Below are 144179 nucleotides of genomic sequence, written 5' to 3'. Positions count from 1 at the left end.
ATGTACCTGCCCACAGAGTCGGTGGTTTCGTCCACACACAACCATATGCAAGACTCCCCAATATCCTCCCTGATTGACAAAATGACCTCATTGTAACAAATATCTAAGTAGTTCTTCTTTAATGTAGATGCTGATGGGATGTGCTGCTTGGTGTATTTCTCTAAAAAACCTCTGAAAACCGGATTATGCACAGCATTCCAGGGGATATTTGCTGCAACTAGGGCTCTACACATATCAGCATAGAAACCATTATGGGTTGTAGGAGATATAGTTTGTGTGAGCAGAGTCTGTCTAATGTTACTTTTCATGGCTGCTTTCGCTTTGTGACTGGCAGTATCTGCATGCTGCTGAAGGTGGCATTTTTTCTCATGTGAAATCTAAAACACAATAAAGTGATGCCAATTAGAGACTAAGATGAGGAATAGAAAAGGTGAGCTATTGAACAAAATTTGTAATTTTGTACTATTTAAATTAAGCCATTATTACTCTAAAGTTAATTAAGAACAAGAACACTACAGTCCCCGAAGGGCCTTGGCTTTCAATAACGGTTGCTGCCCAGCTCATGGCCTGCAGATAATGGGTGGAGTGTGGTCAGCACGATACATCCCTCAGCCGTATTGCCTTGCCTCCGTGACCCCTCCCCACTGTAGCTTCTCAATTGTCCTCACGATGATGGGTCAACACCGTTCCAGACCTCATAGATTTCTAAATTACTGCCGGTACTAGAAATCGAACCCAGGTCGTCTGGACTAGGTCTCTAAAATTAATTAGAGGAGCCAATATCAAAACATTAGTTTTAGATTAATATGAAATTTACGATATATGCACATACCTGTTAATTGCAGTACTGGCAGAAAATAATCTTGCCATCAAAAGTCATCCCTGGAAATTGTACAAGCCATTGTTGTATAAGTGCACTCTTAGATGATTTTGTTTTAGGCATGATGAACTATATTCACTTAAACAAATGTTCTTTCACTGGAGACTTGACACAGAATGTCCCTTCTTACTACCTGCTCCTTGTTCTTCCTAGATAATCTCCCCCCCCCTCACCCCGTCACTCGACACAGTACGTCCTTTACTACCTGCTCGTTGTTCTTCTGAGCTAATCCTCCACCTCCACCTCCACCCTTCACTCAGCATTCCTTTGGTGACAGTTGTCTGGGAAGAGCACATTTCTGTGAAAAACCCACCCTCTCCTGTTCTGCTCGTTCCAGGATGTCCATTGTGTGATTGTAAAAATTATAGAAGTTGAATTTTATTTTAAATGTAGAAAATAGGCATTTTTAGGCACTAAAATAGTAAAATAAGCTCTAAAGGTCCAAATAGGCATTTTAGGGCACTATAAAACTCTGTTAATGTAAGGTATTTATCATGAAATGTCAACATATTTTTAAAAAATCATGTTATTTCGTAAGGAACGAAGTAGGCATTTGCCTTAAAATCCCAGGTCTAGTTATAACTATTGTAGGCTGACGCGTTTTGATCTTGCTACTAAAATCATCTTCAGGGCACAGGGCCGTAGCCAAGGGGGGTTTACTGGGAGGTTAGACAACTTCCCCCCCCCGCGCCCCCCAGGGAATTTTTACAAACGAAAATAAAAAGAAAGTGACAAAAACACTTGAAAGTTGACTCAGTGGGTTGGCTCTTTTGACCATTCACAGAGACATAATTGTTAAACAGACCTCATGAGTCAATTTGCTAAGAAATCTCGAGAGTTGGATTTTAGATTGTAATCTGAACATACCATTCGCTTTAAAAATGTTGACCTCGATCGTACTGTTCTTATTCTGTATTTTAATGTACGATTTTTAAAATTTATCGGTGCTGCAATCTGAATATCAACATAATTTAATTATATCAGTGTCCTTTTTAGAAAACTTAGGCATGCGCGCACCTCACACGCACAAGCACCTCCATTGTGATCTACCGTTACTTTGTAACTATAACCCCTCCCCAATCGGTCGATCTTGGTCACGTTACTGCCAGGGCATGAGTAAAGAAATTGAATCTCAGATAAGACTATTTGCAGATAATATTAAATAGGCCACAGTACTGAGAGCAACTACACAAAGATATCGACAGTGTTGTGAGATGGATGTCAATGGTATGACGGTAAAATTACTGTGTTGATGAAGTGATAATACCACATCGGGATCACTGTAAGTACTTAGGTCTTAATATAAGGAATGATCTTCATTGGGATAATCACATTAAAGAGGTTACAAAGAAAGGTTACAAATCTCCCCACATGCTTATGAGAGCATTGACTATTTGGGGGAAATATCCGTACAGTTAAAAGTTTCAGGTGTAATAATGACCATCTGCATAATATCTACCTTTGGTGTCTGTTTGTCTGAGTTCTTATAACTTGAAGTCTACTGGACATATTCATACCAAAATTTATATTTAGAATCTACCTGTTCTTGGGTGGGTTTTTAAGGCCAATATTATTTCTGAATACCTAAATTTACTAGGGGTTTATCCGAAACCGATACCTTGATTTTGCACTCCCATAAAATATGCGCATTCAAAATTAATAGAAATCTACCATCCTTAATGGAATTCAATATCTAAAAGTTTTTTCTCATGTCCATCATTTCGATAGGAGGATTCATAATGAAGATATCATTAATGGACAGTTTTTCAGCACAAGTCCCAAAGGACTTAACTCAAAAGCGGGTGCGTGTAAAGCGTATTTATTATAACTTGAAAAATACTGAAGATATTTCAACCAAACTTTATATTTAGCATCCACCTGTCCACAGGTAGATTTACGGTCCATGCCATTTCAAACTCCCGGAATGGACTGGGGGTTATAGGGAAATGAAACAGTAATTTTACTCTCCCACAATATATACGAGACCAATCTGATTGGAAATCGACCAGCATTGATGGAAACCCATTTCTAAAACAGTTTTTCATATGCACCTTTTCGACAGGAGAATTAATAAGGGAGATATCATGAACGGTCGGTTCTGCAAGCTAAGTCTAGCGGATATAGCCCAGAAGGTGGTGTACGTGGAGCAGATTCCTTATCTAACTATATAAATAAAATCGTAACGACCGTGTGTCTGTACATTAACTATTTTGGCGAAATTTTCGTATAGCTATCCGTTTAAGGGGTAATAGTGACCATCTTCATAATCTTTAGCTTTAGTTTCCTGTAATCACTAATTTTTACATCCCTCCCCCAAAATCAAGGTTGCGACGCAACCTGCCAGACGAGCTAGAAAATTGAAATAGGTTTTAGCCTGTAACTGACGAAAAGCTTCCAAGATCTTAAAAATTTCACTTTTTTCCTCGAAAAATACCGAAATATGGAGGCAATTTTTGATGACGGTACAGATCTTCGTTTCGAGGTATTTCGTGGCTAAACGGTAAGTCCTGTCACAAAACGGATGACACAATCTCCGTTCAATTTGGAGTGATCTGCAACTTTGATCCTATGACTTTTTGTCGTATCTCTCTCCCTTATACATTATATTTGTCTCTATTTCTCAATTGTAAGTAAATTTTGTACGTTTTACACGCATAATTCATACTTTGAATCACTTATAGGAAAGAAAGAATCATCAAATTCTGCAGGAACATTGGTCCACCCAGTAGCCATATATGAGCCAAATACTATGTTTGTAGCTGTCACATAATTATGCGAAAAGTAATGCACTGTGAGATAAACTTCCCTAAACTTCACTCTTTTCAACGTTTCTAACTCAATCTGACCCATGAATAGACGAGATACGAGATAAGCCATTTAGACCGTTAAATATGGCGTTTTATGGTACAATCCATTTGCCGATATGACGCACCGTTTATCAGCAGTTAATCTGTAATTGAAGGTCTACAATATTTTAAACATGCATATACTTTCGTATGTAGATTTATATATATTCACCTATGTCGATTTGTAGCGATCGAGGAAAGATGTGTCTGCTTTTGTAATCAGCACTCCCCACATCGACTTTGACTGGCAGTAGGACTGGGGTCCTGCTCCAACTCCTGTGTAACTTGCATTAGGAGGGCTTACCATTGTAATGAATAATTCCCTTCTCGATTTGACCTGGAGAAGGCAAGGGAGCATGTAATTTTGTTCAAAACTCCTCTACCCGATCGCGTTTTGCTGTTTATAAACAAGTGCACTCACCTACAATGTGACTGGCATTAGGCATAGTGGCTTTGCTATTATAATGGAAACTCACCAACTCGGTGTGCCTGGCAGTAACCTGACTGGCATTAGGTAAAGGTGCCTGTCATTATAATGATAACAGCACAACTCAATTTTGATTGGCAGTAGAGAAGTTTCCTACCATTATGATAAAAACTCCTCAACTGTAATCTGTATGGAAGTAAGAAAGGGGGCCTGTCTTTGTAACGAAATCTCCCCAAATCGGTTGTGACCACGAATTAAGCAATGGGGCTGCCATTATAATGTAAACTTCCCAACTCGATTGTGAATGGCAATAGGCAAGTGAGCCTGCCGTTATTAACACAACTCCGCAGCTCACATTTTACACTGGAAACAACGTATGGGGATCTCCCCATGCTGTTTCTCGGATAATGCTAAGAGACATGCAGTTAAAAAGTAACCTTCTTCACTGCATGTACAGTAATATATTTCTATACAGTATACAATGTAGAATACCGTAGCGAAGCACTGGTACATTTGCTAGTACAGTATATATCGTATGTGCAGGCACGGAGGTTTAAAGACAGATAAAGTGCACTAACTTGGAATACTCATCCAGAGCCAATTTACGTTGTCGACTGGTCATTGCTGTTAAACTGAGATTGTACCCTGGTATGTTATAAATCATTTGGCACTGCTGCGAACATTCTCGCTTTGCATTCTCGAGTTCGGCTGCAGCATGACCCTCAAATTACTGCCTCAAATTCCCTCATCCTGTGTATCGCTAGATGATATCACTCGCTCCAGCTGAAGGCCACACTGAACACAACGATCCTTCATGTGTCGATCGCCGTTTATTTAATTGGAATGTGTCTTCTAATTCAGAAAGTATAGGCATGACAAAACTCGTTGATACCCTAGTACTGGACCTAAGTTATATACGTACCAACGTCAATAAATATTTTAGGGATCACACAGGAAAAATGATCTAATAATCCAGACCTGCGATGGTGACATTTGCTGAAATATGTATATATTAACAAAGTTTACTAAAACTCCGTCTGGCCATTCTGCTTGACCGATTTGCTTTATTCTTTCTTTATTTTCTCCGAAATTACCTGCCGGTGAATCGTCAATCATCGACAGGTTTCTAAGATCAGTCAATTTTGAGTAGACCTAAAATCAAGTCACTATGTGACCACTCCAATAATTGCAAGCGAAGGCTTAGCCTAACGCGCAATGCATTCTGTACTTAGCGAGTTGCTAAGTGATTAGAACTTTCATTAATATTCTGATATAATATGTGATTTTTATTCTTAGTAATGTTATTGCATGCAGCAATCTTTGATTACTACCTGTTAAGCCAGAGAGTACACACTTCCTCTGATCATGGAAGAGTACTATTCCCTACAAGATACTCTTTGATTCTCTGACCTTTCTCAGCTTCTAAATATAATCAACAGATGGCAGATCGTTCGTAATATCTCACATGCTGGTTAGGGAAAACAGTCGACGGACCCACAGATGGGAAGGCATGAAGTATAATAGCCTTCTGTATGGCCATTAATAAAGCGCAGGGACAAATTCTTGAAGCAGTGGGTGTTTACTTACCAGAACCAGTATTCCGTCACGGCCACTTGTATGTTGCACTATCTCGGGCAAGATGTTACGGCCTCTCTACTACATCAATATTTTTTCTTCTTACCGTCTGCCATCCGTCACATTCTACTGCTGCCATATTATCACCATCTACTTGCTCACTCAGCTGTTCACTAACTGGCCTGTTCCACTCCACTGCTGCTGCTCCGCTGTGACGTCACGCTACGTATTTTTCTTCGAGTAACTTCTGGACTCGCTTCACCACCTATATAAGCGTGCTATTACACTTCGTTTCGCCGGTCAGACAACGAGTGAAATTATCCCTGAGTGGAGAGAGCAGAATATTTCGCAGGCGGCTGGTCCGTTGCGAGGTTTTAAATTTTTATTCTGTGAAAAGCTGCATTGAAAATCTTCATACTGAGTGGGTGAGCAAATGTTATAACATTTTCATGTTTCGTGTTTCCATCAAGACTTAAAGACTGAACTATTGATTATTCTATGCCCTTCTGGCTTTCATTCTGAGTCCTTTATTAATCTTCAACTGTACATGGTGGACTACATCTGGACAAATGTTAGAAGTGTTGCCACATCCTGAACTTTTTCTTGAGGCCGGAGCGGTCGCTCTCACTACTAACTGATAGGGTTTAAGCAGCCTGGAAAAATCTCCCCCTCCCCCTTTCCTTTCCTTCTCAGTCTGTCTCCCTTTTTTTCAACGGTATTAATTCGTATATTTCTGTCTTGTAACGTGCTCTAACTCTCTTACCCCCTTTTGGGTTTGATATTTGATTGTAAGTGTGGCCGTTAATCACTATTGTCAAATTGTATTAATTACCCTCCTTTCTTTCTTAATCAGTGTCATTTTCAAAAAATATATTTATAAAATATACTAATTGTGGTTCTCTGCCGATTACGGGTCTTGGGTATTTTCAGAAACTTATTGGTGTTATTCGCAAGAATTTTTAATCAAGATCTGTCTCAATTGCATTTTATTGTTAAAAGGGCCGAGCCCTTACTAAAATCTTTGTGATTCCTATTATTGGATTGTTGCACTCTGCCCGTTCTAGTCATTTATGGTTGAAATATAACTTGTTTAAATTGAAAAAAGAAAGAAGAAAAAATCTTGATGTAGTAGAGAGGCCGTAACAAAGATCATTTGAAAATATTACGATCGAGATACGCTCGAATGTTCGAAGGACAGTGCATATTATAGGGACAACACTAGTACATTATGCAAGTCGCCTATAATGGTAATTACGACACTCGTATGGAATTATAAAACGAGCGAAGCGTACGTACTCGTGTCTTAATTATTGTCATTATATGCTTGTTGCATACGATTGTTTATGCTCGACGATAATTATAATTCCTTTTTTAAATATTCATAAATTCCTGTCGATATGTCCCTTGACAGTTGAGTTTACTGAACAGAGCGCATGCGCTGGGTTATTGATTTTCCGTGAGTGGATCAGAGATCTTGACAATATCATATGTTTTCAAAGCTTTGGTAGAAGGTTATCATAACCTAGCTTTATTTCAAACACAAATTGTTTATTGTAGAGTTGTGAAGTGAATTTGCCGGAATGTGCCGTGTGGTTGTGCAATATTGGAAGTAGAATGTGCATTGATGTTAATACTGTATGTGTGTCCGACATGTTTGATTTTGGAAACAAGCGCGAAGCTAGTGCGTTGAGCTCAGATGCGATGCTATTCTTACCTAATTGGTCAAACAGTTGTGTCATAATGAAAATCTGAACTCTGATTGGTGGAGAACCTGTATCATAACTATAATGAGCATCATTCAGTTTTCTTGCATATAATATTTATATTTCGTCAAGTATAAACTACATTACGAATGAATTAGTTACTGTGTACCGGTATTAAATGTTTACAAAACTATTGCAAAGTTCAGGCTGAACAATATGACTGAGACAGGCACAGCAAGACGAGTTAACTCACCTATTTACAACGAATGTCGCGGAGGAGCGCGGATCCTCCAGTCTATAGTCTACATTATTTTTATAGTGTACTATTTGCTTCTGTTTACGGGTAAACATTAACAATGTGCCATCAAGTAGTTTCCTTACAAATTGCGCTAATTTATTTTACCTTATCTATTTCAAAAACAAGCGATTTAGGCATATTATTTTAAACAGGTCACTGGTTTGTATTAACGCACGTGACAAAAGTTCAAATCGAAGTTTTTAAACATTTCATTTCATTTGATTTCATTGCACTAACCGTTTACTGTCCAGGGTTGGATTTTTCCCTCAGACTCAGCGAGAGATCCCACCTCTACCACCTCAAGGGCAGTATCCTGGAGCGTCCGGGGGATACAACTGCGGAGGACGACCAATATACCTCGCCCAGGCGGCTTCACCTTCTATGATAAAAAGGGGCCTTGTCGGGGATGGGAAGATTGGAAAGGAGAGGCAAGGAAGTGGGAAGGAACCGGCCTCGGCTTTAAGACTTTGGATATGGGGATACCACTGGGGAGGAGGACGAGCACCTTGCCCAGGCGGCCTCACCTGCTATGCTGAACAGGGGCTTTGAGGGGGGATGGGAAAATCGGAACGGATGGACAAAGAAGAGGGAAGTAAGCGGCCGTAGCCTTAAGTTAGGTACCATCCAGGAATTTGCCTGGAGGAGTAGAAAACAACGGAAAACCACTTCGAGGATGGCTGAGGTGGAAATTGAACCCCCTTCCACTCGGTTGACCTACCGAGGCTGAGTGGACCCCGTTCCAGCCCTCGTACCATTTTTTCAAATTTCATGGCAGACCCTGGAATCGAACCCCTGCCTCCGGAGGTGGCAGTTAATCACACTAGCCACTATACCAGGGAGGCAGACTGTTTTTCAAGTCTAAAAAGGAAATAGTGGGAAGAGGATTTAAACAGTAAAATAATAAATAATAATGTTCTTGGTTTTACGTCCCACGGACTAGTTTTACGGATTTGAGGGACACGGAGATTGAGCCTGAACTTTGCCGCGCAGGAATTTTTGAACGTGCTGGTAAATATATCGATATGAGGATGACATATTTGAGCACATTCAGATACCACTGGACTGAACTGGAACCGAACCCTTCCTTCCCATGTCTGTGATTCCTTCCACTTTAAATACAAACTCATTCACAGCATTTTGTGCTTTTAATAAATTTTCACACCTTTTCATAAAATCTCCTCACGTAACGGCAAGGAAACTGAGGTCATATTTAAAATTAGCACAAAAAATCAATTAAAAACAAAAAGGCAACGAACGCTCCCTAAATGTTTTTAAATGTTGAAAACAATTCTTAACAGACAAAGTAGGGGTCCCCCCATTCTACGAAAATAGTAAAATTAAGTTTTCTCAATTGTGCCGAAAGTAGGACTAAAGCGCCTGGAAAGGTTTCAAACTGGTAGTCTTGGAGTGTTCTATGAAACTAAAAATACAAATTTCGAAAATCACTTCCGGCCTAAATGTAGTTCCGGTCTAAAATCTCCTGTTTCTTTACTCAGTTTTCTTTTTGAGTCAAATCCTACCCAAATTGACTTATTTACATAATTATTTCTGCAATGTGTTCCTTGGTTGAACACCCCCAGGCATTATTCGATTTTTGGAAATGTCCACGCCGAATGAATTTGTGCTTAAGTGAAATACTGCACTGACTCACATTAGCGCTCGTAGTGGTAGAAAAAGTCAAACTGCTAATCTAATAGACCGGATAACGATGGTTAAGAAACTGTTTGTAATTTTTAGGAATGAATAAAGAATATATTCTCATATCTTGATAATGTTAAATTGACAGAAAAGATGCCCCTTTATCTCAGGAAGTATTAGGTGTAGAGCTTTGATATTTTTACTACTTATATTTACACCCTTTTCATAAATACTGAACCAGGATGGAATGGTTGGAGCAAACGATTGTAAAGTTATGAATTTGTTTAATAAGTACCAATTTTTTTTACAAAAAATGTAATTAAAAGTATATGGTAAATCTGAAACTATACATGTGAAGTGCTTTTATCTGGTTCAGTAGCTGTACCATGGCACAAGGTGACTCTCTGCAAACAATGAACTGCATATCCAGTGTAGTTTCTGAAATAATGGGTCAAACATGAGAAAAAAAGTCATTTTTCAGAATATGATTTCAAAGTAAAACAGAATGTTCACTCACACATTTACTCACAACAGTGCCGAAAATGCAACTCTATTTAATCGAAACTACTGAAATGTTTGTTGTGTTAGTGCCGGAAACCTTTGCGCATTACATTCAGGAATAGAACAGCGAAAACCACAGCCTTCTAGATTAAAGGGTTCCACATATTTATATTTTCAAAAAGAAACAAGTCTAAGTTGCCCAATTTGACACTTATGCATTGATATTTTAAAATATATCTTTAAAATGCTTCCACGTGTCGTATTAAAATAAATTATACACCATTTTAATGAGCAGAGTCCAAATAAAGGAATGAGGCAACATTTGGAAAAAAAGTTATTTTTAAAATTTTTTGTTTTCCGACTCCCCTTAACGAAAGTTCGTAGCTCATATCCCCAGGATGTTGCTTACCTGAGCTGTGGAACGGGCCTATGCAATGGGAGTCCTTCAATGTTTCTGAATGTCTCTACCCGGACTTCATGAGTCAGAGTTACTTTCGACTATCTGTTGCAAATCTCATTTTGGCGAGAAAACAAGCAGAAAGCCCCTCCTACGTCAATTAAAGAGACCATGAAATCTGCCCTCGTTAAAGAACAAAATCAATAGCATGGGGGAAAACAGCACGCCATTATAGTATCTCATGCTATTTTATTTCAACCTGGTATAATTACCGGCTGTTAATGAAAACACAAAACTCGTCCATCATAGTAGACATAAAAGCAGCCGATAATGTTTTACGAGTCATTAAGTATTTTAATGAGCAAATTGTAGATTTTTCCACGATACCAAACAAACTCATTATTATGAATATTGCATAGGTGGGCCTGTAAATGTCAAAGTAGAGACAAAGGCCCAGTCAAGTGTTTGAATTTGTATGAAAAACCATAATTTTCTTCCCAATGTACCATTTACTTCAGGTAAGAGGTCACATGAATTGAAAGAAAATAAGTTCAGCTACCTTTCTATTGATCTTAGTAACTTGCTGTAGTTTTAAAACTGAAGACTGTAGTAAGAAAAAATTACGTGGAGCTTGATACGAATTTATAAGTTTATTTACTTTCTCCATTATGCCTTTGCCTAACTCAAAATAGATAATTGTTGAGCGGCAATAATGAAGTAGTACAAATAAATTCATAATATCAGGTTGTTGCACATGAAATTTCGGATTTGGTAGCAAAACTTCAATTAAAGTATACTTGTAACAACGAAATTGATTTCAATCATTAGCCTAAATGAGATACACTTCTCCCAGCAAGAAATAAGTACATTCATTATAATATACAGGGTGGACCATTTTAATCTATCGGGGCAAATATCTCGGAAACTACACATCGGATTAAAAGAAATGGGTAATGAAAGTTGTTTGTTCCGGCAGGGGACATCCAATGATACCAAACTCCCCCCCTACCCACAACCCCTGGGTGTGGGGGAGGGGGAGAAGGAAATATTAAATAAGAACTCCCATTTTTTATTGCAGATTTGGATTTCCCAGAAAAAATTACCCCGATCTGACCTATGATTAAAGTAATTTTGGCTGACAGGTGGCGCTAATCGACAAGAATTAAATTGGTTAAAAATCATCAAAAATGGGGATATTTCGAGATATCATCATGATATTAAAAATAAAAGTAAATGTAAACGATATTTTCAAAATTGATATCCTGGGGCACCATTATTCACCGACGCATCCCATCTCAACTTATGGGAGTGGAAATTATTTCAAAATCTTCAATGGGAAACCAATTTTTAAAATCAAGTCTTGGTTTTCCAGTACCGGGGTGGAGTTTGGTATCATTGGATGTCCCCTGCCGAAACAAACAACTTTTATAACCCATTTCTTTGATCCGATGTGAAGTTTTTTTATTCACCGTCAGAATAATGGTACCTCAGGATATCAATTTTGAAAATATCGTTCACATTTACTTTTATTCTTCTGATCTCATGCTTTTTCTCGAAATATCCCCATTTTTGAGGATTATTTAACCAATTTAATAAATAAAGATAAACCAACGACATCTAGGCGGTAATTCCAACATATTACTAAGGTAGCCGCTTGTTATCATATAAGTGTTCTGTGTCCTTTAATCATTCAACGTCTGAATTAGGCTATGTTCTCAATATTTTTGTTTCTCTCTTCTTGCCATCTTTAACTCTCTTTAAATATCCCCACTGTAATATGTTCAATTCATGGTTTGCATTTACAAGACGAAATAATTTACACATCCCTACTTTCTGATATATTCTACAGTTTCATAGTCATAATGTATATGGGCCTAATTAATTATCATTATTGACAAATATAATCTGTAACTATATTATCGAGGTTATACATCCTGTACTATGGCTGCAAATGACACCAATAAAAGTACCACTGATACAAAGCACAATGTCTATTTTGCGGGCAAATGTATAAAGGCCTTACGATACATATAAGTAAATCACACCCAGAGCAATACAGAGCCTGCTTGTTGAATCTATCTATGACTACACCTAGCCAGTCTAAAATTCCACCTTCAGTTCCTATTCCTATTTCTAGTAAAAATGGTCAGTCAACGAAGTTGGAAATAACCTCTGATCAAAGAGAGCAAAAAAATAAACGTTACCACGACGAACTGAGTAAATGGCTAGATATTTTTCAGCATGAATTGAGTGATGCTGAATTCAATGAACAAGTCACTAATTTTGTAAACTTCCTTGCCACAGCTACAGACCTACTGCCAGGTCCAAAGAGTCCAGTTACTACATATATTGAAGCTCGTAAACGTGGCACTTACAAAAATAACAACCGACAATATAAAACCTCCAGTAACCCACAGAGATCCTCTAAGAATGATCGTGAACGTCGGAAGGCTAAATTCGAGTATGAACTGACTCAATATGAATATTTTTACCAAAGGAGGAAAGGAATTAGAAAAATTTTAAGTGGCAAAAGTACTAATAATTTGAAACTAGAGAAAGATGTTGTTGAAGGATATTTTAGGAACAGATTTGAAACTCCTAATGATTGCATGAGAGACTCCTATATCGATTATACGAATGATACCTTAGATGATACAATTTCAATATCTCAAGAGTTAGTTTTCTCTATTATCAAGAGCATAGTAATTGACACTAGCCCAGGTCCGGATAAGGTTTTATTGAAATCTGTTTATGATCCACTTGCTGCTAATATTTTAGCCCATATCATCAGAAGAATATTTGAAAGTGGGTTCATTCCTGAGGTTCTTAAGGCAGCGAGAACTGCTCATATACATAAAGGCGGTGAAGAGAAGGATCTCTCCAAATGGAGACCGATTAGTATTTGCTCCATTATTTGGCGCATATTAAGTAAGATCCTTGATAAAATTGTAAGGGAATACATCTCTTTGAACCAGTTCCGAAGAGGTTTTGTCATGACCCCTGGCTCTTTCATTAACGTGAATATTGTTGATGGCATTTTACGAACAGCTGTAATGAAAAATATTTCAGGCTGCGTAGTATTCCTCGACATCAGCCAAGCGTTCGATAGTATTGGACACAATCACTTAAAGGCGATCCATTAAGAAGTTACTAGTCAACCTTCTCACAGAAAACACAACACAAGTTCAAACTGCTCGTGGTCATACAATTAAGATAAACATCAAATGTGGAGTGATGCAAGGAGATCCCATTTGACCTTTCTTATTTAACTGGGGTATAAACCACATCCTTGATGAACTCACAGACATCAAAGTATCAGAAATGTATGGTTTTCAATTGAGTCCTAACACTGTACCTTTAACATCCCTATGCTTTGCCGACTATCTGGTGATCATAGCTAAAGATCAAGCAGCAGCTTCAATCCTAGTCACTTCTGTCATAAATCTGCTTCAAGAAATAGGTTTGCATATAAATGCAGACAAATCAAATGCCATTAATATAGAAAATGGTAAACTTCATTCTGATGATATCGTGACGGTCTCTGGAAACATTAGAAGTATAAATTATAGTGAAGAAATAAAATATTTAGGGGCAACTTTCAGACAGACTTTAGTCTTCAATGAACATCAGGTACTTGAAAAATTGAAAGCTAACTTAGATCAGATTACCAGGACTCACTTACTCCAATCGCATCAAAAATTGACTGTAATAAATCAGTTTATTGGCCCTACACTGATATACCCCTTCCAGACTGTTTCGGTTGAGAACATTCCCAAATCAAGTCTGTTAAAAGCCGACAACATGATCAGAAGCGCACTTAAAGACATTCTACAACTTCCGAGTGACATACCGACAAGTATGATCTACTCGAACCACAAATATAAAGGGTTAGCACTAATGCGCGCTACTGGGAAGTGTACCTTCAACAGCTGAACATCAATCTTAAGCTAGAAGCTGTGAATGATTCGCACGTAAATGCTGTTCGAAATTTCACAGCAATAAAAACTCGCTGCCTATCTGAACTTCAACTCAATGAAGAGACATTAACGAAATCTGTTAGACAACTGCGCGATATACTTAGAACACGCGAATTTGAAGCTTGGTGTGCATATCCACAAAAAGGAAGAGGTGTTGAGTTATTTGCTCTAGTTCCTGCTGCTAATTCTTGGGTTACCAGAAGAGATGGTTTAACTTGTTTGGAATGGAGGGAGATGTTGAAGATGACCGCGATGGTTGCACCAGTACGTACTCTGGCGGGACGTTCTACCAGCACAGGCCACTGCAGACACTGCAGTGAGTATGAAACCTTACCACATGTGCTGGGGAGTTGCCTTCAAGGAGAACTGCTTAGGATTAAACGCCATAATATCATCAGAAACCTGATTGCTAATGCTCTTCGTCTCAAAAATCTAGAAGTGTACGAAGAAGTCCACTGCCTCGCCGAAGGTGGCAGCACTCGCAGGATTGATATTATAGCGATTGACAGACGGAGGAAGGAAGCAGAAATTATTGATCCCACGGTACGCTTTGAATCTTCAGCCTCTCAGCCGACTGACGTAGACAATGAGAAAAAGGATATCTATAATCCAACTATCCCTTTCTTTCTTGAGTCGTATAACCTTAAAAAAATTACGGTGACTGGACTTTTCTTTGGCGCGACGGGAACAATTCCCAAATCATTCGTCACATGGCGACAAAAATATAAACTAGCGAGAAGCCTACAAGATGAGATAGTCGTCTCATTCATCAAATACTCCGTTTCGATTCTTCGTCACCATTTATATGGAGTTCATGCCATTTAACATGGTTAATTGCAACCTATCATTTTTTTAACATTAATCTTTTTATCTTCCCTCAAAATTCTTATTGTGTATTATTCTGTGTCTTATGGCAAATCTAAGGTGTCCTGGATCAAACTAAATAAATAAATAAAATAAAAATAAGGTCAAATTGGGGTAATTTTGGGGGGAATCCAAATCTGCAATGAAACGGGAGTTCCTATTTAAGATTTACTATTTACGAGTTTGGTATCATTGGATGTCCTGTGCTGAAACAAACAATTTTTATTACCCATTTTTTGATCCGATGTGTAGTTTTCCAGATATTTGCTCCGATGGATTAAAATGACCCAGCCTGTAGAATTTTTGGGATGTTAGGTCGTGTAATACTATTAATATTATTAATATTATTATTACTGAAGAGCATACATCCAAACATTCAATTTACCGTGAAGACTGAACATGGGGGATATTTGCCGGTTTTTAATGTTTTGGTCTAGGAAATCAGATGGGACTCAGATCATTCGGTTTACCGTAAAGCCAGCCATACTAAGAGACCACCATCTTTGCCCAAAGCGTGCTGTGCTTATCACCCCTATCAGCCGATCAACGGGGGTTCGTAAGGAGGATAAGTTAAACGGTGAACTTAAGTTCCTAACCAGAATATTCCTGAGCAATGGCTACTGAAGGAAACAGATTGACGAAGTGCTACATCCTAAGCCAAAACACAGATTGTCCTCGTCCTTTGAGTCTGGCCTTTTTGCCGTATCTACAGTCTGTCACGGGTAGAGTTTGCAATATTCTTACATGGCACAATATCAATACCCTGTTTAAGCCTAATGTCATCAAAGACAACTGGTTGTTATCTTTCAAAGATTCTATTGGTTTAGACTGTGTGGAATATATGATTCCTTGCTTCTGTGGGTCGGTTCATGTTGGCCAAAACATGTAGGGAGGTAGCAACAAGTGTTAAGGAACAACACAGGCAGTTACTGTACGTCTTTGCCAGCCAGAAAAGTCCGTTTTGGCAGAACATTCCATACATAATGACCACATCATGTCACTTCTTATGCAGCTCCTTAAAGACAAACCCTTATCAGCCGATCAACGGGGGTTCGTGAGGAGGATAAGTTAAACGGTGAACTTGAGTTCCAAACCAGAACAATCCTGAGCAATGGCTACTCAAGGAAACAGATTGACGAAGTGCTACATCCTAAGCCAAAACACAGATTGTCCTCCTCCTAGATATAAAATCATTCGTGAGGCAATATAAATTGCTAATCATCTGATTCATTTTAACAAACGGACGGCTATATACTGAGTAGATCATGGCTACCCTCCACAGTTAACTCGTCAACATCTTTCTCCGTGACTCTGGAGGCCCTGGAATAAACTATATTTCTAACAGGGTCTCTCCGTCTTGAGTTTAGTTACTATGGAGTGACAGTTGGCAATACTGTACCATTCTGTTCATTCACTGATAAATGATATTTAACGCAGAAATAATATTGCGCAACATGACGCCAACTGTAAGGGCGTGATGCCATATAGAACGCGGGAACTCAGGAGGTGATTCCCTAGGCTGGGTGCGGTTGTGCACAAATGAGACCGACTATATGTGGGAGGAAGAAAGAGAGATAAGAATTTGTTTTGGGAAGCACTATACCACCCTAACAATAATTTTAAGTGGGAGCAGTCAGGTTCACCACATCGTGGGAATTGAGTGATATCTCCTCTGTCTGAGGGTTTCCCGAAAAAAGGAAAGAGATGAAAATTATCTCCAGAATTTTGTGAAGCCAATGATACGTTTAATGCTGTTAACAAATAATGGGATTAATAACTACGTAACAATTCGATCACCGTGGGAAACTGTTTAGTGGCTGCATACCAAACTCAAGAGTGTTTCAAGGGAGTTCCCCTGGCGTCGCTTGGCTTTTTGCTCCTATATAGCTGAGAGATGTGGAGGGAGGTGGTTAATTCGACGATAAGGTTGCTGCTAGTACGTGTCGCGCGTCTGTCTGTATTTGCGCCAGAAACCTTTGTTTAGGACAAAGACTGTGATTAATGAGCGCAGTTGCGCTAACTTTGATTCAGTGGATCGGTGATCTATAAACTTTCCGGTAATTATTCAAGTGTATGTTAGTATTTAGACGCTTTGCAGTGAGGTCACGAGTGCCTAATTAATCGACAGCAAACAATGCCGTATCTATAGACTTCATTATGAAGCGGTAAGGGTGAATCTTGCGAAGTGCTAATAATAAACTAAAGTAATCGGTGTTGTTCCTGCTAGACTGATGAGACTGGATCGGTTGAGCATGAAGTAATAACAAATACCTCGAATGATTCAGTTTTTGATTTCATATCATAGATATATTGATTATATTCATTAGTGCACGGATATATAGATAAAAGGGGACAAGGATTTTGACGTCGCGGATTACCAGTTCTGATCTCTATTTCAAAAATGAATAAAATATATCAGGGAATGATATGCTGTGAATAAATTAGGCATTTCATTCTAGTGAAGACCTGTGATGTGTTCAAGAGACGTGTGATACGAGACCTGCCGACCACAACCGCAGGAATACGACATCATGAACGAGCCATTCTTCCAGAAGACGACATCATGAACGAGCTACCCATGGGGACTGGACCTAGAGGATCGACCCAGGACCACATCGCGGCCATGATGGGCTGTGCAGGCACAGTTCAACCCGAACGGAGGGATGAGGAGGTCACCAAAAAGATAGATAAGTGAACCATACTTGTAAGCATGTATTACGATCGGGGGGTTGTTACGCAGAAATACAGTAATTAAATTTGTAAATATTACTAGGTGACGTGATTATAGCCTACCAGGCTATTTATTAAGATGGTTTTATAATATTAAAGTGTAAAGCATATATATATTTTTATGAAACATATAACGATATAAATTAGGTTACGTGATAGGAAGAAGTGCCTAGTATTACGGGAGCTTGTTTTGTGTGCATTAGATTAGTGTCAGTCGTCGGATAAAATTTTCCTTGTAACTAAGGGTTACTCAGAGTAGTTTATCATTTCTCTCTATTGGGAAGGATAGTCAGATCTGCGTAACGTAGTGTTTGCATGCTGCCTAAATTGAATCTTTTTTATGCCTGTATTTATTTAATCGATTATGGGTGAAATGAAACCACACCGTGGGCTGTGTCATTAAAATTTGCGACTCCTTTTTACTCTGCCAAACAGGGGCTTGAACCTTAGACCTAAAGGTTACCAGGAACACGTCATATGGTTTGACGGTGATTATTTTATGGGAATAATAGGGCAAGGTACTTTATATGATATAAATGAGGCCCATGGTGCTCTGTTAGTTGAGTTGGATATATACCTGTAGAATGAGAAGTGATTCCTCACTTGTTATGTGGCTATTGGTTTGTCAAGGCTAGACGTGAGTAAAAGCCCTTTTGTGAAGTTAGTTCTGAGCACACGGGAACCAGGCCACGGGGTCGCCGGCGGCCGTGTTTAAATTTTTTTGCAGCGAGGGCGAGGCTTGCATGGCTAGACAGAGCGGTCAATGGCCCATTCTGTACCCTGGGGAGGCGCGGCCATTTTTAAAAGCCAAGGGTGGTAAGACATTCTCCTTCAGGCAGAATATTATTTGACAATGATGCTTTCTTTAGTTGTGTTTTCCCTCTTTCTTTTCCATTTACGTGTTAATATTGTCATGGATTATACATAGGATATCTTGGCACTAAGGAATTAGTAGTGTTAGTCTATCTAGTAAATAAAAAGATTGCTTAATGGACATGGGTTCGCATCCATAAATATACTTCTATGCGTGGTAGGGAGAGATATGGCTGTAGTGGTAGGTTTATTTTAGTTGTAGTTTGTAACAGACAGAGTTGCTATTTGTGTGTGTGTACTTCCCCAATATGTGAGGGAACCCATTGTAATAGCTTTATTTCTGCGAGACACTTCTGACCCTGGCATCATGTTCTATTCTTATAGGTCCGATGGTTATTCCCTAAAGAGGAATACAAGTTTGGTTCACAGATTTATTTCTCCTGCACCGAGTCATCACAGGATTTAACTTTGTAAATTATAAATATGCGCCTTTATGGCGGCTGTCTTTGCACTACGAGTGCGTTTCGTAATTTATAGAGTAATCTCCTAACCCCATACTCTCGTCGCAAGAACCCAAAAAATCGAACGTCTGCCGATTGCAGCTAGGCTGGTGCAGTTATTTAGTAACATGTAAGCAGGTAAGTTTGATTGTGTATTGTTGTTTATGCCGTGTAGGTTATAATACATTATTTGTTATTGCTCTGAAGACGATCTCGGTTGGAGGCTCGAAATGCATCAGCTTATTATAAGTATTACACGACCTAATATTCAAAAAAAAAAAAATTATAATGTCATTTAACGGCCGTGAAAGTCTACGTCGTCTTAAGCGCATTCATGCCTGTCTGTCATATGTCTTGAGCGTAAAAAATTCTTTGAGGGCGTTCTTGACATCTCGACAATTATCGAACCGTTTTCCTTGTTAAAGGGAAATAGAGAATGTCTTTTTTTAACAAGTGCTTCGAGTGGCGAACATCGTGGTTTGCTGGACGGTGCAAGATAAGACCTTCTTCCTTCTCTGGTGGTACTCTATTTCCTTACTCATGAAAGGAGTCCTTAATCATGGGCAGTAATATGACATGTGTTGTATTTCAGGAGTGATGTAACTCTGTTATGTTTATTTAGAGCAATCAAGTAAGAAACTATATAAACGTTTTCAGCGACAATGTTTTTTAGAAGTTTACAGTGGCCTTTTTCCCTTATCTAGTCATCCAAATTTAATGTGGCATGTATGATCTGTGGATTTTATATACAACATTTTATTCGATAAACGAAACTGAAGGGACATGACTGTAACCAAGGAACCGGACCACAGTTGTATATCTTTGTAGTCATGCAAATATATTTCCTGGTATAACTGTATGCATATACCGATTCAAATTTTTTTGTTTTGCCACCTGGATGAAGCAATTTCCTATCAAGGATTAGTGGATCCAATTAAGTGCAATTTATTTTCTGGATACCCTCTAAATCATTCATTATTAATAAAATTTGGTCTGTTTTACATTTTCGTACTACTTCTGGAATAATTTATTAAACTTGTATTGTTTCCCAAATAGTGGTGCAGACCTGGCTTACGTCATGCTCTGTTTGTATAATTATATATAACTCCTACTTAGATTTAATATATCGTGAATTTATTCCTGGCGTGGGATTGTCTGCACTTTCCCTTCTCCTTCTTTTTCTTTCTTTTATAATTCAGTGGATTTCATATGAGTAATCCCCAGTGATTGATTCTGAATAGCGCTCAGTATTGGGATCTCTTCTGGTTTGAATTCAATTGCTCTTATCCCTGCTTGGCAAGATCCTGCGCTGTTATTATTGGCTTACCTAAACATATCCGCTATATCTTTTACCTTACTTTTCCCCTCGCTTTAAATCAGCGGTAATTGGACCCATACCCTCCCTACAAGACCGTCGGTACTGAACGTTACCACACACGAACATCACGTCGAACGAACGAGCAACGGATGACGGCTGTTCACAGACGCATAATTATACGGATGGCTTGAAGGTCTTGTATCAAAACACTAGTCCAGGAGCACAAAGCATTTGGGACTGATTGATCATGAAATTGTACTGGACGTATACTGAGGAGAAAAAGCTTGATTTTAATTTGTTTAAACATTATACGTCTAAAAGGAGTTTTCTTGGCTCAGGTGGCAGTGCGCTGGGTTCAGTGGTTCAAATCCCAGCCATTCCATATGAAATTTGTGCTGGAAAAAGCTGAGGCGGAACAGGTTTTTCTCCTGATTCTCCGGTTTTCCCTGCCGTCTTTCATTCCAGCAACACTTCACGATATCATTTCATCTGTCAGTAATTAATCATTGCCTCAGAGGTGTGCGACAGGCTTCGGCAGCCGGCACGATTCCTATTCTCGCCGCTAAATTCGATTTCTGACCCGGTCGAATGACTGGAAACAGGCTATGGATGTGGATTATTTTTATTATAAATGTACAAAGTTAAAAAAATGTAGACTACACGGTGCTGCGTCCAAACAAACCGTCAACCTGAGGAACACACAGATGTCGTTATTTTTTTTAAGAATTCAAAAATCTCTTCGCAGGAAATCATGAATAATTTTGTAGGAATTCAATTAATGTCTTCAAATTCGGCCAACAGCAACTTTGTAGAAATTCAAAGAACAATATTTGGAGAGGTACTTTCATTCTTTCTTTTTTCTTTTTTAATCATTTACTCTGCAGAGTTGTATTTCCCTTGGACTCAGCCTCAAGGGCAATGTCCTGGAGCGTTAGAATTTGGGTCTCGGGATAAGACTGGGGAGAAGGATCTGTACCTTGCACAAGTGGCCTCATCTGCTATGCTGAACAGGGCCCTTGTGGGGGGATGGGAAGATTGGAAGGCATAGGCAAGGAAGAGGGAAGGAAACGGCCGTGGCCTTAAATTTGGTACCATCCCGGCATTTGCCTGGAGGAGAAGTGGGAAATCACGGAAAACCACTTCGAAGATGGCTGAGGAAGGTATCGGAACCCCCTCTACTCAGTTGACCTCCTGAGGCTGAATGGACCCCGTTCCAGCCCTCGGGTCACTTTTAAATTTCGTGACAGAACCGGGAATCGAACCCGGGCCTACGAGGTTGGCAGCTAATCACACTACGCCACTACATCACAGAGGCGGACTTTGAGAGGTACGCTAGGCAGAAGAGCTGGAGTTCGTTTCCCGACGTAGTCCACTACAATTTCAATTAAACCGGTCAGTATCTAGATAATTCTTAATTAGTATAGTCCGCCTCTGTGGTGTAGTGGTTAGTGTGATTAACTGCCACCCCCGGATGCACGAGTTCGATTCCAGGCTCTGCCATGAAATTTGAAAATTGGTACGAGGGCTGGAACGGGGTCCACTCAGCCTCGGGAGGTCAACCGAATGGAGGGGGGTTCGACTCCCACCTCAGCCATCCTCGAAGTGGTTTTCAGTTGTTTTCCACTTCTCCTCCAGGAAAATGCCTGGATGGTACGTAACTTAAGACTACGGCCGCTTACTTTCCTCTTCCTTGTCCATCCTTTCCAATTTTCCCATCCCCCTCAAAGCCCCTGTTCAGCATAGCAGATGAGGCCACCTGGGCAAGGTGCTCGTCCTCCTCCCCAGTGGTATCCCCATATCCAAAGTCTCACGCTCCAGGACACTGCCCTTGAAGCGGAAGAGATGAGATCCCTCGCTGATTTTGAGGGAAAAACCAACTATGGAGGGTAATCTATTTAGGAAGAAAGAAAGAAAGAAAGAAAGAAAGAAAGAAAGGAAGAAAGAAAGAAAGAGCGAAAGAAGAAACCGTTAGTATAACACTTGCGTAAGCATACATAGTAATGAAAATTATATTTCAGATACGGACCATATTTCTCTAAGATATAAGAATATCAAGAATTTTTAATAGAATTCTGTCCACCTCCGTAGTGTAACGGTTAGCACTATTTGCTGCCGTCCTCGGGACCCGGATTCAATTCCCAGTACTGCCAGAAATTTAAGAATGGCAGGAGGGCTGGTAAATGATTAAAACAGTACATGCAGCTCTCCTCCATTGCGGGTGTACCTGAAAAGAGATGCGCCACCTCGGGGCTAGAATACGAATTTATTTTATTACAATTCTGAACGTTGTAATCTTTTTCATGTCGAAACTGTAACAGACAACGCGAGAATTAAAGTGTGTCCTAACTTATCCACCTGGAATCACCACTTTGCGTCATACTGATAATGTCTTAGGTAAAGTACACGATGTAATTTGGAATCAAAATTTTTTGCTTTTCGGAGAAATTGCTGGGTGGTTTATGTCATGCATACACTCAACTGGACAAAAATTGATCGTCATCAAGTATGACCTTCTTTCAAGATCATTAAAATGGTCATCGGATCCACAGACAGGTTCGAAGTCCAAAAAGCAGTCGATGTACTCAATGTTTGGGTGGACTTATCATGAAGTAGAAGAAAGCTGTACTAATGGTTTTCAGAAATGGGGGAGAATGTCTCCGGGAGAGTATATAGCGTAGAGCTAGACAGTTCTCCACTACATTGGCCTGGATTTACAAAGAACAGGAAACACGTTCAGAATACATGGTAGGGACGAAAGCAGTATTCGATATAAGAGTCTTGGCACAATATTTAAATGAAGGTCATGACAATTCATAGTAAAGTTCTACCTGGGATAACGTACGGAGTCGATGTAAGTCGAAAGAAATTCAGCCACAAAGACTTAGCAACACTAGAAATAATAAAAGCCCGATTTCCCAAGGCGGCAATGGCAATACCCAAATATACCCCTTCAAGACTGCACGTGAATTGGCGAAATAAACATTTCTAATTGAAGATGTCAGATTCAAATTCCCCCTGTCACCTATCGAAAGCTGGCAGAGTAAACTTCAAGAAAGACAGACAGAAAGCAAAAACGAAGTGATATGCACCCAGAATTCTACAACACAGATTCCATGTTAGACCGAACATAGACAAACACCAGCCAAGATAAATCCCATCTAACAAAATAACTTGCTGTGCATCGTTTCCGCCACAAAATATGAAAGAAAACTAAATTTCACAACTTTGACATCGACTACGTGTGCACATTTCGTGATGAGTTCTGAGACAGATGTGATATGGCAGAGAGCAAAAGAAGACGGGTGCTAAGCTTGGCCTGGGAAGACTTGGGAGAAAGAAGACGAGCTGCGGGATAAGTGATATATTCCGAGCTGTCAGTGGAGAGATGGCGTGGAATGATATTAGTAGATGAATAAGTTTGAGTGGTTTCAAAAAGTAGGAGCGATCGCAATATGAAGATATAGTTCGAATTCAAGAGGACAAATAGGGTAAATGTGCTTTTATAGAAAGGGGAGTAAGGGATTAGAATTATTTACCAAGGGAGATGTTCAATAAATTTCCAAGTTCTTTGCAATTACTGTAGTAAAGAAAACACTAGGTAAACAACAGATAGGGAGTCTGCCATCTGGGCGACTGTTTTAAATGCAGATCAGTGGTGATTGATTGATTGATTGATTGATTGATTGATTGATTGATTGATTGATTGATTGATTGATTGATTGATTGATTGATTCATTGATTCATTGATTGAAGAGTAAAATCGTTAAATGAATATTGTAAATATATGCAAATTGACGCGCAGTTCATGTTAAAACAAGACTTTTATTAAGGTAAAAGAAGCTTCAGAATATGAAGCATTTGTGAATTATCGGTCAAATTTGTTGGTCAATTAAGCAAGTTGATTTCTCAGAAACTTAAATCTTTTGCCACGGTCATGATATCATTAAGCCTACGCGAGACGAAACTGGACAGGAAGGGAAGACCTGGAAGAAAGTAATGAGGCTGGCAGGAAACAGAGTGAAATGGTGAAACTCCATTTCCGCCCTACGTTCCAAAGGAAGCAGCAGGAGATGAGTCAGTTATGGCATGTAATGGCCTGTTTCTAACGAGAATGATAACTTATTAAAGACCACTTAGTAAATGTGGGAACCATCAGGGACCAAATCCACTTTCACAGAAAGTGTTTTCTTCACTTCATTTATTCCTATATCCATAACGGGAACTTTTCTTGCTATTTGTTTAACGTCGCGCTAACACATCGAAGGTTTTCGCCGACGGAGGCATCAGGAACTTTAAATTCAGAACTTTGCAATACCGGTGCAACTAGCATTAGCTGTTTCTTCAAGTTTTCATATACGCGTTAATCAAAGGTGATGTTAGCCATGAATATCATCCTTTTGTCCTTACACTGCAAAGAAATATTAGATTTATTCAGTTTTACCAACTGTAAATATTGTTTTTCAGTTAAGTAACCAAATGGGCCGTGTACATAGAGTGAAGTAGAACACCACTGACAAACTTTCGAAGGTTGTTCAGGTATACCTTCTGAATATATTGGTATAAGGGAGTAGTGGTCTTCGATGGCTGGTTACAGAGTAATTGTATTTCGTTTGGTTTATTTCCACAGTTAGCTTTGTATGTGTATTACACTTAAATAATAAATGGTAATTCTTAGGAAACGCTGCGGTGTCAGAATTTTCTCCCGCAGGAGTTCTTTAATGCGACGGAACCCAACATCTGGTATTAACATTCACATTATCTCTACCCTTATGATTATCTTTCATACTATATGGATGAATCAACCACACTACTCATATGTTTGCCCACATAATCCCTCAGGGTACTCCCCCTATCCTTATACCTTGTTGACATTTTGAACAATACCTGAAAGGGAACAGTTCTGCACTTGTTACGTACTGTACTGTACAGTACTGTGACAGAACAGACTGAACACACTGTGACAAAAGTGTAAGTGTTCGTCGGAGGGTTGTTGCATTACTCTGTGTTTTGTGTTGTACGTTTTGGTTATTGTATATTTCAGGCTTTTCCGCAGAAACAAGGATGACTGGGGTAACAAACCGAACAAATCGTAAATACATTAATACTCTGTAAAGAGTCAGTGGAGACCACGGGTCCCTTGTATCAATATACTCAGCACGTATACCTCAACGACCTCCGAGGGTTTGTCGGAGTTGTTCTGCTCCACCCTGCATACTTAACAATGGTTACGTCTCGGATATTTGCTCATAGCTTATGCACTTCGAACGATGGAATATCTCCAATATAATAACTAGGCGTTTCACAAGATAGTCTCAACAAGGTATATATGTATGTATTGCTCTAAATAGATGTGCCCCAGTTTGGACACTTGCCTTGGAAAAATACTTAATGTGGGACCAATTCTGACATTCATTCATACAACACAATACATATCAATACAATTCACACTGAATTAACTCAACTAAATATGGCAACAATTCTGTATGGTACTACTCAGCACACGCGTATAACTCACTTCCTGAACATATTCGACAGCCTGCTTCATTTTCTGTATTCAAGCACAGACTTGTAAAATATTTACATAAGATGGTATGGAAATCTGAGTTATTTTAACTTAGCAACTTGTATACGTTAAATGTATCGCAACTCCATAATTAGTTTCACTCCCTTTCTGTTCATTCTCATGTAAAACGTCAGTGCACTTAAGACCTGTGTTATCTCTTAATTCTGCTTCTTGTATATCAGACATGTATTACACCTACAGTACATGAGCCACGGCTGAGGCGCCCTGTACGAAATAAATAAATAAATAAATAAATAAATAAATAAATAAATAAATAAATAAATAAATAAATAAATAAATAAATAAATAAATAAATAAATAAATGAATGAATAAAGTGTGGGTTCATTGACTGAACGTTACGAAATTTACAAAGTAGTATTCACAGGACGTATACTGGAGTCGCATCCGAGGGTATTTTTGGCAACATACTTATACAGAACAAATTTCGGAACGAATACTTATTACTGTAGTGTCACAAAGAGGAAAAAGCTTCATATTTTTTTTGCTTCGCGACAGAATAACGAGAAAAACCATCAGAGAATGGAAGAGAGAAATCCAGTGGGAGATGAGAGAAAGACCTGAATAAGTGGGGTATGCTGATAATATCAACCTCTTGGCTCCAAGATGTATAGATATAAAAGAGAAATGAAACCGTATTGCAAAAAGTGAAGTGCTGGGGTTGAGCATTAATGTTATGAAAACTAAGCAAATGAGAGTGAATGCAAATATATTAGAGAATTTCAACATCGATTACAGCAAGTGGACTCCTTCACATACTCCGGAAGTATGGTGACAAGCGATGGCGTTGATGATCAAGTTAATTTAGGATTAAAAGGTCTCCCTTTACGCAACTGTACCCCGTATGGAGCGATAAAGTCCGTCTTCCTTTACACGTTAGCATAGGAAAATGAACACAACGAAAATTATTTTGATGGACTGAATGCAAAATAAACGACTGGGATACGTGACCACAATTAAGGAATATAATGGGTAGGAAGAACATTGGGACATACGAGGATTTTAAAAAGAAAGACGTCTGTATATGAAATGTGGAAGGTTAGAAATCAAACTGGAAAAAAGCAAGAATTTGTGGACTGCGTCTTGCGCTGTTTCTTGAAAATATGATAGGCAGAGACTTTCTGCTGAAGACCTGAGGAAAACAAAAACACTCAGAAGCCCATTGCAGTTGATATTTAAAAAAGAAACGGCGCTGGATTGGAGATACCGAAAGAAAACCGTACAAAATCGCTGAGAAGGAAGAACTGGATTTGACAGGTATGCCAATATGAAGCCATCCAAAGTAGCAGTTTTGTTTTTGTTAGAAATGCATTCTCAGAATATACCTCAACAAGAAAATGTATATAATTTTACGGTCGCATTATGTGGTTTACATCACTAAAAGTATTTAAAAGGACCATGTGAATCGTTAATTCCAAAATGAATCGCTACCTTTGTGAAGTAAAATTCCTTTGGGCCTGGTATTTTTCTTTTCTGGTAAGAGAAAGCGTTGGCGAGGATTGGTACTCAGTAAGACTGTTCTATATTACGGTTTTGATGTAAACAGAAGTGTGAATTTATTGTAGAATCATTTGTATTTGGTGTTTTGTTTTCACGTTATATTTAGTGAAAATGCCTCCAAATTTTAAGTTAAAAAGACAAGTAAACTTCTTAGTGATCACTACATCAATTACATAATTGAATGGCTGCCGAGAATAACATTGTAAGCCACCTTTTGACAAATAGTGGTTTAACTGGAAAAATATCATATTGCATGCCTTTCTTCATGTGCTACTTTCTGTGTACAAATATATGTACGTAGTCCTTTTTTCTATTTTCTAATTGTAGGTATGAAATGTCTTTGTTTTGTGCCTCGTGGAAAGTAACTTACAGCGTTACTCTACGCAGCCCTTCAATTAAAGACCAGTTAGTACATAAGCGTACCATCAGGGATCAAATCTACATTCAAATAAACTATTTTCTTCAAATAATATTTGAGTCTAGAACTTTGCAATATGGGTACAGCTAAGCATTAGCTCTTAACACCGAGTCTTCAATTAATCAACGGTGATGTTAGTCACGAATGTCCTCCTTTTGTCCTTTTCCTGGAAAAGGTACTCCATATCTTCAGTTTTATTTTGCACGTATAGTTTTTACCTCGTAAGAATGTTCCAGATTCTTTGATGCAGATTATGTTCTGATGGAAGTTCTTATGGCTCTTCTTACCTCTCATGCGTCTCCAGAGAGAAAGTTCATTTTGTTTTGAATACATCACTGCCGGAGCTTAACATATCGCTCTCAGCAGCCTTGCGAACTTAGTAAACTATTGCGACTGTTACAGATTTTAATTTGTACTTAATCGGAATAAGGATAAGTTAGGGAGTGGACGTTGTCTAAAGTTAAAATACAAGATAGGACAGCATTTGAACCAGCAGTTTGTAAAAGGGAAGAAGCGCAAAAAAAAAAACCCAACCGAAATTCGTTTCTTTGCACCAAACGTGTGTTATATAGATTCTCATTCTTAGTTATAAAGAAGGACCGAAAACCACTCGGTGCAGATGGACCTGGTAATATTCGTCAGTGTGAAGAAGGGAACTTATCCCACTTTTGTTTCCTTCTTCAAACTGATACCAAGCTTGTCCGCCATCATCGCTATTGGTCGATTTAGAAAGATTTAGAAAGTGAAGGTCAGTAATGATTTTCAGAGGACATTCTGCACATATTGCTTTCAAAAACTGTGAGTAGTATAGAACTTTAATATATACGTTGCATTGGTAATGTTTGGAGAAAGTAAAAATACTTCTAGTGTTTTAACAACTGCTGTTATGCCTATTTCGTAATCAGTTTGAAGAAGGGATCAAATTCAATGATTTTAATATCGTACTATTTCGTTTAGGACAATCCAACTGATCTGCCCAATGAACTGGAAGTGCAAATTAATGTAAAGAAACTCTCATAAACGTTAGGATAAGAAAAAGTTTACAAATAAAACAAGTAGAAAGTTTTCTTTGATTTTCTCAATAATCAGTTTTTGGATCCGTTCTCTTCTTCAAAATACTGATTCGGTTGTAGTAGTTGATGTGACAGAGAGGAAATATTAGATATTTTCTACAGCATTCACTAGATTATTTTTTAAAAATACAATCAGCAGATGATCATTATTGAGACAATGCTATTAAAACTACCAGTTTCTTTAAATTCACTCTCTGCTGACAATTATTTTAAGATGTCCACTGCGGCACGCATTTGAATGTCAAAACCTTTCTGTGAGAGACGGATATAAAAGTTCCATTAAACACAGCGCACGTTCACCTACGTGACCAGGAGGCAATGAACACGTACTTACGCTGGCCAGGGCACACAAGAGCACACATAATGAACTGTTCAATTAGTGACCAGAATGGAAAATCTACTTTACCTTTGTTGAAGAGCGCTCTCAGCTGGAATGGGTGGTCAACACTGTACTCACCTGAAACAGAAAGACAGATGGTTAGTGAAGAATTATCTCAACTCATTCAAGAAATTTAACATTTTCACTCCGGATCTTGCATATCCCATCAAAGATTATTTAGGAAAGTTTGACACTACCTAAAACAGGCTAATATTTATCCCTTATTTAAAACTATTTGCAAAGTTTTAGGATAGACATGAAATAAAAGCTTTGTCATCGAAATTTCACGACTGTTTGATAAATCTCCATGCACGGGTGTTCACCATATGAGCAGGCTGATTTTCTGCTTCCTCCTCCCCACCTCCAGATAAGTCAATCCTAATACGGAGGCCTGACACTAGGGAGCACTGGCAGCTGGGTGACTTATTCTACAGCCCAACAGTCCGGAAGGCGGTGAGCCTCCGCACAGAATACCGCAGTGCCAAGAAGGTTGTTCCCCCTAACAAACGAACATTGCAGGTAAACGGACATGACTTGTGCAGGATATATAATCGTCACTAACATTACCTGGATTCTTCCAGCCCACATCCTTGCATGTACTATTTACAATTAGCCAGGCTTTACATATGGGCACCTTTCTATTTCCTATGTGTTACTGTCCTGGCTCTTACCATCTGATTACACCACTCTCTTAACCCATTACCACATCTGCCTGGTAACATACTGAGCATACGGACACGCCGATATTCCCTGAGCATCACTTCATCCGAATCTTCCTTGCCGTCTCACTTTTTCTTAGAATTAAAGGCAAGTCCTAGGCGATGTAGCATGTGTTGATCGCCACGCGGGAGGAGAGGGGTGGACTTCGGGAGTACCACCGAAAAAACAATTATACTGACTGCGTTCTACTGACCACAGCGGGTTTATTATGCCGGTCACATGCACTCTACACCTCGACACGTCTCTGAAGAACCACGTGCATGCGTGCGCACCTGTACCATGGTGTCGTTTAGATATGGGACCAATTTTCGAATGTTTTAGACCCAACCGCGTATTATCACTTGCATTGAAAGACATGAGTTAGGAATACACGCCACGTGGCTGAGCCCATATCTCACCAGTTTCCAGAATGCCACTGCCATACCTGAGACAGACTTCAGTGGAAGCTGCATTTTCAAGAGACAGATGCTCTAAACTACTGCATCCATAAAGAAAGACGGACAGGTTGTTATACATTTCTAAGACATGTAAATAATGGATTTAAAAACCTGTTTCATAATGTTTAAGTAGCAATTCTTGCAGATCGGTCATTGTGAGGATACTCTTTAGGGGAAATAAAACAGAATAATCCTCCCCAGTTAATTTTAATCGTAGGAGAAAGAGGAGTCCCGCCTGTAAAATGGAGATGTATGTTAAATAAGGATAAAGTACATGAAATCTCTCACAACCTCATAAGACCAATACCGTCGAGGTCTGAGTGGAAGTAATATCGACCAACAGAAGTCGGATTTCTTTTGTGCTACTTGTTTAAGGTCGCACTACCACATCGCAGATTTTGGCGACGGAGGGATAGGAACCTACTAGGATTTGGAAGATAGCGGCCACGGCCTTTATTAAGCATTTGCCTGGTATGAAGATGGGAATCCACGGAAAACCACCTTCAGAAATACTGACGGTGGGATCCGAACCCACCATCTCCCGAACGCAAGCTAACAGTTGCGCGACCTTAACCACACGGCCAATTCGCTTGGTCAGAGGTCGGATAAGAAAGATACAACAGAAGAACCTGGCACAAATAAAGGTACGCAATGCCAGAGATACCTAGAGGCATGGTGACGAGTCCCCTCGATAGCGAATCCTTTTAGGATCGATGAATGCCTCAGCATCAACTTTCGCTTCAAATTCACTAAACTCAATATTAGAACATTTCATCACAGTTTTCCCCAAACCCAAACAATCAGGAAGAGTTCATGCAAAATAAACAAACAGCGTATGTACTTCAGTTCCTGGCTGAATTATTTGTGGAGGACAAGTGCAGGAATAGATCATACTGCCCGAGGGGTTTGCGTGACAATGTGAAATGTTGAGACACACCCTACCCTGCTGTGACCCTCGCAACAACTTGGCAGAATTTACAATGATTTGTTTGTTCACCAAACACAAGTTACAGCTACACTGAGCACTTCCCAGTTGTGCGATCAATGGAGAATTTTAGGAACGTTAACATTTTAAATGTAACTTCTTTCCAAATTTTAATCAATTTTCCTATTTATTAAAACGAGATATATTAAATAAATTTAAATATTTAGTGTGTGTTTATGAATCTTGTCAGTTCATGGTATTTTATGTAATAAACAAAGTATTTTAGCTTATCCAAATCAAATATTACGTTATGCTTTTAAAGGTAAGGTAGGGAGGCCAAATTCCGTCCCCACACCTAATTTCGCCCCCCTATGGACTTTCATTCTGCACGGTTGGTACCTAATGTTTAGCCACGCGTACACCTGTAGCCTCATCCCGTTGTGAGCACCATGTTTAGATTCCGCGTACAGGAAGGATTCGTTTTTCATGCTGAGCTGAGTTAGTGAAAAGCCTAGAGTGAGCAGTGATATGTGTATGAAATACTGGACTGCATTTCAGTCGAGTTGTGTAGTTCTCGGCGTGTAATCGCTACAGTGTGGTGGTTGGCGTGAATTACTCTAGCGGCCATTATAATATAAATCAGGGAATGTTCGTAATTTCACCTTCCTTCATTTCTTTTGCTACTAGCAAATACACCCGTGCTTCGCTACGATATTCTACATTGTATACGGATTTCTCCGTAAATTACTGTAAATGCAGTGAGTAAGACTATATTAAATTGCACCTACAAACGGACTTCACCCTCAAACGACTCGTACCAACATGTTTGGTCCTGTGACATTTTCCCGTATCTCCTATATTTATGGGTTAGATTCATTTATTCATTAAGTGGGGTGAAATTTGGTACAGTTTTCACATACTACTTTATTTTTTGATACCTATGTGACCCTGGAATCATAAAATTTTGCGAACATATGGCCACTGGTCATGTCAATGTGCCAGCCCAATGTCATGATTGCATCTTTCCTATAAGTGTACCATACAATAACATACACGTGCAAAAAGTACAACATTAAATTGAACTCAAGAAATACAGTACTATTTAACGAATAAAGGATAGAGATACTACAAAATGTCATAGGCCCAAAGTTGCAGATCTCTCCAAATTGAAACGTGTTCTTTTGTGATACGACTTACGGCTTAGCCACCAATTATTCCGAAAGGAAGGTCTGCACCGTCGTTAAAATTGCATCCATATTTCGATATTTTCCGGGGCCAAGAATTATACATTTTCATGGCCTATAAGATGTATTTCCTCCAAGAAAAGATTGCCCAGGTTTCGAGATTAGCACTCGCATACATACGGAGTAATTAAGGAAGAAAGTAATACAGTTGAGAAAGTTGAAATTAACAGAAAATAGGATTATAACTGAGGACAGCAGGATGAGTACAAATATGTAAATTCTAAGTGAATGTATTGGAAAATAAAATGTCCCTCAATAAATTATGCTGGTATGAGTTATGGATATAAGAAAGCGGTAACAGAGGGGAAATTTAGGCGCAGAGATTCTTAGGTAAACAGGTAAGAAGATGAGTAATGGTATTATTACTTGAGCTATTCGAGGACGGTTATAACCTCCGACATTCCGCCAATATCCCGCAGAATGGCCGATTGACGCCTCTCTTGCCTTCTACCCAAGGAACAACCACGAATTTGAAGGCATGATGAGGAAAATGGCAATAGGTTACTTCCCTGCTGGCATGCAGTCAGAGGCGTTGCCATGGTAACCTGTAGGTTCGTTGTCGGTCTGTCGGTCACTCAATGCAGAGCATGAGACCCGCTGAAAATAGTAAATTTCTCCGTCATTTGAAGAGTAAGGTAAATTTTGAACATAACGAAAGTTGTTTATAATGAAGATACGTTTCACATACGCTCCACAGAGTTTACAGAAAAGCAATAGTATAAGAGAAAATGGAGGAACACCGTTCTGGTTTTCGTATAAACCCCCCGTCTATTCAAAGATTTCAATATGATATGCATATAAAAACCTTCCCCGGGATGAGTATAATCTAAATAAGAAGTTTGGTTGAGATCTATCCTGCCGTTTCGCCATGATGGTGGAACAAACAGACAGACAAACAAACATACACGAGAAATAAAAACCACCGATTCGGTCTTGAGTTGACCTAAAACGGATAAATATCTGAAAAATTGGCAAAACAAAAGAAATTACAGACAGCGGACCCCTACAACTTTATTTATATAGATTATTTTGGCATGGGAAAATGCAAACAGTGGGATAAGGAGGCTATGAAAAGGGCTATTAAGGCAGCGAGAGACACGATAATGGGTTGCAAACGTGCAAGTAAAGGGTTTTACATCCCACGAGGAACCCTGAAGACTATGTTAACAATACTAAGAAAACATATTCTGAAAGTGTTTGGTAAGGTTAGAAAGGAAAAATATATTACACTTAATTGTTTTGGTACATTTGGTGCCGGACGAAGCTGTGAACACATTTTTTGTAGTTCAGTTCTTGCAGTGTTTATGTTTATGCCTTACGTTACAACTGTTTCATTGTAACTTGCCCGTAAGTGGAGAATTTTCTTCTTCTACTACATCTGTGGGGTCACGGGTACGAACTGTGTCGCACATGTGGATTTGGATATGGAATGGTCCCTGTTTTACTGCTGGATACCCTTCCTGACACAACCCTATATGGAGAGATGTAATCACTATTGCTTGCTTCTTTGGTGGCTGGTAGTGTAGAACGTTGTTTGAATATGAACATGATAATGTAGGGACGATAACAAACACCCAGTCCCCGAGCCAGAAAAATTAATCACACGCGATTAAATTACCCGACCCGGTCGGGAAACGAACCTGGGACCCTCTGAACTGAAGGCATCAAAGCTGACAACTTCAGCCAATGATTCGAACTAAGTGGAGAATATACTCAGTAATACACATACCAATTTCTAGCCTTGTCCGTAGCATTCCCCAATTTCTACTAGTCCGTACCTGCTAAGGGGACTTTATATACATTGGCGTGCCAAAAGCATGAGATAGCAGTATTTAAAAGTAATAATCGGTGGCACCACCGTACTGTCCGACTGCATGGCTAAATGGTTAGCGTCCTGGCCTCTGGTCACTGGGATCGCGGTTCGATTCCGGGCAGGATCGGGAATTTTAACCTTAATTGGTTAATTTCGCTGGCACGGGAGCTGGGTGTATGTGTCGTCTTTAGCATCATTCCAGTCTCATCACGACGCGCAGGTCGCCTGCGGGAATCAAATCAAAAAACCTGCATCTGGCGAGCCGAACACTCCCGGCACTAAAAGCCATACACCATTTCTTTTTTTACCACCGTAGTGTGACGTCTGGAGACACATATCAGATGTGATCTGATATCTCGAGACTGAGTGTAAACACCGTCTATGCTGGTCGTGGCAAGGCGATATGAATGATCGTCTTTGGAACGGTGCATTACTGTATGTATAATGGGGGCCGGATGGATGGAACGTTCCATTGTCGAAGTTGTGCGGACATCTAACATCGACAGTGTTACATTTGTATCGGGAATACCTCATTGCGGGCATTACCACCCACAATGAACAGACAGCGCAATCGCCGACTACAAGTACTTACTGAACGCGATTAGCGGTATAGCTGCAGTTGCTTAAATGCGGCCAGTATCCAGTATTCGGGAGATAGTAGGTTCGAAACCCACTGTCGGCAGCCCTGAAGATGGTTTTCCGTGGTTTCCCATTTTCACACCAGGCAAATGCTGGGGCTGTACCTTAATTAAGACCACGGCCGCTTCCTTCCCACTCCTAGCCCTTCCCTGTCCCATCGTCGCCATAAGACCTATCTGTGTCGGTGCGACGTAAAGCAAGTAGCAAAAAAAAAAAAAAAAAATTGCGATTAGCGGTGTCTGACTAGAATTGCCGTAGTAACAGACAACCCACACTGGCTCCAATCACAACCACACAAATTGCATGGGAGCAGAACATGTATATAGAACAAGTCAGTTGAGCGTTCTTTAACGTCAGTGTGATATTTATTTATTTATATATTTATTTATTTATTTATTTATTTATTTATTTATTTATTTATTTATTTATTTATTTATTTATTTATTTATTTATTTATTACCGGGCGAGTTGGCCGTGCGCGTAGAGGCGCGCGGCTGTGAGCTTGCATCCGGGAGATAGTAGGTTCGAATCCCACTATCGGCAGCCATGAAAATGGTTTTCCGTGGTTTCCCATTTTCACAGCAGGCAAATGCTGGGGCTGTACCTTAAGTAAGGCCATGGCTGCTCCTTCCAACTCCTAGGCCTTTCCTATCCCATCGTCGCCATAAGACCTATCTGTGTCAGTGCGACGTAAAGCCCCTAGCAAAAAATATGTATTTATTGATTTATTTATTTATTTATTTATTTATTTATTTATTTATTTATTTATTTATTTATTTATGTGACTTTATCAGTGGCGAAGTTAGGGCTCGTGGCCCTCTTTTACACCTAATCACGTGAAATATAATACGTATATAAAAGAAATGTGCTATATTATTATAAAATAAAGGATAACTAAGCTAAATAACACATATGAAGAACATATAAACAAGAATGAAAGCAAAGCTCAACAAATAAAATTAAGATAAAAAGAAATCCGGTACAAAAATGTAAAAAGTTCGTGAAAAAGTCATAATAAAGAACTTGCATACAAAATGATAAATATAAGCAATGCATAAACCACAACACAATACATATTAATGTGACGGAAATAAAGGTATGGCCTAAACAGTAATCTATGCACACGAGTTAAAAGCTAGACATTACATACGTTTACTCTATAACAATGGAATAATAATAATTATTATAACAATTATAATAATAACAGTGTACTTCAGGTTGTACAATAAAGTGTCAATGATAGGTACTAGCCTGCAAACCACAATCTCCCCCTGTGGATGGGGGCAGTATAACAACACCCAGCGTATTCCCTGCCTGTCGTAAGAGGCGACTAAAAGGGCCCCAGGGACTCTGAACTTGGGAGCGTGAGTTGGCGACCACGGAGCCCTGAGCTGAGTCCTGGCATTGCTTCCACTTATTTGTGGCAGGCTCCTCACTTTCATCTCTCCTATACGACCTCCCTTGGCCAACTCTTGTTCTTTTTCGACTCCGACGGTTTTAGGTAGTCATTAGGGAGTCATTTCACGCCCTTCATGGCCCTTGTGTTCCTTTGGCCGATATCTTCATTTTTCTAAGTGTCGTATTCCTTCTATTTTTTCACTCTGATTGGTGTTATATAGAAGATGGTTGCCTAGTTGAACTTCCTCTTAAAACAATAATCACCACCACCACCTATCATATGTCACCAATCACACGAAGCAATCAGTGGTATTCAACAGGTAATCTCTGCATGCAGTTTTAAATTTTGATATTGACTTAGAATTCCTGACAGTAGTGTTGTTGTTTGTTGTTTGGTATTCAGCCCGAAGGCTGGTTTGATCCTCTGCAGCTCTGCCAACAGCTGTCATAAATAGCCTAGGCATCACTGAAGAGGCGTACTAGGGAAATGAGGAGTGAGATAGTTTCCCGTTGCTTTCCTCACCCCTGATGGTAGATGGAAATGAATTCCAAAGTCGTAACCCTGTCATAGCGAAGGATGTATTATACATTCAAGAGTGGTTGATGTGAATAGCAAAGAGCGTGCCAGATCTAGTGTTACAAGTATGAAATGAGGATTAAAAAAATGAATTTTGAAGAAATATATTTGGGCAGATTTTCTTTCCGAATTCGATAAATCGACGTAAGTATGTGAAACTTCGGTCGCCTTTCGGGTTTCAGTCGGGAAAGAGCTGTGTAGCAAGGGGTTGTGTGAGTATCAACAGTAAGACCTAGAAGAGTATTCTTGTTAACACCATGGTACTGGGCATGGCTCTTACCTGGACGTTCCTAATTGGACCCAGGAGGAATAGTGACATGTAGCTTGGTCCAACGGGTTACTGTTCCATTTGTTTCGAGCTGAAGTTAGGGTTCGGATATGGCGCAGTTCCCGTGAAGCCATAGATCCCAGTTGTCAACAAGGCACCATACAGGCTGCTGGAAGCTCCATAATGGTGTGAGATGTATTCACGTGGTATGGGCTTGATCCGCTGATCCACCTGAGTAGGTCAGTGACTGCTACGTTGAACTGCTTGGTGACTAATTGAAGCCCTTCATGGTTTTCACCAGTGGCGTATGCTGGTATCGGGACATGGGCTACCACTAGACTTAGGTTACCCCTTTTCGATAGTTGGTATAGGGAACGTCAAGCCTTAAGCGTTTTGAGCTGTAGCCAATAGGCAACGGAGAAGCCTGCTGTGTTGTCAAGGCTGCTTCACAAGCTACTGCCCTAGCCTCTGCCACTGCCAATACTCAACACCTGATCAATCGTGTTGGTAGCCTTAGGTTTAGCAAATTGCAGTCCAGCTTTGAGGCTAAATGGATAGAAAGCTTGCCTTTGGTCCGGTGGCCTCGGATCAATTTTTCAGAATCAAACCCCTCATACTGTTAATTCCCCTGGCTTGGGGACTGGGTGTTTATGACGTCTTCACCATTCATTTTATCCCTATTAGGTCACCACCAAGCCTATACAGATGCTATGCACCATCATCATCACCATTATTATTATTATTATTATTATTATTATTATTATTATTATTATCCGTTTAGGCTTACGATGGACCACGTTGTTCTTAAATCTGGTGAGCTCTTTTCTTCCTTTTAGCCCAGTATTACTTCATTCTAGCGCTATGGATGTCTCTTCTTTCTTGAGTCCATTTCACTCCTACTCCTGAACGCAGTGATTTAGTTGTTAGTGAATGGAGAGAGTCAGATGTATTGACTAACTTTCTGAACTTATCTCGCTTATAAATGTCAATGTGATCAATTATTATTATTATTATTATTATTATTATTATTATTATTAGTAGTAGTAGTAGTAGTAGTAGTAGTAGTAGTAGTAGTATTAGCATCATCATAGTTGTTAAATAAAATGTTGAATTTTACGGCGGTCGTACCCATCGTTCACTAGTTAATTATCTTCCTCGGAAGATCAGTGGTGGTGTCCGACCCATGATCACGGGTTCGATTCCAACCAACAAAAGATAATACTAAACCTGAAAGATTGCAATTCATTTTAGCAGATCTACCTATAAAAATAAAACTATATTACTCCTATAACAGCAGGCCTGCCCTACAAGGATGTAGAAGTAAACGGGAGTGAAATACCAGCACTCCGTTATCTATATAATTAAGTTAGAAGGATGAGGTGAGGAAGTATATACGATGAGTAACGCGTGGTTGATAGTAAGTTGTGGCGATCTGATGGATAGAAGCCTAACACACATATCCTCCGGCGGTCCCCGCGCCTGTAGGCATACAGCAGCAACCCGCGTGAGGCGTGTTGCGGGGAGCGGGATGAGGGTCTGGGCTGCAATATCAGTCTCCGAAACCTTGTTCTCAGAAATACTTGCGACGTCTTTTCTCAATTGCTTTCAAGTTTGCAAATGAAACAATGCGTCAGATGCTTACAATATAATGTGCTTTAGATTTCCATTGCTCGCATTTGATGTTTGGGCTTCACTGATAGCCTTGGTAGCTCTCAGTACACGCCACTGGTTTCCACGTACCGCTACGACGATGAGATATTGCAGTAGGATAATGCACCGTGTCCTCAGGCTCACGTTGTCCAGAACTGATTCTAGGAGCTTTCTAGAGAGTTTCAACGATAGCAGTAGCCCACTCGTTTGCCTGATATGAACCCTGTCGAGCATTTCTGGTACGTGGTGGTCAGGAAAATTAACACTCAAGATCCTGCGTCTACAAATAGTAGGAAACCGCGTTGGTCAGAATCTTTTCACGGGTGTTTCTACCACATGTGGAATCAATGCTGCGACCAGTTGCTGCATGTTGCCGAGCTAGAGGACGACCTGCAAGATACTAGATTCTTATCCCATGACTCGTGTTATGTCAGTGTAATGCATTCATTGAGAAAATAGGTTTAGGGAGCTTCTCAACCCAAAATATTGCGTTAAGAAGATGTTACCATTGACTATGAAATAGTAGGTGAACAGAGGAGAACATCGAAAACTTCGGCGATGTTACGGGAAGTTCATAAAGTGACTTTTCCTGTTTGAGGATAAGGAGTGTGATTTCTCAACAGAACTCAGTTTATTAAAATTTAAAGATTTCAACATTTGTTAACTTGCTCAAGCAGTAGCTTTGTATTTTTTAAATGATCGAATTTAAATAATGATTTATTAACTAACAGGCCTCTTCTACTGTAATATTTACAAAACATTACATTCGTCTTCTCATTCACATTTTTTCTTCCCTTCTGATGTAGTCAGGGGCTGCCTGGCCGAGGTGGTAAAGGCGTACTCGGTTCACCCGGAAGGATGTGGGTTCGAATCCCCGTCAGGAAGTCGTAAAATTTAAGAAACGAGATTTCCACTTCCGGAGGTGCATATGGCCCTGAGGTTCACTCACCCTACACCAAAAATGAGTACCAGGTTAATTCCTGGGGGCAAAGGCGGCCGGGCGTAGAGCTAACCACTCTATCCCATCACGTGCCGCGGTTAGAAATGGTAGAATCCTTTACCTTTCGCTCCTCCAAGGGACTCCATGGCCTGCACGGAGGTGTCTTTGCCTTTGTCTCTGATGTAGTCCCATACATTTTGCCTTGTTTGCGTGTATTTTCGTTAAAATCCGCTGCAGCGTATGATCGAACTTATAACTTTTTTTAAATGATAGCACGTTGGAAAGAAGTACATTTACCTTTCAGAATTTCCTTCATTAGGAAATTCGCACCATTTTTCATCATACATAACTTATAATGCCTTTCTGCAGAATCAAAGTTATAAATTAACTTCATCACTTACAAAACATACTTTCAATGTGAGGAAGTGAGGCCTTGGAGAAAAAGCTGAAGTTTGTTAGCGCGAACCTCACACACTTTTTGATCACACAACCCTCGCGCACGTAAGTATTAAATGGCGAGTGATACCCGCATACTAAGCATACCCATGTTACTCTGAAATATTAAGTCACAGAGCATGGAACATGCCATCCAGCCAGTCAATTCATCGTAGGTCAAGGTGGCGGCAAGCCACTTCACATTCAATTATTTCTAGTTTTCCGATATCGATCTTAAAGATTTGTCTACCACCCCACACCGATAAAGATATACTGTATTTTCTCCTGATTTTCAAATATTCTAGTGGAGATTAAGTATGTACGCAACAGTTTAACTGCTTGGTAATTTAGACCTTTACGATTTTAATAGGCATAACGAATTGATAAAGACATTATAGAAGTGCAGAGTGCCTACCAAATGTGTTTTAAGTGAGACTGGATTACAGTGTTAAAAATATTCCAGCCGGGAACAATGCAAATCGTTCACACACTTCCTCGAGATAACACCTTAAGCGTTTCGCTACTCTCCTTTCCAACTATTTAGGCGATGTCATCAGACAAAATTGAATATTCTCTTATCTCCTGATACCATTTTAATAGAACTAATTTCAACTTTTAGCCAGTGAAGAACTTCTAAACACTAAGATACAATATTTCATCGTTACATTTGACAATATGTTACAGAGCTGGTAGCAATGAAAGCTTTACCAATAAAGGCCGTACCGCGCTAACATTCATGGAGTTGAAGATATTTTTAATGAACTTCTTTTCGAAAGAGGTGCAGAAGCTATTGTTATTCATATAAAGCGGGGTTTCTTATTTTATAAAGATTGAAATCAATAAGTAATTACATCCTGCAAAAGAGCACAGCAATTCATTCTTCAATACACTGGATTAATTAGCTTTCTTATAAGGGAAATCATGATTTCTATGGAGCCCTTAATTCGAACCTATTTAATGATATCGATATGAAAGGAATCCTATTCATTCCCTCGCACGATCATGACGGTGACTGCAGTTGTCATAATTAGTCCAGCAGTGGTACGCCAAGATAATTGTTTCAGTTCTGTTTACTAGGCATCCCGGATTAACCTTCATTTCTCACAAATATCTGAAGAGTCGAATGCCTTTAATTTTCATGTGTAATGGTTCTTAGCTAAAAAGCCTTCTGATTCTTTATAGTAGTAGATGTAAATCCCGGGTTTTTAAAAAAAGGCGGTCTAGGTCCATTATGAACGTTTTAAGAAATCCAGAAAAAGGAGAGGTAGCCGGAACATGTTAGCCGAAAGCAAAGCAAGGTGCTTTTATACCTATATGAATCATTTATACACATAAAATTTCTATTCAATCTCTTTTAATCGATAATGTCCCCAACGTAATGTATCATATAGGTAAGAAAAGCACCTTACTTACTTTACTTTCAGCTACCCCAATTTTAACTACCTGTATTCTTGCAGGTTTCTTAAAAATTCTAAAGCAAATAAGTTTATAAAAATTTATAAACATATTCCAACTACTTTTTTTATCCGTAATAAATGGAAGTTGAAAGCAGAAGTTCTACTGCAACAAATAAATACTCTATTACAGATTTATTAGGCAATAAAACAAAACCAACCAACGAAATATTTGGATTATGGTTACAAACAGAAAATTTAAATAATAACACACTTATTACAAATATTTGAAATATTAATTACGCAAGTGGAGAACAAAACTTACAAGAATTTAGACCAATTACAGAACCCTTCTGCGATAATATTGTGGTTGTAAAATAACAGATATTATATATTGCGAAGGAGAAATGAAAAACCAAAATTCTTTCGAAAAAGGAAGCATGCGGCGTTTTTATTGGTACTTTGAGATCAAGATTTTCTAAATTTAATTTAGCAGGGCATGGAGTTAAAACAAAAGCACCGTATTTATTAGTTTGCAATGTACAAACAATTAAAGGTGTTAACAAAATTATTAATAAAGATATAGAAATGATTAAGCAAAAGTACTCGAATCGTATCACTATTCCAGAAAAATAGAATTGGCTGATGTTAACCTCGATACACGATTAAAATAATTACCAGATATTGTAAAAGAACTTTAAAAAGAACATTATTATCTCTTAGATTTAGATATAATATAAGATTTTGGAGGTATTTTAACAAAGAAGAAAAGAGCAAATATTTAATAAATCATTTTTTTTGAAAACAAGGAGAATATAAAGAAGATTATACGGTAATAGTTAATAATAATAATAATAATAATAATAATAATAATAATAATAATAATAATAATGTTGGAAAAGATTGTCTAAATTGGTTAAATTCTAATTCTAGAATAATAGTATAGAATAAAAATATTTGCCACTTAATAAGCCCAGGAGTTAACAAACTGCTTGGAAAACATATAACAGATTTTTTAGATTGCCCAGATAAAATGATTAAAGAGGAACGTTTTGTTCCCCTTTCGCTGAAAGGAATGGAATAACACGATTGGAAGCAACAATTTATAATTATATTAATCCAGATTTTCAAACAGAAAAGGAAAAATACTCGAATCCTATCGCTATTCCAGAAAAATAAATTGGCTGATGCTAAACTCGATACACGATTAAAATAATTACCAGATATTTTAAAAGAATTTTAAAAAGAACATTAACGGATTGTTTAGAATTAATAAGAAATAATAGCAACTATTTCCAAAACGCACCATTTTACTCTGTTCCAATAGCCAAAACTTGACAAAAATTAACAGATTCGTTACAAAACAGTTTTTATCTTGTTTCTTAAGATCTATTACAATATGTCTATAGGGGTAACAAAAATACGAAAAAATGGGGATACAAGTCCGTTTACCAGAGAACCAAGAAGAAGGAAAGAAATTAAATATGTACTATCTGCTTTTATTTTCAATTGTTTGCCGGTTAACTCACAGAAACTTTAGAAGATGTAGATAGCTCGAGTATTATATCTATAGTCCAAAATGTTATATAAAAGCCGGAGAAACATACTTTACTAAATCTAATACTCTATATTCTATTATAGCGAAGGAAATAGAGATAGAACAATTAGGATTGACTAATGCTAAAAATGTTTCACCGATTGTTTTAAGAAAGAGAACAAATATAACAAATCAACTCTATCCATGTCCTCCGAAAGAAATTAAACCAATTAATGTAATATATTAGTCTACTAAGAAAAAAGAACAAGAACTATGAAATATAGGAATTTTAGATATATTTTATTAATGTAAAAGTGGAATTTTTGCGGAGGGAGCGAGTAGATAGGTCTTCTATATATAGTTAAAAACTCTAAAATTATTAGCAATATCATTAAAATTGTTCTTGTTATAACTCGTATTATTAAAAATACACTTATTTCGATTTTGGTTATATTTAGATAAATGTTCTGTATTTGGTTGCATATTGTCTAACATTGGTTGCAGACCGACGTTTAATTCTCTGTATACTTCATTATATTCTTGTTTTATCAAAGGAGACGTTTATTAGAATTTTACCGACATGAATATCTTTCTATATATAGTTAAGAAATCTTTTAGGATCCGTATCTTATTAAAATATTAGCAAAAATAGTGTTTTGGATGCATGTGTAACAGCTGGTAACTCTTCGGTTCTTTATAATTTTTAATGTATTTTAATACCACTGTTTCATTAAATTTGGTTGCATATTAGTTAATAAATATTTTTGTTAATAAATATATAAATTAATATTACCTAACACATAGCTCCTAGAAATTCCAATGTAGAAATATATATAACTAATATAAGATAGAAGATAAATAATTGTTATTGTTACTTATTTATATTGTGTTTACCAAATATATAATAAAGAAGAAGCGACAAGTTTAAATTCCTTGGTATCCGAGTGGAAAATATTATATTAAAAATGACTGTAAATAAGGTGTTTACATAGACTTCGTATAGATTATCCAAAAGAGATTTTAAACATTTTTAAAGGAAACAATATAACTATTACAGTCGAAGTTGTTAAAAACTAAACAATAAAAACTCTCTCTTTACTTTCATTTGGAGTTGGTTTTATTTTATCGAGTTTAACTTCAATCTCATAATTTAAATATATTTTTATATCTGTATTTCTTTCTCTAACCAATAATTAGGTATATAAAAACTTTCTATATTTTCTAATTTAAATATATATCTTTCATTTCTTCTAATATTCTATTTTAGATAAACTAGATATAATTAATTCCGTTCCTTCTTCTAAACTTTCTAATCTTTTACAATCGGTTATTTTTACCTTTCCTAATATTTCCCCATTTTTATATTACCTATTTTTATTTTATTGCTCCGTTATATAAATTATTTTCTTTATTTTCTAACGCATCTAAGAGTTTATAATCTTCTATATTAGGGTAAGAATTTCCATTATAACATTTAGTTCCATTTACCCTTATTTCCATAAATGGTTTTTCTGCTGAAAAATAAATTATTTCTATCCCGTTATAAGAGATAAAAACAAATCCTTCTTTTTTAAATCTTCTCGGTCTTTACTTATATTTATTAGTTTATTTTCAAGTACGCCTTTAATAAAATAAACAGATTTAATTCCATCGTTTTCGCACAATGCTCTGATATATGGAGATTTATTTTTGTTATTTACTACAAATTCATATATATTTTAACTACAATTGTTTATATTTAAGTCTTTCCAAACTTTACTAAAATAATCTCGTAATTCTTCTTCTGTTTCTTCTATTTTTTGTTCATTTGCTCTTCTTTCTTATACACCTTTTGTATAGATCTTGTTTGCTCCAAATAAGAGAGTTTTCGTTCATAGATTCCTGTATTTGTTAGTTCTTGTTCTCTTTCTTAGTAGACTGTAAATACATTACATTAATTGGTTTAATTTCTTTAATAGGATATGGATAGAGTTTATTTGTAATATTTGTTCTCTTTCTTAAAACAATCGGTGTAACATTTTTAGTATTAGTTAATCCTTATTGTTCTATATCCAATTCATTCGCTATAGTAGAATGCAGAGTATTAGTTTCAGTAAAGTATGTTTCTCCGGCTTTTATATAACATATTCGGACTATAGATATAACATCTGAGTTATCTACATCTTCTAGAGTTTCTATATAGGTAATCGGCAAATAATTAAAACTAAAAGCAGATAGTACGTATTTAATAAGTGTGTATTTTCTTCTTGGTTTTCTGGTAAACGAACTTGTATCGCCGTTAAATTTTCGTATTTTTGTTACCCCAATAGACATATTGTAATAGATCTTTAAAAAAGACATGAAGTGTTTCGTAACGAATCTGTTAATATGCCACATTTTAGCTATTGGAACAGAGTGCGTTTTGAAAATAGTTGCTATTATTTCTTATTAATTCTAAACAATCTCTTAATGGATCGAATTCCCTTTCTGTTTGGAATTCTGGGTTAATATAACTACAAATTGTTCCTTCCAATCTTGTTATTCCATTCTCTTTAGCTAAAGAGGAACAAAACGCAGCTCTTGATCTTTTATTTGGGCAATTTAAAGATATATAATATGGTTTCCAAGCTGTTCGTTAACTCCTGGGCTTCTTAACTGACAAATAAATTTATTGTAAATTTTTAATCTAGAATTAGAATTTAAGCAAGTTAGACAATCTTTTCCAACATAATCATTATTAACTATTACATTAAAATATTCTTTGTATTCTCTTTGCTTTCGAAAATTAAGATTATGTATTAAATATGTGCTCATTTCTTCTTTGTTAAAAATACCTGCAAAATCTTGCGTTATATCTAAATCTAAGATATAATGTTCTTTTTAAAGTTCTTTTAAAATATCTGGTAATTATTTTAATCGTGTATCGAGTTTAACATCAGCCAATTCTATTTTTCTGGAATAGCGATAGGATTCGAGTACTTTTGCTTAATCATTTCTATATCCTTATTAATAACTTGTTTAACACCTTTAATTGTTTGTACATTGCAAACTAATAAATACGGTATTTTTGCTTTAACTCCATGCCCTGCTAAATTATATTTAGAAAATCTTGATCTCAAAGTACTATTAAAAACGCCGCATGCTTCCTTTTTCGAAAGAATTTTGGTTTTTCATTTCTCCTTCGCAATCTATAAAATCTGTTATTTTTACAACCATAATATTATCGCAGAAGGGTTCTGTAATTGGTTTAAATTCTTGTAAGTTTTGTTCTCCATTTGCGTAATTAATATCTCAAATATTTGTAATAAGTTTGTTATTATTTAAATTTTCTGTTAGTAACCATTATTTAAATATTTTGTAGGTTGGTTTTGTTTTATTGTGCAGTTTAGAGAAACAGGAAATTATTTTAAAGTGGAACAATTTGATTTGATGATTAAGAAAGGTGTTTATCCTTATGATTATATGGACTGTGAAGAAAAATTAAAGAACAGAATTACCTAACAGAGAATGTTTTATTCCAAACTTTATAAATCTGTATACTGTATACTGTGACAGTTTCAATAGGCCGGATGGCTCGGATATTGAACTGAGTGACATATCTTAGAGTTAGTACACTTTGGATTCACAAAGACTTCACCTGTGGGCGTAATACTCTTCGAATTAATGGTTTAAGCCATCAGAGTTTATCCTGGTGTCGACGATTAGGAGTGAACCCGTCCAAGAAAGAAAGAAAGAAAGAAAGTAAGAAAGAAAGAGCACGCATCGCTAGCGTACGATATGCTTGCAGACCAACACCGGTTATAACCAACGATGTGAATCCAGTGATACTATCAAATAGCGTGTTAAAAGACGGTGTGTATTCTAATAATAACAAGTATAAAAATGATAATAATAACAACAATATTTCTGAACATTATCTTACAAGTAAAAACAGTGTGAGAAAGTATTACAGTTGTTAACTTGATGAGATTTCCGGTCCGGCACGCGTGCGCAGATCATCAAGGACTCCAGCTTGCCAGCTGAGAAGGGAGAAGTAGGTTGCTGTGTCAGTGTGTGAGTCGCCGTACTTGAGTGGTGTTCGGCACGCCGTTAAAACAAGTACTTGGTTCGATAGCGGACGGCTATAATCGAAGATTGAGTTGAGGAAGTTGAACTGTGTTAACATAGTCGGAGATCCTATAAATACACAATTTGGAATATTATGCTTGTCAATGCACGTAACACAGCAGACGTCAAGTTAACTTGAGCTGCCTACAGTGTTTAATATTTGAACAATATTGCCAGGAAATGTTGTCTAACAAATTTATTAATCTTTTTGTACTAGTTTCAGCCTGAAACTCAAGAAGAGAATAATTATGAATATCGTCATGGTGATGTCACATACCGCTATATGTATGGGTGTTGAAATGGAAACTTAAACTCATGTGACCAGAGCTGACAGCGATGCGCTGAGAGAAAGGCACCTGTGATTGTAGTATTATTTTTGAGGACGACCAGCCGTTAAACATCAGGAAGACATCATAAGCTAAGTCGACGCAATTATATAATATAATCAGTTTGTAGGAGGATGGATATGTAGTTGTAGTTGATAAATGGTCTTGCAGTCTGTTTCAGTTGTGTAGTCGTAGTACTTTGCCATATTATAGTGACAATAGATGATCCTCATATATTTACCCCCGTTAGACTGGCGTAATATGATATTGGAAAGGTGTACATGACTTATGAATTATACTAGGTGTAACAGGCAGTAATACTTCTCAGGATTTCATCTTATAAATTTATCAATCTTTATAATGGTGTTAGGACATTCGTGTACGTGTATTAGATTTTTCTGGATGTACAGTCGTCGCACAGAAGTGAGGCATTCTCGTATATGGTATCTGTTGAAATATAATCGTGTGATATTTGAACTTAAGTCTTAAAAGAAAAATGATTCCGTCATTTTGAATCAGAACCCGTGTACGTAAGTGCGGAACTGAGATAGTTGAGTCAAGACTTAAGAACCGGTAGGTGGATTGAATCTTCGAGAATTATATACGCGTAGAACTTGTTGGGTGATGATATTAGAATGAATTTGTGATATACCGGGGTGGATCACAAATATGTTGTCGTATAGTAGGGATCATTATTAGATATTTCATTATTATTATTATGTAATAGTTTTGTCTTCGAAAGAAATTGTATAATAGTGAATAAGTGATATAGTTCTTCGAGAAGAGAGTCACGCCATGATTGTAGAAGAGGGTTATTGAGGCAAGTGATAATTTGGTAGTGTAATATGGTAGATATTTGCATGACTTAAGACGATGAACCTACGTTTGTTTGAATTTGCCTACGTCTTCGAGGAGTTATGCTTAATTAGCTCTATCTCGAGTTCTCTGTAATTTATAACTATAATGTTCACTATAACTCACGATGGTTCTGGAACACTATTCGAGACTGCCCGAATTCGAGATTTTCCCGAATGTTCTAGGACTTTCACCCAGGTCATCTGATTGAACACTAGAAATTTTACAGTACATTCTGCTATCCTAGAATTATTCAATGATATCCTGACAATATGATCATCTTTTGTGTAGTCTGAAGTGTACATAGTGTAAAATACTGTGTAAATATTAGTGTAACCTAGTATTACAATATGGTTATAGTATTTTGGAGTTGATTTTCCTTTTTATGATATACGATGTGGACAGTGTTAATTTCTTCGATTTGTGATATGGCATTTCGGAAGTTAAACTTTGAGTTAGGCAGACCATTTCAAATGTATATTGCATTTCCAGACTTTAGTTATTTATTTATTTTCGTTAACCCAGTAAGCGACTGGTAATTGAACAGATTATTATTTCATTGGGCCGACTCAGTTTTAAATGGAAATTATAGCATCAAATTATGTAATTGTAATAGAAACGTAAAATTTTGGGTAGATAATTGGAAACTTAATGTGATCATTGTACAAAATGTAATTCGAATTTTTTTCTTTATAATATTTCAGAGCGGATCGTCTGAATCCAGAGCTTTCAGTAAATCAAATGAAATCTATTAACATGAACAAAATTATTGAAATTAACATGTAATTGTGATTTGCTAGGGCAAGATAGGGCGTGAAATCATGTACCACTCCATTTGATTATTTCGTTTGTAAATCAAGAGATATATTTTTAATTTATTAGCGATCATTTTTCATTATCACAGTTTTAAAGAATGACAATTTGAAAATATTTTTGTTATTAATAAACCATGCCATATATCAATTTTATTCCGTATTTTCTTTATTATATGCCACAATTTAAGTTCATATTTCCTATGCATGCCACATCCTTGGATATTTTGTTTGTGCATCCTATTTGCGAACTGAGCACCCCTGAGGTGTCTCAGTGTTCTCCGACTGTTGTCTAGCTAGAAAAGGTTGCAATACTGTATTCATGCAAAGCTAGTTTGGAAGGGATTTAATGTTAAAAGCATGGAATAAAATACGAGATTATGTAAAAAATCTGATGTATTAATATTAGTAGATAAATTTGAAAATTTTAGAGATACTTTTATTAAAGCAAATTATATAAATTAGATGCTACTTGGTATTATACTGCCCCTGATTTAGCTTGGGATGCTATGTTAAAATAACTAAAGTAGAAGTAGATTTATTAAACGATTATGATATAGTATTAATGGTTGAAAAATGAATTAGATGCGGTATATCGCAAAGTATAAAACGATATGCAAAAGATAATAATAAATATTTAGAAAATGATGATCCTAAAGAAGAATCAAATTATTTAGCCTATTTAGATGCTAATAATGTATATCGTGGGGCTATGTCAAAATATTTACCCTGCGGTGGTTTTGAATGCATAGAATCGATTTATGTTGATAGTAAAAATATGTGAAATACCTGATAATTATGGATATGGTTTTATATTTGAAGTTGATTTAGAATATCCAGAAAAATTACATGATTTACATAAAGATTTACCTTTACGACCAGAAGGATGAAACAAACTATGAACAACTTTAAATAATAAAGAAAGATATGTTTTACATTACAGAAATTTAAAACAGTATCTAAATCTCGGATTAAAATTAACAAAAATTCGTAGAGTTTTAACTTTTAAACAATCAAATTTGTTACAAAAATATATAGACTTGAATACAGAATTGAGAAAGAAGGCAAATAATGATTTTGAAAAAGATTTCTATAAATTAATGAATAATTCCGTCTTTGGTAAAACAATGGAAAATATTACAAATAGAAAAAATATTAAAATAATAACTGATCCAGAAAAATATACAAAATATATTTCTAAGCAAAATTGTAATCACTCAACAATATTTTCTGAAAATTTCGTTGCTGTTCGTATGAAGGAAATAAAAAATAAACTTTTATAAACCAATTTATATTGGAATTAGTATTTTAGATATTTAAAAGATAAAAATGTACGAGTTTGACTATAATATTATGAAACCAAAATATGGAAAAAAATATTGATTTGTGTTATATGGATACCGATTCATTTATATATGATATAATAACTGATGATTTTATGGCGATATGAAAACAATGTTAAATAAATTTGATGCAAGTGAATATGGAAAAGATAAGAAATTTGAAATCCCACAAGTAAATAAAAAATATTGGGAAAATTTAAAGATGAAAATTGCGAGAAAATAATGGCAGAACACGTTAGTCTGAAATAAAATATGTACACTTACAGAGTAGAAGACAAGGAATATAAAAGTCAAAAGGAGTTGAAAGTTCAGTAGTAAAAATGAAATTACTTTTGATGATTGTAAAAAAATGTTTAAACGAAAAAGTAAAACAAGAACAATGAATTTAATTAGATCTTATAAACACGAATTATGTTCTGTTGAATGTAATAAAATAGTTCTAAGTCCTGATGATGTGAAAATGGAATTCATACATTATTTTGGGGCAATTATAAAATAAAAGTAATTGAATAGATTTTTATATATAAATGAGTCATATAGGTAAAAAGGCACCTTGTTTTGCTTTCGGCTACCATGTTTTGGCTACCTCAGATAGGTAAGAAAAGCACTGCACTATGCTATCAAATAACAAGGTTTCAACTACGTCATATATGTAAAATTTGCACCTTACTTTACTTTCAACTACCATGTTTCGGCTACATCTCTTTTTTCCGGATTTCTTAAAATGTTGATGATGGACCTAGACTGACTTTTTTTAAATATAATTTTTATTAATTTTCCTAAAATATTGTTGATGGCTTTTATTTTTTAATTTTATAGAAATATTAACTTTTGATATTTTTCCCTTAAATGGGTGATTTTGGGGGTAAACGATATGGAATTCTGAGAAAAATACGCAAAATTTTGTGAGAAGTTAAAAGTTTGATGTTGGTCAAGAGCCGGCGGGGAGGGGTGGGGAGGTATAAACTGGCCTGATCCAGAACCTGGGATTTACATCTACTTATAGTTACCACAAAATTCATCTCCTTGGATGAATTTTAAGTAAAATATGCATAAGTAAGTAAGTTAACCCATTCATGTCACAGCAAAAGAGCCACATTGTTAATTTGTTCGCCCGTAGTGTGAGTGTACCTGCCATACAAAAACAAACATAAAATAAAAACTAATTCAGATAATTCACTTGATATTTTCTCAAATGGAACATTTGTACCACAGCCAGCAGTCACTCAATGAATGAAGTACGGGTAAGTCTTGACCACATAACCTTTAATGGCATGAATGAGCGGATCCGTGTTCTCTAAAATCATCGCAATTTCGGACGGTGGGCGGACTATACATTTTCGTAAGTATTTCTGAAACACCGCTGTATCCAGGGAATGGATATATATCAGGATTATCGTCTTTTTTCCAATTTCCAATTACTACGGTTCATTTTTGTTACTGGCCGCGCGCGTTTAGAAGAACCTGGTGCGGCACTTTCACACTCACTTTCTTCAATATTCTGCTCACTTCAGTAAATTTCACTGTTGCCATCACTATCCTCGAACACGGATTCATTTTTCCAAAACGTTATTATTGTCATACTCGCCATCTAAAACATTGTCTACAAACCCTTTCTATCTCTCGTCGACATTGCCGCGAAACCGTTTTTACTGCATACTGAATACTGATGAAAGTAAACTGTTATTCAACAATTCCAGTGTCACACAGAAGTACACACAGCATTGTTTACCAACAGTACATACCTCTAGTTACCTACAGTGTGTATTGTTAGACATTTTATTGCAAAGAGAATCTAATATACGAATATAAGCGTGGCAGTGCATCATTGCGAGCTGAGCTCGTCATTTGATTCATGCGCCAAAACACCACGCGTGACCACAGCTCTTCATATGACGGGAATGCGTTTATAAATACATAAATAAATTATGGAGTGAGCAAACACAGTGGTTTGTAAGTAAGCAAGCAAATCGTTAAAGACAGGTTCAATAACAAACAGGAACTCTTTAATCTAGTGCAGCAAGTAAGGAAGCTGGTGATCAAGCCAGCTAGTAAAGTGATGAGAAATCGAGTAGTTGAGCAAGTAAGTAAATGAGATCGCAAACAGGTAGGTGGGGACACAGAGAGAACGCAAGCGGATAAACAGGCAAGCAGAAGAGAATGCAAACAGATGAACACACAAGTAGATGAGGAAACAGGCAAGAGAGGAGTCGAGTAAATTGGGAAGTAAGCTTGAGCATAAGCAAGCAAGTGAGCAAGCACTTATGATAGGGAGAAAGTAACAAAACAGTACAAAACAAAACCAAACAAAACAAAATGAAACAAAACAAGGTAGCCAGAACACAACTATGGCAACCCACTATACCAGCCGAGTGGATGAAGACCAGAGAAAGATTTCCTGCAGGCCACCAATCGGGAAATCTGGCAATCACTGAACATACTTTAAGAGTCGTGTGAGGTAATGTTATGTCGATTTATAAAGAAGGGGATACCTGCAGGTTTCAGACCTCTGCGGGTATGGGAAAGGAAATACAATGTTACACCTGCGTACCTCTTGCACGATGGAGGATTTAATTGTAGGCTGTGATAGTGCTGTGAAATTTTCCCATTCCTGGGCGAAAATAATTTAATCTGAGACATATTACTTGTTTATTTTTCAATAGTATAATCATTGCAACATTCCTTTACTTCAATGCAGGTAAGAATAAATAAATAAATAAATAAATAAATAAATAAATAAATAAATAAATAAATAAATAAATAAATAAATAAATAAATAAATAAATAAATAAATAAATAAATAAATAAATAAAAACCAAACCCCATGGCACTACAGCCCTTGAAGGGCCTTGGCCTACCAAGCGACCGCTGCTCAGCCCGAAGGCCTGCAGATTACGAGGTGTCGTGTGGTCAACACGACAAATCCTCTCGGCCGTTATCCTTGGCTTTCTAGACCGGGGCCGCCATCTCACCGTCAGATAGCTCCTCAATTCTAATCACGTAGGCTGAGTGAACCTCGAACCAGCCCTCAGGTCCAGGTAAAAATCCCTGACCTAGCCGGGAATCGAACCCGGGACCTCCGGGTAAGAGGCAGGCACGCTACCCCTACACCACGGGGCCGGCTAATAAATAAATAAATAAATAAATAAATAAATAAATAAATAAATAAATAAATAAATAAATAAATAAAATACTATGCTTTCAGGATACCACAAACTCCAGTGAAGAGACAGGCTTCATTTTCTGCATACTTTTAAGGAAGGGTATTAGTATTAGTCCCTGGTAGAATTTTGCCTCATTGGATCTATTTTAATGAATAAAATGGTATTTCCAAATAATGTACTGCATTTCTTTTTACTTATATGAGCAAAAATGTAAATTTTCATAAAAAAACTTTCCTTTGTTCCCTCTGGGGTGGGGGGGGGATGCAGTGGTCCTGATAATTTATACTTTGTGCATATACAAATTTCGAGAGTAATGCACATCGGCTGGGGATTACTATTTGGTTTGGATAATTTTTTCATATCTCCTCTATCAGCTGCAACTTTGCCCATCGTTTTCAGCAGAGTTCAAAATTACATAATATGTTCCCCTGTTATAAAACACTAGCAAATGTACCCGTGCTTCGCTACGGTATTCTACATTGTATACGGATATCGACGTAAATACTGTGCGTGCAGCAAATGAGATTGTTTTAAAATTGCATGTCTCTTAGCCTTATCCGAGAAATAGCATGGGGAGGTCCACATAAGTTGTTTCCAATGTAAAGTGAGGGTTGCGGAGTTGTGATGATAACGCCAGGCTCACTTGCCTACTGCCATTCACAATCGAGTTGGCAAGTTTACATTATAATTGCAGGCCCCAATGCCTACTGCGCGGTCACAATCGATTTGGGGAGTTTTAGTTACAATGGCAGACCCATTTCCTACTTTCAGACAGGTTACAGTTGAGGAGTTTTTATTATAATACCAGGCAACTTCCCTACCACCAGTCAAAATTGAGTTGTGCAGTTATCATTATAATGACAGTCCCTTTTTACTGCTGCTAGCCAGCTTACTCCCAGTCACACAGAATTAGTGAGTTTCCATGAAAATAGCAGGCCACAATGCCTAATGCTAGTCAAATTTTAGATTGGAACATTTGTTTATAATGGCGGGCACCCTGGCCTAGAGCCAAACACAATAGAGTAGGGGACTTTCGAACAAAACTGCATGATCCCTTGCCTTCTGCAAGACAAATCGAAAAGTGAATTATTCATTAAAATGGTAGGCCCTCCTTACTAATGCCAGTTACACAGGAGTTGGAGAAGGACCCCATTCCTACTGCCAGCAGTCAAAGTCGGTGTAGGGAGTACTGATTACAATAGCAGACACATCCTTTCTCGATCTCTACAAATCGACATCAATGAATATATATACAGATGGACATACGAAAGTATATGAATGTTTACAATATTGCAGACCTTCATTTACAGATTAACTGCTGCTAAACGGTACGTCATATCGACAAAGGATTGTACCGTAAGGCGCAGTATTTAGCGATCTAAATGGCTGGTCCTATGATATTTTCTCGCATCTAATCTATTCATCGGTCAGATTGAATCAAAAACGTTGAATAGGTTGAAATTTGTGTAAGAATATCTTACATTTCCATTACTTTTCGGATAATTATGTGGCATAGCATTTGGCTCACATATGGGTACTGGGTGGGCCAATGTTCGTGTAGAGTTTGATCATACTATCTTTCCTGTAAGTGATTGAAATTATGCACATGAGAAGAAAAGGTTTAGAAATTAATTTCCATTAAGGCAGGTAGATTAGCATAAAGTTTGGTTGTGTGTATTAAGAGGGAGTGCAAAATCACGGTTTCGGTTTCGGTTTCGTATAAACCCCCAATTAGTTCAGGGATTTAGAAACAATATTTGCCCTAAAACCTCCCCAAAGGACAGGTGGATTCTAAATATGAAGTTTGGTGGAAATATATCCAGTAGTTTTCAAGTTAGAGAAAGACAAACAGACCAACAAACAAAGAAACAAACAAACAAACTAACTAACTAACTAACAGACACCAAGGAAACCTACCCCTGGACAGATGGATGCTATATATAAAATTTGGTTCAAATATCTTGTTAGTTTTCAAGTTGTAAGAAGTACGCTTTACACGCACCCGCTGGGATTTGTACCGAAAAACGGTCCGTTAATGATATATCCCTTACTAAATCCTGTTATCGAAATGATGCACATGAGAAAAAAAGGTTTAGAAATTCATTTTCATTAAGGCAGGTTGATTTCCATTAAGTTCGGTTGTGTATACTTTGAGGGAGTGCAAAATCACGGTTTCGGTTTCGTAAAAATCCCCACTCAGTTCAGGGATTTAGAAACGATATTTGAGCTAAAACCTACCCAAGGAGAGGTGGATTCTAAATATGAAGTTTGGTGGAAACATATCCAGTAGTTTTCAAGTTAAAGAAGGACAGACAAACAGACAAACAGACAAACAGACACCAAAGATAAAAATGATGCAGATGGTCATTATTACACCTGAAACGGATAACTGTACGGAAATTTCGCCAAAATCAATGTACAGACACACGGTCGTTACGCTTTTATTTTTTGCGCTAAAACCTACCCAAGGACAGGTGGATTCTAAATATGAAGTTTGGTGGAAATATATCCAGTAGTTTTCAAGTTATAGAAGGACAGACAAACAGACAAACAGACAAACAAACAGACAAACGGACACCAAAGCTAAAAATGATGCAGATGGTCATAATTACAGGTGAAACGGATAACTGTACGGAAATTTCGCCAAAATAATCAATGTACAGACACGCGGTCGTTACGATTTAATTTATATAGATGACGGATAAGCATGAGCACGTTGAAAAGTGCAGACTTCCACTTCGAGATTCATACCTCCTAAACGGTTTATGATATTAAGAAACGGTTTGCGCCATCAGACGCCTCATTTATCGCTCTACATGTTTGTTTCTAAACCATTTCCTCATATCTCCCATATTAAAGGGGTAAATTGAGATCAAATTTTGAATAGGGTGAAATTTGGGTGCATTTTTTACATTTTACATTACTTTTTGCCTACTTATGTATAAGCTAGAATCATGAAATTTCGTACACATATGTCCCTTAATCGTGCCAATGTGCGCACACAACGTGATGATCCTATCATTCTTATAAGTGTGTCAAACAATGAAATATACTTGTAAAAATCACCAAATTTACGAACAATCCAGAAATACGGCCAAATTTAACGTATAAGGGAGAGAGATACGACAAAATGTCACAGGACCAAAGTTGTAGATCACTCCGAATTGAAGGGATATTGTGCCATCCGTTTTGAGATACGACTTACCGTTTAGCCAAAAAATAGCTCAAAAGGAATGTCTGCACAGTCATTAAAATTGCCTCCATATTTCGATATCTTTGGGGGGTAAAAAGTGAAAAATTTGAACATCTTGGAATTTTCCCGTCGGTTAGGGAGCAAAAGCTATAATTTCACCAAATTTCAATTGTCTACTTCGTCTGGCAGGTTGTGCTGCCATTTTGATTTGGGGGGATAGGGGATAAAAATGAGGAAATTCTCGAAAATTTTTAAGCCCACGAAACCTATAGGTTATCGTTTTGGATATACTATACGACTGTGTTCTTATGCTGAGCCCAAAATTTGAGCCCCCCCAGCGTGCCCCCTTCAGGGAATTTTGAGAATTTCCGATTTTTCTAGGGATCCTGGGGTCATCAGTTTCCTCCGTACAAAGTTTCAAATTTCTGAGATTTCTGGAAGTGCCTCATTAATTCACGTCTTTTTTCATTTTTAAATATTTATATATACATCGCTCCAGCCCGACTTGCTTTTATATATATAGATAGATGACGGATAAGCATGAGCACGTTGAAAAGTGCAGACTTCCACTTCGAGATTCATATCTCCTGAACGGTTTATGATATTAAGAAACGGTTTGCGCCATCAGACGCCTCATTTATCGCTCTACATATTTGTTTCTAAAACATTTCCTCGTATCTCCCATATTAAGGGGGTAAATTGAAATCAAATTTTGAATAGGGTGAAATTTGGGTGCATTTTTAACATTTTACATTACTTTTTGCCTACTTATGTATAAGCTAGAATCATGAAATTTGGTACACACATGTCCCTTTATCGTGCCAATGTGCGCACACAACGTGATGATCCTATCATTCTTATAAGTGTGTCAAACAATGAAATATACTTGTAAAAATCACCAAATTTACGATCAATCCAGAAATACGGCCAAATTTAACGTATAAGAGAGAGAGATACGACAAAATGTCACAGGACCAAAGTTGTAGATCACTCCGAATTGAAGCGACATTGTGCCATCCGTTTTGTGATACGACTTACCGTTTAGCCAAAAAATAGCTCAAAAGGAATGTCTGCACAGTCATTAAAATTGGCTATATATTTCGATATCTTAGGGGGGTAAAAAGTGAAAAATTTGAACATCTTGGAATTTTCCCGTCGGTTAGGGACCAAAAGCTATAATTTCACCAAATTTCAATTGTCTACTTCGTCTGGCAGGTTGTGCCGCCATTTTGATTTGGGGGGATAGGGGATAAAAATGAGGAAATTCTCGAAAATTTTTAAGCCCACGAAACCTATAGGTTATCGTTTTGGATATACTATACGACTGTGTTCTTATGCTGAGCCCAAAATTTGAGCCCCCCCCAGCGTGCCCCCTTCAGGGAATTTTGAGAATTTCCGATTTTTCTAGGGATCCTGGGGTCATCAGTCTCCTCCGTACAAAGTTTCAAATTTCTGAGATTTATGGAAGTGCCTCATTAGTTCACGTCTTTTTTTCATTTTTAAATATTTATATATACATCGCTCCAGCCCGACTTGCTTTTATATATATAGATGACGGATAAGCATGAGCACGTTGAAAAGTGCAGACTTCCACTTCGAGATTCATATCTCCTAAACGGTTTATGATATTAAGAAACGGTTTGCGCCATCAGACGCCTCATTTATCGCTCTACATGTTTGTTTCTAAACCATTTCCTCGTATCTCCCATATTAAGGGGGTAAATTGAGATCAAATTTTGAATAGGGTGAAATTTGGGTGCATTTTTAACATTTTACATTACGTTTTGCCTACTTATGTATAAGCCAGAATCATGAAATTTGGTACACACATGTCCCCTAACCGTGCCAATGTGCGCACACAACGTGATGATCCTATCATTCTTATAAGTGTGTCAAACAATGAAATATACTTGTAAAAATCACCAAATTTACGAACAATCCAGAAATACGGCCAAATTTAACGTATAAGAGAGAGAGATACGACAAAATGTCACAGGACCAAAGTTGTAGATCACTCCGAATTGAAGCGACATTGTGCCATCCGTTTTGTGATACGACTTACCGTTTAGCCAAAAAATAGCTCAAAAGGAATGTCTGCACAGTCATTAAAATTGCCTCCATATTTCGATATCTTTGGGGGGTAAAAAGTGAAAAATTTGAACATCTTGGAATTTTCCCGTCGGTTAGGGACCAACAGCTATAATTTCACCAAATTTCAATTGTCTACTTCGTCTGGCAGGTTGTGCCGCCATTTTGATTTGGGGGGATAGGGGATAAAAATGAGGAAATTCTCGAAAATTTTTAAGCCCACGAAACCTATAGGTTATCGTTTTGGATATACTATACGACTGTGTTCTTATGCTGAGCCCAAAATTTGAGCCCCCCCCAGCGTGCCCCCTTCAGGGAATTTTGAGAATTTCCGATTTTTCTAGGGATCCTGGGGTCATCAGTCTCCTCCGTACAAAGTTTCAAATTTCTGAGATTTATGGAAGTGCCTCATTAGTTCACGTCTTTTTTCATTTTTAAATATTTATATATACATCGCTCCAGCCCGACTTGCTTTTATATATATAGATGACGGATAAGCATGAGCACGTTGAAAAGTGCAGACTTCCACTTCGAGATTCATACCTCCTAAACGGTTTATGATATTAAGAAACGGTTTGCGCCATCAGACGCCTCATTTATCGCTCTACATGTTTGTTTCTAAACCATTTCCTCATATCTCCCATATTAAAGGGGTAAATTGAGATCAAATTTTGAATAGGGTGAAATTTGGGTGCATTTTTTACATTTTACATTACTTTTTGCCTACTTATGTATAAGCTAGAATCATGAAATTTCGTACACATATGTCCCTTAATCGTGCCAATGTGCGCACACAACGTGATGATCCTATCATTCTTATAAGTGTGTCAAACAATGAAATATACTTGTAAAAATCACCAAATTTACGAACAATCCAGAAATACGGCCAAATTTAACGTATAAGGGAGAGAGATACGACAAAATGTCACAGGACCAAAGTTGTAGATCACTCCGAATTGAAGGGACATTGTGCCATCCGTTTTGTGATACGACTTACCGTTTAGCCAAAAAATAGCTCAAAAGGAATGTCTGCACAGTCATTAAAATTGCCTCCATATTTCGATATCTTTGGGGGGTAAAAAGTGAAAAATTTGAACATCTTGGAATTTTCCCGTCGGTTAGGGAGCAAAAGCTATAATTTCACCAAATTTCAATTGTCTACTTCGTCTGGCAGGTTGTGCTGCCATTTTGATTTGGGGGGATAGGGGATAAAAATGAGGAAATTCTCGAAAATTTTTAAGCCCACGAAACCTATAGGTTATCGTTTTGGATATACTATACGACTGTGTTCTTATGCTGAGCCCAAAATTTGAGCCCCCCCAGCGTGCCCCCTTCAGGGAATTTTGAGAATTTCCGATTTTTCTAGGGATCCTGGGGTCATCAGTTTCCTCCGTACAAAGTTTCAAATTTCTGAGATTTCTGGAAGTGCCTCATTAATTCACGTCTTTTTTCATTTTTAAATATTTATATATACATCGCTCCAGCCCGACTTGCTTTTATATATATAGATAGATGACGGATAAGCATGAGCACGTTGAAAAGTGCAGACTTCCACTTCGAGATTCATATCTCCTGAACGGTTTATGATATTAAGAAACGGTTTGCGCCATCAGACGCCTCATTTATCGCTCTACATATTTGTTTCTAAAACATTTCCTCGTATCTCCCATATTAAGGGGGTAAATTGAAATCAAATTTTGAATAGGGTGAAATTTGGGTGCATTTTTAACATTTTACATTACTTTTTGCCTACTTATGTATAAGCTAGAATCATGAAATTTGGTACACACATGTCCCTTTATCGTGCCAATGTGCGCACACAACGTGATGATCCTATCATTCTTATAAGTGTGTCAAACAATGAAATATACTTGTAAAAATCACCAAATTTACGAACAATCCAGAAATACGGCCAAATTTAACGTATAAGAGAGAGAGATACGACAAAATGTCACAGGACCAAAGTTGTAGATCACTCCGAATTGAAGGGACATTGTGCCATCCGTTTTGTGATACGACTTACCGTTTAGCCAAAAAATAGCTCAAAAGGAATGTCTGCACAGTCATTAAAATTGCCTATATATTTCGATATCTTAGGGGGGTAAAAAGTGAAAAATTTGAACATCTTGGAATTTTCCCGTCGGTTAGGGACCAAAAGCTATAATTTCACCAAATTTCAATTGTCTACTTCGTCTGGCAGGTTGTGCCGCCATTTTGATTTGGGGGGATAGGGGATAAAAATGAGGAAATTCTCGAAAATTTTTAAGCCCACGAAACCTATAGGTTATCGTTTTGGATATACTATACGACTGTGTTCTTATGCTGAGCCCAAAATTTGAGCCCCCCCAGCGTGCCCCCCTTCAGGGAATTTTGAGAATTTCCGATTTTTCTAGGGATCTTGGGGTCATCAGTTTCCTCCGTACAAAGTTTCAAATTTCTGAGATTTCTGGAAGTGCCTCATTAATTCACGTCTTTTTTCATTTTTAAATATTTATATATACATCGCTCCAGCCCGACTTGCTTTTATATATATAGATGACAGATAAGCATGAGCACGTTGAAAAGTGCAGACTTCCACTTCGAGATTCATATCTCCTGAACGGTTTATGATATTAAGAAACGGTTTGCGCCATCAGACGCCTCATTTATCGCTCTACATATTTGTTTCTAAAACATTTCCTCGTATCTCCCATATTAAGGGGGTAAATTGAAATCAAATTTTGAATAGGGTGAAATTTGGGTGCATTTTTAACATTTTACATTACTTTTTGCCTACTTATGTATAAGCTAGAATCATGAAATTTGGTACACACATGTCCCTTTATCGTGCCAATGTGCGCACACAACGTGATGATCCTATCATTCTTATAAGTGTGTCAAACAATGAAATATACTTGTAAAAATCACCAAATTTACGAACAATCCAGAAATACGGCCAAATTTAACGTATAAGAGAGAGAGATACGACAAAATGTCACAGGACCAAAGTTGTAGATCACTCCGAATTGAAGGGACATTGTGCCATCCGTTTTGTGATACGACTTACCGTTTAGCCAAAAAATAGCTCAAAAGGAATGTCTGCACAGTCATTAAAATTGCCTATATATTTCGATATCTTAGGGGGGTAAAAAGTGAAAAATTTGAACATCTTGGAATTTTCCCGTCGGTTAGGGACCAAAAGCTATAATTTCACCAAATTTCAATTGTCTACTTCGTCTGGCAGGTTGTGCCGCCATTTTGATTTGGGGGGATAGGGGATAAAAATGAGGAAATTCTCGAAAATTTTTAAGCCCACGAAACCTATAGGTTATCGTTTTGGATATACTATACGACTGTGTTCTTATGCTGAGCCCAAAATTTGAGCCCCCCCAGCGTGCCCCCTTCAGGGAATTTTGAGAATTTCCGATTTTTCTAGGGATCTTGGGGTCATCAGTTTCCTCCGTACAAAGTTTCAAATTTCTGAGATTTCTGGAAGTGCCTCATTAATTCACGTCTTTTTTCATTTTTAAATATTTATATATACATCGCTCCAGCCCGACTTGCTTTTATATATATAGATTATAATCTGATTTCCTTGTATTTTAACCTACCGGGGGTTGAAAATTTGGTAAAAGTAGGCAGTTATATTACAAAATATTGGGTAATATGGGAGTGAAGGTTAGAGAATTGGGTTGCAAAGTGGCGGGCAAGTTCGATATACTGTGCTAGCTCCAAGCAATAACCCACTGCGCGGAAAGGGATTTTAAGTCGGATTATTCATTTTAAAGATTTTGTGATTCTAAAATTGACATTAGATACTGAGAATTTTAAAAAGTTCATGTTTATAAGCGCAATACTTCAGAAGATATTAATTGTTGCTATGAAGAAAACTGCATTTTGAGACAAACGCAATTACCGCGTCACTAATTTACTTAACAATTGCACAAATTTTTATGGCATCGAGTGGCGAAATCTGGAACTGCTGCGTGACTTTGTTTGTTAAGAAACCCATAGGTAGCGCAAGAAGGCAAATCATAGACATGCAATTTTTTACACCACAGACACTTTTGCTCAGCTCTAGTGTAAAATTTCCATTGCGGACTTTGGGTATTTCATGGCAACGGGTCACATAGACTGGAGCCTCGATATCTCGAACCACCTCGGAAGTTAAATTTTATTTCGAGTTATTAAGAATACAGTTTTTGAGCATTTATATCACATAATTGAATCATATGTGTCTGCGGGCTTATACTGAATACATTATTTATAAATATCACTTTATCACGGCATCACTTTAACTATAACCCTTATTATAGTCACTTTTAGAAGACAGAATACAGTACATACAGTAGTGAAACAAGAAACATAAAGTACTTCCGTTAACAAACCAAAAAAACCAAACCCCATAGCACTACAGCCCTTGAAAGGCCTTGGCCTACCAAGCGACCGCTGCTCAGCCCGAAGACTTGCAGATTACGAGGTGTCGTGTGGTCAGCACGACGAATCCTCTCGGCCGTTATTCTTGGCTTTCTAGACCGGGGCTGCTATCTCACCGTCAGATAGCTCCTCAATTATAATCACGTAGGCTGAGTGGACCTCGAACCAGCCCTCAGGTCCAGGTAAAAATCCCTCACCTGGCCGGGAATCGAACCCGGGGCCTCCGGGTTAGATGCAGGCACGCTACCCCTACACCACGGGGCCGGCACGTCCGTTTAAACCTTTGGAAAAAATCCCTTAGTCTCTTCTGTTTCCTACTGTTAACCTTCTTTTCTTTCACACATATTTCAACAACATTTACTGCTGTGAAGTCCGGCTCCATGGCTAAATGGTTAGCGTGCTGGCCTTTGGCCACAGGAGTCCCGGGATCGATTCCCGGTAGGGTCGGGAATTTTAACCATCATTGGTTAATTACGCTGGCACGAGGGCTGGGTGTATGTGTCGTCTTCATCACGACGCGCAGGTCGCCTACGGGAGTCAAATCAAAAGACCTGCATCTGGCGAGCCGAACATGTCCTCGGACACTCCCGGCACTAAAAGCCATCCGTCATTTCATTTCATTTTTTCACTGCTGTGAAAACACTGCCATTCCCATTCGACTGACTGAGTGTAGGATAGAAGAATACCAACTGCACTTAACGCCTTGCCTGTTGACGGTAGAGGAGAAGGCAACTCAAATTACTTTTCTTCTTCTTCTTCAGCTGCGTTGACGGTATCTGCAGGAGGCTCGGCCACTGTAACGTCTGCCTCAAAATCAGCTTCTCAGTTAACAAGCTGCTGATACTCCACCCATTTTTCAGGAAGAAGGGTCACTTCCTCCTCTACGTGTTCTGAAGTTCCTGAGTCACCTTTCAAAAATCCTGCTTTACAGAAGCAGCCTACAATTGTTTCCTGCTTCACACCAGCATTGTTACCGACTCTAGTAGATTAATGTCCGTTAATGATTCCTCGGATTCAATTCCTTTCGGTATTCCCTGAACAGCCCTCTTCCTATTGAAATGCTTCAAGTTTTTAATCACACCTGGGCCCATGCCTTTAACTCCTGAACGGGCACCTCGGGATGAGCCGGGCAGTTGTGTACGAAAAGAAGGATTTTCCTTCCTTCGCGCTGAAGCCTCCTCGTCAGTACCACCCATCCGAGATTTGTAAATGGAGCTTGTCAACCTGGAAGTTTTAGTTTTATGTTCCCCGTCATATTAGCTTCCAGCATCATCCTAATCCTTTCTTTAGTTGTTAACTGTTTCTCACGAACCACAAATACCGCATTGCACTGTTATAATATATAATTTCGTGTGACTATTTCTAGCCGAGTGCAGCCCTTGTAAGGCAGACCCTCCGATGAGGGTGGGCGGCATCTGCCATGTGTAGGTGACTGCGTGTTATTGTGGTGGAGGATAGTGTTGTGTGTGGTGTGTGAGTTGGGGACAGCACAAACACCCAGCCCCCGGGCCATTGAAATTAACCAATGAAGGTTAAAATCCCCGACCCGGCCGGGAATCGAACCCAGGACCCTCCGAACCGAAGGCCAGTACGCTGACCATTCAGCCAACGAGTCGAACATTGCACTGTTAATGTTGTACAAGATTCGAGTTAAAGAGTATTTTTTTTTTTTTGCTTCAATAGAGGAAACGTTTGCTTCGAGAAATCCAGAAATTCATGTATCCGAATTTCGAGTAATAGATAAATACACGTGAATAATAGGACAAGCGGCCGGGAAATTTAAGTTACTTCGTGATACTGATAATTCGAGTAATGGAGGTTCGAGATATCGATGTTCGACTGTATATGCACGTAAATAAGACGTGGAAGACCTGTCCAGCCTGCAAGTCACACAGTAGGAAGAATAATGGAAAGACTTTCTTTTACAGAAAAATAACATGGCCTATTTTTCTTTGATTGCTGCAAGCTTGCTACGTAACAGCTAAAAGATTCCGTACTTCAAACATTAAAAGAAAGAAAGAAAATAAAGACTCCCAGACACTATAACCGATCAATGCCATTCGTTGAGTGTTCTGCTGCTAATTTTATCACCGACTTCAGGCTGCAGAGAAGTTGCAGAGCTGCTCCTGGGGCTCAAGCACTGTCTCTCCAATTCCACACCGACCGCGGTGGTAGTTACGTTAGGAGAAATTAGTACATAGAAGTAACTATCAAATCCAGAAACGACACCAAAGAAACTCAAGTTCTTGCCAGTCGTAAAATACAGCCTCACCACAAGCTCCCACGATAGGCTTCTGCTGTATATATAACTGATCTTCCTTTTCCTTTATTACATTTATCTTCTAGACTAGTGAGTGAATATTACATTATTTAGGTAATAATAAAGAACCAATCCATGATCCTTACTAGAAAAAGACAACCAAAAATCCATTCTTATGAAATGAACGGTATCAACCTAAAACGAGTTGAAGAAAAGGATTTAGGAGTGATATTTGATTGTAAACTTCAGTACAATATACACATAAATAACGCCGTAAATAAGGCCTATAGGAATCTAGGATTTCTAATGAGAAACACAAACAAATTCAAAAATATCAAAGCTATAATACAGGTATACAATTCACTAGGTAGAACAGTAATAGAATATGCGTATATAGTCTCGAATCCACCCCGTATTAAACGTATAAAAGAAATAGAAAATGTCCAAGCTAAATGTCTAAGATATCGGCACTTCTGTATCTTTAAAACTAGTGAAAAATATGTGGCATATAGTGACTTAATAACAAATTTTGGGTTAGATATGTTGCATACTAGGAGAGCAATAACATGTGTAAAATACCTACATAGAATTCTCAAACGTAAAGCTTAACCGAGAGTTACCCACCAAATAAACCAGTATGCACCGTTTGGAAGGAATAGAAATTAATTTTCTTTGTTAAAAGGTCAAACACAAATCACCATATGAATTCACCATTAAACAGAATATGTCAGTCAATTAAGAAAATGCCAAACGTGGGCATATTTCACGAGGAAAGTGTCTTGTTAAGGTCAGTCAGAGGGGAACTCACACAGAGAGAAAACATAAGTAAATAGAGTAACATACTTGTGTACCAGCGATTTTCGACAAACGAATAGCATTACAAAAATGTTCCAAAGTTTGGGCTGGGGAAAACTTGGAAGAAAGGAGACGAGCTGATCGACTAAGTGGTATGTTTCGAGCTGTCAGTGGAGAGATGGCATGGGAGGACATCAGTAGACGAATAAGTTTGAGTGGTCTCTTTAAAAGTAGGAAAGATCACAATATGAAGATAAAGTTGGAATTCAAGAGGACATATTGGGGTAAATATTCGTTTATAGGAAGGGGAGTTAGGGATTGGAATAACTTACCAAGGGAGATGTTCAATAGATTTCCAATTTCTTTGCAATCATTTAAGAAAAGTCTAGGAAAACAAGAGATAGGGAATCTGCCACCTGGGCGACTGCCCTAAATGCAGATCAGTAGTGATTGATTAACTGTTTTCTACATTCCGACTAGATCAAAGAGTAGAGGGTAGTTGAATAATGAAATGCAATAATCAGCTGATTACTGTATTCCGCTAATTTGTAGTTCCAAGTCTCCTTGATACTTCGTACTTGGCACCTTCGATTATTCTTCGAGTACAATTTAATAATCAAATTCCTATATCCCAATGATTGCCATTCATGTCCCCGGCGTTGTTTGACAAAAGCTTCTTAGATAAATTATTGTAGACAACCTGTTATTTTTCAGCATTTAAGGAACTTTTATTTCCGTCCCGCGTAGGTGGGAAAATAATAATAATCCTTCAGCTGTAAAAATCACATAACCACACTTCAGTAAAGAACTGTAGTGTCGATACGATATGTTAGATAGTATCTTGCTTGATATATTCGTGTGTATCTTTGTGTATGGTAACCCTCTCGCTACTTCAGTATTTAACCAAATGGCATTTCTATTAGAGCATAGTAAGATAAAATAGTAGTAATAATACTCTTCCTACGCACTTACCTTTGCTGGTAATCTTTGAGTAGTTCTTGCGAATTTCAAACTTAATTAGTAATAACCTATTGTAATTAGGATACGTCTAAACGTCGTTTAAAATTATTGTAGAGTGTTGTAGTGTCATATTATAAATGAGTGTTCTTATTCTATTACTGTGAAATATTTGTGTAGTAAGTTATAGGTAGTAGAAACTCTCTTACTAAAATTCTGTTGTTGTAATTAGGATAGGCTTAAATTGCACTTTAGAATTGTGTAATTCTTGTGTATTCCTTTCGGTGTTCAGTAATTAACGGCAATTTTCATCCTGTAAGGGTGTTGCAGGAAAAAAATTTAGTACAACTAAATAGTATTGTAGTGTAGTATTAATCTACGTTAATTAGTCTTTCCGTGTGATATCTTTGTCTACTACCCTAGACAATATTTCTTCCTTTCTTTTTTTGCACAAAATAAGTTATTTGATTTTTCCTGCCCTCCATACAGATCTCTAGTGATTTATTTATTTATTTATTTATTTATTTATAAGCGACGTCGTACTAAGCGAGTTTTTAAATACAGGTTTATTAGATTTCGCCGTTATGTCGAATATGTCGTTAAAAGCGGTTTCGTAATGAACGGTTTTAACTGTAGTGTGTGAGTACAGAGTCTAATAAATCATGTCAGAAATATTTTATGTTCATAAGTTCTAGAGTCCGGAATTTTAGGTACTCATACAGTAGGTTAGAATGCAAAGATACTGAAACGATTAACAAGTATATTCTACCCTGTACAACGGTTATGGTTTGAGATTTGCATAGAGATTAGGTGTACAGTCTATAAAACTCCTGTAATTTATGTTACCCTTGCTACATTATGGAAGAAAGGGTTGCATCACATTTCCTACGAACCAGATTACTTTGCATTCTAACCTATTACCACCTAAAAATCCGAGCTCTACGTCATAACTGTTACACAAGACCCAGTCCATCTGTGATTAAATAAAATGTTTACAGTGAACTACGTTTTTCGGTATGTACTAGAAGAAGTGTTTTATTATCATTCATCTATCTTATTCTGATCCTTGGCTTTGACAATATGAAAGGTATCGAAATGCTAGTAATGCCGTTCGTTATGCAGCCAGTCTTTGTAATGAATTGTGTGAGTTTGTACCTCATAGGGTTGTTTGGTGCGTATACTGTATTTCGGTAGGTTTGTCTGATCGGTATGTAATAGCACCTTCCAACCCAGTGAGGAAAACAATGGAAAATATCTCACTCCTCTTTGTATACTACGTCACTTCAGCGACGCATACCCTGGAAAGTTGATGGTGGCGGTGTGAGGGATCAAACTAGGCTTCGCGCAGATTACTCAGTACACATCTATATTACATTAAATACCTTTTTGCCTTTCACAGCGATCCTAAGAGAATGAAAGCGGTTCCACAGCAATAAATTGCCTTTACACTGCCGTAAAATAATTAGAACACATCTTTGCGAGGTTCCCAATTTACTCAAGATTTAGTGTACAAATAATACATATGGATTACATGAAATTATTAAATTTACGGTTCAATAGCTGAAATGGTTCTGAGGTACCAGGTATGGACCCATGCTGAAACACCCACATTAGTACGCAGTGTAGCCTCCACGGTTGGCAATGCAGGCGTTGTCTCTGGCATGCAGTCGATTGTACGGGTGGCGAATACTGTCTTGGGATACGTTATCCCACGCCTGCTCGACCTGTTCACGTAATTCTGTAAGAGTTGTGGGTTGACGAGTCGCACAAGTCACTTGTCGCTACATCATGGCCCACACGCGTTCGATTGGAGACAAGTCGGGAGATCGTGCTGGGCAGAGAAGTTCCTGCAAGTTTCACGGGAAGTGTATGGACGAGCATTATCTTGTTGCAACATTCTTCACGTATCAAGCACTCGTAGGCCTTCCCTCCACCAAAGCTGAACGAGAGTTGTAGTTTATCGCACTCCATACCAGAAGGCCTGGGATGGGGCTAGTGTGTCTTGGACGAATGCACTCTACGAGACAACACACACCGTCGTACGCGTGAACGACCACCACTTGCGAGCATGCAGAATCTGCTTTTTATGCTGAAGACCACGGCGTGCCATTCCATCCTGAAGGTGATCCTCTGACGGCACCATTCGAGCCGTGCACATCGATCGTATGGCGTTGGTGGAAGACGGGCTAGATTGTGCGTGCCCAGAGTCCCATTGCTACTAACCGGTTTACGACAGTTCGTGTTGACACTTCTGGGCTCACATTCGCTCTTATTGGTGCTGTGATAGCTGTGCTATCTGCTACTCCTCCCCTTACTGTACGACGATCTTGGCGGGCGTCTGTGTTACGTGGACATCCAAAACCTCGTAGACGAGTGTGCACTGTTCCCAGCACCGTTGCACAACTGACGTGGCACGTCAAACCACCCCGCCACTAAAAAGGCCACAATTCTAACTCGCTCAGTTGGTCACAGGAAAAACGAGCGTGTCTCCCTGGCATGGATCCTACTTGCTTTACATGTTTGCATCACACTGAGCCCTATGGCAGTGAGCTTTCCTTTTAAGGTTTAGACATGAGATGGCGCACTGGTAGCTATGCCACTATGCTACGCCCCAGCATTTGCCTGGTGTGAAAATGGGAAACCACGGAAACCCATCTTCAAGGCTGCTGACAGTGTGGTTCGAACGCACTATCTCCCGGTTGCAAGCTCACCGCTGTGCGTTAAGGAGTTAATGAGATGAAATGAATGACGTGATTATATGATAGTAGGAAGGGAGGGGGTGAAACCCGGTACCGACACACAGCCTAGTCTTGTCGAATTGCACCAAGGGGTCTGCTCATGGCTTAACGTCTCCATCCGATGGACGAATCACCATCAACAGCGTTATATATCTCACTCTATATGAGCACTGCGGAGAGGTTTGGAATTTAATCCAAGCTTTTGACGCGCAATCCAGTGATTAGAAATTGTATGCTACCCCTTCTGTTCTGCCCGCCAACGTTCTGAGGGTAAACATTTTGTTCGACAAACGGGACTGGAAACGGCTAGCCGCGGTGTCGGACCATACGGACTTGAATCCTAAACGATCATGGCCATCAGCCGGGGAATAATAATAATAATAATAATAATAATAATAATAATAATAATAATAATAATAATAATAATAATAATAATAATAATAATAATAATTGCCGTGCCCGGTCAGCTTGCGTGGGGGTCTAGCTCTGAACTGAGTAGGAGTTAGGCATATCTCTATGTAAGACACTGCGGTGGGGGCCCTCAACCCCGACACGGCGCGTCCCAATGGCTGATAGGGAAAGTTCCTGTAGATATGCAGGACAGGTGCGAATAAGTCATAGCCAAATAAGCACCCGCGGATCAACTGAGGGAACAAGGAAAATGGACAACGGCCTCGACGGCATAAGAGGATTCATCCCGATGGCGGAGAGGGCGGAAGAACTGACTGAAATCCACTTCGCGTCTGACTTGTAGCAAGCGGCAAAGTGGTCAGCGTCTGTTCACCAGAGGTGCGGCTGGAAATGTATGTTCTGGAACTATCCACTCCAGTCCTATGAAACTGGACTACGGTCCAATACTTGGATAATCAAGTACCATGAGGCGTGGCAGAAAACAAATTTGTACCCCAGGTGGTAACCAATCCACTGCTGACATTAGCAGCACAACCAGACTATCGGATTGTGGGGAGTCTGGCTGGACACGCAAACAGAGGCAGTCGGAGACCTCTGGCCAACTTCGCCCAAACAGCAAAACATTTTTCGGAACACTGAACATAAATTCTCTCTTGCGGGCAGGGAAGTTGTACGAACTAGAGCAAACCCTAAATGATCAAAAAACAGAAATACTGGCACTCCAAGAAACGAGGCTGACTGACGAACACGCAATGGATTTCGGGAACTACAGACTCTTCAAAAGTAAAACAGACAAACGGATTCTCAAAAACACACCCCATTTAGGAGTTGCATTTGCAGTCAAGAAGAGCATACTTAACTCAGTAATAGGTGTGAAATGTGTAAACAATAGGCTAATGACAATCACCCTAATGTGTGCAAACAAATCATACACACTGATCAATGCACATATGCCAGTCAATGAAGACAATAAAACAGATCGCGAGAAGGTAGACAAATCCTGGGAAATACTAGAAGAAACAGCATCAAAAATTCCTCAAAACCACGTCAAAATTCTGTTAGGAGATTTCAACGCTCAGCTAGGCAAGGAAAGGAAATACAGGAAAACAGTTGGAAAATTCCCAGCACATAAATGGACGACCCAAAATGGACGGAGATTAGTCGAATTCTGCAGGACATTCAACCTTAAAGTCATGTCGACTCACTTCAGGAAGAAACCTTCTAAACAAATGACATGGAGATCACCCAACTCCCTCTTGGGCGAGTTTCAAATTGACCACGTGGCAATTTCGTACCCAAACTACAGAGAAATTATGAATGTCCAAGTAAGGAAGGGTGCAAACATAGACTCAGACCACTATCTGACAAGAGTCAAACTACAGTTGATACCCCAAAGGTTCAGAAGAAGGAAGCAAATAATTCCGAAATTTGATACCAGTCGGATCCAGCCATCTCTCACCGAAGAATTAGAGAAAAAGCAGTCCAACAATTGGCAGCAACTCAAGACCAAACTAATTGAAACAGCACAAACACTGATTCCTCTGCAGAAAAGAAAAAAACACCCTTGGTGGAACGCAGACTGTGAACAAGCCATCCAATCCCGGCAGAATGCATACAATAAGTGGAACAGCAAAAAGACCGATAAGAATCACAAAATGTTTTTGGCAGTCAGGAAAGAGGCAGCGAAATTAATCCGACAGACCAAAAGGAAATTCGAGAAAGATCAACTACTGGAAATTGAAAAGGACTTCGAAAAAAACCACACACGAAATTTCTACAAGAACTTCAAAACAAAGCTAACAGGGTATCAGCCACAAAACCTTTGCTTTAAGAAAGTAAATGGGCAATTTGCACTGAACAATCAAGAAAACTGCACTGAACTTGCAAGGTATTTTGAAGAACTGCTTAACTGCCCAGAGCCAACACAAAGATTTCCACCGCAGGAACCTGACTTCACAAACCCAAATTCAGTACCACCGGATGAAGAAGAAATTACCAGACAGATAAAACGACTTAAAATGAATAAAGCTGCAGGTGAGGATGGGATCATAGCAGAAATTCTCAAATCAGCAGGCCCAAATACTATAAAAGAATTCACCGGTATCATCCAAGAGATTTGGGAAACAGAACAAATTCCAGAAGATTGGAAAAGTGCACTAATTCATCCTTTACATAAGAAAGGAGACAGAACGGATGTAAATAACTACAGAGGAATCTCATTGGTATCTGTTGCCTACAAAATTTTATCTCAGTGCCTTCTCGATAGAGCCCAACAGCAACTAGAACCAAAAATTGGAGAATATCAAGCAGGTTTCAGACCAGGCCGTTCATGTCCAGAGCAAATTTTGAACCTAAAGTTAATCCTAAGGCATCAGAGAATTTGTAGCAAAAATGTAGTTTGTACTTTCGTTGATTTCAAAAAGGCCTATGATTCAGTTGATCGTCAATCGCTGTTTCAGATATTAAAAGAACAGGGTCTAGACCGGAAAACACTCGCAATTGTAAAAGAGACATTGACAGACACAAAATCTAAGGTTAAATTCATGGGGGAAATCTCAGACCCTTTTCCGATCAAAACAGGAGTAAGACAGGGAGATGGGCTCTCTCCACTACTCTTCAACTGCGTCCTTGAAAAGGTAATACAGGAATGGCGCAAACAGAAGTCTGCCCTCAAGATTGACCAACCAATCACTCTTGGTAGCGGCAAATTAGCAGTAGACTGCCTGGCATTTGCGGACGATCTGGCAATCTTAACTCGTGATGTTTCAACAGCCATAAACCAGATCGAACTCCTGAAAGAAACAGCGGAAAAAGTCGGCCTCCAAATATCGTTTGAAAAAACTGAATACATGACCTGCAGCAAAGAAGCCCCTAAATTCATGGAGACAAAATATGGCAAAATAAAACGGGTCCAGCAATTCAAATATCTCGGTGAAATAATTCAGGAGAATGGAATGGAAACAAAAGCCAATGAAGTTAGATGCCAAAAAATGGAAACTGCGTATAGACTCACCCAAAATATCTATAACAAAAAGTGTCTCTCCAAGCATGCTAAACTAAGACACTATAATACAGTTATTAAACCAGAATGCCTCTATGGATCAGAGACACTAATTTTGAACAGGAAAACTGATCTAGAAAATATTCAGAAAAAGGAACGCAAGATCATTAGAAAAATTTTAGGCCCAAAACTCGTAGATGAACAGTACCGCCTTAGAGGGAAACAGGAAATCAAACAATTTTCTAACATTCACAGTGACATCAGAAAACGCAGATTAAGATTCTTTGGACATATAAAAAGGATGAACCCAGATAGACTTACCAAGCAAATAGTTGAATTTTATGAAAACCGAAGTAAAGCTAAAACGGACACAATAAAATGGATTGGCGAAATTAAAACAGATCTCAAACTGGCAGGAATTACACCTGAAGACATCCAAAGCCGGGTTATCTTCAGAACCAAAGTTCATAAGTGGCAAGTTGACCAAGAGGAAAAACCAAAGAAGAAGACCGGAACAACATGGTCTCAAGAGAGAAAAGAAGCACACAGCAAACGAATGAAGGAAGTGTGGGCACAAAGAAAGGCAAATGCCTGTCTCTAAGTACTTTGCGTAGTCCTAATGGGCTCATTCGCAATATATATAATAATAATAATTGTTACGGATTTATCCGTGGTAGGCGGAGGTGAAAGAAGGTGCAGGCTGGAATAGGTCTCAACTACAAAATTAAAGTTAATTTAAAACTTTAATAAATGTTATATTTTCTTTTCAAAATCAACAAAAAACAGAGTATAACAGGTATCAAGTAGCAGATCAACAAATTAAGAAATGACAAATTACAGTTTATTACAAGATTTGGGCTTCGAGCCCCAAGTATCCTTTCTGAGTTCTCAGCTCACAACCATAAATTATCAAAGGGCAGAAAACCCTTAATTACATGGAGCATTAGCTCCCACCTTTACATTTCAAGCCTCTCTAAGGCACTTTTATCACAACACCATAAAGAGCTGTCCCGCTCTCGATAGTTCAAGCCTATCAGAAGGCCATAAACAAACTTTACGCTTGACTGCCCTTAAGGCATACTTATAATTAAACAGGGGTATCTCGTAACCAATCTACTGGGCCTTAGTGTGCAAAAACTTCAGGTTAATTTAAATGGCCCAAAACAAAAGGATGGAGGCGTGAACTTGCACTCCTAAATCTACATTTTAAAACCTAAGTGGCGCTAGGCCGATTCAACAGGGGCTATTCCCACACTAGGGAGGTGACTCGTGTAAGGACATTTTAATAGAAAAAAGACTTTTGAATCTTTTACATTAGACAGAAGAAGGTTACATATAGAAACTAAAGTTACATGTTTAATAGGTTACATATTAAAGGTTTCGAACCCTCCTCGAGAGTTAGACTGCTGAGCTAGCAAGAAATAAAGATGTTAAGAGGCCATTACCTTGTAGAAGAACTGCTGTCTGAAGAACGAGGCGCTTCCCGCCCCCTGCTACATATTCACACACTGAGTTAGATGTTATACTAGTGGTCCGGAGACAAGGAAATCAGCGGTTTTTGTACCCTCGTGGCAAATTCGAGACCTTTCAAGAATGAGTAGACACACCCCCTCAACTTTATTGGATAGCTTAGAGCTACATATCCATATCGAAGAAGACATACATGATTGGCTGAGAATTAATTAAAGAAATTCGGGATTGGCTAAGTTCAAACCTGGCGGAAGGAAGAATTAATATCGCCAACCCAAAAATAAAAGAACAAAATTTAGTAAAGACAACAACTTTTGAATACAAAATTTCTTCAAGAAGGTTCATTCCTTTGCACCAGAGTGCATGATCATATTTTTTTGTAGAGACATCTGGTAGAGAACGTCCACACTTCTTGATCAATGACAAACAAAAACACATCAAAATTCACACAGAGCCATCTTCGGAGAAACTGTTGAGTTAATACAGTTTTTTTTAACGTTCAGGCTTTCTCCTGTAGAGGAGTTTCAATTGGCGCAATATTTGAACTAGCGGCGTGGAGGTGTACCGCCCGGTACAATAATAATAATAATAATAATAATAATAATAATAATAATAATAATAATAATAATAATAATAATAATAATCAAAGTGTTTAAATTGGAGTCAGGCTAGGGTGCAAAAGCCAAAATTTTGATGTTGATTGTCTAGCATTTGCAGATAATCTTCCAATTTTTCCGATTCCTTAAACACAGCCACGGAACAGGTTTTACAGCTTAAAACACAACAGATCACTTTCGAGAAGAACATAAATTTTAACTAACATCAAGCTGGCACCCAGAGAGCTCGCAGTGGGTGAAGACAAAACGAAATGAGTAGATAAGTTCAAGTATCTGGAAGAATTGATATCACCAAATTTGTCAGAGAAGGAAGCATTTACTTTACGGAAGAACGAAATTGAAATGGCGTACCATTTAACTAAGGGCGTCTACAGCAGTAGGTCCATATCTTTCAAAGCAAAGCTGAGGCATTAGTGCACTGTCATGTCCAGAGGTCTTATACGCTTCAGAATGTCTTGCAATGAACAAACATGGCCTGATCGAGAAACTGGAGGCCAAAGAATGGAACATTTTGGGGAAGATCTTAGGTCTCGTCAACGACAATGAGGAATACAGAAGACGGGATAAGGAAGAACTATACTTCCGCGTAGAGAAGATTAAGTATAGTATCCGGAAGATAATAAGTACCTTTTATGGGCATGTGACGCGAATGCATCCAGCATGACTGACCAGCCGCATCATTACCTTCTTTCAGCAGAAGAAACACAAAGGGGCTTGGTTCATTGACGTGGACAGAGACCTTGAAGAAGTGACAATCGCATATAATGACATCCAGGAGCGTGTCCCGCTTAAGAAGATATTTCAAGCGTTCCCGGGTTTCCGAGACAAGCCGAGATTTAAAACGGGAAAGGCGTAGGCACAGGAGAGGACAGAACGATACCGAGAACGCATACGGCAGTACTGGGCAGACATCAAAGTCATAAGCAAGGTACGAGTTATGTTCTTTTCTTGAAAATATTTGCGTCATGAATACGAACAACAATTACATTATAGTATTAAAAGATATAATTCCGTAAGGGAATACTAAAGTAAGCTCTTGATAAAATTCTAATCAGTTAAGTAAACTGAAGGTGCGCGGCTGATGTTGAAGCAAGGTACATAAAGTCTTTAATTATTTTTGTGAGGGAAACAGGTATTCCGATATCAAAGTCGCCTAGTCGTCACTCAATATCGTCAGCAAACACTGAGACTTTAACCCTCTTGCGTGACCGAACATGTCATTTTTCCTTTCCTGATGGGACACCGTCAGGAAGATACTGAGCAAATAACTAACAGCTACTGAGTGGTGCTGAGTGAACTGTGGTGACAAAGTATACTTTATAATAATGCTATTAGTTTTACGTCCCACCAACTACTTCTACGGTTTTTGGAGACATCGGGGTACCGGAAATGTAACCAGGAGGAGTTCTTTTAACGTGGTAATAAATCTACCGGTACGAGTTGACGTATTTCAGCACATTCACATACCACAATAGTAACCCGAAATCGAACCCGCCATCTTCTGCTCAGAAGACCAGACAGCCTAAGTTACTTAGCCCAGCACAAATAATAGATAATGTTTCAGTAAAATCAAGTAAAACTTAAAGAGGAATCAGTATATGCATTAGATAACATTGTGATACAAGGAACTAGGTTTCGAGACGTGAGCTAAAGGAGATAGGGGCTTACGCAAGTATATCACTATTACTTTTTTTTTTGCTAGGGGCTTTACGTCGCGCCGACACAGATAGGTCTTATGGCGACGATGGGATAGGAAAGGCCTAGGAGTTGGAAGGAAGTGGCCGAGGCCTTAATTAATGTACAGCCCCAGCATTTGCCTGGTGTGAAAATGGGAAACCACGAAAAACCATTTTCAGGGCTGCCGATAGTGGGATTCGAACCTACTATCTCCCGGATATCACTATTACTGTTTTCTGCCTTATTTACGGCTAATTGTACATGTTTGCATTATTTACAGTTATGGTTTGAGACAAACTGAGGAGTCCAACTTGAAAGTGCCCATCAACACTCATTTTATTAAGAGTAATGGATAAGATCATAAAGTCTATCAGGAAAATTGACAACAGATCGAATGCCCTGGTATTTCCTGATGGTATGCTGTTACAGGGAGTACCAGAAGCTGAAGTACAGGAAATACTGACTGAATGGAACAATCAGTAATTTCGAGCTGAAGATGAGTATCAATAGGGAAGGAACAAACTCACAACTCCTTTTGGAAGGAACTAATTAGAATCATAATCACTCTAAGTACATCAGAAGCACGATCTCTAAAGATAACACCGTCAGGTAGGAAATGTCCAGCAAGACACAGAAAGCATCAACATTTTACAATCAAGTCAGAAACCTACTCCACGCCTGCAAAGTACCACGATAAGCAAAAATAAATATTTACCGTACCTACTTCGTACCAATTCTCATGTATGGTTTAGAGACATGTACTTTACTAACAAATGACTATAGCAGAAATAGGCCACAAAAATGGGATTAATTATCACTATGAATCAAACTGCTTGAAAGGACAAAATCAAGAAGGAAGGTAGGAAAGTAACTGGCATTGAGTTCCCTATTACCAGTGTAATGTTGGTATGCATGTTTAGTCCTGTGCTCCTTCTCTAAGACTGTGTCCATACCATTCAGCAAGTTCTCCAGATCTTCTGCAGACACAGATAAAATAATATCATCGGCAAATCGGCAGCCTCGAAATGGGGGAAGCAGAAATAAATGCGTTTCCTCTGCTTGGGTTGTGATTCCCTTTCCAAATTCCTCTTTGATAACCCGTATGTCGACTAATTGTCGGAAGGCAGCATCTACCTGCAAATTATTGAGTCTTAGCACAAGCGGCACGTCCTCTCACAAACAATTGTTCCAAGTTATTATCAAAGAAACAGTGAAGATGAGATCAAAAATATCAAATTTCAGAACTAATGATTCTCATTCTGATTTTTCTGCAAAACGATAATTTTCGAATCAGAAACTTACAAAGAACTACCTAAGAAATGTAATGAACCAGGACAGAACTCGCGCCGCTCACGATCGACTGTGTCACCCTGAAACCGTCAGTGCCTTTGCGTCCCACAAAGTACGCTCTATGATCCAGTCTCTTATGTGAGTACAGTAACATTTTAAAAATATTAAACACAAAAAATAGAATTTTATTATCCGGCTGCATGGCTAAATGATTAACGTGCTGGCCTTTGGTCACAGGGGTCCCGGGCTCGATTCCCAGCAGGGTCGGGAATTTTAACCATAATTGATTAATTTCACAGACACGGGGGCTGGGTGTATGTGTCGTCTTCATCACCATTTCATCCTCATCAAGACGCGCAGGTCGCCTACGGGTGTAAAATCAAAAGACCTGCATCTAGCGAGCCGAACTTGCCCTCGGACACTCCCGGCACTAAAAGCCATACGCCATTTCATTTCAGAAACATATTTATATTGCATTTCGGTCCCTATAAATCTTCTTTCCAAAATAACTTCTACTAATTAATTAATTAATTAGTCTTTTACATTTTAGGTGACGTACGCGTCTCTGAGAGGATGGGGCCCTACCGAAGATGAATTCTAGTGATAAAGACCGCACAAATGCCCAGTCCCCAAGCCAGAGAAATAAACCAGTGCGTTAAAATCCTCGAACGTTCTGGAAACGAAAACCGGGCACTCCGTTTAAGAGACGGTTGCTAAATCACAATAAAGTAAAGCCAAAATTAAATGTATTTTAAAATCAGTAATTTGTTTCTTTCATAGACATAATACTTGTCCGTCTCCTTGGCTGAATGGTCATCGAACTGCTCTCCGTTTAGAGAGTTCCGAGTTCGATTCCCGGCCCGGTCTGGGATTTTAATCGCTTCTGATTAATTCTTCTGGCTCGGGGACTGGATGTTTGTCTCTGCCCAACACTCTCCTTTTGACATTCATACAACACAACACAAGACATTACCAACCACCACAGAAACAGGCAATAGTGATTACATCCCTCCATATAGGGTTAGCGTCAGGAAGGGCATCCGGTCGTGAAACAGGGCCAAATCCACATGCGTGACGCAGTTCGCACCCGTTTCCCCACAAGTGTGTCGAGAGAGGTATAAGAAGAATGAAAATAAGAAGAAGAACGAATTTGTTTTGTATTTTTGGAGTAAGTCCTTTTTATATACTGTAAGAAATGGATATCGATTGGTGTAGTTGAATTCATATGTGCTATTGATAGGTTTTATACAATTTCCTTTACGGGGGGACAATTTTGTTTTGTGCAGGTGGGCGGGTACCGTATTCGTTATGTCTTGGCGTTTACACGTTACCATTAAATAACCTACACCAATCATTTTGTCACATTAAGATACGCTTGCAACAGCACAGCTTTAAACTCAGTATGTGTTATCGGTGATAATTAGCTTTGACATCGAGATCACCAGATGGCTCTGTCTGTTATTAGATTGACGTCACAGCTCAAGAGGTGAATCTGTTAGATAATGAAGACAACCAACCATTATTCCTAGGGCTGTACAAACTAGTGTTTTACCTCAGTAATCGCTTTGCTCAGTGCCAACTCTAACGAACCTGCTTCGATCTAGGTAGGGTAGTTTTCTAAGAGCTGATAGCATCTAAACTAATTCAGTGGTCTATATTTTTATATGCCACACACTGTAATCCAGCTATTCTTTATAAACCTATATATCCATGAAAGTTTGAAAAGGTAGTATATATCGTCGCCATAAGACCTATCTGTGTCGGTGCGACGTAAAGCCCCTAGCAAAAAAAAAAAGGTAGTATATCCAGAAACAGGCGTATTAAGTAAGCATTTTAACAGGAATACTTTTTTGCCTGGGCGTTAACCGATTTAGCGTGGGCAAAAACCGAGATGGTGGTAATCATGGCAACCAGCGTTCGTCATCTTCTTCCCCGGAACATTACTACTAGCCTACTACTACTACTACTACTACTACTGCTATGTATACTGTATTGGGTATTAAGTTCGAAGGCTGGGTTGATCCTCTACAGCTCCACCAACAGCTGTCATAGATAGCCCAGGTGTCACTGAAGTGGTATACTAGGGAAATGAGGAGTGAGGTTGTTTCTCGTTGCTATCCACACTGAGACAGAAGTTGATATTACGTATCAGTCTGCCAAGCCCACTGAAATGCAGGCACCAAACTACTCTATCAGCGATATTTTTACACGATCCGTAACAGGCACTGGCTACATAAGGGACGGTATTACTAGAATCGCTCATACCTCGGCCACTTTCATGTTGCCAAAGCCAAGGATGAGACTGAGAGAGGTCAATGAAAGTAACAAATTTATTCTAGCCCATACCAGAAGACATCGTGCACTATAAACAGTACATCCTGCCAGCAAAGGCATACTCCTGAATCTACTATTCTACTACTGCTACTACTACTACTACTACTACTACTACTACTACTACAACTACATGTTTTCATTCCTCCGCTGCAGGGGAGGCGGGCCTCATAGAGGGTAACGCCGTCTCTTAGGCAAGAGAGATTTGATTTTCGGAGAACCGACCGACCGACCGACCGACCGACCGACCGACCGACCGACCGACCGACCGACCGACCGACCGACCGACCGACCGACCGACCGACCGACCGACCGACCGACCGACCGACCGACCGACCGACCGACCGACCGACCGACCGACCGACCGACCGACCGACCGACCGACCGACCGACCGACCGACCGACCGACCGACCGACCGACCGACCGACCGACCGACCGACCGACCGACCGACCGACCGACCGACCGACCGACCAATGATTTGCATTTAGTGCAGGTGGCAGTTTCTGTATCTGTTGTTTACCTAGTCTTTTCTTAAATAATTTCAAAGAATCTAGAAATTTATTTAACTTCTCCCTTGGTAAATTAGTCCAATCCTAAACTCCCCTCCCCATAAATGAATATTTGACCTTGTCTTCTTGAATTCCAAATCTGTGTTCCTCCCTAATTTTAAAAGCTAAGCTCGAGCGTATTCGTCCCTAAATCAAAGCCCTCTATTTGTGTAGGCAGTAGATATTACAGGTCTTTAGTTTTCTTTCAGTACCTGTACTTGCTGCAGCTAGTACAGTGCTGTATTATTCACTGACCGAAACTTAAATACCTCATTCATTGAGCCTGCTGAAAGTGCAGGTGCGATTCTCTATCAACACCTCTTCTAATCCTTTGGAGTCATTTCACGCCAGCTCGTCTCCTTTCCCCCAAGTCTTCCCAGCCCAAACTTTGCAACATATTTGTAAAACTACTCCTTTGTCGGAAATCACCCAGAACAAATTGAGTTGCTTTTTTGGGATGTTTTCCAGTTCCCGAATCAAGTAATCCTGGTGAGGGTCCCATACACTGGAGCCACACTGTAGTTGAGGCCTTAACAGAGGGAGAATATGCCCTCTCCTATACATTCTTACCATTACCCCTAAATACCTTCATAATGTGAAGAGATTTGTACCCTTTATTTACAATCCCTTTTATGTGATTACCCCAATGAAGATCTTTTCTTAAACCGAACATGCGAGGTTTTTATTCTTCGGAATGGATATGAGCCTTTGATTGTAATAGCACATCGTATAAACAAACTCCAGGGCGTATAAAAGTTATGATGAGGATGTAATACGAGCTTCGAAATATATATTAGCGTAAGCAAGAAGGGAGCCGGGTTTCGCAGTGGTCTACCCACCAGACTTGCAACAGAGTGGTCCGAAATCGAATATCATTGAGTTCGTATTACGTAACACCAGCGCATATAGGTAGGTGGGATATCAAGTGTTAAAATCCCCTGCAAGCCCTAAATTGAGTCTGAGTGCTTCTTCGACCTCGGGCAGGCGTGGGAAGGTGGTGTTAAAGAAGAGATTTAACATCGCTCTAATACGCAAAGCGTTTTTATGATGCAAGAATGGGAATGGGACAGTATTGATCTTAATTAATGTACAGCCTCAGGATTTGCCCACTTTGAAAATGGGAAACCACAGAAAACCACGAAGGCTATGGCGCAGGGATGTCAACCCCACTATTTCATCGGTTACCGTAAATTGATAAGCGAGATAAAGATTTACAATAGAGTAGGGAGAAGGAAGAAAAAGATGGAATCTGTTGAGATAATCAGAAGTAATAATAACTGAGAATTTTTCATTAACACGCGTGATGGCTCAAGTTGTTAAGGCGTCGAATACAATCTAATGCCTGCCTGGTGGCCATGGTCGTTATGGTGTGACGTCTATATGGTCTGACACTGTGGTCAGCCGGTTCGAATCCCCTTGGTCGAAAAAAACTTCGCCATCAGAATGTTGGCCCGCAGGATAGGAGAGGTGGCGGTATAGAATTCCTAATCACTAGATTGTATGCCAAAAGCCTCTCCGCAGTGCTCATGAGGGTATATACTGGTGATTTCGTCCGTCAGATGGAGACGTTAAGCCGTGAGCAGACTCCTTGTTGCTATTCAACAGGAAATGGCTATGTGCCGGCAGCAGGTTTCACCCTTTCCATGCTTATTATCATATATCACGTCATTCATTTAATCTCTTTAACTCCTCTGATGAGGTTGACGTCAGGGAAGGCAACCAGCCATAAACGCTTATCTCACGTCACACCCGGTCCTGTAGAGAAAAGGGATTGGGGATGACATACATACAATTGAGAGTACTTGATTATTTTGAATTTAGGGATGGCTACACGGCTCCTCTGTGGAAATCACAACGATTTAGATGCATGACTGGTACAGTAAAAGCCAGTGGAAAGTAGTATTCCTGAGCGATCACCCATTCAGGCATTGACCACGCTCAATATTGCTTACTTAACTGCAACGAGGAACTACTTTTGTTTTTTATTGGAAGAATGTAATTGTGAATCATTATTGTTACAGCGGAGAATTTAGTCTCATTTAGTGATATTTAGAATTAGTGAGTTAGTGATACGGGGTTGATTTTTTATTTTTATTTTGCAAGTTGCATTACGTCGCACCGACAGAGATAGATCTTACGGTGACGATGGGGCAGGAAAGGGCTAGGAGTGGGAAAGAAGCGCCCGTGGCCTTAATTAAGGTACAGCCCCAGCATTTGCCTGGTGTGAAAAAGGGGAAACCACGGAAAACCATCTTCAGGGCTGCCGACAATGGGGTTCGAACCCACTAATTCCCGAGCATTGGATACTGACCGCACTTCAGCGAGTGCAGCTATCGAGCTTGGTAGCGGTTGAATTTAGAAAAGAATGTTAATAATAGTAATGTTATTTGCTTTACGTCACACTAACTACTTTCACGGTTTTCGGAGACGCCGAGGTGCCGGAATTTAGTTCCGCAGGAGTTCTTTAACGTGCCAGTGAATCTACTAAGGCCAGCTTCTCAACCGTCTGAGCCACTCAGCCCGGCGTGGAAAAATGTAAGTGCAGCTGGAGTTTCGGTATTCCTCGCAGGCGCCACGTCTCAATGCTTAATTCCAGAGCTTCAAAAGTATTTTCAGGACTAGGAGCTGGGTAAGGCTTTTAATATCTGGGTTTGTAGAAGAAGGATAATTTGTGCGACGCTAATGTTCACGGGGTTCGGAGGGGTGCTGCTGAGTGTTGGTAGAAATGTCGATTATTTTAGTGTACTGGGAGAGGTATTGTATCTTGACTAGTGCTGTTTTGCTGCGATTCTTGCTTTAATAACCTGTTTAATGAATGAGCAGCCATGGAACTCAGCGACATGACTGTGTTGGCAGCACAACTCGCCTCGTCCTGTGCTACCTTTCAATCATATATGTTCAGCGGGTTGTTTCTGGGCAGGAATGATGTAATTTTAGGCAATTAAAGCACTGTATTTCAAGTGGTGTGTCCGGCTCCATGGCTAAATGGTTAGCGTGCAGACCTTTGGTCCCAGGGGTCCCGGGTTCGATTCCCGGCAGGGTCGGGGATTTTAACCATCATTGGTTATCTTCTCTGGCAAGGGGGATAGGTGTATGTGTCGTCTTCATCATCATTTCATCCTCATCACGACGCGCAGGTTGTCTACGGGTGTTAAATCGAAAGACCTGCACCTGGCGAGCCGAACATGTCCTCGGACACTCCCGGCAGTAGAAGCCAAACGCCATTTCACTTTTTTCCAAGTGGTATGTTGATATACGGTGTCTCTGGGTCAGGGTTTGGGGTTCTAAACCTACTCTTTGCTTTTGGCTGTGCCGGTGAGTGTGGCTTTGGGCCGGAGTTTCTATGTCTGCCCCTGAACTGAGGTTGAACTCTAAAACGTACATGATCCGAACCGCAGCGAACTTATAACGTAGGAAGATCGACTTAAGGAGCGAGACTTATGTAAATAACAGGAAGTGGGTTCATAAAATGTAAATGAACAAAAAATAATGAAAATATTTATTTGAGAAATGTATGTTTTCATTCATGAAGTTTGATAGAAAATGTACGCGCAATCAACTTGAACTGCTTGTTGACAACAATCGTGGTAGAAATATTCTTCCTGTTCTTGCGATCTGCAGCTCACCATTACATTGCTAAGTTATGTCTTCGTAATTAGAAGTTATATTCTGCACTCTGTTCACGGCTGTCAGATGCTCAGAAGAACGACTGCGCTCAGTGGCAGGCCAACTGTGGAGAAACTGAAAAGTTCATATTTTACGTGGGACACATGACTCCGCTTAATAAGGCCCGCGTAATTTACTCGAATATAACACCGGCAGTTTTTAATGAATTCTTGAGTAAACTTACTGGCTCTAAATTTTGTGCCACCTATGAACAGAATACCTTATGCAGGAGAAATTGAGGGACCTAATCCTTCCCTGAATAGTAGCTGTGTGAAAACCATACATACTCTTGGCAGGTTCTAGCTATTTAACTTTCTAAGTCTTCCAATTACTCCCAGTCCTCTGTTTTACTCATACAGCGAATAATAAACTTAATTTTTGATCTATGCCAACATCAAAATGCTATTGTCAGGCTCGGAAATGAAGTACCCAAATGTGCAAAGATCTGTTCGCGACGAATACAACTTGCACATTATAGGTCTTGGTATGGAATGACCCAGAGTCGTGGTTGGGGATAAGACTGCGATATGGAGGACTGATGATCGATGTTCCAATCTCTTTTTCTCCGGAATTGGAGCCTGACAATTGAGTGGCAAAGTGCTGAACTACAGAAAATCAAACAATGTCCCCAACAATAGGCAGTGTCACGCCCTTCTCACGGAGACATCTTGTTTTGAATGTCATGATTCATTCTCTAAAGCTTTATTATATTTTCATACAACAGTCGAGCGCACAGGACAACATAAAACGAAAATAGAAACTCAGTTATAAGTTCAAATATTTCAGTTACCTACGATCAACTGTTTACGTACATGTAAATCACGGGAGTGTTTGACGCGGAAGAGAATAATTAAATGCTGGGAACCACAACGAATAATTAAATATCAATCAAAATAACCAGTTCGTACCTCAATGACGATCACTATCAACGGTAACAAACTAACACACTAGCCTAAAATTAACCTTCATGTAATAATTATGGACAAACCAGTGGTAATCTACTAATTATGAGATTCAAAAAGTTGGAATTGTCGTATCGACTGACAAATAACACTTATTATTACATAAAATAAATTTCATTGTAAAGTCCGTATTGTCGTACGTATACTTTAAGGTTAAGTCAATATTCCACCTTTACAATACCAAAAGTTTATTGTCTAATTATTTAAACAACGTTATTTAAAATATGACAGGATATGTTTCGTCTAACTTGTAGACATCATCAGCCGTAAAATATTCAAGAAAAAGCACAAAAAAGACAAGGACAGAATAACACATTGAAATAAATCGGGTTGCCGAATACGTCAATTAAAATTACTCTTGAGAGGCGAGAACGCAAGTAATCAGATGTGCCGCATTCTTCCCTTTCTTGCATTCTTGTATCGTAAGATGCAAAAGAAAACTTGCCTAATTTCAATAATTACAATAGTCCTTATTCTTATTCTAGGGCCATCCACTGTATTTCTACATACGTCATACGATCAGATATTCCACCCAATTTTTAATAAGAAATGTCAACTTTGCACCAATTAGACGATCTTTCTATCATCTCTCTGGATTCCCTACACATGCTCGTTGATCGTCTTTTTTCTACTAGAAATAACATTGGGCACCTAATTATCAGCTTTTACCGACGGACCTGAATACTGCATGTCAACAGCACCCTCAAGAAGAATTTTAATACCAAGTTTTACTTATCATCTTATGTGTTTGTTCATCAATAACTTTTGAATTTTTGTGCTCGGAACAATCTAGAACAGCCTCACTATTTTAATTGACGTATTCGGCAACCCGATTTATTTCAATGTGTTATTCTGCCCTTGTCTTTTTTGTGCTTTTTCTTGAATATTTTACGGCTGATGATGTCTACAAGTTAGACGAAACATGTCCCGTCATATTTTAAATAACGTTGTTTAAATAATTAGACAATAAATAATTAGACACTTATATCAAAAAATGTCTTTCACGCGACCTCAAACTGAAGTACAACGACTAGGAGTTCTGTATACCCTGGAGTGTCTTTCATTAACCCTCCAGCAGGCGCGCTGGGCTATAAAGTACACCACTGCTAATTTTTTCAACTTCGCAACACTGTAGCTTTTCTAAGATTGGTTGCTTGTCTGGTATTCCTCCAGTGTGACCTACAATGTACCCCGCGCGCCCGATGGAGTAAGTATTTCGACTACATTATTTACGAATATTTTCAAGCACGTCATCGTTTAAAATACTCAATTTATAATTATTTCTCTAATTACAATATATTTTACGTTTATTTAGGATATTGGCGCCTGAGGAAATAGCCAAATTACTTCACGAACAGCCAGTGGAAGAAAACTAGGACAGCGCAGAGTCACGTGAGGAATATGAAGTGATCACGAAACTGAATGTGAGGAAGGTCTCACTTGAGAGGACGGATCTGACTTAGAAAGAAGTGAAATGGAACGTTTTGAATCCTTTATTGCAAAAGACAAAACCACCTGGTCGAGGAAATCTGATTTTTCAAAGGTATGCAAAACTAAAACAAAAAAATGATGTCAAAGTATTTCCTGTTCCTAAACGTAATGCAAGAGGAATCAAAGATGAAATAACTTCCTTCCATAAAATAGTTGATGAAGATATGGTAGATGACACCGAGACACGAACATGCACATTAGAACTTGAGCAGTGCTTGTGTATTAGAAGCTGCTTGTGTAATCGGATCAAATTTACGAAAAGTTTTCAAGCGTGCAAATAACATTTATTGTTGTATTTTCACTTGCCGCAGTGTATAATATGCTAACATTTGTAATTATTAGTGATGCGGATGCATAAAATTTGATGAAAATTACATATTTACTATCATTATGCGTTGTTGAAGTGTCGGGTATAAAGTACACCACGCGCCTGGTCAGGTATCCTTTTTAGACCCGCCAGCTGGAGGGTCAAACCGATGAGGTCTGATGGAAGTCAGGGTGAGGAGAATTCTCAGAAAGATCGTAGGTCCGGTAAAGAAAGTTAAAGAATTCCGTAGACGGCACAATTCCGAGATGTACGAACATATAGAGGTGCTCTCTGATTGTGCTAGGGAAAGGAGTAACTTTCTATGGCCGTATAGTAAGACTGTCTTCCAAAAGACTGACCAATCGCCTGTTTATCTTCTGGCAGAACAAGCTTATTCGTACTACTTGGTTGACAGAAACTGAGAAGGACTTTAAAGAACTGGGAATATCAGATCTTCAAGACACACGGTCTGTACGACGTACCCTAAAAGTTTTTCATAAAGTTCAGGAAGATCTACGGAAGAATGGTACCCCCTGGTCTGATGATAGAAAGGAGCTACACTGGCAGAAAATGCGTCAATGCTGGGCAAAGATCAAGGTCCAACAGTTGTACAAGCGTGGTCCAAACTAGGCCCATTCGAACCAAAAAGAAGAAAACGGATATCTGTACACGTGGAATGAAACATAAGCTTTCTGACAATATAAACAAAGCACGCACACATGATGATAAAATAATATAATACAAAACGGGTGGAAAACAGAATTTCCCGCGAGAGAGCATCAAGTCACTATGAGAAATAAACACTCGGTTTAGTGGCATGAACATGTCAACGTTGTCTACGTTACCATGACAAAAGCACGCCAGTTTCTCCATCACGACTGCCTACGTCATACCCCAACTCTCGATAAAGACCTATAGAGTGTAAAATATCAGGAAAACTTGAAACGCTAAGAAAGACACCAATGAAGACGTTATTCACTTACGTATACTAAAAGGACAGACCAGAATACACTCACCCATCGCAGGGTGACACACATGATGACAAACATATCCACGAACATTGTTAAAGCTCACTCTGTGAGTCAGTGGTGGAGTGTCCCACTGCGGACTCCAAGATCGCGGATTCAAATTTAGCCTAGTCGGATTAGGGGAGACGTGCCCGGAAGTTCATTGATTTCCTAAATGCTCTGTGACTTGGACATAGTTTGAGTTAGAATCATGTAACGAACGAACGAACGAACGATTGGAGTTATTTCATTCCTGTCCTTTGACAGGCGGGCCGTCAGCTAAACACTTGGCATACTGATTTAAAAGATATTGTTCTTAGCTATGAACATTAGTGAGTTAATTTAGATAAAGTAGACATGATAGTGCATAGCCTTTTGGGCTTATGCCGTGTTAAGAAAATAAGGTGAAATTCTTAACGTTTCGCGGAAAACTGTGCTCTGCGTCCTCAGAAGAAATCTCGACTGTCCACGAGAAAGGCTTCTTAAACAATGACACTGAATTTCGAAACGTTATAGTAGAAGTGAAAATGGTACGTTCATTCGCCACCAGATGGCCCCCAGGACGTGGCACAATGCTAGCGTTCGAAGCGGAAGTTGACCGAACCAACACAGCCAGATTAATGGCAACATTAGATAAAATGTTTTTGGAAACAGTACTTTTTTCAAATATAAATCTTTGTCATAATGATGTACTTTTTCCTCAGCAAGGCTGTGGTCCTGGACCTTGTTATGTTTTTTTGTGGTTTTTAAGAACTCGATAATTTAATGCCACCAAGAGTTTTTAATTGCATTCCTATTTCGATTTTAAGAAACATGTGAACTTTCCAATTCAAAAAGTTGACAGAAAAAATATTTAACTGTTAAGTTCATAAAATTATATATTTTGCAATTCCTTTGCAGATAAATCTTTGCCACTGTTTACTCTGCCTTTCTATCAAATTCCAGACTGATAAGTTTAGTAGTTGAAAAGAAAAAATGTACGTTTCTCATGGAAGAAGGAAGAACATGAAATGAATTGAACTCATTACACGCAACCTCTGAAACCAAAACAAACTTTCCGCGGTTACCGCCATGCTTGACCAAACGGAAATGACGCTTCACAGACTTGTTCAATACCCCTAAGTGGCATACTGCCTGACTAAACAGACGTAGAGTCAGCCAACATAGGAAAATGAATGTATGAGTAAAGGGATTTGGCACCTGAGGCTAATATGTTAGGAATTTATTGCACTTAGATAATGAAATACACTAAATCCTTTTGGGACTAAGCTAGCAATTTGAGAAGAAATAATTAAAAAAGTAGTTTTAAAGGATTTCGTGCTCGTCCCCCCTTAGGACGGATTAAAGTCTGTTCAACATTCCACGTCGTACAATGAGGACATGTAAAATATCTCTAGTGAAACATTTGGTGTTTACCCGAAAAATTAAGTAAAACTAAGCCATAGGACATCCAACAGAGATCCGGTTTGCGCTGCCATCTGGTACTGTAAAACGTAACGTCGAAATTGACTCGTAGACTACATAGATGGCACCAAATTAAAATACCGGCACATGATACGTCGGGCCATATGATGATGATGATGATGATTATTATTATTATTATTATTATTATTATTATTACTGGAAGACGTTAAGCAATTAACTCAATTCTTCTTGTTATTCCAATAGACATTCATTCTTTCCGAGAAGGCTTGTTTACGTTCTTACGACCGCTTTGGTCTGTACTGTTTTTGTTGCGGTTGCTCTAACGTAGCTTACCAAATGTTTACTTTATGTCTAACGATGTCTCTTTGTAGAATGTCTGTTCAACTTATGTTTGCGTTTTTGAGGTCCTTTCGAAGTTAGTTCTTAAGTGAGGTTACATAACCTATTGTCCTTTTTGTCAATCGATTTTCTGGTAATCTAGTGAGATGACTGAAGATTTTCATTCGTCTTTTCCTAATGTCAATTTTGATGTTTGAGAAATTTTCTGTTGTTTTGATTGATTGTAACCGTCTTTGGTGTATCTTGCTCCTAAGATATTCCTAATGATCTTCCTCTCTTTTTTTCTCTCTCTTCAAGTTCTTGCTTTCTGTCAAGTGCCAGTGTTTCTCTTTCGTAAAGGAATATTGGTTTTATGACTGTGTTCTAATGCCGAATTTCTGCATGTCCTGACATGGACTTTTTTGTTGTAGATATTTAGGAGACGAGTTTGTTGTGAGATTTTCAAGGACTGTCAGTTCGATATTATTATTATTATTATTATTATTATTATTATTATTATTATTATTATTATTATTATTATTATTATTATTATTATTATTATTATTATTATTATTATTATTATTATTATTATTATTATTATTATTATTATTATTATTATTATCTGACATGACTGACTCAAAATTCGCATCTTAATTCTTACTATTATTAAAATGGAACAAGGGAAGAGAACTTTTTAAGATTTATGAGTACAGCAAGCCCCGGAGAGACCAAAAGTTCTTAGAATGTAATCAGGTTGTGGAGGAAAATACTACATGAAATATTATAGAGCTCGGAATTGGCAGAAAGCATGACGTTGGCGCTTCCGTTGGTAAGCGGCAGGTGTAGTTTGAATAAATAATGTTATTTTATTATTAGTTTTTGTTCTCACTTACTTTGGACATAGAAGATCATTACCTACTTGTACTTCCTCTTAAAACGAAAAACATCATTACCACCACCGGTGCCATGCAATTCATTAACTGCCTCAGACAAGAAGTTGGTCGATGTGACACAAAAAACTGGAAATTTCAGATAAGTTATTTTTTTTTTTTTTTTTTTTTTTGCTATTTGCTTTACGTCGCACTGACACAGATAGGTCTTATGGTGACGATGGGAAAGGAAAGGCCTAGGAGTTGGAAGGAATCGGCCGTGGCCTTAATTATGGTACAGCCCCGGCATTTGCCTGGTGTGAAAATGGGAAACCACGGAAAACCATCTTCAAGGCTGCCGACAGTGGGACTCGAACCCACTATCTCCCGATTACTGGATACTGGCCGCACTTAAGCGACTGCAGCTATCGAGCTCGGTATATAAGATAATTCATATCTAATGAAGTGTCCTTAAGCAAGTTCTGAAGAATTTCAACTGATGAAGAATTATCGGTCCGCTTCTGTGGTGTGGTGGTTAGTGTGATTAGCTGCCACCCCCGGAGGCCCGGGTTCGATTCACAGCTCTACCACGACATTTTTAAAGTACCATTCCGGCATTTGCCTGGAGGAGAAGTGAAAAAAAAAACAGAAAACCACTTCGAGGATGGTTGAGGGGGGAATCGAACCCACCTCTACCCAGATGACCCCCCGAAGCTGGCTGGACCCCGTTCCAGCCCTCGTACCACCTTTCAAATTTCGTGGCAGATCCGGAAATCGAATCCGGGCCTCCGGGGGTGACAGTTAATCTCACTAACCACTACGCCACAGATGTGAACTGTAATAATAATCTATATAAATAAAATTGTAGGGGGTCCGCTGTCTGTAATTTCTTTTGTTTTGCCAATTTTTCAGATATTTATCCGTTTTAGGTCAACTCAAGACCGAATCGGTGGTTTTTACGTTTCGTGTCTGTTTGTTTGTCTGTTTGTCTGTTCCACCATCACGTCGAAACGGCTGAATAGATCTCAACCAAACTTCACATTTAGAGTATACTCATCCCGGGGAAGGTTTCGATATGCATATCATTTTAAAATCTTTGAATACACGGGGGGTTTATAGGAAAACCAGAATGGTTTTTCCACTATCACGTCGAAACGGCTGGATAGATCTCAACCAAACTTCATATTTAGAGTATACTCATCCCGGGGAAGGTTTCAATGTACATATCATTTTAAAATCTTTGAATACACGGAGGTTTATAGGAAAACCAGAATGTTTTTCCCACCATCACGTCGAAACGGCTGGATAGATCTCAACCAAACTTCATATTTAGAGTACAATCATCCCGGAGAAGGTTTTGATATGCATATCATTTTAAAATCTTTGAACAGACGTGGGGTTTATAGGAAAACCGGAATGGTTTTTCCACCATCACGTCGAAACGGCTGAATAGATCTCAACCAAACTTCATATTTAGAGTATACTCATACCGGGAAAGGTTTCAATATACATATCATTTTAAAATCCTTGAATAGACGGGGGGTTTATAGGAAAGCCAGAATGGTTTTCCCCCATTTTCTCTTATACTATTGATTTTCTGTAAACTTCGTTTACCGTAGGTGAAACGTCTCTTCATTATAAACAACTTTCGTTATGTTCATAATTTACCTTACTCTTCACATGACGGAGAAATTTACAATTTTCCGCTGGTATCATGCTCTGCATTGAGTGACCGACAGACCGACAACGAACCTACAGGTTACCATGGCAACGTCTCTAACTGCATGCCAGCAGGGAAGTAACGTATTGCCATTTTCCTCATCATGCTTTTAAATTCGTGGTTGTTCCTTAGGTAGAAGGCAAGAGAGGAGTCAATCGGCCTATCTGCGGGATTTTGGCGGAATATCGTTGGATGTTATAACCGCCCTCGAATAGGTTAAATAATAACACCATTAGTCATCTTCTTATTATTTGTTTACCTAGGAATCACTGGACCTAAATTTCTCCTTTGTTACCGCTTTATTATATCCATAACTCACACTAGCATAATTTATTGAGGGGCATTTGATTTTCCAATACATTAACTTGGCATTTACATATTTGTCGTTATCCGACTGTCCTCAGTTATAATCCATTTTCTATTACTTTCAACTTTCTTAACTGTATTATTTTCTTCCTTAATTACACCGTATGTACGCGAGTGCTACAAACTACTGGATGTATTTCCACCAATACTCATATTTAGAATACACCTGTCCTTGATAGGTTTTAGGGCAAATATTGTTTCTAAATCCCTGAACTGACTGGGGGTTTATACGAAACCGAAACAGTGATTTTGCACTTCCACAAAATACGTTAATTTAATTTAATTTAAATCTACCTGCCTTGGTAGAAATTAATTTCTAAACCTTTTTTCTCATGTGCATCATTTCGATACGAGGATTAATAAGGGAGATGTCATTAACGGACCGTTTTTCTGTACAAGTCCCATCGGACTTAACTCACGAGCGGGTGCGTGTAAAGCGTATTCCTTACAACTTGAAAACTACTGAAGACATTCGAACCAAAATTTATATTTAGCATCCACCTGTCCAAAGGTAGGTTTTAAATGCAAATAACATTTCATGTTCCGGAATGGACTGGCGGTTTATAGGGAACCGAAATGGTGATTTTACTCTTCCACAATATATACAGAACAAGTCCAACCTGACTGGAAATCGACCAAACGTGATGGAATTCCACCTCTAAACCTTTTTTTCATGTGCATTTTTTCGTCAGGAGGATTAATAAGGGAGATATCTTGAATGGTCAGTTTTGCAGGTTAAGTCCAACGGACATAGTCCAAAAGGTGTTTTACATGGAGCAGATTCCTTATCTATATAAATCAAATCGTAACGACTATGTGTCTCTACACTGACTATTTTGGCGAAATTTACGTACAGCTTTCCGTTTAAGGGGTAATAATGACCATCTGCATAATTTTTGGTTTAGTTTCCTGAAAGTCCTAATTTTTACCCGCCTCGCCCAAAATCCAGATTGCGGCATAATCTGCCAGAAGGAAAAGAAGATAATTGAAATTTCACAAAATTATACGTTTTAGCCTGTAACGAACGGAAAACATCCATGATCATTAAATTTTTCACTTTTTATCCCCGAAGAATATCGAAATATGCAGGCAATTTTAATTATGGTGCAGACCTTCGGAAATTGCTATCACGTAACAGATTACACAATCTCCGTTCAATTTGGAATGATCTACAACCTTGGTCTTATGACTTTTTGTCGTATATGTATCCCTTTTACGTTTCTCTATTAATCGATGTTAAGTAAATTTGGACTTTTCACATTCATAATTCATACTTTCAGTCACTTATAAGAAATATAAAATCATCAAACTCTTCACGAAAATTGGCCCACCCAGTAGCCATATGTGAGCCAAATGCTATGTATGTAGCTGTCACATAATTATCCGAAAAGTAATATAATGTGAGATAATCTTACAAAAACGTTACCCGGATCCACGTTTCTAACTCAATCTGACCCAAGAATAGATGACATATCATAGGACCAGCCATTTAGGCCACTAAATCCGGCGTGTCTTTTGGTATAATCCTTTGTCGATTTGACGTACGTTTAGTAGCAGTTAATCTGTAAATGAAGGTCTTCAGTATTGTAAACACGCATATACTTTCGTATGTCGATTTATATATATTCACTGATGTCGATTTGTAGCGATTGAGAAAGGGTGGGTCTGCTATTGTAATCAGTACTCCCCATAGCGACTTTGACTGGCAGTATGAAAGGGTTCCTTCTCCAACTCCTCTGTAACTGTCATTAGTAAGGAAGGCCTACAATTTTAATGAATAGTTCACTTCTCGATTTGACTTGCAGAAGGCAAGTGAGCATGCAGTTTTGTTTAAAACTCCCCTACCCGATTGTGTTTGGCAGTAGGCAAGGGTACCTGCCATTATAAAGAAATGTCCTCATCTAAAATGTGACTGGCATTAGGCATAGTGGCCTGCTATTTTGATGGAAACTCACCAACTTGGTGTGACTGGCAGTAAGCTGGCTGGAAGTAGGAAAATGGGCCTGACATTATAATGATAACTGCACAACTCAATTTCGAGTGATAGTAGGGTAATTGCCTGCCATTATAATAAAACCTCCTCAACTGTAATCTGTCTGGAAGTAGGAAAAGGGGGCTGCCATTTTAACGAAAACTCACCAAATCGATTCTGTCCGCGTAGTAGGCAATGGGGCCTGCAATTATAATGTAAACTTCCCAACTCGATTGTGAATGGCAGTAGGCAAGTGAGCCTGCCGTTGTGTCACAAATCCATAACAAACACTTTACATTGGAAACAACGTACGGGGACCTCCCCATGCTCTTTCTCGGATAACGCTAAGAGACATGCAATTTTAAAACAATCTTATTTACTGCATGTTCAATGTTTACTTCGATATTCGAATACAATGTAGAATACCGTAGCGAAGCACGGGTACATTCGCTAGTAATAATAATAATAATAATAATAATAATAATAATAATAATAATAATAATAATGATGATGTTACTGATTTTACGTACCATTAACTACTTTTGACGTTTTTCGGAGACGTCGATGTGCCGGAATATTGTCCCACAGGAGTTATATTACGTGCTAGTAAATCTACTGATACGAAGCTGACGGAGGCCTATTTGAGCACCTTCAAATACTACCGGTCTAAGCAAGGATCTAACCTGTCAAATTGGGGTTAGAAGGCTAGCGCGTCAGCCGCCTGAGCCACTCAGATTGGCGAGGAGCTAATAAAAATGAAATTTATAATGGTGAATGAAATTGGGCAAAGAGGTGGAACGAATAGGAACTGTCTTGGTATTTACCAGTAAGTGAAAGTGGGAAACTATGGAAAACCATTCTGAGGACAGCCGACGATAGGGTTCGAACCCATTTGTATCATGAATGCAGAGCTTAGCTCCACAGCACGCGCAGTCGCTCCACTCGTCCGCTTCTTCTGTTTCCCCTGGAACCTTCCAGACTCTTTAAGCCTTTTCCTAGAAAATGATTTTTCTAATATCTCGCTTCTTGTGATACTCAGCTCACCGGAGCCATGGCTAAATGGTTAGCTTGGTGGCCTTTGGTCACAGGAGTCCCGTGTTCGATTCTCGGCAAGGTCGGGAATTTTAACCATCATTGGTTAATTTCTCTGGCACGGGGGCTGGGTGTGTGTCATCTTCAGCATTATTTCATACCCATTACGACGCGCAGGTTGCCTACGGGAGTCAAACCAAAACACCTGCACCTGGTGAGCCGAACTTGTCCTCGGACACTCCCCGCAGTAAAAGCCATACGCCTTTTCCTTTATCATCATCCTGATAATTTGGCCTGTACCATTTGGGAGCTCATCGTCACTCATTTAGCAGTAAAAATCTTCAATATTGCATGACATTACTTTCAGAAGAGGAATTATTCCCAGAACTGAAGGCTGGTCGAAATATGATGCTCACCATTTCATTCATTTCTCTCCTCTACCAGACGTGAAGATTGTGGAATGCTTTAATAAACATAACTCTAGGCATTACGTGTTAAGAAATTTCTTAAGTTGTCTTGTATGATAATAAAAATGGTGCGGTACAAAATTCCCTATGCGGCCCGTCCTTAATATTATAAGAGGCGGGTGAAATAATAGCCCAATCTGAAAGGGATATGCAAGGTAGCTCCAATGGGAAGAGCTTTTGCATGAATGCACATCCACATGGACGTTTGCAAGACTACCTTTTAGGTCTATTAATGAATTCCCTCTTGACCGTGCGACAAAATTTTTGTTCAATGGCCACCTGCTGGTGTCTATGGTTTCATTACCTTTTACAGTTTCCATCTTGAAAGCCTTGCAGGCGGCCATGCTCCCGTTATGTCACTGACACGCTGAACTGTGCAAGTTGCTTTACGTCGCACCGACACAGACAGGTCTTACGGCGACGATCGTATAGAGAAGGGCTGGGAGTGGGAAAGAAGCGGTCGTGGCTTTAATGAAGGTAGAATCCCAGCATTTGCCGGGTTTTAAAATGGGAAAGCACGGAAAAAACATCTTCAGGGTTGTCAACAGTGCGGTTCAAACCCATTCAGAGCTGCGCGCCCTAACCGCACGGCGAACGTGCTCGCTACTGAACTCTACCTTTAGGTTTTACTACTATTATTCTTAGTTTTCCCATTATTATCCGTTACCACTGTTGTCATTATCATTGTTTCTAATTGTATTGCACATTACGTGGGAGTTCTTTAATAAGCATTTAATGGGCTGACTACTTTACCGGTAATTTTTCGTTACGTCATTTTCCGTTGATGTCAATGCCTTTTATTCTCGAACTGTACCTGTAGTTTTGTTATTATAGTAAATGTAATTTATTATTATTATTATTTCCCATATACATTGTTATATCTTCTTAACATTATGTATATGCTCTCATTTTCTACGTGTACAATTTTAGATCTGTGTTGATGTCTTAGGCCTGGTGTCAGTTGTCGAATACGTGCTTACCCTGCTTTGCGCCTGCCCTTACAGTTTGTTTCTTGAGATTTGAGTTCATTCAAAAAATTAAATACGAAAATAAAATAATAGCAATTATAATTATGTTCATAGAGATAAATGGAGGCGTAATTTGTGTCTGTAAAAATCAATTATTAATTTCCAAAATTTATTTCACAAAATTTAACACCTATTTTTTACTGTTTTCCTTATAATAATGTATCCAAGGCGTATTCGTTTCGGAATTGCTCATAGTTTTGTGTATACAATATTGAGATTTCTTCCATTTTGATATGTATAGCACTGCTTACGTGTTGAAAAATCAGGAAAATTACTGATCTCATTTGAGGAGACTCCTAGAGATATGCTGGGTGAAAAAGTGTAAAATTCAAGGCTAGAAAGTACAGAACTTGTAGTTTACGGTGTCGATTAATCATGTGGTCAGAAGATACAATAAGGCGTCACTTTCATGTTAGAAAATACCGTCGCTGTTCGGGAAAAATGTCATATCTCACAATTTTCTTCCTATCCGTTATTTTCCTTTAGACTGGCCACGCCTCGCAGCCACATATGGATATGCAGTCCATCAGAACAATATTCGTTGTGCCCATTGTCGTATGCTATGGACGATGTTATATACTGTACGTAGAGAAGTAATCAATCAGCTGCCGTGGTAGAGGGCCAATGACAATACAAATTGGCTCTCAATACCGTATATAAATTGCAATACATGGAATGACGCAAAGTGAAATTCAGCTACAGAGAATTGTCTCTTCACGTTAGTAGGACGTCTGCATGTGGACGTTGGCGTCCGTGATCAAAGGGAAAGGTGTGGACGAATAGTTCTGTTTATATAACAGAGGTCTTTAGTGAACTCATTTACGTACACACGGGCCCGTGCTAAAAAGGTCCTAAACAAAACAATAGAACTGTCAAACGGATTGTGAAAATATTCTCGAATGTCACTGAGCAAATTCACTGGTGTGTGACAACCATCTGCAGGGCACACATCCAAGAAAGAAAACAATGACGTGTGTGTCTCTGGATTGTCTCGTCTCTTTGTCTCAACTTAACGAGAACTCCGTTCAGCAGTGCATTTTTAGATGGAGATCACTCAGCAGGCTCTCATAATAAAATCGCATGATCTCTTTCGCTTATTTAATCATTATGCAGCCTTTGTTTCCAGGACTGGCCCGGTTAGAAAATACTGAACGTCCCATTGAATGGCACTTGTTGCCTTAAAAAATAATCCCTCGCCAAGGATACACTGTTGACAGCGTTCAGGAGGGTTTTAGCAGGAGTCTAAGAAAGATGCTTTTGAGAATTTTGCAGAACATTTGTAGCATATTTCAGAATAATCATACTTTGCCTATTCATTCCCGAAAATGGAAGATTAAAAAATATGCTTTATGTCGCACCGACACAGATAGATCTTATGGTGACGACGGGATATGGAAAGACTACGAGTGGGAAGGAAGCGGCTGTGGCCTTAAGTAAGGTACAGCTCCAGCATTTACCTGTTGTGAAAATGAGAAACCATGGAGAAACATCTTCAGGACTGCCGACAGTGGGGTTCGAACCCAGTATCTCCCGACTGCAAACTGATAGCTAGAGTGACCCAAGCCGCACGGTTACTTGTTAGATAAAATGGAAAACAATAGAAGATGACATGTTAAATCACTATGGAGGGTATGAAACAACTGATTACTAAGTGATCACGTTTGTCAGGCAACCTAGAATGGGTGGCTCAAGGATATTTAGAATTTAGAATTTTAAAACCGTTCGGTTTCAATCTCGAAGCTGTGAGACTACACTCGGGTTAGTGGGTTCGAATCCTACCGTCGGCATACCTGAAGATGGTTCCCCGTGGTTTTCTCATTTTCACAACACAAAGCGTCGCGTCGTTGTGTAGCGATAGCGTGCCGGCCTTTTTTCCTGAAGGCTGTGGGTTAGATTTCCGTCAGTCGGTCAGTACAAGGAGTTTAAGTTAAAAATGTCTGATACGAGAGGCACCGAGTCAGGTCGCAAAAGTCAAGCACGTGGCCATCTGCCTGGGCAGCAGTCATCTTGTTTATTATTATTATTATTATTATTATTATTATTATTATTATTATTATTATTATTATTATTATTATTCCTACGAGCTTGCTCCGCATGCCCGCCTCTTACCCCGAGGCCCCAGGTTCGATTCCCGGCCACATCAGGGATTTTATCTGGATCTGAGGGCCTGTTCGAGGTCCATTTTGCCTACGTGATTATAATTGAGGAACCATCCAACGATGAAATGGCGGCCTCGAACTAGAAAGCCAAGAATAACGGCCGAGAGGATTCGTCGTGCCGACCACATGACACCTCATATTCTGCAGGCCTTCGAGCTGTGCAGCGGTCACTTGGTGGACCATGGTTCTTCAGGGCTGCTGCGCCATGGAGTTTGGTTTGGTTTTAATCCTACGAGGGCTGAAATAAAGTGACAACATATGCATTTATAAGAAACGATTTGTTGTAGAACCACCATACCTCTACAAGCCTTCAGTGCAATCCCTAGAAACATGCCCTATCCATTGCGAGATGTGTGGAAGTCGCAGGTTACCAGCAAGTTTGCATCCTAACCTATCGGTGCCTTAAAATCCGGAGTCCGGCATTACTCAGCGGAAATATTTCGGCAGCAGCTTCCATACACTCAAAGTCATAAATGAGACTGAGACAAAGTTACATATTGCAGCTGACAGACAGTTCCAAACATAATGTGTCTATCAGAAAATAGCAATAGGAGAAAATAGCAGAATACAGAAGGAGAAATTATGACATGATAATGATAGACGAGCTCCTGACTTATCAATGAGATTGCTGTGGTTTTCGACCAATGCTTGTGAAATTACATTTTATTTCCTCTCGGCACGGATTTCACGTGGAACTCAAGATTACGTGGCCATGATCGCGATATCGAGTATCTCAATATTACACGCTTAATTGTTTATAATAACGTAGCTCCTAATACCAATAATTGCAGCACAAGAGATCAAGCAATTTCTCAAGCTATATCCATTGTACTTCACAACCACTGGGAATGATAGATACTCCGCGCTTCCTACAAGCTACTAGTGGAACGGTTACGATGTAGTAAACAAAATATTATAGCTAACTCCTTTACGCACAGATAAAATATAAAGCCGAGCAATAAATATGGTGCGGGGAAGGTCTTATTTATGAAAAAGCCAAGAATACAGTCAAGCCACGAAGCATGAAGTTAATGTGCTGCTGTTAGGTGATTCAGAGATATAAAATTTTATGTGTCTCTAATGCTAATGCGGACTTTGAAAGTTAATACGAATAGGCAATCCAGTGTTACGACCACTCTCTCGCGAAATTGCAAGAGGATTCATATCTGTGGTTTTCTCAAGCTTCCCTTTCCATCTAGAACGGTGGAAGGAGTGCGGCTCACACAAAGTTATCAGTTTCTTCATGAACTCCTTTTCCTCGTCTCTCAATGACCTGTTATGCATGAACATATTTTGTTATATATGTCAACACTCCCAACTGTAAATGGTGCAACATTCACCTTTGGTGCTAGAGGTAGTGTACTTCGACATAAATTTGTCTTAGATCTGGGGGTCGTCCGAAAAGTTGTGTACGGAAATACAGTAGTGTCATGTAAAAATTGTGTAACGTGATGTTACCTAGCAACAGTACCTTGAGAGCTGCACAGGCCACGGATCCGTGTCATTGTTTCCTATAATGACTAAATATGCAAATTTCACAGGTAATACAAAGTCATATTTTGGCTCTTTTAACGTTTTTTTGTCATTTTCCAGTGATTTTGCATGTTATGGTCATATTTCCTCGTGTATTTTCCGAGTTTTGTCATATTTTTATTCCATTTTCCATACATGCTTGCAGTCGTTTCAAAGACGGATTTTTCACATCTCTTAATTGTTGTCTGTAATTTCATGCAATTATCTTTCTTAGAAATATATATTTATGTGAATTAGGAGGGTAGGCTGTACAGAAAGAGACGCAAAAGTGAGCCTCAATTGAACTCTAATGATGTGACGTATTTCAAATATGCAATTCCAAATTTGCAATACAATAATAAAATTAATATTTTTACTTATTTATGATTATTGAATGTTCTAGATTTTAAAAGTGTATTTCAAAATAATGTTAATTTAAACAGCAGCAAGATTTTAAGATTTCGAAATTGTGACCAATAACCTTTTACGTCATATTTATTGTCATATTTTAATACATCGTATCGTATCGTATCGTAATCTGTTTACCCTCCAGGGTCGGTTTTTCCCTCGGACTCAGCGAGGGATCCCACCTCTACCGCCTCAAGGGCAGTGTCCTGGAGCTTCAGACTCTGGGTCGGGGATACAACTGGGGAGAATGACCAGTACCTCACCCAGGCGACCTCACCTGCTATGCTCAACAGGGGCCTTGTGGGGGGATGGGAAGATTGGAAGGGATAGACAAGGAAGTGGGAAGGAAGCGGCCGTGGCCTTAAGTTAGGTACCATCCCGGCATTTGCCTGGAGGACAACTGGGAAACCACAGAAAACCACATCCAGGATGGCTGAGGTGGTAATCGAACCCACGTCTACTCAGTTGACTTCCCGAGGCCGAGTGGACCCCGTTCCAGCCCTCGTACCACTTTTCAAATTTCGTGGCGGAGCCGGGAATCGAACCCGGGCCACCGGGGGAGGCAGCGAATCACACTAACCACTACACCACAGAGGCTGACTTGTAATACATTTTAGGTTATAAATGCGTGCATATTTCTAACATTTTAAGGTCATAAACATCCGGACCCTAGTCATGACCATCCACCATTACTTCATATCACAGCATGCACGGTTGCTAGGTTATGTGTCGTTAATTGCAAGGCACATTTACAACCACAGCCTGTTTCCAGTCATTTGACCGGGTCAGGAATGGAATGAATGAACCCCCCATCCAGCGGCGAGGATGGGAAATGTGCCGGCTGCCGAAGCCTGTCGCACTCCTCTGGGGCAATGATAAATGACTGACAGATCAAATGAAATTTTAATGGAGAGTATGGCTGGAATGAAAGATGACAGGTAAAACTGGAGGGCCCGCAGAAAAACCTGTGCCGCCTCCGCTTTGTCCAGCACAAATCTGACATGGAGTGACCGGGATTTGAACCACGGTATTCAGCGGTGAGAGGCCGGTGCGCTGCCGCCTGAGCCATGGAGGCTTCACCAAGAAAGATATAGTTCCTTAAAATTTGTAGCATTCCCAATCGTGGTACGTTCCTTGTGCCATTTATTACACGTTTTATGCACTTTCCCCGTAATTTTCGTATGATAGAACTAACGTCTTTTGAACTCCTCGATTATTAACCTTCCATTGTGAAGGGGCGTTTCAGCTAGTCGGAACATGGACAGCACCAACTCGCATATTGGCTAGAAGAACACCTGATTTCAATAGATTGCTGTCACAGTGTGGCATTCCTACACTCACACGGTTCAGTGCTCACGCTGTCTAAGTCAGGCCACGATCGGAAGACTAAGTTCTTCTTCCGGAACGTAAAGTTCTTTTCACCCCTCCGTCAGTTCGGTTCGCTTCTTGTGATTGCTCGTAAGCTCTTCCTGATCCCGAGTCGCCCCACTGAAAGTTGGTTGGTTGTATTTTCCTTTCTACATTTTCAACTACACCTCGTAGAATGTGAGGTGAAGTTCCCCGAAGAGCGAGTATAATTCCTGCAACAGACTTGCACTCAAGAATTCAGTCACGATCCGCGCAGTTTCCTTAAGAGTTATTCATGAGGTATATTTTTGGGCTTATGCCGTGTAATTAATTATAAAAACACACTCTACGCGTTTCGAAAGGAACCTTGCCTTTCTTCCTTTCTTCTTTCGAAACACGTTGAGTGTGTTTTTATAATTAATTACACGGCATAAGCCCAGAAATATACCCCATGAATAGTTACACGGGCCGTGAAAGTCTAAATGATAATATTCCTTAAGAGTTGTTGACGTAATGTAACATGTAACTTACCTAACGTTAAAAATGGCTTTATCGCAAAATTTACCAATACTACTACTAAAATAGTTTTCAGGCAAGCCTCCTAGTCAGGTGAGATGATTTGTTACGGTGATGGAGATGTTCGGAGAAGGTGAGAAGGTGCGGGCGTGGCCTATATTAGGAACTGCCCCAGAATTCGCCTTAATGCAGGAGAATGGAAAACCATTCTCAGGACAGCCGACGGTCGGGACCATCACCTCTCCGTCTCCCGAATGTAGAGGCGTAGAGTATTGTTAGAGCCGTGGCCACCCCTCCTCCGCTTGGCTGGTCGGACGGGATACAGAGCTGCCGGACCATGGGCAAGCCGTCGCCACTTATGGAGCAAAACCGACACTGCATCCGCTCTTAATGTCGAGATTTTATTTGAATTAGGCTCAGTCTGTTAGAACTTGCTGTTGACAACTATGAGCTTTCTTTCGAAATATGATATGAACTTTGGTGGCAGTTGCTTGAATTAGGTTACGCTCATATTTGTCGGAACTAAAAAAAAAATACATGCGACCTTCATATGGCAAACGGCTACAACGAATTCTCGGTCTAGAAAGCCAAGAATAATGGCCGAGAAGATTCGTCATGCTGACCACACGACACCTCATAACCTGCAGGGCTTCGGGCTGAGCAGCGGCCCCGCTTGGAAGGCAAAAGCCCTTTGGAGCTGTTGCGCCATGAGCTTTCTTTTCCTACAACGAACGAAACGCACTGCTCTTATTGCCAACATCATGGCACACACCCATTCAACCCAGCAACTGCGCGCGCACGTTCGACTCGTAGGGCACATGACAGAGCATGTCGTAGTCTTTGCAGCAAATTGCGAACACCTATTGTACTGTTAGCTCAGAAGCAAATATTATGTATAATATGTGAATATTGTATTACTTTATGCGGAAGCAATGGAGAATTCACGAGAAGCCAGACGCTTGTATCAAGAACGATTTCCTGAACATTACGACGTGTTCAAACACGGTAGTCATTTCATACATTACTCCCCCCTCCTCCCATTGCTCCAATGACGTCTGAAAATAACGAAGAAGCTGTTCAAAATGCAATTGCGTACAATTCGCATACAAGCACACGGGCAATTGGAAGTGAACTAAATATCAGTCATGAATCTGTACTGCGCATATTGCATCGCCATAAATTCCACCCCTGCCATAAACAAACACGCCAGGAACTTCACGGAGATGACGTTCAAGAACTGATAGAATTTTCGCAATGGATATTGCAAAGAGTTGAAATTGACGTGGATCTCTTAATGGACATTCTCTTTAGTGACGAATCCAGATTTCACAACAACGGAACCGTTAATCTCGCAACTTCCATTACTGGAGGTTGGAAATCCTCACTAGATAAGGGGATCTCGATTTCAGGCATCAACGTGTGGTGCAGGATAATAGGTGACAGGATAATTGGACCATATTTCTTCGATGGAAACCTCACGGAACGACGCTATCCACAGTTTATTCGTGAATAATTCCCGCTGTTATTGGAGAATGTGCCTGTTATGCCACGGTTGAGGATGGAATTCCTCCACACTTGTTATTGGCAGTACCGAACCACTTGGATAAGACAAATCCTGGACGATGGATGGGACAAGGGGATCCTATCACGTGGCCGGCTAGGTCACTTGAGCTTACTGCACGAGAATTTTAATCTGGGGTTATTTAAAAGAAAGAGCCAGGAGCCAGATAGCCCGAACCATTTACGGCGGCTCATCACTGAAGCCTGCAGACAGGTTCCAGCACACATGTTGCACCAAGCAAGAATGTGTCTTCTCAACTGTGATCAAATTTGCATTAGCTAGGGAGGTGGTTGTCCCCCTCTGTGCTGTAGTGTTTAGTGTGATTAACTGCTACCCCCGGAGGCCCGGGTTCGATTCCCGGCTCTGCGACGAAATTTGAAAAGTGGTACGAGGGTTGGAACAGGGTTCACTCAGCCTCGGGAGGTCAACTGAGTAGAGGTGGGTTCGATTCCCTCCTCAGCCATCCTGGAACTGGTTTTCCGTGGTTTCCCACTTCTCCTCCAGGCAAATGACGGGATGGTACCTAACTTAAGGCCCCGGCTGCTTCCTTCCTTCTTCCTTGTCTATCCCTTCCAATCTTCTCATCCCCCACCAAGGCCCCTGTTCAGCATAGCACGTGAGGCCGCCTGGGCGAGTTACTGGACATTCTCCCCAGTTGCATACCCCGACCTAGGGCCTGAAGTTCCAGGACAGTGCCTTGAGGCGGTAGAGGTGGGATCTCTCGCAGAGTCCGAGGGAAAAACCGACCCTGGAGGGTAAACAGATGAAGAAGAAGGATAAGAATAAGAAGTAAAGATGGAGAAAGGTTGGGATTGGAAAGGAAAGGGACGTTGCCTTAATTAAAGTATAGCCCTATCCATTTGCGTGGTGTGCAAATTTGAAAAAATGGAAAACCATTTTCAGGACTAAAGGATAGATAGGCCCTACAGCAACTAAGTATCTACTGCTGTTGGGGCATCCCCAGAAAAAAAATGATCTCTCAAAGTAGGAAAAGAAGGGTAGGTTTAATGATTATTTTCAGTCATTAACAGACAAATCTCATCATCCTAGGACTAAAATGTATGATACGCAAATTGCGTTAAGTTTCGCTGTGTTAATACATTCTGATGTAATGTTAGGCTCGCCCTTTCGCCAAATTGTGGTGGGTTCATTCATGAATATGTGGAAAATGAATATCTGCTCATATTTGCAATATTACAGCCCTTGATTAACATGGAGCGAAATGAGTAATTGGTAGACAGGAGATCATAACTGATTTACGACGTGAATTTCTACGATGATACCTTTGTACCCTGTCAAATATAGAGAGCGCGCTGAGATTATATCGGAAGGCAATATAGGCTTGCCCTCTGGAAAATGCTTACCCTACAGTGCACGAATTTTCATTTTGGAATTATTAAAAACTGTGAAGAAGTGGAAATTTGAATTCCCTAGCAGGATCATCAACACATATATCTTGTGTCTGTGTGTAGTAAGACCGCCTTATCACATTCTCTACCATCTGATGCCATATGTAATCTTTCTCATCTACTAGACTGCGCTGGGATGGTCGAAAAGACTGATATTCCAGTCTAGTAATTTTACACTCAGGCCCACAAATCGATTCAAGGGACATGATCAGGTAAGAGCCAAATGTAAAAAAAAAATATAGATCTCCTGAAGGAACGGAAAGTAAAGGATTCCAATGAGGACGTTAAAAAGGGTATCTCAATGCCCAGGTGTCCTTAACTAGGCATTCAATAACATTAGCAACTTTCAGACATTGTTGATGGAAAACAAATTATATCTCTGGAACGATACAATTCATTTTTACAAAATTTTGTCAAATATATCCCAGCTGTAGAGTAAATGGTTGCTTAATTTATGAAGCTATCCCTTGAAATTTTCTTTCCCTAACCATTTATTCCTGCAAAACTTTAAAAATAACCCATGGTACATTATATCTTAAGCCACCCACGATTCCGATCTCTATTCTTTTCTTGCTACATCCCCAGACTATGTGGAGCAGCGTAATCCTACAAAATGATTTGCTGCTCAATAAATAATACTTTTGAAATACGGAATATATACAGTAGTAGAAGAGTTCTTTTTACGCATTTCACTCAATTTTCCTCAGAGGGACATTTTATCTTAGTACAATTATGATGAATTTCCACGGCAGAACTCATGCTGAAAATGTCAAGGTATATAAACTGGTGCTACAGAGCAAAGGTACCTTTCGCATTCAATGCCGTAACTTGTTTGAAATTCCATTGTTTCAATGGTGTCGGGAAATTGAAGTACCCACGTTACAGCGGTGTCGGGAAATTGAAATGCCCAGGTTACAGCGGTGTCGGGAAATTGAAATGCCCAGGTTACAGTGGTGTCGGAAAATTGAAATACCAAGGTTACAGTGGTGTCGGGAAACTGAAATACTGAAATACTGAAATACTGAAATACCAAGGTTACAGTGGTGTCGGGAAATTGAAATACCAAGGTTACAGTGGTGTCGGGAAATTGAAATACCAAGGTTACAGTGGTGTCGAGAAATTGAAATACCAAGGTTACGATGGTGTCCGGAAATTGACGTTGCTAATTCCAGATCCATGGAAAAAATAATTCTAGGAAAATGTCCAGTGTTCTCCCTAAGACTTTTGTAATAGGCGCACAGCCCTGCTGATTTTTACAGGCCGCCCGGCTAACATGACCTGGATAAGTGCCAGTATTATATATATTCCTTCACAGTTAAAAACTAATAGGATCGGTGACAGATCGCAACCGATTGCCTATGATGATATTAGGCTTAAAATATTCATACATACTTGAATCAGTGTGCTCCAAATTAAAAATGTACATACTGTCTTTCTTTTCTTTCTTCTTTTCGACAGCTTTTTTCCCACACCTGTGCGTCACACCTGTGGACTTGGCCCTGCTTTACGACTGGATACCCTTCCTGACACCAACCCTATATGGAGGGATGTAATCACTATTGGGTGTTTCCGTGGTGGTTGTTACTGTGGTGTATTGGCTGAAGATGAAGAGGAGAGTGTTGGGACATACACAAAAACCTAGTCCCTGAGTCAGAAGAATTATTCAGAAGGGATTAAAATCCCAGACCCGGCCGGGAATCAAACCTGGGACCCTCTGAACCGAAGGGCACTACGACGACTATTCAGCCAACGAGTCGGACAAAATGTATGCACTGTAAAACTGTTTACTTAAATTATAAATCATTATTATCAGCATAATTGCCTCAATTACATCGTAGGTTGAATGTTTAGCTTGACTGTCACGTGGTGTAGCGCGCGAGAGGTGTCTGAATTAACGTGAAATCGCATGCGAGCACTCGATTCCACATGACGTCACAAACCCGTATGTCACTCCACAGCAACCGTGTGGTAAGGCCCGGTGTTACATTATTATCAACGAGCAGTAGACACTACGAGTTCAAAATACTCTGTTATGTCTTTTTTTTTTTGTGATAATAACACTAAAATAGTTAAATTTTATAATTAATGTTTACTTGTCTGGTAGTACTGTTAAATTGAAATTTTTGCATATTTATTTGTTACGTAATATTCCCCGCCCGGCTGCTCATCCCTGCCACCCAGCTGACGAACATTTCTGTGGAGAACACAGACGGTGAACGCCTACAGAAATTGGTTACAGCATAAAATAACATTTAATTCTGAGTCTAAGAAGCCTATAGAAAGTCATCCACAAAACGATCGAGAAATCTTCTGGAGTGTCAGAAACTCAAAGCGACAACCGAGTCAGGGCCCTCTTCGAATGTGCCAGCGATGGAAGTTGACGGCGATGATGGCGCCGTCTCAAACGTCGACGGCAGCTCAAGTAATATAGGTTGCGACGATATCGAAGTGTCTGAAGTCGATATACGATAAGATCCAAGTATGGAAATCTGTTTTATTTCATTTATTAATGCATATCTCCGACTCACAAGAAGATATTAATGAAATAGCGAGGTTGTTCCAAGTATCATAGAAAATAAAACCTTGGAACCAGGGAAATTGATACCCTAACGTCCACTAGACAAATCGAAAATTCCAAAAAAATATCTCAGGAGGCCGAGCATGGAGACAGGGCATTTCGATATTAGGGCTCATAAGCAAAACAGCGATAAGTACACAAGCATAAGCACTTTTTCACTAAGTGGAAAACTATATTTTTCCCAAATGTAAAAGGTGTAGTGAAACAATTTACTTGGGAAAAATACACTACATATACTGGCTCTTAAAGTAAGAGAAATGTTAAATAAATATATAAGACAGAAATAAAGCAAAGCCATCTGTGTACATGCCATGAAATGCCTTGGGGTGGTGGAAGGTAAAGGCTTCAACTATCCGCAACCTCAGCACTTGATGGTGTAGAGTAGTCAGCCGCCTTCCCCCCCCCCCAGGAATTAACCTGGTACTCATTTTTGGTGTAGGATGAGTGAACCTCAGGGTCATATGCACCTCGGGGACTATAAATCACCCTCCTTAAATTTTTCGACTTCCTGACGGGGAATCGAACCCACGTCCTTCCGCGTGAACCGAGCCCGTCTTTACTACCTCGGCCAGGCAGCTTACTGAATGTATTTTGGCCCTTTAATTCAACTGTTTATAAGCATCATTATGAGGGAGCGAGTTTGCTACGTGGTTCTAGTAAGGCAGCAGTGAGCTTGCGTTCATGAGATAACGGGTTCGACGTCTACTGTCAAACCCCTGAATATGGCGTTCCCATTGCTTCACCAGGAAAATTCTGGGACAACCGCGTCTGTGGTGTAGTGGTTAGTGTGATTATCTGCCACCACCGGAGGCCCGGATTCGATTCCTGGCTCTGCCACGAAATTTGAAAAGTGGTACGAGGGCTGGAACGGGGTCCACTCAGCCTTGGGAGGTCAACTGAATAGAGGTGGGTTCGATTCCCACCTTAGCCATCCTGGAAGTGGTTTACCGTGGTTTCCCTCTTCTCCTCCAGGCAAATGCCGGGATGGTACCTAACTTAAGGCCATGGCCGCTTCTTTCCCTCTTCCTTGTCCATCCCATCCAATCTTCCCATCCCCCCAAGGCCCCTGTTCAGCATAGCATGTGAGGCCGCCTGGGCGAAGTACTGGTCATCCTCCCAAGTTGTATCCCCCTACCCAGAGTCTGAAGCTCCAGGACACTGCCCTTGTGGTGGTAGAGGTGGGATCCCTCGCTGAGTCCGAGGGAAAAACCGACCCTGGAGGGTAAACAAATAAAGAGGAAGAAAATTCTGGTACTGTACCTCAATTAAGTTACCAAAATTCTTTGCAATTTTGTTATTTAAGAAAAGACTAGATAAACAACAGATAGGAAATTCCTCCAGGGAGAATGCCATAAATGTAGATCAGTGGTGATTACTGCTGAATGATGATTCATGCAATAAACACCCACGTAGTCTGTTTCGTTTTAAAGTTTCATTTTCGATAACTTAATGCATCCAATTTTCTCGTGTTCTTGTGTCTGAAGTGAGATTATATCGCTTATTGCTCAGTGACTTTCAAACGAGTCATGTACAAAGTGCAGACCGACCAACCCACCCTTAAGTGGAGTCTTATCAGAGCGATCTCAATGGGCTTAACATCATTCACAGTCAAGAGCGAAGAGAAAGCAAAGCATTAAGGCTGCAGTGCTGGGGGGTGGGGGTGGGGGTGGGAGAATTCGAGTGGTGAAACATTTCTAGGTCAGAGTAGTTCAGGCAATTGAACCAGCCTCAGTTTAGATAACGAATACTGGGGAAGAACGAAAGGGAAGTGATGAGCACAACTCTAGAGACCCTCTCGTAAGATACCTAACGATGAGTAACAGCCCTCACTTTCTGCATTTACTGTACATTAGCTAAAGCATCCGTGGCTCAGGCAGCGAGCCGGCCTCTCACCCCTGGCTTACGTAGTTCAAATCCCGGTCACTCCATGCGAGATTTGTGCTGGACAAGGTGGAAGTAGAATAGGTTTTTCTCCGGATATTGTTGTTTTCCCTGTCATTTCTCATTCCCGAAACACTCGCCAGTATCATTTCACCGTCAGTCGTTAACCATTGCTCCAGAGGAGTGCGATAGGCTTCGTCAGCTGGCGAGGTTCCTTTCCATGTCGGTAGATGGGGGCTTCATTAATCCCATTTCTGGCCCGTTTGAAACTGGGAACAGTCTGTGGATTTTCACTCTATATTAACGAAAGTACCCGGTCTTTGTACTGATTTATGAGTAAGGATTTAAGTGGTTAAATTAAGTTGATTTCGTCGCCATAAGACCTATCTGTGTAGGTGCGACGTAAAGCAACTAGCAAAAAAAAAAAAAAAAAAAAACCCTCACCTTCTCGGAATATTTCCTTCACCGTATCACATCTTCTGGCCTGAGAGATGATGTGACCTTTTAGGAGGCCCGCCTCCCCCCTCAGGGGAGGAATGAAAACAATGGATAGTAGTACACTCAAAAGGGAGGTCGCACAGGAAGAATTACGGGTGGAGCCTGAATCAATTATGTAGCATCAATTGCCGGCACATAAGGGGGCCCTCACACTACGTCTCATAATGAAATATTAAAAGAGATTTGTCTGTAAATAAAAACGGGATACTGTAGAATAAGATATGTGAATTCCGAGACTACGCAAAATAAAATATTGAATCTATACCTAAGAAATATGAATACTAAACCTACCCAGCGTTGAAAAGATAGAAACACGGAATATAAATATAGTTCGATGACGATAAACAAACTACAGCCCACAGTAGTTCTCAAATATGGATGAGTACGCATACTACTCTAAACAACACAACTGTAGCACGGCGCGCTTATTCTTCAGCTGGCCTGTTAACAAAAGAGCAACGAATTTACACGAATAATGGCACCGGGCGAGTTGGCCGTGCGGTTAGAGGCGTGCGGCTGTGAGCGTGCATCCGGGAGATAGTGGGTTCGAATCCCACTGTCGGCAGCACTGTAGATGGTTTTTCATGGTTTCCCATTTTCATACCAGGCAAATGCTGGGGCTGTACCTTAATTAAGGCCACGGCCTCTTCCTTCCCACTCCTAGGCTTTTAATACCCTATTGTCGCCATAAGATCTATCTGTGTGGAGCGACGTAAAGCCACTAGCAAAAAGAAAACTGATTTTTTTCGAAAACAGATACACTAACGAAGAAATTGTATTTAATCGCCTCATCATTGGGCGAGTAATCGACAGTTTTTGCTTGCTTTGCTGTACTTTAAAGTTAGATATTACGAAAATTTATTTAACATTTCACAAAAATATCTTGCTTTAAAGGGGCATCCGTCGTTAAAGGTTTCACCAATTTTAATGATTTTAAATCATTTTGTTTTTAAAAATCGATCTGAATAAATAAATAAATAAATAAATAAATAAATAAATAAATAAATAAATAAATAAATAAATAAATAAATAAATAAATAAATAAATAAATAAATAAATAAATAAATAAATAAATAAATAAATAAATAAATAAATAAATAAATAAATAAATAAATAAATCAATCAATCAATCAATCAATCAATACTGATCTGTAGTTAGGGCAGTCGCCAAGGTGGCAGATTCCCTATCTGTTGTTTTCCCAACCTGTTCTTAAATAACTGCAAAGAAAATGGAAATTTATTGAACATCTCCCTTAATAAGTTATTTCAATCCCGAACTCCTCTCTCTATAAACGGATATTTGCCCGAATTTGTCCTCTTGAATTCCAATTTTATCTTCATATTGTGATATTTCCTACTTTTAAAGACACCACTCAAACAAATTCGTCTACTAATGTCATTCCACGCCATCTCTCCGTTGACAGATCAGAAAATACCACTTAGTCGTGCAGCTCGTCTTCTTTCTACCATGTCTTCCCAGCCCAAACTTTGAAAATTTTTTGTAACTATTATCCTTTGTCGGAAATCACCGAGAACAAATCAAACTGTTTTCTTTGGATTTTTCCAGTTCTCGAATCAAGTAATATCTCATACACTGAAACCATACTCTACTTGGGGTCTTACCAGATACTTGTTTGTCCTCTCCGTTACCTCCTTTATATTTACTACAACCCCTAAATACCCCTCATAACCATGTGCAGAGATCTGTACCCTTTATTTACAATCACATTTATTTGATTACTCCAATGAGCATCTTTCGTTATAATAACGGATAGGTACTTAAAGTGATCCCCATAAGGAACTTTCACCCCATCAACGCAGTAATTAAAAATGAGAGGAATTTTTCTATTTGTGGAACTCACAACCTGTCTTTTAACCCCGTTTGTCACCATACCATTGGTCGCTGTCCATCACACAATATTATCGAGATCATTTTGCAGTTGATTACAATCTTGCAATTTATTTATTATTCTATACAGAATGACATCATCCGCAAAAAGCCTTATGTCTGATTCCACTTCTTTGCTCATATCATTTATACATGTATAAGAAAACACAAAGGTCCAATAATAATGCCTTGAGGAATTCCCCTCTTAATTATTACAGGGTCAGATAAAGCTTCGCCAACTCTAATTCTCTGAGATCTGTTTTCTAGAAATACAGCAACCCATTCACTCACTCTTTTGTCTAGTCCAATTGCACTCATTTTTGCCATTAGTGTTCCATGATCCACCCTATCAAATGCCGTAGACAGGTCAATCGCGATATAGACCATTTGATCTCCTGAATCCAAGATATCTGCTATATCTTGTTGGAATCCTATAAGTTGAGCTTTAGTGGAATAACATTTCCTAAACCCGAACTACGTTTTATCGAACCAGTTATTAATTTAGCAAACATGTCTAATATAATCAGGAAGAATGCTTTCCCAAAGCTTACATGCAATGCATGCCAAATCGACTGGCCTGTAATTTTCAGCTTTATGTTTATCACCATTTCCTTTATACACAGGTACTGCTATAACAAATATCCATTCATTTGGTATGAAATATTACCAATTCCAGACATTTTTCTATTTGTTCAACTTTTGTATCTTATTGTAAATGTCTTTCTTATCATGGGTAAATTTTAATACTTTTTTAGCATTAGTCACCTCCTCCATTTGGACATTATCCTTGTAACCAACAAACTATAGATACTGCTGTCTGAATAGTTCTGCATTTTGAAGACCCTTACATACACACTCCCCTTGTCCATTAGTGATTCCTGGAATGTCCTTCTTAGATCCTGTTTCTGCCTTAAAGTAGCTATACATACCATACCATTTTTCACTAAAATTTGTTTTCTACAGGTTGTCTACAGTAAGTTCTGTCAAAACTACGCTGGGGACTTGAACTGCAATATTAATGGGCTTTAGGAATTTGATTATTAACTTTTACTCGATGAATAAATGGAGGTGAAAAGTACAAAGTATCCCGGGGACTTAGAACTGCAAATTATCGGTATACATTAATCAGCTGATTCGTGTATTTGTTTAATCAACTACCGTATAGCCTACTGTTTGACATTGTCAGAATGCAGCAAACAATAGTCAACAATCCAAAGGCTTATGAGAAATTATCGAGCGAAATACCGTGTATACTCTTTAACTTATTTTTAAGTTGAAGTTTACAGGAGTATCGCGTTATTTAATTGAATAAATTATTACCTTCATGATAGTTTGAACGGATATCTATATGAAATACCGGAAAAGCTGCGGAAGTTACAACTCCTTATGATAATCTGCCTCTGTTAATTATTATACCAACGAACCTACATATATTTAAACATATTTTTAAGTTAATATTGTTACCTGTGCCGGCCCCGTGGTGTAGGGGTAGCGTGCCTGACACTTACCCGGCTGCCCCGGGTTCAATTCCCGGCCAGGTCAGGGATTTTTACCTGGACCTGAGGGCTGATTTGAGGTCCACTCAGCCTACATGATTAGAATTGAGGAGCTATCTGACGGTGAGATAGCGGCACTGGTTTACAAAGTCAAGAATAACGGCCGAGAGGCCTTCGGGCTGAGCAGCGGTCGCTTGGTAGGCCAAGGCGCTTCAAGGGCTGTAGTGCCATGGGGTTTGAGTTGTTACCTAAATTATTTCCTAAACCTAAATTCGAAACAAAGTACAGCTAGCTAGCCTACTTTACCTAGAAAACGCAATCTCTCTGAACATGAACTGAACTACTTGTTATAAAATTCAAATAAGTATCACTAATCCCAGTTTCTACCAACAAGCACTAAACACCACTATATAAATAGCACTAAATGGATCACACACACACACACACACACACACACACACACACACACACACAATTTCAGTAGGTTTTAACTACTTTATCGCTACTATAGTGCAAGAGCACTCTCAACCATCGACCATTCACAAGCGCACCCAACTTGTATTTGCAGCTACTTGAGTTCCCATGTTATAAGGAATCTCCTCGAGCGTGGTACTGACAAAATGGGGTGGACGGCCATCTTGTTTTGTGTGTGCCAAGTTGTACTTTAAGAGTTCTTGTTTGCAATTATATAATTAAAACGGTAATGTTGCTAATAGATACGGGGAGTCATGTTTTGTGACGAGAGTTTCAGTGACAGTACACGCCCAGCGCCGGACCTAAAACTAAGACGTTTTCACGTCAAAAGTGGGAGTTGGAAATCACTGAGTCGAAAGAAAAAAAAAAAACACGCTATGTCTCTAAAACGTGTCAACAATGGCACTGCAATGTCTGACTGTTGTTGTCAGCTGAGGTGTGTTCCGGTAGATAACATTACAACACCAGTCCGTACAGCTAGCTCTAGTCCTAATACTGAAAGAAGAGTTCTGACAGCTAGCGCAGGAGGGAGGTGCTACTGTAGTGCCATTGAAGAGAAGTGAGAGGTCTGGCAAATCGAAGTAGCTCTAAATGGACAGCAGCTCGTCTCCATGGGGACCTCAGTGCACCCGCCTATGTTTCCACGACAACTACTGTATATCCCTACTCCCTTCTGTCCAGTCAGGCAGACAACGGACCCACCCTGTGCTAGCTCTCATAACTCTATTTACGGGACCGATGACTCAAATGTTCAACTTGTACAATTTTGCAGCTATCAGCATGAAATTTTGTGAGCACCTTTATGGAGTAAATATTACCTATTATACCAAGTTTCTAAGCAGTGGGTGGATTAACATTGTTTTGATATTTAGTCATGAGTTACTAAAAAATGTTCCCCGAGATACAATTTCGATTTCTATAACTTCAAAATTTGGTTTACATAGATATATAAACGTAACTACTTAAAAATAGTAATTCTCCTCAAATATGCATTAGACTAGAAATTTTTGATTTCTGGTTTGCTAATTTCTCTAGAAAAATAATATACTGTCGTAATTAAATGCACGTAACATTGCTTCCAATTAACATATAAAATTATTCATTAGTATGTTTTGTTATTTGAAGGTATTACTATTGTTACGGAGATTCCGTGGTGGACAGAGGTGAAAGAAGGCGCGGACATGAATGGGTGAATATAACACAATCGAAAGATTGATTTAAAACTTTAGAATTTGCAGTTTTATTTCTTCCCTTAAGCTTCCGATTTTTCTTTTCAGACGTTAAATTTTAACGAAACAGTTCGCTAAGCGAATAACACAATCTTAATAGCTTGCCAAGTAATTAACTGTTATTTACAAAGTTGGCCCGTAGGCTTGAAACAACACCTTTAGACAGATCTAAAATAACAATTTTACAGGCTGAGCTTGAAGCTCCCAAGTAAAACTGTACATGAGCACAACTGTTCCCTTCTAACCCACAGTCACGGAGAAAGATCTTCCAATTACTAGGAAACAGAGTATCCAAAATATACAATTTTCCAACGGCACCCTTGCTCAACACATCTAGGAGACTAATCTCCAAACATTATACCTTCCATCCTTCCAAAGGCTCCATTCCACCTTTACGTTAATAGGAGGAGCGTCTTTTCTCTATCGATTTACAATTAGGAATCTATTTTCGAAAATTCACACTTTCCAGGCCTCTCTAGGCACAACCTACAATTAACAAAACAGTATTAAATGTCTTCAATGCTTAACAGTCAGGTATCTTTAACATGAAGCTGAATGACATCGATTGTAACAGGGGTAACACGTACCCATTCTACAAGGCCTTTGGTAAAAACAAAAGATTAAATTACTGGCCCAAAAAAACTAAATGGAAATGAGGCGAACTCTTGCGCTCCTAAAAATTACGTTAAATAATAAAAAAACCCTATTTGGGCTTGTGGCGCTACGTTACAGAGGCTAAGCCTATACTACCGAGGTGACTAGATGGAGAAAAGTTAAGTTGCAGAAATTACAAGATAGAAAAGGTTACAAAATCATAATCACCTCAAAATCAACTTGAGAGGGAATACGAGAGGGCACCTCACTCTCTATTCCCTGATTTCGGTTAAGTTACTTCGGCTTGTTGAATTTTCTTTTTTCTAGTGGTTTTACGTCGCACCGACACAGATAGGTCTTATGGCGACGATGGGATAGGAAAGGCCTAGGAGTTAGAAGGAATCTGCCGTGGCCTTAATTAAGGTACAGCACCAGCATTTGCCTGGTGTGAAAATGGGAAACCACGGAAAACCATCTTCAGGGCTGCCGACAGTGGGATTCGAACCCATTATCTCCCGGATGCAAGCTCGCAGCCGCGCGCCTCTAACCGCATGGCCAACTCACCCGGTTTGTTGAAATTTACATTTAAGTTTGAAGTTTATATTTTAGAAAATAAGGTTACAATACTAAAGATTTCAAACCTTCCCCTCAAGCTAGTTTTCAAGGACTCTCACATAGTTAAGGCAGAACTGCCACTACCTTGAGCTGGTGGACCTCTCGAAGATGGTCGAGGGGCCCCCGCCTCCTTTACAAACACACACTGTAGACTGGAGCGAACAATAAGACAACCTGGCCCGAAAATGTGCCAGTTTTTATAGCTGAGGGAAAGGTTCCAGAAAACTCTCGGCTAAGGCCAGACACACCCCCAATTTTGATTGGATATTTAAGAAAATACCAGAAAATTTTGCTTGGATGAAAACGAAAAATACAAAATTTTCTATTGGCCAACATCTTAACTTGGCGGGAAGAGACAGAAGTGTTGTAAACTTTAACGCACCAAAAACAAAGAATAAACAATTCAGTATAGTAAACCTTAACATGCAAAATTACTCTACAATTTTCATAGTCAATTTTCACAGCAGAGGGCGTAACATAAGTTTATAGTAGCGACATCTGTAGAGAAACTTCCAAATTTCTTGTATTAGTTGTTGCAAACTTCATATATCAGAAGGCACTCTCCAAGGCGCTTAATTTAAATGTACGGGGCGTGTGTACCTCCGGTACAACTATAACTCCAGAGAGTTTCATATCAATCAGACAAGAACTGCAGCACATGGAGCTTTTCGCAGGGAGCAAAACACCGAAAAAATGAAATGAGAGAGAAAGGCATCTGAAGTTTTGAATGCACTATTATGAGGTAATCACTGGTACATCGTAAAATCCTGGCACCATACGTTCTGTCATTTGTCAGTTCTTGGAGCCAAATTCAAACGGAAACGGCAAAATACTGCCAAAATATGCCATAAAATCTGAGGTGGGCGTGGTAGAGACAACCACACACCAGCCCATTAAAATGTCCGTACGGCCTTTAAAAATAGCGTAACTTGAAATATTCCGCCATTTTATGATAATAGAAGGATTGATGTTATTTTTTAACAATAATTCCGAAAATTGATTTTTTGTAAGGAAATCACGAAATTTCAGTCATTGGTCCGCTTAGTATTAATTATAATAATTTTGTTGTTTTAACGTCCAGCTACTTTAGATGGTTGTAGAATACGCCGAGGTGCTGAGATTTAGTCCCGCAGGAGTTCTTTTACTGCCAGTAAATCTACCGACACGAGGATGACGTATTTGAGCACCTTCAAATACCACCGGACTGACTTTTCATATTAGGACTATAGCTTCATAATGAAGTAACACCGAGTAAGTTGGCTGCGTGGTACGTTCCATGTAGCTGTGAGCTTGCATTTCGAAGATCGCGTATTCGCACGTCTCGACTGGCAGTCCTGTTGTCAATGGTGGGGCTATTCTTTAATAAACGTTGCGGTCGGTTCAGCCTATCTAGTGGCCTTGAGCGTTAAGGCTCACAGTTAGCTGGTTCGGATTCCCTCGGTGGTTAAAATGATTCTCCATCAGAATGATGCCTGGCAGGGTAAGAGAGGTGGTGATATACTGTAAAATTTCTAATCGCTAGATTGCGTGCAAAAGGCGAGGATCCAGTTTCAAAAGTTACCGAAGTGTTCATATGGATTGAATATATATGAGGCTGCTGATGGTGATTCGCCTGTCGGATGGTGACGTTAATCATTGAGGTGTTATTCGATATGTCGACTTTGGTTTTCACCATCCGTCAATCCATCAATCCGCATGTTACCCACTTGCGTCAAATAGAGAGAGCAGTACCAGGCGAACCGATCATGTGCTCGTACATTTCCGGTACTAAACCACATTTTTAAATAAATAAATAAATAAATAAATAAATAAATAAATAAATAAATAAATAAATAAATAAATAAATAAATAAATAAATAAATAAAATAAATAAATACATTAAAAATAAATATATAATACTGTGAAAAATCACGGACGTGGCCAGGCAGAGACGCTTAGAATTTTATGGACAGGTCTACAGGACGCGTCATGCCAGGTTGATGAACCAGCTTCTCGTTTACTGACAAAAGAAGAAGACCGTCACCATGGTTGATGGAAGTAAACAAGGATCTGCAGGGACTGGGCGGAACAGAAAGAGACTTAAAAGACCGGACATTTCTCAGGAGGATGCTTAAACATATGATGTTCCAGGACAAACCACCTCTGGACAAAGGAGAGGAAGGAACAACACAGTCAGACTGTGCGCAATTACTGAGCAAACATTAAAATCCACCCCACATGCAATAGCTGAATATCGTGGTCCATAGTTGACCTATATGAAACAAGAATAAATAAATAAATAAATAAATAAATAAATAAATAAATAAATAAATAAATAAATAAATAAATAAATAAATAAATAAATAAATAAATAAATAAGTTAATTAAATAATCTACGTATGAGTGCTGCTTCCTTGATGCGAATTCATGTTAGTTTGCAGTCTGCTTCAAGATTTTTCTTTATAAAAAATCAAGGGTATCTGGTATAGACTAAGACAAACTAAACGCAGGTGTGATTTCTGTATCTGAATGTTGAGAGGTTTCACATACAAGACCATCTGGTTCGTTTGACTCCTCACCCCTTTCCTCGGTGGTCTGCTCCGCTCTCAGGATGTAGCTATCTCGTATCCAAAGTCTATAGTCAGCTCTTTATGTTGATCTGCCGGTACAATCGACAAAGGAGGCAATATCCTAGCGTTCTCGTTGGAGTATGAGATTACATTGGTGGAGTTAAGAGGCATGGACTTCAACAGTTAATCGAGCAGGTAAGTACACGGACTTCATCCTTCCTGTCCCTGGGTTAAGAAAGAAGGGAGGGGGATGTTAACAGAAACAGCGCACTTCCTGATGATCAAAGTTACGGAGTCTTAAGTATAAAAAGAATGTTAGTCAGAAGAGTAAACTTGGTAAGGAAAACACTTAGTGGAACAATTCTTAGAAAGTGTAATTAAGGCTATGTACTTGATACCACCCCTCTTTAATAACAGTCTACCCAAACTTACCTCAGTCACGAACAAAGGCAAGTATATTGATAATGTCTTTGAAACGAAAGCAGACGGCAATAGATTACCTCAATACATGCATAGGTAGTCAAAAGTTTCTAAGTTTTCTTAAAGAGAATGGGAAATTGGTATGTGATTTGTTCTATACTTTCTGGCATTAGTGTTTTATTAATGTAGTTTGATTTATGACAGTACAGAGGCTATTAACTATCGATCTGAAAGTTGAGAGAGACAGCGAGAGGTCCATAATAAATTATTCAGTGGTCTGAAACATTAACTGAATGGTTCCCTAGCATATTGAGCACATCATAATATACTAAAATCTAAGCCTTGTCACTGCAGCTCCCCCCCCCCCCCAATCCTGTTGTTCTCTTCACTCCCTTGTAGTCTTTACATTCCATCAAGTTTCTCACATCGTCGAAGCATTTCTTCCTTGGTCTTCCTTTTCCTTTCTTTCCTTTGCCAGGCTCCACAGCTAAATGGTTAGCATGCTGGCCTTTGGTCACAGGGGTCCCAGGTTCGATTCCCGGCAGGGTCAGGAATATTAACCATCGTTGGTTAATTTCGCTGGCACGGGCGCTGGGTGTATGTGCAGTCTTCATCATAATTTGATCCTCATCACGACGCGCAGGTCGCCTACGGGAGTAAAATCAAAAGAGCTGCACCTGGCAAGCCGAACATGTCCTTGGACCCTTCCGGCACTAAAAGCCATACGCCATTTCTTTCCTTTTATGAGTATAGCATGTACTCGCCATTTTCCTCCGAATCCAAATTTCAGTTGCTTCCAATGAACCTCTTTCCTTTCTTCCAATAGTTCAGATCTCTCAACCATAACAAAGTACCAGACAAAGGCTTTTACAAAAGCTTTCATTTTTCTAAACTTACATGGGTATTTGTTGACTTCTTTAATTTTGATAGGCCTGTTTAGCAAGGTGTGTTCTTCCCTTAAATTCCTTGGGGCATCTATTGTCTTCAGTTACAATGCTTCCTAAGTAACAGATATGTCGGCCCCGTTGTGTAGGGGTAGCGTGCCTGCATCTTACTCGGAGGCCCCGGGTTCGATTCCGGCCAGGTCAGGGATTTTTACCTGGACCTGAGGGCTGGTTCGAGGTCCACTCAGCCTACGTGATTGCAATTGAGTAGCTATCTGACGGTGAGATAGCGGCCCGGTCTAGAAAGCCAAGACTAACGGCCGTGAGGATTCGCCGTGCTGACCACAAGGCACCTCGTAATCTGCAGGCATTCGCGCTGAGCAGCGATCGCTTGGTAGGCCAAGGCCCTTCAAGGGCTGTAGTGCCATGGGTTTTGGTTTGGTTGCACTTCCTCTATTCTGGAATTTCGTATTCTTATGTTTGTATTAACTTCCCTGCCATCTTTGAGCAGGTAATGTCAAAATTACTTCTGACTAGAATCTGAAATTTAATCACGAAATGTATGCGTAACGTTCTTTCTCACTTCTCTAAGCCCGCGGAAGGACTTCCACATCCCTTATGAATGTTTCGAAGTTATTCGCGACGTTTTCTCCTTTGATTCAACGATGGTTTATCTGTTTGCAACATTTATTCCCGCTAGTAAACGTACTAGATACCCTCTCTTTTCACATTTACTGGTCTGGCTGTACCATTCTACAAAGCTACGCATTGTTCTCCACCTGCAGACACTTGAAAAGAGACACAAACCCTTGATGCTTATGGTACATATTTATTAATTCCATCTGTTATATTTTTCTACATTATGTACGCGCGTACCATCCGAATTCAGAATCTGCCCCCTGTGGTGATCCTGTTATTTTAATTTTTTGCTACTTGCTTTACGCACCGACACAGATAGGTCCTATGGCGACGATGGGACAGGAAAGACCTAGGAACGGGAAGGAAGCGGACCTGGCCTTAATTAACGTACAGTCCCAGCATTTGCCTTGTGTGAAAATGGGAAACCACGGAAAACCATCTTAAGGGCTGCCGACAGTGGGGTTCGAACCCACTATCTCCCGGATGAGAGCTCGCAGCTGCGCGCCCCTAACCGCACGTCCAACTCGCCCGGTATTTTTATTATTGTTATTATGATTATTATTATCTACTTTACGTCACAGCGACTCAGATACGTCTTACGGTGACGATGGGATAAAGAAGAGCTAGGAGAGGGAAGAAAGCGAACGTGGCCTTAATTAAGCTAGGGCCTACAGCCCCAGAATTTGCCTGGTGTGAAAAAGGAAAACCACGGGGAACCAGGGCTGCCGACAGTGGGATTCGAACCCACTATCTTCCGAATGCAAGCTGATAGCTACGTGACCCAAACCTCACAGCCACTTACTCCGTAAACGTGTTATTTCTAGCAATTCGTTTGGTTTGTTACCACAGTTAGTTTTGTATCTGTATTGAACTGAAACGGCGCATGGCTTTTAGTGCCGGGATGTCCGAGGACAAGTTCGGCTCACCAGATGCAGGTCCTTTTATCTGACTCCCGTAGGTGACCTACGCGTTATGATGAGGATGAAATGATGATGAAGACGACACACACACCCAGCCCCCGTGCCAGCGAAATTAACCAATTAAGGTTAAAATTCCCGACCCTGCCGGGAATCAAAAAACCCGGGACCGCTGTGACCAAAGGCCAGCACGCTAACCATTTAGCTATGGAGCCGGACTTCTGTACTGAACTGAAAAAATAATAAACGCTAGTTCTTAACGTACGCCGGGTGTCGGAACTTTGTCCCGCAGGAGTTCTTTAACGTGCCGGAAGCCAACAATGCCGTGTTCATGGTGGTCGACATTTTGAACAATACCTGTAATGGAACAGTTCTGTGTTTGTTACGTACTGTACTGTTCCGTGCATTGACAGAACAGACTGAACACACTGTGATGACAGTGTACGTGTTTCGTCTGAGGGTTCTTGTATTCCTCTGTGTTTTGTGTTCTACGTTTGGTTATTGCATATTACACTATTCTTTACTCATATTTACATTATTGCTTTCTTTACAAGTTGTTTTACGTCGCACCGTCGTATGGCGACGATGGGACATGAAAGGGCTAGGAGTGGGAAGGAAGCGACCGTGACCTTAATTAAGGTACAGCTCCAGCATTTGCCTGATGTGAAAATGGGAAACCACAGAAAACCATCTTCTGGGCTGCCGACAGTGGGGTTCGAACCCACTATCTCCCGAATACTGCATACTGGCCGCACTTAAGCGACTGCAGCTATCGAGCTCGGTACATTATCACTCTGTAACGAGGCACTGGAGATGGCGGGTCTCTCGTACCAATATATTCAGCAGGTATCCCTCAACAACCCCGGAAAGTTTGTCGGTGGTGTTCCGTTTCACTCTGTGTACTTGGCTTTTATACCATACAAACGCGTATCCAACGATCATGACATCCTGCAATAGATTGTCCAAAGCATCTTGCGCACTGGATGCAAATCGTTAATGGTTCTTGCAGGCTCTGGAGAACGCGTAACTTCCCGTTTCATCATGTCCCATACGCGTTCATATGGCGACAGATCCTGTGATCTTGCTGGCCAGGGCAATTCTTCTAGAGCACGTTACGTAGCAGCAGCTCCATGTGGACGTGCATTGTACTGCTGAAAAAGCATATCGCTTTCCTGTCGAAGAAATGACGGTAGCACGTGGACAACAACCAGCGAGTACTGGTTACGTTACACCAACTGTGACGAGTTGTAACTGATGGCCCCCACAACATGAAGGCTCTGGTGGGACCTCGATGTCGTAGGAAAGGCCGCTCAACGTGTACGTCCATCTCCTGCGTACCGTCCGCCTCCTAGTATTAGTAACTACCGTCCTCAGGGGGCCTGAATCGCTTCCCAGTACAGTCAGAAATTTAAGAATGGCAAGAGAGCTGGCGTGTGGTTGAAATGGTACATGCAGCACCCCTCCATTCGGGGATGTTCCTGAAAAGAGCTGCACCACCTCGGGATGAGGACACGAGTTTACATTACTTGCATACAGTCGAAACCTCCTCTCGTCACTGTAGACAACGGGGGGCCATTCCCCTCTCCAGTCAACTCTTTCGCGACACCAGAGTAGCCGTGCTTGGCGGTGTCGTGGTGTTAGTGGTAGACTGGCCAGGGACACACGTGAGCGAAATCCTGTTGCAAGCAGACGGTTCCTAATGGTCCTTGGTGGCACAGGACCTGCAGCATGTGACCCGATTTCGTTCCTGGATAATGTTCAGTCGGCCACCGCTGCTCGCACAATGCGCTGATCTTGACGAACATATCTACTACACGGATGTCCGGAGCCTACGGGTGTGGGAATGTTTTATAGACTTCTGCTGAAAGCAGCGACCCAGTATCAATACACTGAGCCCAACATTGCAGCAATCAGTCGATACGTCCATCCAGCTTGCCGCAGGCCCGCAATGCGACCCCGTTCAAATGGCTGCAGTTGTTCAACCGGAGCACGTCCTCTTCTGCGGAGCATGGTTGTACCCTGCAATGAATGTTGCAAACAATGCTCACCTCTAACCTTAGCACAGTTACTGCCTGCAGAGTGAGAAGAGAAAGGCTTCCTGAGCACCATCTGATCGCCGATGTTCGTGACAAACGAATCACTAACACAACATCCCTCAGTATGCATATATTATACCCTGGTGCCACTGAATACAGTCCTCGAGGATGTTGTACTTTTTTCCCGCAGTGTATGCAGAGGAATTATGAATTGGAATAATTTATCAAGGGAAATATACATTAAATTTCCAAGTTTTTTGAAATCATTTAAGAAAAGCTCACCTGAGTGAGATATCAGTGGTGATAGATTTATTGATTGATTGATTCCTCTTGTCACTTGTTTTACATCCCCCTATCTAATTTCACGGTTTTCGCCGACGCCTAGGTACCTAAATTTAGTCCCTTAGGAGCTATTTTACGTGCCACTAAATCTACCGACACGAGGGTGATGTAATTGAGCACATTCAAGTACCACCGAACTGAGCCGTTATAGATCCCTCCATCCGAGTTCAGAAGGCCAGCGTCAGAGCTACTCAGACTGGCCCTCTTAAACAAACACAATACTCCTCTACAGGTTCCATGCGTTTGACGGTAGAAAATGGATTAGAATGCAGATCTCTTCTCATAACCACTTCCTCAAAAGTTAGCACTTTGGATGTGTAACTATGTTAAGGGTTTGATACCGGGCGAGTTGGCCATGCGGTTAGCTGTGAGCATGCATTCGGGAGATAGTGGGTTCGAACCCCAGCGCTGAAGATGGTTTTCTGTGGTTTCCCATTTTCACACCAGGCATATGCTGGGGCTGTACCTTAATTATTGCCACGGCCACTTCCTTTCCACTTCTAGCCCTTTCCTCTCCCATCGTCGCCATAACACCTATCTGTGTCGGTGCGACCTGTAAACTAATAAAAATATAAAGGTTTTGTTTTTCCGATTTGCGGATCTAAGTGTTTGACAACAAACTATTGGTTATGTATGATGAGCGAGCTTCCTTTATTCGTTTTGTGTGCGAAGAAATAGGGATTTTTTTTGAATTGTTTCAATGCAATGGCATATGGCTTTTAGTGCCGGGAGTGTCCGAGAACCAAGTTCGGCTCACTAGATGCACGTCTTTTGATTTGACTCCCGTAGGCGACCCGTGCGTCGTGATGAGGATGGCAGTGAAGACGACACATACATCCAGTCCCCGTGCCAGCGGAATTAATCAATTATGGTTAAAATTACTGACCCTGTCGGGAATCAAACCCGGAACTCCTGTGACCAAAGGCTAGCCCGCTAACCACTTAGTCATGGAGCCGGGCAGTTATTTGATTGCAATTTCTGGTAAAATTTGTGATTTAATACATGATAGGTATATTGGTTCCTGTTCAGGTAAACAACGACGCGTGCTGACCAATACAACCGATTTTATCATCTCAACGCCATCAACATGTCGTGTCCCGAACCTCGAGAGCTCCATCGTAGGTCGCCATTTACAAATGGAATAAATTAGATGAAAATTAACTAGGGCAGGAGATTATTGTGCAGAAATGAATGAACTGCTCTCTCTGTGATAGATGATTCTACACTTAATCAAAATACAACGGCTGACATCCACCTACTATCCTACTATAAACTGACGTGATAAGTAATTGAAAATGTTAGGAGCTCCATTCAAATTACTGGTCGGTGAGTAATGTCTTCGTTGGCTCCAGGAATCCGGCGAAAATAAGACGTGGATACTTATTCAATACTTCCCCCGCTAATGTGATTACATTTTTAATGACTCGGCAAGTGCACATACTTAAACGAAGATGTTCCTTCAACTCCTCTCTGTAGCTATGCAACTAGGCCAATGGCATCATAACAAAGAATGGAAGAGTAATTTGAATGGAACGTAAAACGTAAAAGAGGGAGAGAGAATTTAATTCCATTGAAATTATTATTATTGGTCTGCAGTTGAGGCTTAAATTATCCTCTATTTCAGGGTTAAAATGTTTTCGTTTGCACCATATTGGCTCTTCACGAATGAAGGCAGTTTTCATTTCTTTCACTATGCTCCTGTACTAGAAATACTGTTTCCGATTCCAGTAGTTTGAAACGTTTTTCATCTTTTGTTAGCAGGTAAATTCGGAAGTTCGTTGATCAGTAAAGTCGTCAAATATTACAAGTGTTTCATGTTTATTTGTTTCATATGCTATAGCAATTAAATAACTGCTGCGGAGGAAAAAACAAAGTGATCGTCTGTCCACCTCTGAAACGTCTAATAAACTATGAAGTTAGTGAATGCCGGACTGTATTCCACGCGAAAACGCCAGCTTCTTAACAACAATTTGAGAGTGAATCGGCCTTCAAGAGTGCTGAAGTCAGTTTACATTTTTATTCTGTTGAAGACATCAAAACACTTATTCCATTAAAAATTTAATTCAACGGAGATTGAACAGGCCATTTTGAGTGGTGGTTATATGGTGATACTACTAGTCTCGCATAGTGAAAATAGTGCGAACAGATGCCTTCCAGTTCCCTTTGTAGAATACTCTAAAATAAGTAGGGGTAGTAAAATTTTGTACAGTGATTCGATTCTTTTTTTAAGGAATAAATTTGGTCACGATCAAATTTCTTTTTCACAATTTATTTTATGTCATACCGACACAGACGGTCTTATGGTGACGATGGGATGGGAAAGGACAATGCGAGGGTAGGATGCGGCCGTGGCCTTAATTGAGGTACAACCCCAGAATTCGCCGGGTGTAAAATGGGAAACCACGGTAAAACATCCTCAGGGCTGCCGACAGTGGGGTTCGAACCCACTGTCTCCCAGATACAAGCTCTCAGCTGCGCGCCCCTAACCGTACGGCCAACTCGCCTGATGTCGAAGTTTTTAGAGAGGTTACTACCTCCAGATCAAATTTCGTTGTTGTTGTTATTTGCTTTACGTCGTGCCGACACAGATAGGTCTTGTGGCGACGATGGGATGGGAAAGGCCTAGGAATGGGAAGGAAGCGACCGTGGCCTTAATTAAGGTACAGCCCCAGTATTTACCTGGTGTGAAAACGGGAAACCACGGAAAACCATCTTCAGGGCTGCCGACAGTGGGGTTCGAACCCACTATCTCCCGATTACTGAATACTGGCCGCCCTTAAGCGACTGCAGCTATCGATCTCGGTAGATCAAATTTCATGTCCTATTCTACAAGTTGCTTTACGTCACACCGACACTAATAGGTCTTATGGCGACGAGGGGACAAGAAAGGACTAGGAGTGAGAAGGAAACGGCCGTGGCTTTAATTAAGGTACAGCCTTGTGTGAAAATGGGAAACCACATAAAATCATCTTCAGGGCTGCCGACAGTGGGGTTTGAGCCCACTATCTCCCGAATACTCGATACTGGCCGCACTTAAGCGACTGCAGCTATCGAGCTCGGTGTCCTATTGTATGAAGCGCCGATACAGAATACAAGGTGAACTCGAAATCCACCGACAAATTGTCGAGGTTGTTTAGGGATACATTCTGAGTGTATTGGTATAAGGCACCCATGGTCGCCAATCGTTCGTTGCATAGTATTTGCATTCCGTTTGGTTTGTTCCCGCAATTAACTGTGTGTCTGCCTTGCACTGACAACACTAATACTTTTCTTTGTTTCACATCCGTCCTAAATCCTCTGATGCCTTGATTGTGTCCTGCAGGAGCTTTAACGCCCCGGAAGCCAACAACATGGAGTTGTTACCTTTAGATCACCCTCAAACGTTATATTAGATGCCTTTTCACTGTTGTGAAGGTATTTTCACCGACAGAACGGTTGATCGGAATAACAAACGGAATAAAATCATAAATACTTTATCACCCGGTAATGAGTCACCGGAGACCACGGGTCCCTTATACCAATATGTTCAGGAAGTACCCCTGAACAACCTCCTAAAGTTCGTTGGTGGAGTTCGAGTTTACCCTGTATAATGCACAATGATTTGAAAGCTAAAGTTACCGAGCTCGATAGCTGCAGTCGCTTATCTGCGGCCAGTATCCAATAATGGGAGATAGTGAGTTCGAGCCCCACTGTCGGCAGCCCTAAAAATGGTTTTCCGTGGTTTCCCATTTTCAGACCACGCAAATGCAGGGGCTGTACCTTAAAATTAAGGCCACGGCCGTTTCCTTCCACTTCCTAGGCCTTCCCTATACCATCGTCGCCATCACACCTATCTGTGTCGGTGCGACGTAAAGCAAAAAAAAAAAAAACAAACTCTTAAGTGGCTGGACACTTTATGTCCATATATCATCATCATTGTCCATCATATAGTTCGATTTTCACCACTAAATCACACCTATACAGTGCGTTACTCTCAATTAAATTTGAAATATATTGAGAGATTTCGTGATAAGGGATACGTTTCAACACGCAATAAAAATCCTTTAGGTGCGAATTGGTGATAGAATGAGTTATTGGTTCAAGGTAGTAACAGGGATTAGGCATGTCACCCGCATTGTTCATAGTTTACGTGGATTGTTTACTGAAAGGCGTATATTGGCGGGGTGGGTGCATATGTGGTAAGCAGTTTGGTGTATGCAGATGATTTGGTCTTAGCAGACTTCTCTGAATACCTGCAATAAAATACCTTGGAAAACGATTGCAGCAAGTGTAATATTAACAGTAATTTCGCCAGAAATAGGATTGTCAGTTAATGGACGGAGTTATGCGTATAAACCGGCTTCGGTGGTGGGGTCACGTGAGGTGAATGGAAGAGAATAGGTAAAAAAAAAAGGAGTAAAGAGGGTCCAATGCAATATTAAATAAAGGTCAAATGTTGAAAATCTCTCCACATGGTTATTAGGGTATTTGGGGGTTGTAGTAAGGATGTAGGAGAGGGCGTATAAGTCTCCAGTAAGACTCCAAATAGAATATGGGTCCAACATTGGGACCCAAACCAGAACTACTTTACATGAGAACAGAAAAAGATCCAGTGAAAAGCAGAACGATTTGTTCTGGGTGATTTCCGAAAAAAAGAGCAGTATTATGAAAAGTTGAAAACTTTGGCTGGAAAGACTAGGGATTAAGGAGGCGAACTGCTCGATTAAGCGCGATGTTTGGACCTCTGAGTGGAAAGATGGCTTGGATTTACATTAGTTGACCAATAAGCTTGGGTGCAGCTTTTAAAGGTAGAAATTATCTTAACATGAAGATAAAGTTGGACTTAAGTGGACAAATTGGGGAAAATATATATAGGAAGAGGAATTAGGGTTTTGCATAATTTATTGAGGGAAATGTACAATAGATTTTAAAGTTCTAGGAAATACTTTACGAAAAGACAAATTAATTAATATGGATTCTGGTAAATGGGTGACAGCCCTAAAAGCATACCAAAGATGACTGACTGACTGATTGATTGACATTTATATACAGTATATTGAACCCATGACCTTTGTGCCCTAAGAACATTATGTATAAATCGACAATCATTTAAAAGTTGGATTCTTGATAGCATGGATTTGACACGTGACGAGGGGGTGATTACCTTCGGTCCCACGCTCTGGGATACGTGACGTCAGCCACACGTGTCAACGGCGGAAGAATCTCAAGTCATTTTTGTGAACTATTTCAAAGCGCGTGTACATGGCGTGAACCAAGCCAAGTCAAAAAAATATAGTGCCTATCAAAGGGGGTCAATCATCTCACAAATCGAACCCGTAAAAATTTTAAATGCCCATGAACACTACCGCCAGAAATGTAGCAAGCATGTAGTCACTTTCAAAACTCTTGAAATTACAGTTCACCGGGCGAGTTGGCCGTGCGCGTAGAGGCGCGCGGCTGTGAGCTTGCATCCGGGTGATAGTAGGTTCGAATCCCACTATCGGCAGCACTGAAGATGGTTTTCCGTGGTTTCCCATTTTCACACCAGGCAAATGCTGGGGCTGTACCTTAATTAAGGCCATGGCCGCTTCCTTCCAACTCCTAGGCCTTTCCTATCCAATCGTCGCCATAAGACCTATATGTGTCGGTGCGACGTAAAGCCCCTAGCAAAAAAAAAATACAGTTTAGGTAAGTCAGAAATTTTATAGAAATTTTCTTGGCGGCAAAGGGAGATATCCGAAGAGAGGGGGTAACTGCTATAAATATGAAGGGACGCCATGACGAAGTCTCCTCCGGCATTTGTGATACAAAGCGGACGAAAAATTGTTGAGCTGCTCTGCGAAATCAAACAACGAAAGTAGACTGAGTTCAACTGCAGATTTCAGCCAGTGTGGCTAGGTCTTGTCTCCATGAGGAGATAGTTTTCTTGAGTGAAATAATTGTACCAGATAGGACGGTCAAAGTACTGAAATAATTCTAATGTGATTAAGTAATTCGTGTGCCGAAATAATTATAGTCCATCGTGTGCGCTCAGCAAACAAGTGAAGGGTATTTTCTTTTTTTTTATGCTTTATTCCAGGAAACCTGAAGAAACATGATGGTTTGTAAAGCCATGAATGTAAAAATGGCTAAATAAAAGGCCAGGGTCGCAGGTGAGCCCTATGACTACATGAGGTAGGTGACTTTCCATCTTACTACCTCTTATATCTGGTCTCGTGATCTCTAAAAGTGTATTTGAATGGGGATATACGACGCAGTGGTCATCCCTACTAAGTTTTGTAAATGTGAGAATACGACTAAAAGAGTCATTTGTTTTATTTTCCACTTGGATAAATTTTTGAAGTCTTGCGAGTGCCGTATAATGTTGTACAAGGTTATTGAATAGGGTTCCGAAGTGATATCACGTCCAATGTAGATCGTCATCCGTGTGAAGTGTACTGCCTATATTTTGTGATGCCAAATTAAGATGTTCAGTCGACGTAAATTTTCCTGTCTGCAATTTGACGTTAATAATAATAATCCATGGTCACTCATTTTCAATCGAGTGGAAGCGCGCTGTCGGGTGAGAACCTAGGGTGATGAATTTGGTCACGGAGAGAAACGTTTTTCTAGGCTCATTTTAAACTGTGTCTGACTGACAATAAAAAGATCTAGTAGAATGTTTCAGTCATTTTGTTCATAAAAATTAAGTTATTAAATACGATCTCATTTATGCGAAGTTATTCATGAGTAATGCATTGTGCCATATTAGACGTCGAGATTTCTAGTAAGGATTTTATTCCAGTTCTTTGTCGATGATAATTGTGGAGCTGGGAAACAGGGGTTAGTTTTGTTGTTATGAGATTTGTGAATCAGGTTGGACCTGTCATTGAAGCCGGGACATGGAAGCCCGAGGAATGTTTTATATGAGTTGAGATGAGATGTGCGAATCAGGTTAGAGTCCTGTCATTGAAGCCGGGACATGATAGCCCGAGGAATATTTTATAATGTGGGGATTGGAAAGAAATTCATAGAAATCCATGGCAGTATAAATTGGCGACGCGTATAATTACTGTGGGCATCTTGAAGCTTAATCTGTGCATTTTGTTGGTTAGAATATCGTATTTGTTTAATTATGTCGGTAGAGTTTAAAGAGAGCATTTTGAGAAGCCAGTCAACTGTGAACAAACCAGGTGTTTCATGTAACTGCCAAGCGAACATTGGGGGTGAGAGGCCTCAGCTGATAGGGGGAAACAGCGGGGATATAACGGGACAGGCGTGGAATTAAGATTGTACTGTATTCTCGGCCGGGGAAAACGTTAAAATGCTGGATTTAGTTGAGATTCATAGCCGGTAATGATCTGAGTATTGTGAAATACTGTAATTGGGGACGTAATGAACATTTGAAATTTGAAATCACGAACTTTGAGTATAAGGAACAGAGTAACCAAATTCAGGGTTGTCCAAAATATAGAGCGATGGTTGTGATTGTGATGATCGGTTTGTCTGTGAGGGGTGTGCAAAATTCATAAATGGTAATGACGAGATATGACATCGTAATTGTTTGGTTTGTACGTAGATTATTAGGATATCCAAGTGTTAATAACGGTTAGGACTAGATTAGATTTTAAAAGTGTGAGATCAGGAGACAAGATATATAACTGGACATGAATTATGTAACAATTCTTTTCCAGCCAGACAAACATCACAATATTGAATTCACATCACAGCTGCGTAGGAATTTGTGAAGAAACCAGAGTCCGCGGAGATAAAATTTGTTGTTCGTTAACATTTCGTCAAATCATTTAAATTTATTTAATTATTAAATTCAGTGAAACCGCATTTTGAAATAACTTTAATCAAGCGAATAACTTGAAGATGCATTCTGGAAATTTTTGTTTGTTTTCTGGGGAATATTAAAAAATAAAGTAACGATTAAAGGGACATATCCGAAGGAAATGGATTTTACTGCCACAAAGTTTGTGAGCATTGCTATTGTTGTAATTATTGAACTTTGATTGATTGAGCAGTGAATGTGCTGGGGATAGTAAAGTGGAACTTTGGTCATCAACCGATGTAACTTAATAATGTTTAGCCTTCAGCCTAGAAACTTGGATGGTCAGGGGTCATCAACCTCAGTGACTTAGATTAGGGCCATATGCCATTGTAGCATCATTTCCTTGCGGTCATCATCCACAATGACTTTAAAGTAACTTAGAAGATTAGATGTCGGTCCATGACATAGACGCAGGTCACATCGATTCAATTAAGGGTCCATGCCGTAGAACCACTGTGTGGCACACACCGATTGGACGGCCTTAATTATACCCAGAGTCCAGAGTTCGTGTTACGAGGGCTGGACCATAACGAATCACTATGATGGTACATGTGGTCTCACATGGAAGCCGAATTTAAGGATTTCCAGACTTTCCTTTCTTAAATGATTAATAATTGAGACAATGGTTTCTAGTATGAATGCCCGTCAGGCAGTTACGTTAAAGTCTCACACCAGTGTTCTGACGTTTATGTAAAAATGATTGTGGTGTCCAATGGACAAAATTGACTTCTATGATACCGTTGACATATTAAATGCTTCAAAATTTTCCTGAATAAATAGGAATCTTTTAAACAGACCTTTCATTCCAGTAGATAGATTAGAATTACTGAACCCTACCTTTACCTCAGCAAGTGACGAAGAACCCGATACGACCCAAGAGACAGATCTCATGAGCTTTGCTGATAGGTAAGAAAGGTAGGTATCCCTCATTATGGACCCAAAGGGTTCAATATATTTATTTATTTATTTATTTATTTATTTATTTATTTATTTATTTATTTATTTACTGACTGACTGACTGACTGACTGACTGACTGACTGACTGACTGACTGACTGACTGACTGACTGACTGACTGACTGACTGACTGACTGACTGACTGACTGACTGACTGACTGACTGACTGACTGACTGACTGACTGACTGACTGACTGACTGACTGACTGACTGACTGACTGACTGACTGACTGACTGACTGACTGACTGACTGACTGACTGACTGACTGACTGACTGACTGACTGACTGACTGACTGACTGACTGACTGACTGACTGACTGACTGACTGACTGACTGACTGACTGACTGACTGACTGACTGACTGACTGACTGACTGACTGACTGACTGACTGACTGACTGACTGACTGACTGACTGACTGACTGACTGACTGACTGACTGACTGACTGACTGACTGACTGACTGACTGACTGACTGACTGACTGACTATGGTTAGACTCAGCTTCTAATATTTTAAGAATATGAAATGTGGAGCTGAAACTTGCCGCAAAACGAGGTCCAAAAAGAAGATCTATCTATTAATGCTTTCATTCCCCATCCTGAGGGGTTGGGGTGGGCCAACTAGAGGGTGACGCCCAAAAGAAGATTGTGGAGGTGCTTACTTAATTCACAGATGTCTGTAGACTGAATGCTGAAAGGCACACCATTCTACGTTATAACTTATTCAATTCACATAGTAGTACATGTCATATGTCTCTCCATTATCACTACATCACATACTAAAACCAATGTCTTGCCGCTATGGGATCTCAAAGTTTCCTGATAGTGTTTGGCAAATGGGAAACGTTTTCGTCGTCAGAGATTAGTCAGAACCACCCAAGCAAGGAGCTGCTTTGTTGATGCGTTATCTCACCGACAGAACGTGTCGCACTCAGAGAAACCTTTCACTGAGTTAAATGTCAATTGTGCTAAGCCAAAATATAATTTGCTTCACAAAAACTAGCGGAACATAAACAGCTACAGGTTGTTTTTGGCATCCTATTAGCCATTTTCGTAAAGTGGACGGACTAACTGTACCAGATAGCTTTCTGTGCAAGAGCGATATCACTCAATAGTCCATGGTTAACATCTTAGTTGGGTCATTTGTGGTGTAGTTTCCTTGCCAGATACAATCAGAACTGGTCGATGAGGGCAGGGTGGTCCTCAGGTTGGCCAACCATCAAATCCCCCGAGATGGGGAGTTCACTTCCAAACAGCGTCCTTCTTAGTGCCCATCAAGTGGCCTCGTACACTGCAAACCGTTACGCCAAAAGGAATATGGGAAGATGACGATTCCACTCCCTGTGGTGCTTGCTGACGATTACTCGCAGGTGATTCTCGGTGGTCCTATTGAATCGCTCCGATTGGGGCTGTTGGGACGTGGGCCTGGTTTTCCGGATACCTAGCAGTCGGCAAAGTTTTTTTTTTTTTTGCAAGTTGCTTCACGTCGCACCGACACAGACAGGTCTTATGGCGACGATTGGGCACCAAAGGGCTAGGAGTTGGAAGGAAGCGTCCGTGACCTTAATTAAGGTACAGCCCCAACATTTTCCTGGTGTTAAAGTGGGAAACCATGGTAAACCATCTTCAGGGCTGCCGACAGTGGGGTTCGAACTCACTATCCACCGAATACTGGATACTGGCCGCACTTAAGCGACTGCAGCTATCAAGCTCGGTAGCAAAGGTTTTGGAGTATCGCTGTCTTGATGTTCCATCCTTTGTCACAATGTTGCTCTAACCGTACGCGGTATCTGCTGAGGAACTTATTCACGAGGGTTTCCACCATCGTAGTTGCGTCCTGAATCCGAAGCGCTTACGCCTCCGGCCACTTCGTGAAGTAGTCACGGACGACGATTTCCTGCGTCACTGATAGGGAATGTAGTCAGTTTTTTGAGACCAGTGAGACATGTATCAGTCTTCAGTATAGAAATACTGAAATGATCGAAATGCTGCAAACGATTCATGGGATGTGATGTTCTCGCTGGGCTGATGAAGATTCCTTGAAAGACTGTGCAACGCACGACAGAGGAGCAGACGTCAAATTGTAACGCCCACCAGTGTCCAAATAATGCATTTCTCTTGTGAAATGATGTTTGCTATCATGCACAACCTACAAAGCGTTGTCGTCACTTTGGGTCACTGTACCTGGTGGGTGAAATAAAACTCGCTCCGAAAATGTTTAAAAGACTGACGCGGAATTGACGCTTGTTAAAGAACAGGAGAACTGCCCTTCGCAGAAAATGCTGGAAACCGCTATTTCGATGCACCAATCAGTTACTGTCACGTGTCTGCGCGTGCGCAGCTCCCGCATGCTTTGTCCCTAGTAAGTCATTGTATCATTACGTGTGAGTAAGTGAGCGAGCGAGTGAGTGAGATGAGCAGACGTGTTTAGTGACCAGTCGCATGCAACACAATAAAACAGCGCGTGTTCATTGTCGAATGGTATGCAAAGTACAAGCGCTGGCAAATCTGTGCGGAACTGTTCACGCAAGAGCTTAAGACTGGAAATGTTAAGGCAAAACCTCCACCAAAGGCTGCAATGCAAAACTTAGTGGCAAAATGGTGCGAGCGGGCTCTGTAGTGAGTAGAAACCGTAACTATCCGGAAAGTGTTCGAACACCAGAAAACATTGCTCGAGTGAAGGAAAGCCTAGAACGAAGTCCGGCCGTTTATCTGTGCAAGTGAAAATTAAGATATTGTCGTATCGAAACATTTCCAAAAACGACCTGCATCTGTATCCTTACATATCAATCAATTGGGCACCTCGATCGCCTGATCTCTCTTCCTGCGACTTTTACGTGTGGGGAAAACTGAAGGGTCAGATGCACTCCAGTAATCCTCACAGACTGCAAGAGCAACAGCAGAACAGTGAAAACATTATTGCTGCTCTACCTTAAGCGGAGCTGCTGTACTTGTCTCGCAGTTTGATAAATCGAGCACAGCGCTGCATCGACCTCAATGCAGGCCGTATCGGCATCTTCTGTGATGTTCATTAACAAGGGTCAATCCCGCATGAGTCCTACTGTAAATAATTTGAGGGCTAATTTTAATTGGCCCACCCTGTATGTAACAAGTTATATTTAAACATCTTTGAGGAATACTTACCATTCAGCTTCCGGACATCAAGTTAAAGTCACAATTGTAAAATGTCAATTCATGATCGAAAGCGTATCATTTTAAAATTTTTGATGAGAAAACATCTTTCTTTTCGGTCCGGTGTTTGGCATAAACTGGCGTTGAAACCTCCAGCACAAAACGTACTCTATACTCCAACACTGATATCTCCGTATCTGTTAACAATATCGCAATTGCGATTATATCGCTGCAAAGAAAACCTCTTGAACTACAATTTGGTATTAAGAAATACATTTTGTGACGTCTTCTATCAACACAAAATGGCCACCAATTAAGGCCCTAGTTTGACTGTACCCCGCTTGAGGGCAACCGTTATAACATCGGAATCGTCAGTCCGATTTCAAGAAACGAAGTGTTGTTTGGAAGCCTGTATTATGCCCTAGAGGACGACTTCAAAACATCTGACTTGGTGACATGATTTCCTTTGAAAAAACTATTTTTTTAAAAATGTTCATATTGTCCAACTTTAAACCACAACAAATCAACAAAAAACATTCGATTACTTTACCACTGATAAGGCAACTAAATGACGACTAAAAGAGCTTTGAGGGACAAAAATCGAGTGCACAACGATCAAAAAATATCGTCACCGCAGGAGTAAGAAGATTTCACAACTAAATTATCAAAAATATTTACTCTCTACTCTCTAACTATATTCTCAACGAATTGAAAGAGATCTGAAGTCCAGTTAACAGTTACAAGAAATTACGAACTAAAAGTATTCTTCTTTAGAAGTTCCCAAGCCTCCACCAAATTAAAAAAAATTCGAAGCACAAAATACGAATTATATTATAATACTGTACAATACTGGTAAAAGAAATGAGTCGATATCGAAAAGATTGATTGATTGATTGATTGATTGATTGATTGATTGATTGATTGATTGATTGATTGATTGATTGATTGATTGATTGATTGATTGATTGAATGAATGAATGAATGAATGAATGAATGAATGAATGAATGAACAGGAGTACGCCCATCCCCTAGTTCAGGATTATCCGGAATTAAGGGAGAGAGCACTCTTTTATTGCAATTCGTTCAATTTTGATACATACCTTACATTTTACATTTCCCTGTTATGTTTGTCTAACTACGCTAAATATAATTTGTTTTGTGCTAGACGTTAGCAATGCTATATTGTGTAGGACAACATGTATCTTACCTTAACTTATTTATACACTTAAAGCAAAAATGAGCATTATCAAACACAATATAACTGCTCACCTCGCGGCAATCTAACAAAAAAACACACACTTCCCCTTCACAGCAGAAATAATTTAAATAATTGTAAATACACACTTTCCAGCAGATACTAGACTGACTGAGCAAATATCATGGGATAGCGGAGCACTGATGCGCAGGTGTGTTGTCTGCGCACCACACGCCCCCTGTGCCAGCGGCAGATGTATAGAAGACCTTGCGAGCAGTGGCTGTGCATGTGACAGGTGTAACATGGAACGTCGTCATGAGCTGACACCGTTCGAACGGGGTGCCCGACGGATGGGAAGTGCGATTTCGGAAGTGGTGCGGGAATTCGGCTTCACACGATCAACCGTGTCCAGGATGTATCGTGAATAGTTGAATGCGGGTGTCACCGTCCACAATAGACGAACGACCGGCCGTCCAGCCACCCTCGATGACTGTGACCGGCGACATCTGAGACGGATTGTCAATAGTAACAGACGGGCAACTGTGTAACAAATCACGACTCAATTCAACACAGGCCGTGCTAGACACGTCTCCCAGTGGACAATCCGTAGGAACATGCGTTCCATGGTGTATGGGAGCCGGCGCCGCACACGGGTGCAACTGTTAATCCAACGTCATCGGGCACAACGACGCGCATTTGACCGCCAGTCACCAGGATTAGACACTGGAACAATGGCATAACGTGATATGGTCGGACGAATCACGATTTCAACTGCACCATGTCGATGGGAGGCACCGTGTATGGCGCAGACCACATGAAGCGATGGATCCCGCCTGCCTCGAAGGTGTGGTCCAGAGCGCTGGTGTCTCTGTTATGGTCTGGGGTGCATTTTCCTGGTATGGAATGGGCCCCCTAGTTGTTCTGGAAGAGACTTTGAATGGTACGCGCTATCTTGAGCTGCTCGGAGACCATCTCTACCCATTCTTGGCCTTCTAGCGCCAGACGGTTGTGCGGTGTTTCAAGATGATAACGCGCCGCCACATTGCTCCCACGTCACCCGGGAATGGTTCCAGGAACATGCGGCGGTGGTCCAACGAATGCCATGGCCACCCAGGAGCCCCGATATGAACCCTATCGAGCATATCTGGGATGCCCTGGAACGCAGGCTTCGTGCCATAGATCCTGCACCCACGAACAGACCAGCATTGGCGGCCGCTCTGCAAACGATTTAGTGTCAGCTGCGTCCAGAGGACTACCAGGGACTTGTCGACTCACTTCCACGGCGTCTCACTGCAGTTCGCAGGGCCAGAGGAGGCCCCACACGCTATTAGGTGACTATCCCATGGCATTTGCTAAGTTAGTGTACTTGTTATGTCAAACCCTTTCAGACAACACACAAAAGCGCCTTCACAGGCATTTAAAGAACCTTTGCAGGTGTATCACACTATTCCAATGCTTGCTTAAATGTCACAATGTATCTTACCCTTACTATTTTTGACGAAAGGATTTGTTTAATGGAAGTACATACCTCAACTTTTTACAAAAATTTGCGAATTTCATTTTAATGTATTTTAGTATTCTTTGGTATGTGTACAATAGAGCACCGGTTTTTTTCCAGCGAAATCGAGTTAAAAGTGCCCATAATTTGGATATTCCATGGCCCCTCCCATTTACAAATGCCACGCCCTCCTCTGACTGCAGGCTGATATCTTTGATAACTTTTTAAGAAATGCAAGTACATTAGTGACCCGCATAGACTATGTTGGGGCTTCTCATCAGTCGAAATCCTATGAAGAAATGTTGCCCACAGCAACAGAAATATCCAAAATAGCACAAACGGCATCAGTACCGAAACTTGCCCAAGACTAGACAGAAAAAGAGAACAAACTAACATGAAGTTTTCCAAGACATAATTATATCGTATGATGTACAGATAACATTAGGATGTGAGTACGTTTAATCCAACTTCATATTTTTTTACAGATAATCTCTTTAATCGAACTTCAACTTATAGCAATATTAGATTTTCTTCAAGGTTTTTATGTTAGCTTATTATTTCGGGTTATTGGGTTGCTCGGCGTGCTTCTTGGTGCACGTCTAATAAAGACAAGGAAACCTACAAACACCATGGACTTCCTGAAGAAGTGATGCTTCTGATTAACCCCTTTTATAAAGATCTTGCCCATCCCGTTTTATTGAAGAAACGTTTCCATGGGAAAACCCAAAATGTAAACGAGTCTTTTCTACCTTTGGAGCCGTGTACCTAAAAATATTTTTTTGGATATATAACCTTAATATTAGGAGTATATGATGCTACTTTATCATTTAATATGCGGAATGCAGTCAGAATTAAGGTAATAGAACGGCTGAGGATCAAACCAGAGTGGGATTCGCTCAGTGCGTATCAAGGTTTTGATGTTCGTCAGATCAAAATGGAGGATAAAAAGTTATTTATAGCGGAAGCCAAGGTAAGGAAATCAAGGAGAGCAATAAAAAGGAGTCTGGAGGACAACTAGAATGAGGAATATGCAGCAAGAGTATTCTAGACTACATCTCAAGTAAGATTCATATAAGCTAAACTTTAAAGTTAATTTTCTCTGCTTTTGGTTTTTTCTTTATATAGGTATGCTCAGTCAACAAACTATAAAAGGTAGAAATCTGAAATAATTATCAGTGATACTTCCATACCGTCTCTCTGTAAAGCTACCAGTTTATTTAAGATTTATTAATATATGAGACCAGAAAAAATATTATTACTCAAAAGTTTCATGAACATTTATTAAATTTGGAAAAAAATTCTCAAAAAATAACTATACATCTAATCCTAAAACTAAAGACAGCACTGTAAAGAACAGTTCATATAATAACACAATAAAGTTTCAAATCTGTAGGACATAGGACCTTTTATCCGAGCGTACCTAAAAATGGAGAAATTACCATTATCAGTATAGGCAGTACGTACTCCCCTTAACAGTAACAGCGCTTTTAGCTAGTGCTAATCATTTTTTCATTTCTTTGTGCCACATGCTTCTTAATATACAAAAACTTTCCTATTCTTCCTGGACTTATCCCTTCTTTATTTAACAAATGTAGCTATTGTATAAAATTCATTCTCTCTTTCGCCAAAATATTTGGTTCTCAGTGCAACACTTCCCCTACATACTCTGAATAGATGAGCCTCTTCCATTATTTCTCCACATAATAAACAATGATTTTCATTATGGTTTTCTCTCAGCCGCTTATTTTTATATACCCCACTAGCCACCACATCACTCGTCTTAGTTCTCTATTTGGGGGTCCTTCTTTCCTTATTGACATATTTGAAATAATTTCACAAAATTCTGATAGTGATTGTTTTTGGTTTCACATTCTGGCCTAATCACCTGTTTCTGTATGTCCCCCACTCTAATCGTTACTTCTCTGATGAATCTCTTCTGAAAAGGATGGTTTCTTTCTTAATAAATGATCGAACGTGTACGTAAAAGTCAAAATAAAGTCTCGATGGACTTATAAATTACTTTGTTCGTCTAGCTTTCATCTGTATCCCTAACGTCACAGTGTTCAGTTGATGGGAAGTCTTGCGCAGGTCTGGCAATAACACTCGCGAGTCTGTCAACCATTTTTCTTCGTGCTCCTGTCAGCTGTACCCGTGGGAGTGTTTCTACTTGAGAACACTAACACCTGTCTTATTCAATGTTCATATTCTATAATAGACGTCCAAGGTAAGCTATGATAATATGTTTTATTTATCCTGACAAAGTTAGGGATGTGCTCCCTTTCTCACACTTAACCAGTCTTAACATAAAACATACTTAATAATAACAAATAATTTTAAAAGATGAAGAAAAATATAACAATAATAACAGTAATAGTATGTATAAAATAAGCAATAAGGTAGAAACATATCATTTATACCAAAAACATGTCATATATATAGGGTGGACAACGTGGAGCGGGTATATAAGCGTTAGAGGGTTGGTCACACTGATAAATAATTCGAAAAAGGAATTCGATATCTCGCGCTGTTGTCATTTTATCAGCCAATCAGGTCGCTTCGCGAGCGAATTGGAATGGGCTTTGAAGAAAAACATTTAGCCCAGGGAGGGACTTCCGAGCATATCGATACTAAAGAAGTGTAACTAAAACTTAAAATAAGAAATCTTATCATTTGAGTGTGTAATTCTATCTGAATAAGGAAAACCATTAAGTTATCGATGTGTAAATCATGATAGTTTAAGCTGCTGTAGTTGTAATGGTTTTAGCGTTTCTTTCATTTTATTTGCGTCGTTCGACCGCTTTAAAATTCCTTTGCAGTTAATTTATATTCTAGAGATTTTCTTCATAACTCATATGAGTTCGGCTATTAAATTTTGCAATTTTTAGTTTAGAATTACAATAATTCTTTTTCCCTTAAAGTGTGTTTTCCTTTGGTCAACACTTGAAATTATCGTACAGTACAGGGATGTGTATAGGCCCACGATTAGTAAGTAATCCCTGCCCTTCTAAAGGTAAGTCTCTTGCCTGTTTTCATTTTGATGTTTTATTTCTTAGGTTGTTTTTAACTTGTACTTGCTCATTCCGGTACCATGGCAGCTCATATATGAATAAGTCACGCCTTTATCGCCCCGGCTATTCAGCCGCCATCTATGCTAATCCTGGTTCTAATAACAACAATGGGTTATCGGACAGTATTTACAACACACCTACTGTACATTGCATACAGCCCAGTGAAGATCTTGGGTT

The sequence above is a fragment of the Anabrus simplex genome, chromosome 3, assembly GCF_040414725.1.
Source record: "Anabrus simplex isolate iqAnaSimp1 chromosome 3, ASM4041472v1, whole genome shotgun sequence".
Classification (NCBI taxonomy): domain Eukaryota; kingdom Metazoa; phylum Arthropoda; class Insecta; order Orthoptera; family Tettigoniidae; genus Anabrus; species Anabrus simplex.
Note: the sequence above shows the minus strand (reverse complement) of the source record.